The 114,369-nt window shown below is 32.9% G+C and overlaps 3 protein-coding genes and 1 long non-coding RNA gene across 5 annotated transcripts; all 4 read right to left on the minus strand.

The window, feature by feature from the left end:
* Window positions 1–5,869: 5,869 nt before the first annotated feature.
* LOC140055181 (uncharacterized) lies at window positions 5,870–29,080 on the minus strand. The gene is made up of 5 exons (XM_072100426.1): window positions 28,607–29,080; window positions 12,597–12,750; window positions 11,995–12,203; window positions 10,439–11,001; window positions 5,870–9,980 (listed from the first exon to the last, which is right to left on the minus strand). The coding sequence occupies exons 1-5, from the start codon at window positions 28,727–28,729 to the stop codon at window positions 9,866–9,868; spliced, it is 1,164 nt and encodes a 387-aa protein (XP_071956527.1). The 5' UTR covers window positions 28,730–29,080; the 3' UTR covers window positions 5,870–9,865.
* Window positions 29,081–46,627: 17,547 nt separating this feature from the next.
* Window positions 46,628–72,689, minus strand: LOC140055301 (uncharacterized). Its single transcript, XR_011846657.1, has 3 exons — window positions 72,514–72,689; window positions 55,294–55,399; window positions 46,628–47,302 (listed from the first exon to the last, which is right to left on the minus strand). It is a non-coding gene; the product is annotated as an uncharacterized lncRNA (long non-coding RNA).
* LOC140055160 (uncharacterized) lies at window positions 68,475–71,369 on the minus strand. The gene is made up of 3 exons (XM_072100401.1): window positions 70,188–71,369; window positions 69,739–69,924; window positions 68,475–69,452 (listed from the first exon to the last, which is right to left on the minus strand). Exons 1-3 carry the CDS (start codon window positions 70,485–70,487, stop codon window positions 68,637–68,639), a joined length of 1,302 nt encoding a protein of 433 aa, XP_071956502.1. The 5' UTR covers window positions 70,488–71,369; the 3' UTR covers window positions 68,475–68,636.
* A 10,288-nt stretch (window positions 72,690–82,977) lies between the features above and the next one.
* Window positions 82,978–98,440, minus strand: LOC140055213 (uncharacterized). 2 transcript variants are annotated; one of them, XM_072100474.1, is made up of 6 exons: window positions 98,308–98,440; window positions 90,184–90,255; window positions 86,322–86,487; window positions 85,737–85,951; window positions 85,158–85,438; window positions 82,978–84,785 (listed from the first exon to the last, which is right to left on the minus strand). In XM_072100474.1, exons 1-6 carry the CDS (start codon window positions 98,419–98,421, stop codon window positions 84,665–84,667), a joined length of 969 nt encoding a protein of 322 aa, XP_071956575.1. In that variant the 5' UTR covers window positions 98,422–98,440; the 3' UTR covers window positions 82,978–84,664. The 2 variants fall into 2 exon arrangements, with proteins under 2 accessions (XP_071956575.1, XP_071956584.1); XM_072100483.1 differs by lacking the exon at window positions 90,184–90,255 and having other exon boundaries at window positions 98,308–98,434.
* Window positions 98,441–114,369: the final 15,929 nt, after the last annotated feature.

Consider the following 114,369-nt stretch of genomic DNA (forward strand, 5'->3'; position numbering starts at 1 on the left):
TCTTGTTAAATATGTCATATTAATGTCACATAATTAACAGTATTAATTTCAACCAAAAAATAGATAGATAAAAAGAAGTATATTGCCTAACACTAACAAAATTGTAATTTAAATTAAAAAAATAGTCAAATTGTAAGAATTTTGGTTTAATTTAACAGTTTATTTTGGCCTATAATAAGTGAAACCATTATTTGTGTTCAATAAATTCCTAAATGGCCTATTCAAATTCTTGTTAATCTTCGTTTTCATGTTTTTAGTTGAAATATCTTTAAAAACAGATAGAACAACAACAAATGCAATGTTTGTCCAGCCGCCACACTCTTTCAGTTAATGTTTTTCTTTTATTAAAACTGTTCTCAATAAATTGAAAAAAATAAATATAATTTTGAATTTAAAATAAAAACACATTATATACGTCATTATAGGCTTATCACTTTAAAATCAACTAATAAAAATCTCAAAAGCATTAAAAAATCATCTTTAAAAATAGACTGGAAGCAGTTTTCTTACACGTACTTTATTGTGTCGATGTATTTTAATCCACAAACTACCGGTAATTATCACCACGGCCTAACAATTTCCTGCTATTGAAATACCTACTTCAATTTATCGAAATCATTGAAAAAAAAGTATATTCTTTACCTGATCGGCTTATGAATATACTGTATATAATATAAATCGGTAAAGTCTTGAGTCGGTCAATCACTCTTAAAATGATTATATTTCCAGCACGTTTAGAGTTTCAGATGGGGATTTCATTAAGGATATATAAACCATCGTACGTTTTTTAACTATTTATGCTAATCCATGTGTATTTTAATGATAATTCGAAGTTATTTAGTATTACATTCCACGTGTCAAAAGAGCAAACGAAACTTGTCGACCGTCATGAACTAAATCGTTAATTATCGACTTTTAAATACCGTGGTCGTTTGTACTGTATATTATTACGAAAATATGAGCGCAGGTTGTATACGTATGAAACGCCATATGTGCCAAAATATCTTTTAACTAATTTCGGTCTAGAACCTATACTATTGTATATTGTTATACATTCAATAAACACAATTCAGCTATTTGGTCATTTCAGTAATAATTAGATCGGATGAATATGTAGACTGAGTAGGAGGTTCGAAGTGGGAGTAGGGATGTTTAGGCTAAGTTAGGCATGCACTCCCCGCCCGAGAAATTTCGGTTCTATTTCTATTATTTCAAGTCATTATTTCATGTTTGATCAAGATGAATTTAATAAATTAATTAGTTGAAAGATATTGTCATTTCGATATACGATTGGATAAGATGAACACGTATGCCCGAGAGGTGGTGGAAATAAAAGTCGGGTAGTAGGTGGTGTAAAGTCGGATAGGGTTTGTAAAGTCGGGTAGGTGGTGGAAAGTCGGGTAGGTAGTAATTTCACTACTCGAGATCATAATGACATTAAACGAATTAATTGAATTAAGATAGGCCTGATGGGGTGGTGCTAGAGAGGGGTGAGTGGGGTATTGCTTGTCCCCTGTCGTAACAAAACAACTAAAATCTATCATGTTTTCATATATTTTATTTACTATTATTGTGAACGCAAAGTTAAACAAAACAAAATGTGGAGCTGAGCTACCGTAGGGACGAGGCGGTCGTTTGACAAAACACCACTAATCAAATATTTCATCCTATGGCATGCTCCGTGCTTATTGTTATTAGGTCCCTTTAAAGCTCAGGTACAGGTTTGAATTTAAATGAAATATTTGGTTAATTGTACATAAATCAAATATTTTGTAAAAGAAATCAAGACGAAAAAACATGAATTTCCCTTAATATGGTCAAATACAAAATTTGGCAAAATTCTTCCATTAAAAACCAGGAAGACTTTTTTTCAGTAGTTAGGTAGTTAACTTAATGTAATAACATGTCTGGTGACTCCCTAGACGGTGAAAAAGATGGGGAATATACGGTGGATAATTTTTGCTATAGCATGTAAATAAAAATCTGAAGTTGAATAAAAATATCAGAAATGTAATATTCAAGTTATATTACCTATATTTAGTCATCTGATAACATTTTTTACCAAACCGTTTATTTGTCATAGTTTTTTTAAAATGCCTCTCTATTTACAAAATTTGTGTACAAAAGAATAGAGATTTTACTGGGTAATTTTAACTATCCACCCACTGATAAGAAAGTACTTATTTTCAACAAGCTCGTGTAACACAAATAAAATCTCAAAAATTATGCAACATAGGTGAAACTATAGATCGATAATTATTGGAATGTATGATCAATAGAAATGTTTGGCTCGCACCTGGCCTTTAACCACAACATACGTTTTATAATTAACGAATACATTAGAGTATTATTTAATATTACTACACAGGTTATACAAATAAGCCTTAGGTCCGATATTGTGCAGGTGAGTATCCCTTAGGGCTTGGACGTCAAATCGGTTTTCTTTCAAATGTCGGCATGTTCTACGATGGTATTTTACCCACAATGTAAACATAATGCATATACGGTGCACAGACATTGTCGGTTTGTCAAACAAATTCGTAAGATAAGGTGGTTTTTATTCTCCCAACACAAATATTGCTCTAAAATAACTTATCTTCTTGACGTTATTATTTATAGTATGCAATTAACTACTGTATGTATTGTATTGGCTTAATAAATGTCAACGTCACTTTATACCTAATTTTAAAAATGCTAAATTAAACACATCTAATAATTAAGTCTATTTTTGTTGTCCCTTCTTGCTAAGTTGTTCATTGGCGATTCTACTTCAACTTAGATAATCTGTACATATTTAAAAAGGTAATGAATGATTGGATCCTTTCTCTGCTCTCCCTTGTAGACATTTTAGGCCTATAGATATCAAAAACATTAACCAGGGTAGCCCTGCATTTGATATGACAACCCTCGTTTATGTTAGGCAGCTGCATCAGTCTACAGTATTGCGACAAACCCAAGGGTTGTGGTGCTGGGGCATACGACGGTCAATGCCTTGATGAACCCCGTCTTATACTGTAAGAATGTTTTCTAGTTTATGGACAGTTTGTCTACATTCGCAAAGTGCTCTGTCAAAACCAATTCACACTGCGTAATGGTGACATTCAATGTTACATTATTTTAATCAAAAAAGACTTTCTGAAATGTACGCAAATGTCCCTAACATTATTCCTTCAGTAAGGTTAGGCATAATCTAAATAGCAACATACGTGAATAGATATAGTTCTACATAATGTCATTTTTTGTTCTAATAAATATAGTTGTTCAAAGATGGAACAGTCTTCATTAACGCGTTTGTTTAGCAAATATATAAAACCAAATATATAAAACCAAACATAATGTAAAATATCACAAGTTAATTGTATAATAAATAAATTAAAACAGTATGTATATGAAATATCGGTTAAGGAATGGAAAAAATGTCTATCTATAATTCATACGTAAATCTATAAACAAAAGTTGCAACAGGAGTTAGATAAGGAACGAACCGTTATGGCTATGGTTATTATATTAGATTATTTGCAAATCAAAATGACTATGACGTGACGTATTTATTTTGTTGGAATGCAGCCATACTTAGAAGAAAACCGGCAGGTAAAAATCCGACAAATTCTTGTTTGACGTACATATTTTTGAACAAAAAAAGCTCAAAAACTCAAACAAAGTTTTAAAACCCACCATAAAGTTAGGTCTACCACATATTAACTTTGTTAAATTTACCATACACCTGGGATATTTATGTCTAGCATTAGGCGTATAACATTTATAGGCCTACAGAGTAGGTTTGGACTGGATGTTTTTCGAGACAGTATGGTTGTTTATGGATTAATATTAGTTCTCTACACATTCCCATCTATGCTAACAGCTCTTAACAATTAATGGTGTATACAGATTATTTAACATGCACCTTAAAATGTGTATTGAATTGTAAATCACCATGAGCATAATATACGCAGCGCAAGGTCATGGCTTGACACGCAACGCAGTAGTAAATTTACCAATCACAATCAACGGATTATCCGATCCGAATTGACTTTGTAGTGATCGTTTGGTGACTAAATAGTGATCGCTTGGTGACTACGATCTCTGGCGGTATTATGAAAAGAAAAAAAATAATTTGATCTTCTCTAAAAGTATTCATATTTCGTGATTGGCGCCCTCTTTTTACATTATCATAATAATTGCGTTGCAGCTTTTCATAATTTAGTTGAAAATATGTATGGGTTGGGGGGAACTCTATTATTTCTGACGTCACGGTTATGTATAGTGATTCACGGGTGTTGATTTTGCGTCGTTACGTAATTGAAATCAATATAATAATTATAAAATAAAAAATGTAAAATCTACAAACAGATGAATGTATTTTAATTCATTACATCTGCCAAATTTACTTAAACTATCAATATTACTATCAATAGTTGTTGGGTATTATAAATACTGTTGTAATTGCCATGACAGTGAAATAATGCTAATAACTTTAAAATATTAGGTTACATACACCTGTCTCAAGTTTGTTTAGATTTTAGCCATGAACTGGTCGAGTGGGGACAACTTTTACATTCACTTTACGAAAATTGACCTATGAACTAGTACAATAAATATTATAGAATTGTTAGGCACTTCTAATACTCACAAATTGAGAGATACGAAAAACATAAGGTTTTGTCACGTTCTTGTTATATTCTAACCTTTACGAAAACTAAGGGTAGGCCTACATGGAATGGTTACAACAAACGGCAGGTACAAAAAAAAAAGCACAGGTCTGTCAGAGACAACGTTGACGTTCGCGATTGAATTGAATTGAATTTAAATATTTTATTTATACTAGGCGACCTCTTCAGTCAAAGACTGGTCTCCCAGAGGTCAGTGGCTGTGATGTACTAGTACACCGGAGTAACCCGCTCCTCATCTGGAAAGATGTACAAGGTTCTTTAAAGACCAACAAACGTTTGAACGCATGAATCTGAAATATTTATCTAAAAATAGGCTAATATTTCGATATACTTTGGTAGTGTTGGTTCATTATAGTAGAAAGAATGTACTGTATAACATAAAACAACACGCACATTTTGAACCAACCTGAGGTTTCACATCATCCATGTTTAATGATTTAGATATACTTTACATTTGACCTTTACCTCCGTCCCCCTCAAATTTAACATTTTATATCTAAGGCCAGTTCGTTTTTAAAACATATTATTCGTTTTCAACCGTTCTCAGCATAAATACAAGTTATTATTCTCACCTGTCTATTCCGCGAATGCTCACCAACCAATGGGAGCTGGGTCATTGGATAAGCATAACTACCAAACGACCACTTTCGCCACTCATCTAGGCCAGGCATCAGTGGCCATTCTAACTGTTGAGTCTTAAACAATCTGGTGGTAGGCAAGCAGTTGTAGGGCCTAGCCAGACATTCAGAAAGAACCGTGTAGAGTCTTTCCTTTTAAAGAAAATTGTTATAGTACTGCTATAGTATTATTTTTTCTAAAAAAAATCAGGGGTCAAGAAATCGTTATTCTTCTTCTACGTCCAGTAATTCCATAGCGGTTCTGTTTCAGTGACGATCAAAACAAGGACATTGAATGGTGAGATATGATCACGTGGTACACTTTTGTAGAATGGCGGATAATTTCAACGTGCATTGTTCACCGTGATTATACTCATAACAACAATTAGTTGTACTGTACTTTTTTAGGGACTACGATCAAACCTGTAAAATAAATTATAGACCCGGATGTGTATGAAGAAAAACATTATAATAATTAATAAATAAATCAACGTCTCAATGTTGCAAATACTGTATTTTTTTTTTATAGATTTTTGAATAAACAAGATATAATAAATAATATTACTACATTTAAATGCAAGGCCTATTTTTCTTACATTATTCAATAAATCAAAAACACAAAACAGGTTTAACATGTCGGGTTCCTCATTCTGTCGACTTGAAAATAGTGGTGTATCATGTTTTACAGTTTTTCATAGCCAAGTCATGTCAAATTATGAGCTGAATTTGATTTGCTTTTTTTTTTTTGCTGTTTAACCTCTCTATAAATAGCCAAGCATAATAATGAATTAAATACAAGAAATCAGGTAATAGTTTAGTAACTATATATAGCTGATTTGCATATTTTTAGCCATTTCGAATATTTAACAGGGAATCATGATATAATTGATCGAATTATTGCACAAATTAGTATAAGTATTCCCCGAAGATTGTCTTTGATACAGCAGTTATCGTAGGATCAAGAATCCAGAAATCGTAGACTCATCATCAAAATCAAATAGTCACTTTAACCATGACGAAGCCATAATGTCGGCCTAATCTTATATACCGTTTAGGCATTTGGATTGTTTTCTGTTACAGGCAGTTTTAGATACTTTGTTATGTCATATTTATGCTTTTATATAGCACAGGTTGATGTGTAAGTATGCGCAACAGATGACGAGTTTGATAGTCCTATACAGAAATCACAAAGAATAACTTTTCCGATGCCGGCATTTAGATCATCCCTCAGAACGCCGTTAAGTAGGCGTCAGTGAGAGGAGGAGTAGGTCTAATACACGCTAATCTGCGACATGGCGTGTTCAGACGGGCAAAATATAGACATAACGTTAACTTTACAACAGTTCTTACAAGAAACGAATACAATACTTTGTTTGTCTGTTTCAATATTTTATTCTCCCTTCACAGATATCATACCGTGAAGGGCAATATATAAATCAATTATTCGATAATTCATAACCTTTTTCAATGGTACAAAACATTGAAAATTATCCACGCACGTAATCCAAAGCTCTGTCTACACTATCAAACAAGTTTGACAAAAAAGTGTGCCCGAATATGGTAGTGATATGACGTCATCGTGGCCATATATGGGCACATCACGTATTTTATCACATAACGTTTGATAGTGTATAGATAGCTTAGACATCAAGGCATTTGGTGCTTTTTTTCAAACAAAATTTTGCAGCATGACAGAATAAACACGTTTCTCATCATTTGCGAAGTTTGTTTGATATATACCGTCATATAATACAGAAATTTCTATTCGACAAGACACTACCGATTTTAATGGCCGATTCTCGGTACTTTCTTATTTAGGCAAGCCATGTAAAAGTTGTTGTATCTCGGAATGTGCCTATGCTAGGTACAAATATTAAGATACAGCACTGTGAATCTTGTGAATTTATCGAATTAGGATATAATCTTTACCCTTATCCTTGAATGTCTTTCTGAATAATATTAAGTACGTCCCGTTAATTTGCAAATTATAAAGAGTAATTCGTTAATTATCTATAGTAAATAGCTGCATATGAAACTACTTCCTCGCATAGGCCTGACAGATTGATAATAACATAAACACGACATCTGACGCCGCGCGCGTACAATTAGCGATAATAATACATACTACTAATACATAATGTCGCACGTCAATTGTGCGTCTAATTCAGTAAATCACCCATATCAATATCATATTGAAATTTTACCTGTTGGTTGAAAACCAATCAACACGTCATTAATATAAACATAATAAATTATTATTTTTATAGTAAATAATATTTTAAAAAATAATAAATAAATGTACAATAATAAATTTATTTCTAATAATAACGTCATACTAATATTTTATATCAAAATCAAAAAGAGGACGGCGTTATCAAATACCTAATATATAAACCTTTATTGTGGCCTTTAGCGAGAAAAAAAGTAAAAATGTATTATCGCATTATCGTTGTACTATTGGCACTTTGTGTCAATTGAACTTATTTATTAAAGAAACTAATTTACGAACAAATACTAAATTAATAAAACAATAAAGAGAATAAAAAAGCATCAAAACTATACATGAATATAACATGTTTATAATACACAATTTCTTTGGGTTTTCATAAAAGCCTACATGTAGGCCAGGCTAATCACAAAGTTTAGACATTGCTAGGATAGTTATACAACACTTTCATTAATTAACTATGAATATACAGTAGACCAAATATCAGTATATACAAAATATTTAAGGCTTAGCAACGACTAACAATTCAGCGGGACACTCATTGGCAACAAGTACAACGGTTGTCCTAATTTAAAAAAAAGAATGATATAAAAATATTTAACAAACTTAAAAATGAACTAATATTTTTCTTTTTAGAATCATATATAAGTATAACTGTAACATTTTAATAATTTTGAATAAATTAACTATAAATTTATAAAAATTCAAGGAGTTTAATTCAGATATATAAATAAAAGAAAGTAAATCAAGTACACCCATAGTAAAAAATGTTGAAACAAATAATACAAAAAGGCTAGACATGCATGAAATAAAATCATTACCAGCCTTACCACCATTATTAGGCATTAAAAATGCCACATTTTACCACCATTAGCATGTTGAGCTGGGTACGGTACCCATTCACCTACAAACTCCGCAGCAGTCAAATAGGTCTGAACTCTTTGAGCGCCGCGGTGTGTTTTCAATTGGTGCGTTAATTTTACCAATTGAGTAGTCCTGTACGAAATGAGCTAAACAAAACACACCTGGCTTACAAAACAGTATAAACAAATTATACTATATACATTGTAACAATGATGGATTTATTAATATAATAGTATCTATTTTGAAATACCAATTTTAAAGTTGATTGTTTTCAATCGGTGTGTTTATTTTACAAATTGAGTATACGAAATGAGCTAAACAAAATACAACATGGCTTACAAAAACAGTATAAATAAATTATACTACAAAAATAACTATGGATAGTAAATGTAATAATATAATAGTATCTATTTTGAAATACCAATTTTAAAGTTGATTTATGACAGATGATTTTCAAAAAATAATTACTTTTGAAACCTTCTGTCATTTCAGGTCACAAGACATTCTTAATTTTAACCAGGGAGAACAAAACTGTTTAAGGAGCACAAGTCAAGCAAATGTTACCGATTTAAAAATCGTCAGATCGTATTGGTCTAAATCACACTTCCGTTCATGATTTAATAAAGTTTCTGCAAACGTTCTATGCATATACTTGGCTAGTAATACACGACGTTTATGCACAAACAAGTCAAGCCAAACAAAAAATGCTCAACATGCACAAAATAATTGCGAAGTGCAAATGGCATAACGAGATTACAAGAAAATCTACTCAATTAGTTAGTTTTTTTTTTCCAATGTATCCCGCAGAACTACATTTTCTCGTTCGTTTTCCTCATTTAGTTGCAGAACACAGCATTCTTGCGTCCTTGGATTTTAGCCTCAGATCACGCATTGAGGTCTCGCCGGAAATATGTCATCCGCGCAGGCTCTTGGATCTAAAGTTCCCCTGAGACAAGAGACCTAGCTAGCTCAGTGTCTATGAACTTCTTAACCTTTATAAACTATTGAGTAAATTTTTAACGATATATCCACAGTTTACTCATATTTTATCATAAAGTAATCTCCTTGTTCTGATCCGTTCTAAAATGTTCCGGCGGAACTGTTGATTTTTCCAAATCTACCAGAATGTACGGTAACGGATGCACAGTAAAAAAGCTCATTCTCAATAAAATGGCGACCTTCGTTCATCATTTTGCGTCCAATGGTTGGCCAAGATCTCTGCCACCATATCAAGCTGGTAATGTAACGCATTGCAAAAGATGGTAACGCATTGCGAAAGATGGTAACGCATTGTGAAAGATGGTAAGGCATCGCAGTGCACGTTCTTCACACACACACACACACATCTTATCTTTGTGCAATCGGTAGCATTAAATGCTATCTATTCGTCAATCGAGGTTGCATCCTGGCCATTTTACATAAATAGTTTAAATTAGTTGACTGTACAATATATTCTAATAAATATGTTTATTCTCTACTAGCTAGTCTCATAACACCGACCGTTCTACCGTTACCCATTCACATCTGCATCTGCCTTCCTCTGAATTGAAAAGCATTCCTTCTATGCACGACGGTGTTCCATAATCACCCGATTTGACATTTCTGAAAGAAAAAAAGGAAAACAATTTATTACGTTTAAATCGATGATTGAAAATAAAGTGATTTGGTAGCTTTAATCGTTCGATTCAACAAGTGACCAGACTTGATATCCAGGAAGATTATACAAATCTGTTTAGGTCACTTTCAAAGTTAGCATTATTACACCATTTTGAATGGCAGTATTCATTAAGCTTGGTTCCAACTTGCAACGCAACGCAAGTTAACCAATTACAAGCGACAGATGATCCGATTCATCGTGTCACAACATTATTTGCGTCGCACTTTTGTCCTTTGCGTTGCGAAACCAGTCCTTAGACCTTACCGGAACCCTAGTTAAAATTATCGCAATTATACCATTGTATCATTAGCTGCTGTTCCGTAGGCATACTAATATAGCACCGATGCTCTCGCAGTATCTTACCGTACGTGTTGGTGAATGATAATAGTTAAACTTTGCTTACCTGCAATGCTTTGAGTTAACTTCTTTTCTGCCTTTCATAAATTTTTCACAGTTTTTGTCTTCGTTGTCACATTCACATTTGCAAGTTGTTTCGTTGGTGTGGAATGGTTTTGGGCATTTGATATACCCACACAATGAGGGCGTTCTTCGAGAGTCCTCGCAAGCGCAATTTGAAGGATCCATTGTAGTTCCCGTCGGACATGGATTTGCACATTCGCATTGTTTGGTTTCCAAAGAAAAAACTTGTCCTTCTGAGCAGTTTCGGTGTTCGACTTCTCCAGATTCGATCTCTTCAACTTCATTCTCTTCGACTTCGTTCCGTTCTGCTTCCTTTTCACCCTTTACATTTTCACATTGACACAAATATTGGTTAAGAGCAGAGCCAGTTGGGCAGACTATGTTTAAACATCTGCAGACTGCTATGGTTTCATCAAATTCCTGATTCTCACCACATGAACTTACTTCTTCTCTTTGATCTGTGTTCTGTGAATGACAACTACAACGCGTGTCTTCTAGTTCTTCGAACCTTCGAACTGTCAGCTCATGATTTTCTATGTGTAGGTACTAAATGAATTTAAAAAATATATATATAGAAATATATTAAAATAAAACTTTGGTAATAAAAATGTGGCATTTTAAACACAGTGAATAGTGTTTTCTTCTTTTTCGTATTCGTATTTAATGTTTTATCTTGGGGTGGGTAAAGTCTTTCTGACTTATATGACCCTCACACTCCCCCTCCCCCACCAAAAAATGAGTACTTCATTGTATTTATTATCCTCTATGTTATTATATTGTGGAAATAAATTAAATTGAAATTGAAATAAATCTTTTCCATGTTTTCCCCTCTATGTGGCGGCTCTGGGCAAAATAGCCTCACTATTTTAATTGTGACTTCTGCAATTATACAGTAGATATTGGGTCACAATAATATAGCATACAGTACTATTTATTGTTAACAGCTGAAGTACATTGTTGGTTTACTTCCTTCTTCAACAATCAAACAAACAAAAATGATGGTGAGTGCAGATAAAACATTTCTTTAGCCGATTATTGTCGAAGTAGAACTAAAATTTACTATTGTTTGAAGTTGTGTCTAAACAAACTCTATTCTAATAGTATAGGTCACCGGAGCGTGGCCGCCTAGGGTGAATAAAAGACTTTAATTACACTAAATTGACACATGTCATTACTGTATGAAAGATTCATTCAAAAACGAGGTCATTCATTGGTATCTCCCCAGTATAGGAGTTTAAAGAACTGAGAATAATCTTTTATTCGTTTTTACTAAAATTGCATTTTACTTATTATTATAATACTAATAATAAGGCATATTACACGAAGCAGTGCTGATGTGCGAGACCATGATATAGCCAAAGGGCATGGGAAAAGATATTTCATGAACTTTCTATTACCTGCCACACAAATTTAAACTCTTAGCGCCATTAACCATTGGATGCCAATTGTGTATGCCGACATACAGTAAGTGTAGAAACGACGAGATTGATGTTTAAGAAATACTGTTTTCATATTTATATTCAAACAAAGTGTACCTACCGTGAAATTTCTTAGTCTAAACTCTATCCCCACGCATTTCAATCCAGGGGTACAGCAACCACTTTCTTGTGAGCATTTATTGACTGCTATCCCTGCAGGTGAGAGTATTACGCTCTCGCTGATGTGCAGCCTCTCATACAAGTTCACAGCTTTCGGCAAAGGTTTTTTACACATAGTTTGACTTGTTGCTGAAATAAATTCGTCTAATTCTAGAAAAGAAAGAATTGAAAACTAGTTCATCAATAATAATACTACTACCAAAATTTGACAATAGAAACCCTTCTTAAAAAATATTTCTCATAATATAGGCTTTAAAAAATGGCTTCCTATTGCAGTTCATCAGCGCCTGTGTGAATGCTCTACTCATTTCGACGTATAATTTAACCGACGATTTCAATTCACGTTTGTTCGCACATAATAGTGGCTTACAATCTTTAGTGAGATAGGCCCTATTGTTTTTAGTCTCGTGCAACGCGACTATACAGCTCACTATGTCGGTTGGTCGGTCGGTCGTTAAACACTAACTTGAGCACGCTACTGCAGTCATGTATATGGCATTGTTAATACACCATCATAAATATATCAATAGTAGCCTATCTTACCTATTTCTGCCTGGATTTTCGATAACCGTGAGGGTGGACGTACATCTTTGTTATATGCTTCATGATACATTCTATGCGCTTCAGTGCCATTTACACCAAACGCCAGTTCAATAATTTCTTTTGGATTCAAGGTATAACTGAATTCTCTGAGACGCTGAAAAGAAAAAAAAAATTAAATATAAACAAATTAATCAATCATGTTCACAAACTGGAAGAAGATATTGTTCTCAATGTCGTTGATTTCTCTCTTATCGTTTTCAATGTGAGGTTGTACCTGATCTATTTCACAAAACATGAATAACAAGAAATATTTCTTACAAAAAACGCTGCTCGCTTATTGAAAAATATTTTTTATTTCAAATGTTTTTGAATGTGTCATTTTATTGTCACATAATAGTTATTTTACCTGAAAAAATGTAAATTAAAGCAACAAATACTTAAATTGTCTGTCAGACAATGGTTTTTGGGTTTCTTTTCTCTTTTTATATGTGAATAAATATTATTTTTTTGTTACAGAAGTGGATACTCAATTTCTGTCACTTTAGTTAATTTTATTGCCAAGGTCAAATCTGGGGGTCACATCATCACCCTAGATATCCTTTTAAAAACACAAACTTTAATGGACTGTTTTGATAATAATTCAATGAATATCTGACAGTGAATATACCAGAAATGCTTTGGGATTTGTAATGTTAGCATGACATGTCCTAGTAGACTCTTTTCCCAGACGTTTTTGGGTCTACTTTAGCAGCTGGAATCAATAAATTATAGTGGAGTTTCCATTTTCGCAAAACTGTCGTCCTTAGAACTATAACTACTGCTTGCTTTAGCCTCTGATTGAGCAGTCCTAATGGGACGTAGCGGGCTAGAGCAGCAGCGTGAAAAATCAATTCATTCAACAATGACTACGGAAAAGACATATGAGAGCCTTAAAAACCAATACATGATACAATACATAATAGTATTAATATTACAGAGGAAAAACCGTTGATTCGAAAAAGTCGAAAAAATAATTAATGGTTGCTTTAATTTTCTAAAGAGGATGGAATGCATATTCACAATCAATTGTTTTCATTATTGCATGATCTTTTACTATAATTTATTGCTGTTTGACTATTTTTATTAACTCATGGCTATATCACGACAGTGTGTCAAGAGTTCTAAAACGTGACTCATCGGTTTCACCTGCCACAAAACTCGAATCGTAACAAGTGTCAACGAAAATAAACATGACATAATTTTAGTTCCATCGGTAGAAATTTAGTTCGTCAATTGGTCATGGGCTAATATAACTACTGTACTAATTTGTGTAGACCTAAAGTCGTCATGTTTTTCTTTCACTTTTTTTCTTTCATTATAACTTTAAATTAAGTATCACGAGTGGGTAGGTCGATTGGTATGATGATAAGTACACCATAACAGACGCACACGCATGTATGTGCTAAATGTATTTGGAATAGACTGTTGTAATTATTATATAAATAGTTAAATGATGTTTAGTACCAAATGCAAAAGCTACGTAATAAATTAAAGGAAATAAGATACTGTTCAATACCCGTGATGCCATAAAGCTTGGTTCGAACGCAACTCAATGACGAATCACAAGTGACGATCCACTCAAACTGTCTGCTTATACAGGGAAAAATTTCATTTAAAAATTTTGTTTAGCACTATTGCTAATCAAACTGATTTTTAAGTTAAGTTTTTTGCTACACAATTTTAGAAATGTGTAACAATATGGTTGTTTTGTATAACTTTTTGCTATGCTACACTGGCGAAAATTTGTCTTTTGTTACACGTAAGTTCACACAAATCTTGGTTCCAACTTAGACGCAACTTAAGTACGTAAGCCCATTTTTTTTTACCAATCGTGACGCGATGAAACTTCAACACTATTGTATCGCTTGCGATTGACCAATTCACTTCCGTTGGTTGTTGCGTTATGACTTAATACGCCTGTTTACGTACGGAACGGTATAGTTTATGAGAAACATTGAATTCGACTATTTCAACAAGACCACACATTTTTGTTTAAAATGTGTAACCAGACAGAAGGAACATTAACATTACAACACGTACGCGATATCAACAGTCACAACCGCAATTCAGAATGTCACACGACCTAACAAAACATTGAACGAATTCTCCATTTCTGAATCATTTTTTGGGCATTATTTGTTCAGAAAAAGCTATATAAAGTCTACGATAAGTATGTTTATGCGTGTGCCTTAATACCGAATCTATCGAGAGTTATGTCGTGTGCCAGGTTGACTAGCACCACGCGCTTCAATTGTAATATTTTCTTCAATTGACAACAATAGGTTGTCTGTTAGGGTTTACCAAAGGTTTACCAAGCGAAACTCTCTTTACAAAAACACCTATGTATGTGTAATTTAGTAGGTTTAAAAGTACTACCAATTATTTAACGTTTAAATTATCTACGTTATTATACCTTTTTGTTGTCTTTATTGGCCTTGGTAAAGTTCATTCTATATTTAAGTTATTAATAGAAGATAAATGTAACAATGTAAAGCATCGTTTGATTAAAGTAAAAACGGAACAAGGCAATAAAGGTATGAAGAGAAAAATAGGTGAAAGATGGGTAGTGACAAGTTCAGCAGTTTATTCAACCATATTCTTGATCATTTTCTTGTTAAACTTTGTCTACACTATCAAACTCTATGTGATTGTGGCAAAAAAAAATGTGCCCATATGATGATGTCATTTCACTTAGTTGGATATATCACTACGGTACTATATTTGGACATATCACTACTATATTTGAACATATCGGTACTATATTTGGACATATCACTACCATATTTGGACATATCACTACCATATTTGGGCATATCACTACAATATTCTTCAAAATTGACCTGGTTAGACCGGGTAAGTCGGTTCCTTTACATATCCATACACGCCAATAACTAACAGACGGACAATAAGTATAAAAATCACAGACAGAATTATGTTTTTTAGTTGTTTCTAATTCGTAAATACAATTTATTTTTCGTGGAAAAACTGTTAGGCGTACTTGCTGCACACAGTATAGTTAGAAATTATACCTTACTGAATCTACTGCGTAAATACACTGTAATCTAATCGGAAGTGACGTTATTATTAGACTTTCAAGTCATCGCAAACTAGGTTATACACCACGGAAGAGTGAATTACATTTAACTTTTCCCTGGCTATAACCAAGAATTGTCCGACATGATCCCTTACATTCAACAACAAAGTTAAAATGAATCTCACTTCAGTTCTTTAACTGAAACAATTGTTTTCTACGAAAATACCAACGGAAATGATGACCAATCGAGAGACAGCCCCGGCGGGATCGACGATGACAGGTCAGGAGAAGGGTTACACTTTTGTGACGTAAGCGCAGAACAGGGAAAGTACAATGGGACACACATCACTAAGGTCTAAGTTGAACGAACTATTATAGCTTTTTTTATCGGAACATTACTGACTAAGTTCATCTATCATATACATTACAAAATCAAATTCGTTCTGATTCAAACAAACTATTCAAAAGCATTAACAATTATTGAAGAATATTTGTATAATTTAAAGTCTGAGCACAACCAACCCAAAACACGTACAAACTTATCCCCCCAAAAAACATGAATATAATGTCGCATTAACCACAATGTTAAGCTTCCTCAATAAATGTCAGTGAATTATTTTGGTGAGGAGAGAAAAGTCTACGCGATGTTGGAGTACATTTTGTGGTAAGACTCTCCCAGCTGCTGCATTCCAACAACCTAACGTTACTACTAGGTACAGCCCATCTGGTATGTCATCTTGGCTGCATACGTCACCTAAACAGCCAGGGATTTACCTTTTGTTTCGTTTGGAAATAATATTAATTCAAAACAGAACAAACAATGTAAACAAGAGAAAGGAAAACAAGTAGAGAGCTACTACCTGTACATTAGGCCAACTTGGCAATCGAGCCAACATCAGTGGCTTATCACTTGGACGTAGAAACACACACATTGTGGCAATATTAAAGGTGAAATCGTGTTAAAATGACGATTTTCCATAAGAAACATTAAACCCAACAAGTTAAGAAATGTAAAATGTATTGTTAGACATACATAATATTTAGGCCTATATATTCACAAGAAAAACAATGTCTGGCCTAAAGGCGACTGGTTGTAGGTATATGGTAAAAGACGGCTTGAAATGGTAGTTGCTGTATTTCTATCTACACGGTAAATATTTTCAGTCTAGTAGGCCTTAAGTGCTAAAACAATACGTTTTTAATTCTTCAATTGGACGAGTCAGATGGCAAACGTTAACCATTATTGAATACATGAACATTAAACTATATACTTTTGCCATGAACAAACTTCAGCTACTATAAATTGATCTAGCTGCTTAAGAAGACACATTTTACACACATTAAGTATTACTGTCTTTGTCACTTGCTTGTATTCGTCAATATTATTAATATTAAACCTAAGACCACCGTTTAGGAAATTACTCAGGAATATTAGAAACATTAGACAGAAACATCAGGAAGATTTATGTTAATAAGAAACGTGATCAGTTTTGAAAGTTTAACTGACTCTACAGAGACGATGAGTTGGAAAATTACGCGGTGACTGTCACAAACCTATTCCACCAGATTATATATACTGTATCTAGTCTCCACATTATAATTATCCAACCGGTATCATAAGGAAATTATGTATACCGTACAGTATCACATAATGATCACACTTGGCCCCAACATGTTAAGGTTATAGGGGGTTAAGGTTATAGGGGGTTTGTTAATGCTCATGATAGACGATGTTTATTTTTTTATTTTTTTGTTCATTTGCTCCGTAAACGTTAATAATATAAAAACAAGATGAACAATAATATTACAATATTGAAAACTACAATTGAATGTAAGATATCATTATAATACAAAACACAATGAACCGAATTGTTATTGCTTTACTTTAAATTTATTTCCAAACGAAATGGTTTACAATTGGAGCTTCTTAAGGAAGTGTACTGTGGTCTGACCTATCAAATTCACTAGAATTGTCTTAATTTGATATAACTTTCGTATTGAATGGATAAGTTACATTTCATTACATTTCCTGTGTGGTTAACTCCTTTTTAAAGAAAACTAAACACATTTAACAGGTAATTACACACATCATTTAAATGTGACATGTGCCATTTAACATCTATAAACTAGGGTGGAGCAGTCTATCACGTGGGTCAGCCATTTCAAACAACGGGTTTTTTTACTTGTTCCAAAAGTTGAAATAAAACCCCTGAGGTTAAGTAACAAATAATGATAATTTGATTCGCTTCAATTGAACTAAATAAATTAAATACAATTCGTCTCCTTGCTGAATTATTAATGATGACAATGCTATAATATTTGTCTGTTGCTTTGCACAGGTCCGTCATCACGTACTTGGAAATAGATCTCAAACGAATTAATGTTGAAATCGAGAAATTAATGGTACAGCCAGAAGGGACAGCTCGCGTGCAGTATCCGTACAAGAGCGCCTTATTTCACCATTAGTTGTTGTAGTTGGCCTATCATATTCTGACCTTTTTCCCATTCTATTCGAGGTTATAATAACGCCCGTATTCTTAAACCGGACTTTAGTCGTAGTTCGAGCTAAAACTAAAAAAATGACGTCATTTTAATTCATAAACCGAACTTCAACTAAATCACCAACTAAATCAGGCCAACCTCGACTAAATCGAGACGGATTTTGATCGATTTTTTTAGTCCTGGAGGGGGCAGACTAAATGGTCGACTAAATGGTTTTTAAACGATGTTTATAAAAAACGTAACAGTCATTGAGTTGTTATATTGGCCAGATATTGAAGAATGAAATATCTATATTTATATTAGCTTAATTAAATATACATTGGTATAAATTATAATAATGAAAATCATCTTTATTTACAACTGTATACAAATTACATTATTTTCTTCGCGCAAGTCCGACTTGAGCTACGTCACGCCATAGCGACAATGGGAGATGCGGCAATTCACCACGCGATGGAATGTTTAGGGGGCCTAGCGCTTTCTTGTCACGCTATGAAGTGCGTGGTTCGTGGCGATCATAGTTTGTTGGGGGCCTAGAAAATATAAAAGTTACCGTACCGCCATGGTTCCTAAATATATTTTTAAGATTTTATTTGTTGTTAATCAAATATACTTCACTGTTAAATTAATACTGATATTGTTCTAATAATTAACGATTAAAATTATTTTTCATGTATATAGTCCTGATGCGTAAAAAGTGTTGTAAGAAATGGAAAGTGATATCAATGCGCAAAATTTCGTCTGCTCCTCAATACTCTCTTGTCATTGGCCAATGTATAGCCTTTGTTACCCAGACGTGTGCAACTCGACTAAAAGCTCGACTTCATTAAGTCGAACTGCAAACTTCGACTACTTCGTTTTTTAATCGAATTTGAAGTAATAGCTCGAACTACGACTTTTCCAAGTCGAACTTCGAACTACGACTAAAGTCCGGTTTAAGAATACGGGCGTAAGTCTATTTTACAACGTACAATATTTCCAATTTATATTGCCGGTTAAGTAATAAGAATGCAGACGTTCAACGAGATATTTTTCTGACTTAAAGTATGTAATCACATATTGATTGATATACTGTGTACCATAGAAAGTCCTATTGTATTAACATCAAGGTCAAGCAAATTCTCCCCTTATTTTCTAAAGGATGGCCGTAGCGTAAACGTTATTGCATCGTTTGCTTTATAAGAAAGTGTTCCCTTACAGAGATGTCCCCTGACTTGGATGTACCAAAGAAGGGATTCTACTGTTTAAAAAAAACGGTTAGGCCTACCAATTTGTAGAAAAGTGGTATCGAAAGTACGGATTAGCCTTTATTTACACTAAACGAGTCTTGAAATGCATTAGAATAATGTGTAGCCTAATTATCGAAATTTTCACTTTCAAGATTTCAATTATTGATCTGAAATCATCTTTACCTAAAGCAAGCCTCTTTAAAAGCAACTGGGAATAGAACCCGATTCATAACATATCCATCCTGTGCTAGTGAATAATATAATTGGATATTAAAGAAAATCAAAAAACAAACGAAACTAAAAATAATTTTACGAAAAACGATTTTCTCTTACGCATCTGGGAAATATAGAAATATGCAAAATGATTTGCCAGTGGAATTTTAATCTTTAAAATGACCTATGAAATTTAGTTTGGAAGTTAGATTGCCAATATGGTTGACATCAAAGGAAAATGAGGATTTTCATGAACTGATGATTTTATGATGATTTTATGATCCGTTTGACGTGGAACTCGCAAAAAATTCGTTTATAATACTTTTAAACTATAACACTTTCTCCTAAGCGTTTTATACTATGGTAGATAGAGACCAAATATTAGTTCAAGCATTTTGTAATTTTCCAATCAATAAAATATCTTATCTTATCTTAATGATAGAGAAAACCATTCAATTCACATATGATTCTGATCATTACATACACTTATCGTATTTCATATAATAAAATTCCTATGAGAAAAGGCATTATTTATCTTCATTTTTGTCAAAATTGATTTCTTTTTTTGCTTAGGCCCTAGGCTATACGACTATATGAGTGGTGTAATATATCATCTGATTTCATCAGCTAGCAACAACTACTCGTACCAAAATGAAATGAATAGGTAAGTTTACAGTTATGTATTTAAAGAATTATGAAAAATGACAGGTGACACTGAAAAGTAAATATGTCTGTCAGGTGTAATCATACGATGCGGTTAAACAGCTAGATCTCGATTATGAAGCAGTGTAGGGGGCTGTTAGAAATGATAATGCCAGTTGCAACTGCAGCTTGTTTTGATTAAGCTTGGTCCCACTAGGACGTAACGTTAGGACGTAACGTAAGGACGTTTAGACGCTACGACACAAGTTGACCAATGCCAAGCGACAGTTCGGATAATCCATCTTTTATGATTGGTCAAATCACTTGCGTTGCACTTACGTCATTTTGTTGCATCCAAGTAGGAACCATTACCAAGCTTTAATAAGATGAATCAAACTAGATAAAACGAATCGGTCATACGATCACTGACTTTTAATATTGTTCTATTTAAAAGTGGGATAAGAAAGTGATGAAAAAAGGAGCATAATATTAGAAAATAAATAAGTTCAAAACTTTTACAAATATTGATTTTATTGAACATGATAATCATTATATTAATGACAGAAGGAAAAAATAATAAAATAACGAAACAAAAAGGATAACAAAGAAAATATGAAGATTTAACACATATATTAGGCCTCCTTTAAATTGCTTATGAATGAATGATGTATAACATGGGTGATTCACGCCACAACAAGAGTACAAGATAAAGGTTATAAAGAAGAAACAAAAGTAGGCGAAATCCCTGAAGAAAGAAATGGTTCTGCATAATGTTTGAATGGCGATAATTTTTGTAAATTTTACTTTTCAAACATTAGTCTAGTTTTGACATGTATTAGACTCGACTCGTTGGACTTGAAAACCCAGGGATTGTCCAGCAGACATGTTAACATGTACAGTGAAAAGTTTAATCGTTTGGTTTTAATTTTGTGAAAATAGGATAAGCCTAATAGCCGAGTGCATGGACACTTTCAAAAGTATGATGACAGGACTGTGTTTTGACTAAGTCGCATCCCCGCTGTGCATTTCATATGATGAACGTTTTAATTTCAAAAACACTTCATGAAATATTAGGCGTGTCCCACATTCAGTCAGCATATTCCAACATTCTTTTCTTGAACTGTCACTTACATAATCAATATTAATGTTTTATCATGTATGCCATACACGTTAACAGACACATTTCAACTTACAAGCATACCTTTTCATCAGTCATTTCGATTCGCGCACACGTACCGTATGTCAACTTAAGGGCGTAAACGCAACGTAAGTCATTTATTATTATTATTATTATTATTATTTATTGCCAAAAACCAGATACAAACAAACAAAAACACAGAAACTAAGGGAGTAGGCAGGAACCTAAAAGTGAACCTAATCACTATAACAAGAGTTCAGGTTCCGTACTCCCAAAGTAACAACAATGATATATAATAAACTATATAAAAATATTTAATAACAAATAGACGAATCAACAGTGTCAATTTGACCAATCATAAGTGATGGATTTTCCGAACTGTCATTGGTCGTTGAGCTTACGTACTTGGGTTGCGCAATAGGTTGCAACGCTTGGCGACGAGTTCTAATCTATTATTGTGTTAATGTTGCAATTTCACCCCATTTACATTGCAGTATTATGGTTTAGAGTTATTTATATTATATTTATACATTATTTGCAATATCAGAATCGTCCACCCGATTCTCAGTGCTGTATCTCCTCATACTATTTATTTCCGAGGTATCAGGAATATTTTGTAATACAACATCTCATTTATATCACATGTGATGCCTGTTGTATCATGTAAGGTTAGTTTAAGATTTGAGCTACTACTAGATAATGTAATGTTGTGTAATTACAAATATTCCTATGATACCGAAAATAGGCTGAATCGTCTTCATTGGTTCATATGCTATTGACGTAAGTACAATGGTGAAATACCCGCCGATCACGCAATATCAGCATTTTAGTTTTAGGATATCCATCGACGTAATACCGGTAATCAATACCGGTGGTACTTAAACTATTCAACCTGTTTAGTGATATCCCTATAAACTCAACAAAAACAAAAAATGTTACAACACAATCATAATCTCTAATAATTCAAAGCCCGGATACTTAATATTTGTTGGCAACAATAACACTATTGCAACAAATTGTGAAATAAAAGTGGAGTTATTGAAAACAAAATTAAAACTATTATCTCAAGAGGGTGATAACACACAAACGTGAGCTGAATGTATGCGGCCATCGACAACACAAAGTGACACACAATACAAAGCAGCATCAAATATAGTCCCTATATTGCCCCCCCCCCCCCACATTCCTTGTGTCCCAAAATGTGTTCGAATCCCAGCTATATGTAGCATAATATATAACACTCTATAAAAAGCTTTAAACATTCTAATGATGATGAATAGCAAAAACATGGGAAGCCAATAACAATTTTTTTTTTAAAGTAATAAAGGCATATTTTCTGTGCATTTAAATGTTATTGCCATAGCACACTTCACGATGTACAGTATTATGTATGCATTTTGTTATTATTTATAGAATGTGTGTGTTTTATTACAATGCTACGTGATACTTATTTGTTGTATAGTATAGTATAGTATAGTAGGCCTAGAATTGTAGTACTTTACTCTTATTCGCTACGTGTCACTAATACAATATAATATAATACAAAGAGAGACCTAGCCAAAATGCTTTACTTCTTGTATTTCCTTAATAACCATAAAACATACACTATTCAGTCAATTCGGCGAATTTAAAAGGGAAATAACCTACTCCTCTACCTACCCTCCAACTCATCTACAAGATCAATGAATATAACCCTAAAACAGGCACGTGTAATTGTAAGTTATTGCTACAGTATATTCTTGTCTTACAATTACAATTTTAATCCCAACCCCGTATCATCCCGTTCTTATTTTCAAACTACCCTACAAAACCTCATAAAATTCTAAATATAAATCATCATATTTTTGCAAGATAAAATCTAGGCATGTAATTACTATCGGAAAATGTTCGTACTTAAGTGGATCGAATGTTGGCGTAGGCCATGTTTCTAATTATGTATTTTTCTTAACATGACTAAAATAGACTGCGTCCCATAGGGATGAACTAGCAGGTAGAGACCAGCTACATTGAAAGATGGATTGAGGAAATCGAGAAAGAGACTAATAATTTATCGGTAGCATACATCCCGGGAACATTAGTCACTTTCGAATTACAGACTTTTTTTTTTCATTCATTTTTTTCTATTAACAAAACTAGTGCTGTTTCTACTAATAATGAATGCTGATTTTTTGGCAATGTTCTGCTTGATTGAGCAGAACAGTAACAACTAGATGACGCGCGCGTATTCTGTATTAAATCAGGTATTGGACGCGCGCGTTAACTTCTTGTTTTGTTACTGACGATTTATATGTTCCAAATAAAAAGACTAGTGGCCAAATAACTAATTCGCTCTTGTAAATGTGTATATCTGCTTTAAATATAGGACACATTTTTTTAGAAAATAAAAAAAATACAAAGTTATTGAATAAAATAAAATGAAGAAGATAATTCAAATTTGTTCGGGTTAGACCAAAGCATACACAGAAGTATTAATTGCTGTCACCAGCTATACACGTGGCCGTCGACAAATATCTGAAATCATCACGGTTGTCTCTTGACATAAGGTGTTTCATTTCAATGCTCGAATACCGATTATCAATATCCTGCGAACTGGTATTTAAAGTTCGTTAGTGTCTCACCATGATATCTAGTATGTTGTCTTAAGGACTTCTGTTAACATTGTATTTAGACCATCTTCACATAATACATATAATTATTATCCAGTATACTCTGCTGTGTTTACATAGCATTATATGAATGAATCGGCAATTGACATCTGACGGATATTAATCCGGCATACCTAATAATTTTAAAGCACCCCTGGATAGTTTTAACCACGGCTCAATTTTGATCCTAGAATTCTACAAAAATCACTTGTCGTTGTGAAACCAGTGCATTAGGCCTATTGATTGTTCTGAAACCAATTTTGAATTCCGGAAACGTCTGGATCTACCTGAGGGAGTTGAAATTAATCCTTCTAAACCTGGGTCCCGTTGAGCTGGTATAAACAGCATTCATTATTTACCTTTATTCAAGTTACCATTAATTAAAAACAATTCGTGTTATTCAAGCAGAATAAGCATATAATGACTGAACTATTCAACGGCAAAAAAACATGCCAGTTGATGTTTTAGGATATTACCGGTAGGCTATTTTGTTAGATTCCCTCTGATGTCTGGGTCTACAGAAAATTGATTTCGACTAAAGAAAAAAAAAGTAAAACTTTCATAATGGCATGATCTATGGTCAAGACTGAATGGTACATTTGTTACGAGAGATTACTAAACATGATTTTGACATTACGTTCATGCATTTTTTATCAAAAGAGAATTAATAAAGTACCAATTATCACAGTTGCTTTATAAGGAATTAAGTATGTTATCAATCTATGTCTATGGTCTATATTATTACGTTTTAAACGAGGTTTTTGAATTTATTTTAGCTACATTCGTTACTGAGCTTTTAACATACGCATTGTTAAGGTTAGCATTCATTCCACCTTCACTGTTGTTTGCTCTGAATTAAATAAAATTGTACATGATTTTACGAATTCCGTCAGTGTCGTTTCAGATTATCAATAAAAGTTTACTATGTCTTTTGTCGGTGATCATGATTTGCTTCTAAAGTTATTAAACCAGTGGAAGATCAATAGAAAGCCGTCGGCTAGTGAACTTTAAAAGTTATTTAAGATTGAAAAGGGGATAAAAAGAGAAAGGGATTAATCTTTAATCCAGACAATAAGACTGGTGAATGTATTAACTACCAAATCAACAGTATATTAAGTACATGGTTACATGCAACGTTCAGATAATATATTTGCATTTTGAAGGAAGAAACTATATACAAGCTTAGGCACGCATAACCGTTTATATCTACATGTAATGACTAAAATGAAATAGCCAAGGGCTTTTCGCATAATTTTTGCGTTATTTTGATGCATAAAAACAACCTATAGAAACGGGAGAATCCGATTCCATTGAAATGACAAAACTCACAAAAGCCGGATAATTAACTGGTTTCCTATAGTTGTATTTTGTTGAATATCACGTTTATTACTGAGCTGTGATGAATTATTAGATTTGTCTGCAACACGTGGCTGACTATTGTGAGCAGTCAAACGAAGCCAAACGAAAGTTTACTGGCATTGTTGCAGACCATATAACATATTATATTTGGTGTGAGTTTGCAGATCTCTAACAAACGCGGATATTTGATGATGTTGATTCAATTACAAACGTATATTTCAAAGCTCATATGTTTTCAATAATATAAAACCAACCTACAACAAAAATCTTATCCAATGCGTTAATGCCAGAAATTTCTCTGAGTAGTAAAGTTAAAAAATGTTCACAATGTAAGACCTGTTTTACTGTACAGTTGAGTTAGCCTACTATACACATTGTATGAAGAAAAAAGAACAGAAGAAATATGAAATTTTAATTGAGAAGCAGGTAGGAAAAAGCATTACATTGACATACCCCACACGTACTGAAAAAATGGATCACATATTTGTATAAATAGCTCCACCTAGTTTAGAAGCAATCACCATCATGCCGAATTAAAAAACTGTTTTATTAGGGAAGACCATTTTATTGTTTTTTTTTTCTTTTATTCATGATATCAAAGGAAAATCAATTCACGGTCAAATTGTCAATAAAAATTAGTTCATAAAACCCACGACAAATATCTTATTGACAGAAACAATTTAAAATTTAACACGTAGGATACAATATTAATCAGCACAAGGTTTTTGAATACGTATCGTCTTTTAACATGAGTGTCTGGGTACGGTGTATTGATTTATATTATGTAGCTTCCTGAAAATCGTTCAGTGTTCAGTAGAACCATGGAGACAACTATTCTTTGGTAGAACCATATTACATTAATGTGAATGGGACACCTTAGAGGCACAACCATTAAGGGGCCACAACCATTAAAGGGACACAACCATTTTATCCAGAATGTCCCGTTAATAGTGGAAAATTATATTAACTTTCGATCGTTTTACATACAGACCCCCTACCCCAAATAACGGCGTAAATACATATTCTTGAATGGAATTGAAAAAAAAAAGAATAGTGCGTTTAAAAGTTAATTATATTGGTAACAATGTTGCATTTGTATCTTCTATTTGACTTTGAGAGTATAAATAACAAACTATTAAATGAAAATAAATATGTATGACTGTCCCTTTAATTTGAAAGTTTAAATAAATTTAGGCCTATACCTTTGTTGCCACTCTTACAAAAAGTTTGATTTTAAATGTTCCTGCTGAAGTAAATGAAATAAAATAAATCAGGGATGGCTAGATGCAAGAGCGTCATTTAAATAATATTGATTTGGTATAATACCACGCCGCTTTAAAACAAGGGTTATTTTACTATGCAGTCCGTACTAGAATTACCCTTGATAGAATTTTAATGGTGCATTAGAAAAAAGATGTAACGAATAAGATACGCCGTGCAACAGTTATAGTTCATTTGGATATAGCAGTTATTGTGAAATTACGCGTTCGAACTTGTTAGTACGGACGTTAATTAGTACACTAATCTTTCAATGGCTATTATAATGCACATTGGCGAGGGTATTAACCGTAAAGGTGACAAGATCCAGCCTATAAATCCTACTTCCTAAAAACTAAAGAGACTGAACTGATTCTATTTGTGTAACTTCATTTTACCTAATGGTATCATTCACTAAACAGTTACTGAATATTTACGTTCCTAAAAGGTAAATCGTAAATGAAACAAAATTAAACAATTTAATAAAAAAACTCCTAACAAATTTATAGAAAACAAAACAACAAAAATAAAACAAAGCTCAATGTAAAAATCAAGACACTTTTTTACAATGAAAAAAAAAATCTATAAAGGATTACGAATTATTGATTAGTTAAATAACCAATTGAATTGTGAATAAAGAAAACCACGATCTGTGTATATAGCACGTGGCTTATGTATCAGGCTCAGGTGAATGACTTGTTTGACAATGTGATACAAACACGGCGGTCGTGTATACAATGGTAAATTCCCAGGGGTTACTATATATAGGAAAAGTAATGATATAAAACAAGAATACAGGTGAATAGGTGGTTTACAGGTGTGCATAAAATATAAACACTTTCACCGGTCAACATCCGGTAACCTTCAGGAGCCGAAATACGAGCAATGGCCATGAAATAATTAAACTAAATTGTCGGCTCTAAGGGGTAACAGATAAAGATATAAATAGTTTTCAATATTCATCTTTGACGGTACGTCTGCCTTAATTAAGAAGTTACTTTTGTAATCGGCAACGGCTTGACTCGTACGTACAATAGGCCTATTTTGGAAGTTTATAACTTTTTTAAACTACAGATCGGCCTACTGTAGGCCTATCTGCAATATTATCTGCTATTTCAAAATACGTTTCTGAAATGGTAAAGTCATATAGGCCTATAGCCTATAGTCGAACCAACTCGGTCCGCCGCCCATCCATTTCATTTTTTCCTGAAAAATATTATTTTTATGGAACTATACTTAAAATAATATATAAAACATACGATTTACGGCAATTTACGTATGGAGATGTTGCTGAGCGTTGTTCATTTAACGTTAAATACAAAGTATCCGTGGTGTATTGTAAACATTTAAAAAATCAATCAATTTTAAAATAGGCCATAAACTGGCAATGCAATGAAATGTAAATTCAAATCCAATTTGGGCACTTCGGTTTTATTAAAGAGTTCGCGGAAATCGATGACACTCATTAGATATTGATCTCGCATAGCTTATACTTTAAATAGTTGTAATCAACAGAGATATAGATAATCCCGTATTTAATTGACATGATCCACTACTATACTATCATTCAGTCAGTAAGGTACAAGAACGCTTTGATATCGATCGAAATCCTACTTTTTACAGTAGCTAGAGTCGACGTAGACACATTGTGTCCTTGCTATTTGGCCAAATCACCTGCGGAACGCCGAAGCTATTGTAGGTCCCACTCCTTTTATAAGCATGTACAACAAAAACCAAAAAGAAGTCTACAGTTTGAAATTGACAACAAAATGTTGACGTATACAACTACACACAATTAATTATACAGAATTTGCAAAAAAAAACAAAAAAATCCGATTATAAACATCACAGATTTGTTGAAAATGTTATAAAAATCCAATCACATTATGAAAAACGATCACACTATCAAGCCGAACTATTCGGCCAAGCCCTTAAAGGTACAGAATACATACCGTATTTGATGGTCTTGTTGCAGATCGTTTATCCCTTGCTATTGCTATTGACGCACTATCAATTGTTGCAAAAATGTTCAAAAATAATACAATTAAAACAGAAGAAGAAAAAATTCGGGACATTTTGTCCACACAATTGTCAATAATATTAAAAGAGTAACGTTTATAATCCTTGAAAAACGTATCACTATTCCGTTTGTGGAAAAATCTCTCACTATTCAACCGTAAGCAACACCTGCTATCAACCAAACATGTAAATGAAAATACTACGTCGCCTGTCGAAAATTTTATCTGAAAGAAATGCCCTCAACGGCAGATCGCTCTGTTAATTTCGGAACTCCGCTAGCAAACTGCAAACTGATTCAGAGAAAAAAGTACTTCTGTTTTATAACACCTTCGAGGTGACCGGAATTAGCCAACTCATCTAACTCATCGCTTTTTGGTGGCTAAAATGACTAATTAGTAACAGTACACTACATTGTTCCTCGACGTTTCTACACGATATAGCCTAAACGCACCGTGACAAAATCGACGATGAAATATGTGTTTTCCTTATATGGGTAGTATTTGATATGTAATGTTCCCCCACGAGTATTTATAACCTGTTGTTTCTTCGAATTGAGCATGCGTCAATGTTACGTCATCGTTGTTAGAGGTTTTAATGAATTACCCACAAGTTATTTCTAATATTTAATATAAAACAATAATAATTAGTAAGTTGGGTGAAAAGCCACCAAAAGAACCTGTCCGTTATCATACTTTATATATGATATTTATTTTTTTAAATTATTTATCAATAAAATATATAAAGTGTTTTTAAACAAACTTTTTCGACATCTTATTATAGTTATTCCATTGTTTATTATTATTGATCATCGCTATCTATGACGTCAATATCGTCATCATGCCGTCATCATCAAGTATTGTGTTCATCATCATCATCATCATCATCATTAAAATCAACGTCAACATAATTTTAGGCCAGTATCATTAACAAACTGTCTTATTATGGTACCCTATGTGGACGGAGGACAAACAAAATGACCGAGGGTAAAGGCGGAGGGGGTGTGGGTATTGAATAGAATGAATTTAAATTAGATATATATAACTTGTGTCGCAATCAGCAAATCAATTAGCATGTTTATTTTTGAAGGCATAAATGACCCAGTCGGATTTAGCTAAGTGTGTGTATTTAAGTAGTATTTAATTGAAAGTAATTTATCGGAATTCATAATACTGTATAATTATACTTACTGTAGAAATAAGATAAGAATAAGATATGTAAATGAGTTGACATCATTAGGAACATTTACGCGTAACTATGTTACGGCTTTTGTGCGCGCGCGTTGACTTCTTGTTACTTGGTATTGTCTTTTTACATAGATCTTATGTTTTCAAGATTATAATTATTATACAGTAGACCCTTAGGACAATTCTAGTCAAGGCAGAGAGTGGCCCCGAAGATGTACGAGGCGCCGTTTGGGACATTGCTAATTTTAATATTTAATAAAATTGTAATATTTCGACAAAATTAGCAATGTCCAATACGGCGCCCCGTAAAGATGTCCCATTAATAGCCAGCCAAGCAGCCAAGTCAATCAACATTCTATTATTTCAGTAGTTATGTTCTACTGTTAACGATGAAGCCTTCAGTATTCGTATAATAAAGTATAATTGATTTGTTTATTATGTAATATTGTGACTGATAATTATGTTATCTTTGTTAAAGTTCTTTTCATCTAGGCAGTTTAACATAGCTGATTTTTTATATGCTCTACCTATGCAGCTATTTGATTTAATTTATGATCTAAATCTTTAGAAAGGAAAAAAAAAAAATTCAATACCATAATAATAATAATAACACCATACTATAATTATTACATTTTATTTTCAATGTTGGAACAGCAATTCTGAATACTAGCTTCATATTACTAAATATACCAAAAGGCAACATTATATAGTTGAACTCCACAGGCGAAAGTGCTAAACTTAACGAACTTCAACTTATAGCATACTTGTTTTCCTTCTTTCACACGAATGTGTTCGTAAACAAAATATTCTCTCTGGAAATCCTATAAATTGTTCTACCATACCACTTCGAGGGTAAATGGAATTAAATAAAACGGTTTTAAAAAGAAAATGTCTTGCCAGCATAAACCGTTAAGGTAATCTTACTTACGAAACAAACAAGGATTTGTGTGTTACATGAATGTACAGTAATAGTTTAATATATACGTATAGATTATACATATGTGTATACGACAAACACTAATTTTAAGCTTAACACTATCACAAATGCATGACTTCTAATCATTATTCATGTATCCTTTAAATGTATATAACTACGCTTTCGAGAGTCATGCTATACCGTAGTATCGTTACAGTGTTTCCATGGTTTTGTTTGACGTGTCTACCCTGTTTATACAATTGTACAAATATTAACCACCTGTTTACAAGACTATTACATGAATGTTTCTGCACTAATTTGCACCCGCATGCATAATATCGCTATAGGTCCTCTATTCTATTTTACATAATTAACTTAACATTGCCGCGAAAAACAGTGTTACATATCCATATGTTATTATGTATCAATATCAATGTAACAACAATCGTTTTGCCCTTCGGTGTTAGGCTTAAACTGTATACAATTTGGCTTCAAACTGGTTGCACAAACCTTAGGGGCAGAGACGGCGTCTGCTGAAGTCAAATACTTTTATTAATTTTAAACCCAAGGTCGAGCTCTCCCTAAATGCCAAAAAGAGACTAAGTTCACACGACAATTTACTTTGAAGGTATGCGAGTGTACCGCGGTACCTGGCGTTATCAAAGTGATTTCCTATAATTTAAAATTTAATTAATTGCATTGTACAAATAGGTACATGTTTTGACTATTCTATCAATTTGCTATACTTTATACATTAAAACTGATAATACGAAAATTGATTCATGTGACAAGATCATCATCATTTTATTTTTTAAAGTCGTTTATTTAAATATAGAATCTAACTATGACACGCGCGCATAAAAATGTTGATGAACATCTGAACGGCTTTTGTACGCGTGATTCAATTGGTGACGTCACATTATTTTTCGACGTTTTAATATTACAGTGAATTAAATTGAAATGTCGTATTTTGTTGTGAAGATAACGAACGAATATAAAATATACATTTTCCTGCCGAAAGCAAAAAGGTTTCATCATGAATATAGAATAACTATTTATACTTTCTTCGATGAAAATAATATTTTCACAAATGCAATCAAATGACGTCATGATCAATAAGAACAATAACAATGATTTGATCCTACTATATTAATAGTTATTGAATCTAACTACTATAGGTTCTTCTGATTTTCATTATTTCTATCCTTGATTAATTAATTTAGAGTTGCATTTAAACATTTTACTGACTGACGGACAAACTGACACATAAATGACAGGAAATGTGAATGATCTGTGTGATTAACGTAATTTAGAAATAGAGAGCTATATCTGGATTCATTTCAAACTTATACTAACATTTAGACTTATGTTGCATTGTAAATACAGCTATATGCCTAAGGATGAGTTGCAAAATTAACGATTATACGATGTCTGATATTATGCTTACGTTTCAAGCCGAAATGAATGATTTGAAAGATAAATTGAGCCATGAAATAAGTTTGGGCTTAGGTTTAATGATCATTCGGTATTCTTATTTAAATACAATGTCTAACTCTGCCGTACTTTGAGAAAAGGGCTTATCTACAAAAGATAAAGCCTTTTCACAAATTATTTTGTACTTAAAAATGTCGGGAAATACTTTTGCAGTTATTTTGTTTGATTTTTAATGAAATTTACGAAAACATTTAATAACTTTAGTTAAAATAAATTATAACTGTAATTTAGATCAGGTAATTTGTAAAAGAAATTACAAAATATATGAAAAAGGCTTTTCTCTTAAGAGCATTAATCTGTCTCATTATATATTCATCATACTGTTATCTGATTGGTCAATTACTGTAGTTGAGGCCTTTTGTCAAATTATTTCTATAGGCCTAGGTGTTTGTATAATAATAATTATTATTATAAATTTCATATTTATAGACATATTTTGTGATAACTGTTCAATTCATGTGACAGAGTATACCCTCAAGAGTCAAATAAGACAAAAATTTCAAATTTAGAAAAAAAAAATGTAGTTAAGCCCTTTTCTCAAAGTAGGGCAGTACTGTATGAACAAACAGAGAACATACATATAGTAAGAAACAAACATGGCATGAGTTCACACTTACAAAACATTTAATGAGCTCACTAGATATTAATAAATAATGTTGTGAAATATAATTAGTTAAAATGAAATGTAGACACTTATTAGCACTATCACCGTCCTCGCTCTACTCTGCATTTCCCGTACATGGAAATAGCATGTCTTATCTACTAAGCAAATATCGGTCACTTAAGACTAAACATCGATCCTTTAATATTATCTATATATTCGACGAGTAGCCTATACTTGCTTATGGATTACTCCACCAAAATGCAAACTATTAACTTCATTTTAAATCATCAATTTTGGTATTATAAAAAAAAACGTGCCAAGATAACAATGTTTGTGAGTTGTGCGTGTCAAAGGTTGTGACAGCTGCTGACGCATGTCAAAGTTGGCGAGTTGTAAACTAATGCATTTCATTGAGAGTTTTGATTCGTGCCAACGTTAAATTTTTTCTGTGTCAAAGGTTGTGTGTTTTGATCTAAGTAAATTAAAGTTTGTGAGTTCTGTTAAGTGCAAACGTTTGTGAGTTTTGATGCGTTCAAAAGTTTTTATTGCTGCGTGTCAAAGGTTGTGAGTTTTGTTGCATGTCAACATTTGAGAGTTTAATTTGTGTGTCAAATGTTTTTGATGCGTTTCAAAGTGTGTGTTTCGTTGCGTGTCAAAGGTAGTTAGTTGTGTAGCACAGCGTGTCAAAGTTTGTGAGTGCAATTACGTGGTTTATTTTATTTTGTGTTAAAGTGTGTAAGTTATGTAACTTTAAAAGTTGCGTGATAAAGTGTGTGCATTTTATTGCGGCAAAAATTTTGTAAATTTTGAATATTAAATGTTGTAAAGTTTTTGTGGTTTAAATAATCGTTTCCTTTTTAGAGTTATATATCCGTCTTGTTTTTTCCAACCACAATAATAATTTTTAAAAATCATAGTGATAATGCTAGGCGTTTTCATAAGGATACCCCCACGTACTATGGTTCGATGACGAAACATGGTGCTGAAATACGTCATTTGTCAAATTTGTGTGTTATATTATCAAAATTGTGCCTTAATTCGTTTAAAAACAAACCACAATTATAATAAAATTTACAAATCATATTCATAAATAAGGGTCTCTGGTTCTTGTTGCCGGGATATCTTGGTCTAGAAATGTCTCATATCCTCATATCTAAATGTGTAGGCCTACTTATGTAACAAACACGCCGTCGATTCAACAATTCATAATATACGTTCACACTGGCCCGAAATGGCGCGAAAAATGGGTATGTGTACTCCGTTCACATTAACTCATTACAAAAGTTACGTAGTTGGACCGTATCCGGGCTGTATTCCGGGCTCAGTGGGAACGGATATGTTTCATCGGAAAATATCAGAGAGATACTGTACGGTACCTATCACGTTTAAATTTGGAAGAAATATTGGTAAAATATACATTTTGGCACACATGGCGTGTCGTAGACTTACGTATACTTGAGCTGGAAATGTACTAACTTTAAAAAAAGACAATAATATAGAGAGGTACCGAATATGTTATCGATGCCGCGCCTATAAGTTTGTTATGGCCTGAAAATTCACTTTTTGGTTTAAGGATCTACAATTTCATAATCATTAGGCTTAATTGTTGCTAAATGTATTAATTTTGTGATCACATGATTAAAGTGACTGTATGGTCAACGGTCATTTCATTCAATTCAAAGACATATAATCAGTTACTGCAAACACTGTCATTAAAATAACTTTCATTCTATGCCATCAATCACAATTTTATTATCAACTGCTGTGTCATCGTTAAGTAATATATTCTACACTTTATTTTGAAGAGTGCCTGTCAAAAAAGGAACTTTTACCTCAAATAGTCAGGCTTCACATTTCCATATATACAAAGCAACAGCTCAACAGGATATTTCGGATAAAATTAATTTATCTGCAGCTATTAACTACATATTTCTTCTTTTTTTAAATTGATGATGAGAGTATATGGAAAACGCAATTAAAATTTAATTTCTAACCGATTAAGATAATAGAAGTATAATAATACACACAATTTAGACATGCCTACTGTACATTAGCAGATTTGCAATATTCGCCCATGATGCTCCAATATTAACAATAATTCCGTTACCGTTTTCAGAATAGTATAACAATTTACCCCAAAAAGGAAAAACGAACGAAAATAAGATCGAAATATGTTTATAATGGTTTTTTTTAAATATCAAAACTCCGAAATTAGTCTGTTAGCCAGACTAGAAGACTACATCTAACCAATTACTTTAGTTATTGAATACGATTTATTGACCAGGTGAGCTCCCTAAATCAGACTATTGAGAACACATATCATTATGATGATATTATATAGAATTCGCGTGTTCTTCTCGAGGTTTTTTTTAAAGTGAGTATTCACTATTTATCAAACATCTGATTAACTAGCTCCCTGACGCGAAGTTAATTGGCCCAATTATCCTCATGAATTGTTTTAATGTATGTTCCATGATAATATAAATATGTACATTGCAATATTCGAAATTTTGTAAAAATAATGCATTATTAACTTTAAATATACATTGACTACTAAACTATGTAATTTCTTGTCATTCTGGGTCTTTTTTATGATAACAAGAGAAAACCAATGTACTAAACAATAGGCCTACTGTTGTTCGTTTTAGGCATAGGTTATACAGTAGGTTGGGCGACTAGTTAGCGGTAACGTACGAACATCGTACCATAGCTATATTCTATAGGCTCAGCCTCATATTCTCGTTGGTAAATTAATTGTCTTTCTTTTTTTTTCCTTTTTTGATAGAATCCGTTACTACAGATCTGAGAAGACCGATCTTAATGCGCAAATCTGTGATGTTAAATAGTAACAAGTGTTCAATATAATATAGGGTTTCTTTATACCATGTAGGCCCTACCCACATGACGCAATATGTTTGGCTGTTAATTTAAACATTTGACCTCACAAGATAATATCCCTAATTAAAAAGTCTTTATATTCAACGTTAAACAATTTATATACAATTGCTATATACAAGTGCTTAAAATAAATCTAAGGAATTATGAACGAATCGTTATTCCCTGTGACGGCGTGAAGCGGACGCATGGACAGTTAAGAGCGCTTAGCGTGGCGTACGTATGTTGGCACCAAAGCCCTAAAGACACGGTCAGCTTAAGTATGCATACACATTAATTTAGGTAAAATCGATTAACACATGTATTGAAATAAGCAAATAACTGTTAAATTTGATTATATTCCAACAAAATAAACATAATCCAAACAGGACTGCAGGTTGTTTTGGGATTGACAGACTGGCGAACTAAAACATAGTCTAAGCAAGTACAATACAGTTTAATGTAAACAAAAAAGGGCAGGGGCCAAAACAATAATTATTTACCAACAAAAATCTCATACACATTCTCTAAATTGACGTTACTGTCATGTTTCGAATTAATAGATAGCATAGGCCTAGAGGCTATTTGTATTTTGCGCTAAATAAATTTAAAACCATTAATAACTAGAAATTATTATCGCAATTATACTATTCTGCACATTCACAGGAATTCTGTAAATAGACGGTGGTTGCAATCGGGTATTTTTCCTCTGGATGTGGTAAATACTGTTATCATTCATGTACACGTACACGGAACTGTAAATCTGACTACGGCAGCCGTTTTATGGAAATACTAGTAATTACAGCACTTTCATGTGTTGTGTTGGAAGCATTGAATAGATGACGTTTAAACTAGTCTGCAGACCTACTGTAACTAATTGTTTCCAGTACCATAGAAAAATATCATAATACAGCAACACATGTGTTCTACACTGTATAGGATAGTATCATAGACTATCTTAATCCTTAACCTACAGTACGGTACCCTTACATCTTACAGACACCACATATGATAAACATGCGATGCTGGTATTAATTTGTTAATACCGAATTTTTCTATGATGGACACATATTGTCATGCAGCACTGAGAACTGACTTTTAAGAAAGATGAGATACTTTTTTAAAGAATAAGATATATTTGAAATAAAATAGGTCTACATACTAAACATAAGCAGAATCATTAAAATGACACTGATTTGCACCGTAAATCTACAATAGGAAACTTTAACAAATCTTGTTTGAAAAGTTTGCTAGTTTTTGTGTGTCTTCGAGTCTGTAAGTTTAGAAACTCGATCATGCTTCGAGAAAAGTTTTCCTAAACTTGCTAGTGTAGACCGGTTAGTACATGCAGACGACTAGATAGGAAACTTTATCAAATGTGTGTTTGAAAACTAAAGTTGGATTTGTGTGGTTTAGAAACTTGTGCACAAGTTTGGCAAGAAAGGCTTTCAAAAACTTGCTAGAAGTGTAGACCGGTTGGTAAACTGCAGAAAACTAATGCAGACGACGTTATAGGAAACTTTTATCAAATCTGTGTTTGCAAACTCCGAGTTTGCTCATGTTTGCAAACTAAAGTTGGATAGTTTTTCTGTGTTTAGAAACTCGAGCACGAGTTTGACAAGAAAGGTTTCCAAAATGTGCTAGAGTAGACCGGTTGGTAAACTGCAGAAAACTAGTGCAGACTCTAGTTATAAGAAACTTTTATCAAATCTGTGTTTGCAAACTCCGAGTTTGCTCATGTTTGCAAACTAAAGTTGGATAGTTTTTTCTGTGTTTAGAAACTCGAGCACGAGTTTGGCAAGAAAATTGTCCAAAACTTGCTAGAGTAGACCGGTTGGTAACTTAAAAAAACTGTAGAAGATTATTTAGCGCAAGATGGAATAGCTGTAATTGTTACAATGAGATACTGCAGATTTACATTTTAATAACAGTGTCCAACGCATGCGCACACTTCTTCAAACAGAGGTTTGGTAACTTTTGTCATTTTAAAATAATAAGGCATTTCACAGATGTGTTAAGGTATATATGATATGCGTCTCTTTTTGAGATGCAACTTTCACCAACTCATCTCAAACCTTCTTTTGTTATTTTCAATTTCACATTTTCCAATAGTAGGCCTACCTGTTCCACATTATCAACCGACAGTACGTTAACCAGATAGTGAACTTTAGGAAGCAAGGTATACGAAACATAATGGATATGTTATAGCTAAGAAAAACAATATGGTGCTGTATTAAATTCACATTAAAGTATCGATGAATTTAGTATAGAAAGATAATCTGTTGCAATAAAAGCCTGATTTCCACTGGGAAGCATCATTTGTAAATAATATTTAACACATTTTGCTCACTGATGAGGAGGTACTGTAACTTAATCGAATTACACATTTTATCTTTTGAATTATCAACTGCTCGTGTTATATAGTGTCTGTTGGTTATAAAAATACGCCGGCCGTAAGTAAGAGTGAAGTTTCAAAACGACTGAATGATTTTGTTTTCATTATTTACACATAAATGATTATTTATAGCAATATGTTTATTTACAATTGCTGTAGCTTATTTATTGTTTAACAAAATGATAACGAATTCGTATTATTATGCCAGAGAGTAATATAAAGTGTTGTAAACACTATAGATATGCATATGAATAAAACTGTATACAACTATAACAATAATAATAAATTATAAAAATTTTTTAAGAGATGTAATGTAAAAACGATCTCTATCTATTTATAAACTTAGGAGCTAAATGACATTTTTCTAGATAACCGCAATAATTTATACTAATGTATTATTGTTCTTGATAATGGCTATGGCATGAACATTGTAATAACTGATTCGGGTGACACCCAACCGCGCGTTAGCCCAAGTGTTGTCATCTGATGGTGACTCCAGCGTGGAGAGATACGTTTTATAGTTTTATTATTTCTTTGCTTCATATGATTTAGAGATGATGATCACGTGATAAGAAGATACGATTGATTACCCTTGCAATTAGGGGATTTCCCATAAACATTTCTTGAACAGGAATCGAATTAAACAAAATGACAATATTAAGATTGTGACATTTATAATTCTTAACAAGATTATTCTTACTTAGCAAACTTTGACACTAAAATGTAATTTATATCTCTAAATACTTTGATTCAAGGAAGTAATTAAAATTGATATGATAAATAATTACAGATTATCCAATAAGTCTCCGGATGCTGTTGTTATTGCAAAATTATAATGTAATAATAATCTTTTATTTAAACCATAATTGATAGGTATACAATTGTTATTTTATCCTTGAAGGATAATTGTATTTGTAAAAACAATTTCATGATTTCTATGGGTGACCTTTCTTTATTACTTGAATTAAGTTTGTTTGGATTTGGACAAAAATTCCTTTTTTTTTTAAATAATATTTAAAAATTGTTACTATGAAGGTATAAACAAGAACGCTTATTAGTTTATAAATCCATGCTATTACTTTATAATTGTCGCTCAAAATAGCCTAACCACACACAAATGTGAATGTCACTTTTATTAGATGCAGTCCCCTAAGATTATTGGTTTTGTGGGTAGAATTTGTGATGATTCACAAGGCAAAAGAAGCGGAAACGGCACATGTCACGATCTTTTTTGTCTACCTCTATTAAGAAAGCATCACACAGTATTTTCAAAGTCATTATTTTCATTGACCACGAATGGTTCAATTTCCCCTTCCCTCAACCACAGACACACACATGCCACAAACACATGTAAACTGCCTCCCTCATTCACATTTACTGCCACCGTGCGATAATGGTGTCACTCCAATTTCAGGCCTGCTCCATTGAAAATTCAGGCAAGGACCGGGAACGGGGACACGTTAAACGCACTCACGTTCATGGATATACCAGGGGGACCACCTGTGGGGGGTGTAGGGGGAAGGAATATAAAATGAACAAAAATGTAGCTACCTAATATCCAGAAACTGTGTCAGTGTAGTGACCTCTAAAATGGTCTTAAATCTAACCGAAATTAGAATTACATTGATGCATCTTTGGCCAACAAAGATATTAAATGTTTTTACAACATTGCTTTTCCATATTTGGAATTATCCTGTCGCTTTTTCGGTTATCTACCCAGTAGACCAAATAGTTATTATCACTTGCTAAACGCTGGAAGGATATGTTGGATTTCCTGAAATTATTGGTTTCATTCCAACCATGTCTATTATTTTGTTTCGAATGAAAGCTGTGGATTAAAGGGAAAAACCTTCCGGATGAAACTTTTTCTTCGATTGTGTGTTTAACATGGTCCATGTGCATGTTGAGCAATGAAGGAAACGAATTCCTTCATGTTTGAACAAATAAGAGTTTGAGTTTAGTTCGAGAAAATAAATCATCGACGTATATCAGAGAGTAATCAGGATCGGTGAGCTAGTTTTTGTTTCCGTGACAAGTTCCGTAATTTGGTTCATGTGGTGTACTCTGTCGAACGATTTCCAAAAAACATTTTGTCAAACTACGGCATTATAATTATTACACAATGCATAAACTTTGTTAACTTTGTATAGTGTAGAACTGATATCTGGAAACACGAATTGGTATAGCGTTTCTAGAAGAACCAAATTGTGGAATGCAGGCTAATGTATACGAAGCAAATCAAAATTGGCAAATTGCCTAACACGTACTTCTTACCTTTGTTTTATTATCATCATTAAAGTTTCATTCTACTTTTATAATCAACATTTAGATCACCCAGAACATGAAATGCTGTGAAGATTGTAGTTCATCGCGCATGCGCGCCATGATGTTTGAAAGTATAATACAGTACATATGTTATAGTTAACGAAAATATATGAACGTCCACATTATCTACGATTAATCGCATCAGAACATTAGCTGAAAAGTAGATGAAACTTGATTCAATGATATAATATAATATGCGCTCTATAGGGTTACTGTTAGATCATTAAATAGTGCATGCAATCAACACTTTATATCATCACTGTTAATAGGCCTATATAACTTTTGCAGAAATAGTAAATACGAATTTCAAAATCTCACAGAAAAGATTTTTTTTTCAAAACCACCTAGACGGTTTGTGTGTGTGTCTTTTGTGGTTTCTTCCCATTTCTATTTCTTAATTGTAACAGTTGTTTACAATCTAGTTCTCCTGCACATTAACATTTTATAAAATAAGACATTTTGGAACGACAATTTTAAAATAAAACGATATGATATTTTTTTTTTTAAACACCGATAATCTGTATAATAACCAGTACTTTTTTTTATTTTTTTGTTAAATTCAGACGAACAATAAGAATTAGGTAATCCCCATCGACGAACGAACAAAGACAAAGAATTTAGTTTCCAAAATCTAATAAAATGTTTTCATTAGGTTAATATTGTTACACTAATCATCACTTTCATTTTTAAAATTTCAATTCAAATAGTAGTAGGCCTACTAATTCATAAGTAAAAATAAATGCATCTGTCAGGGAATATGAAATTATGTAGATTATTCTGTTAGCAGGCATCGTGTGTTCATGTTTCCTATGTTATATAAATAATTATTGAAATTGAAATGGATTTATTTTAATGGTAGGCGTGTCGGTCAGACGAGGTCTGAATCTTTATCAACACAATTTGATCAATGTCATAGAGAATCTCATGAGTTTGATGATCGCTAACCTAACCCATGACCTAATTTTCAATTTATTCATTCATCTGGTCCTAAAATCCGATTCAATATTCAAGAAAAGGTAGGGATATAAGAACAAGATTACAAGAAATAGGCCTATACTAGAAATTAGTTAAAAAGATGTAACAGATTTACCAGGTAACGTTAACCTAAAGTGAATACATGAGATGTTGTATTACCGAATTTTGTAACTGAACAAATATTGCCACATGAGATATACTCATAAGCATTGGGTGAAAACATATCATATTAATAATATTTATTTCCACCATGCTACATCATCGAGGAACCACTCATGCTCACACACCTGTTTAATGTAGACGTTGCGTGGTGGTGTGTTATCTTCCCCGAAATCATGATGATAGTCACACGTATTGATTTGTGTGGGATGAGGATGATGATCAAGAGTTTGTAAGTCTAGACAAAATAAATATTACAATACAAGAGAAAAAATGAATTTATATTTTATTAATAATTATCTTTGGCAGTAAAACCAGATACATGTGGCTGAAATAAAACTCGGTTAAGCTCATTCGTGTCTTATAAATGTCCACATATGCTTATCTTTAAATCCACATGGTATCATTATGAAAGTTGGAATGACCAGTTAAATATAAGATTCTTTTAAATACATTTTTCAAAGAGAAAAGGGAAATCTCACAAATGATAAATTGTTTTTGCTCAAACAATTATCTTTCTCATGGTTACCACAATTTTCATTATGATGACGTCATCACGTCTAAGAAATTAAATAATATTGGTCGAATAATTTACCTACATCGTATAATATGGTCGAATAATTTACCTACATCGTATAATATTTGAATATCTTACAGTTCTTCAGAAGTTTAAAGTTGACTTTCATGTTTATAACTTAATATGAAATATGTTGAATTGTATATAGGAATTCATGTAAAAATGTTGCCAACTCATAGAACGGAATAATATTAAGTTTGGCCTTCAGAGAACACCCAATTGAACAAGTTTTACTGTTTTCAAGATTTTTTGAAAACATACACCCATCGGAAAGTTTTTTAGTGGAGTCTCCACTCTCGGGTATCTGTTGGTAAAATACCCATGGGAGCTAAATGGTGCTCTCTATATCATTGTGTAGGCCTAATATACCCTGTTGACGAGCATACTTTTAAGCTGTCAAACACACACACAAGGAGGAAATGTGACAGAATTATATTGGTTTCAAATAAAGTTATCTTATTAGGCATTTTTGAAATATTTTTACCAATTGAGGATGATATAGTGAAAAGGATGTTTTGGATGTATACATAATTGAATATTTCCTTTGTTGGCGCATACGTATTTTCCAAATATCATAGGGAATATTACCAGAGTTGGCACTGGGCTGATAATGAAATTACAAATTATTATTTCATTCATATTACTATTTCTTGTTATAAAATCATTTTAAGGAAGGAACAGAAACATTAGCCTAAGGTAAATTTTAAATTACTGAATTTACATCTATCACATACCTTGATATTATATAATGATATAATAATCATATGACGGACATACTGTATAAAAGCACAAAATGTGCTGTTACATACAGAAATACATTGTGAAAATGTTGTTGTTCTTTCTTGTAGCAGGGGTTGCGAGTCGTAACCCACATAGAAACCAGGGAGTTCTAATAACAACTCCCTGTAGAAACTATGCTAGAAGAACAGGAAGAAGGGTAATAAACGTAGGCCTAATATTTACAACATTTACGAACAAAAATAAACCGGAAACATTTCATCAATAAGCGGATGTAATCAAATTCTTACCCATCACACTCCCGTCAGCATTGTCGCTTGATGACTTGAATAACCGCAACAACACAGCTAGACATCTAGTTTAACAAGCAATGTGTGGATCGCAGCAACACCTGTACGGTACCGTACTTTCACCTGTAGGCATAGACACTTTTTAATACACTGGCGTTACTATTACTTGTCGGACCACATCAATGTAATAGAACAAATCTAGTGTTTTTCAGGATCAATGCTATCATTCAACACGTGCTTATTATATTGAAATGTCTGTAATGTAAAATTTCATACATATATTTCTGAACAAGGTTTTTCTGTATTATTCATTTAAAGATGTATATTGTTCCCAAAATCATTAAAAATGAAAATTAATGAAATAGACTTTGAATAGGTCATTTGTAGTTTAATTAAGTAATAATGTTTTCACTTATAAAAAGAGAAAATAAACGATTACATTTAACCAAACACCTTGACTTTCAGTCAATTTTACTATTGTTTCCTTTAAATTACAGGAGTTTTTTTTCGGTTCAATTTTTGGTCAAAGTGAAGAAGATTGTAAAGAAATCCTTGGTGGTACCCACTCTTTATGCCGCACGATCGGTAACTTATAAGTTAGTATTTTATATAGATTTAGATAGATGTGTTGGCTTCGGTCGTTCAGATTGAAAGGTTTACGCTATGCAAGCTGAGGTCATCTCCATTTGTCCAGTTATTTCAAGCTGCTGTACTAAATCTGTCATCATGTCCATTAGAATACTAATACAATTAAAACAATATAATACGTAATAAAATGCCATTTTGTAATACATTTAACACTGAGTATATAGGAATGCCACGGTCATTGTTAATATATCTTAATTGATGTTGAGTGAAATAATTACTGTTTCAATGCTAACACAAGTTTATAGCAGAATTAAGTGGAACATTTTACGTTCCGCTCTGCCCTTTATTTTTACAGTAATTAAGTCCAAACGACTTATTAGCATTACTGTCACTTTGATTGTAATTAACTTTTTGATGCGCATTAATAACAGTGTCATCTGTACATTCTAAATTAATTGCTCCTGTCAACGCCTATTTGTGTTGAGAAGTATATAAACATATTTATATATACATTTTTTCCCAGAAAGAAAACAAATTAAACATTGTTAAATATGAAATGTTAAAGTCACGTAGGTCTATATATATAGATATAAAATTAAAGCCAACCGAAAGTTCATTGTCTGAATGATCCTGGTTTTAATGGAACCGTTAATTATCATTTTTATAAGAGAAAACATTATTTTGTTGAGATTTTTTTCAGCTAAAGTATATCTATATATAGCTATAATTAAACATTTTATTCATCTTTTATGTTTTGCAATACTCTTTAATGGGAAACTGGATTAGAAATTGCTAACAAATTAACAATTGTAGTTAAATATAACTTAACATTGCCTTTAGACCTACCTTTTTTTTTCAAATTACCATGTTTGATCTGTAGTGAATGTTTTTTTTTTATAAATCGACTTTATAGTACGGTACAGTAATACTCATGTCCATAATACATTTTATCTAAGTTTTTTTTTCTTTAATAGCTTTATTACTTCCATCCGTTCAAAACGTAGAATTCAATCATTCATTTACCCATTCCAATGGGTATTTTATCTATTCTTAAATGTAAGCTCTTCCAATTAAATGTTATGCAGCTGCAACGTTTATTAAACTAATTGAATCTGTCCGAATCAATAATATGGTTACAAGTTAGAGGATAGGATGTTAGCCGAATGAGTAATGTACTTCGATATTCTAAACTTTATTTATAATAAGAACAAGAAAGTAAATCACATTTATTGGTATCAATTCCGAAATGTCCAGTCTATAATGCATCATATTAAATCATAATTGCTTCAATGTGCAGTTTTTCAAGAAACGAAATAAACGTCGTCTCGCTAAGATTTCAAGTCCAAAAACGTTAATTTTATCATGAAATGAAATGCTTTTCAAACTACATATAAGTTCTTCATCTCTAGGCCAGATTAGGCAAGAACACCATCCCACATTATAATATGGCATTGCTTATTGCTTTCAACAGGTTAATGTCTTGGATTCATTTATGTAATATATGCTGGATTGTTGCGATTGAAATAAAGTATGGTAAAGAAAACATTAGAAATACTTTTTAAAATTTAAATTTAAAGATAGGCCTTATCTTAGATACATTTTAACCTAAACTACTTAATCTGTAATTTTGACTGATGGCGATACACATTATGTCAATTGAAAATCTGACAAACCTCGGATATCAGTTGCCTCATGTAAAGATAGATATATGCATTTATTTATATCTAAATATCGAATTCTTGGACAGATACAATAGGAGGTTAAACCTTTATGAGATTGAAGCATTTTCTGTCAAGTCATAGTTTTGCATGGTCGGTTCGTACTATTTGACTGTTGCCACGTCGAAGAAAAAAAAAGAAAAGTTAAAATTTTCCGAATATTGAACAGCCTTACGTAAATGATAAATATGTTTAATTAAGAAGTTCCTCCAGCGTGTCTTAGATTAGAAATAGCAGTAGCGAAAAGATACAGTGACGAAAGACATAAGAAATTACTTAATCTATCATACAGTTGTGAAAATAACTTTCCATTAAAGTCCATGTTTGTCACTTAATTTGTCATAAATATTAGATTTATAATGTCCATAAAAATTCTAAAACATGATACAATAATGTTTTTCTGAATAATTATTATTATATGAATGTAAAATTTAAATGGAAATAGACTATTTACACATGAAATTACTAACTATACTAGTGGTTTGTCATGTGTAGATAATTTTAAATTCCTTCCCTTCTTGGTAGATCCCATTTAATAGGCGTGTCTCAAATGAGTGATTTTACTGTATTGATAATGTATTCATTTTATAATAACAACTAAACTAAATTAAAATAGGTCTATCTCATGTTGTATGCATGCCTTGGCCATGAGCGACCGGTTGGTCATGATCTCAACAAAATGAAAACAAATATATATTCGCCTTGGGCTTCTGTTAAGTTAATGATATTCCTAATTGTCCAGATAGTTTAAAGGACAGATGATATAATGCAAGTCCTTGTGGGTAATGGTTCAGAAATGTAAGTACATTTACGGGATTTTAACGGAATGTTAAGGTAAACTTTTAGTATACTGTTCAAATATAAAACAATGTCTGATTGGTTATGGAATAGCACCCAATAGCATATCATTTTGTGAGAGAGTTTGTGCGTGTGTTTGTTATACAAATTTGTTACTGTAAAGGTTTTAAACTCATTTGGAAATTATCCGCCTTCTTCCAGAATAGAAACCGAACGTCAAATCCATTGTGTAACGTTAGCTAAAACGTCGATACCGTAGTAGTATAGGAAGAGACAAGAACCTTGAACTTTTAACCAATCACAGTCGTTCATGCGATGGCACAACCAATATCAATGAATAAATACCAGAGAACATTTGCGTGTGCATTTTAAGTTTAAACATAGCCCTACTACAATAAAAACAATATATTGTGACATCGCTCTTTTGGAGATGACATGAATTGGACAATTTCGGGTGAAAAAGGGGAAATATTATGATTTAACATTACGGCCAATCTCTATTCAGGGGAAACCCATATTTAAGGCGGTACTTACGTCTCGAATTTGTACTTAGTGGAATTTTACTGCATCCTACATATAATTTTAATATTTAAAAAAATTATTATGAAGCTTAAAGAAAAGGAAGAGTTTAATATTCAGTCGAGACAAATTCCGTGTTATCCACAGATTTGAACCACTGGCCATTACGTTAAAGGCAAGTAACTAACCACACAAGCCGCAAGTTACGTATGAAAAAAATACTGCATTGTATGTACAAACAAATTCCATACTTGGTAGTACACACCGAATAATGTTTTTTTTTCAAGTATGTTTTGGTTGACTACAGGAGAGGTAAGAATTCTTCAATGATGACATGGATTGCTTGTCGCTAAATCCACTTTCATGTTGTTAGAGGTCCGTTAGGTCATTGCCAATCGCCAATGCGGTAGATAATCTGCTTCCAAAATTCACCGACAGCTGTCTGTCAAACTCGTGCAAAACCCCAAATGAGCCACTGAAAAATACAAGAGAAAGACACGGACTGATATGTAGTGTATAATACGAATGATTCAATTTTGAGTCACGCGTTTAAAATCACTTTACAAGAATAAACTTGCATCATTTCGAATTAAATATGAAAATTGGCAGACGATGATAATATTAAGACCACTTGAATATGTCAATGTCAGGTCATAGTCTGATAATACCTTTCGACAATAATGCTACACTTATCTTTCACTAAACATAATAATTCAGTTAATCATCGTGTTTAACTATATATACATTGATATAATGCACTAATTAAACTTTTAATGGGTGTTGCTCTTAGAATTGGTATTTGTTGTGTAATGTCTATAGGCTAGGCCTATGTGTACACATCTTTATCGTCTGGGGGGAAGCCTAACATCCGACTATTCGGAGCCACACCGACTCTGACCCTAGTTTGACAGCTGGAGAGATGTTGCGTGTTAATGCGGTTAGTATGTGGCTTAGCAAAGTACATTTTGCGGAAGTGACGTTTTCGACTATTTTTAACAAATCGAAATTCCTAAATAAGTATGTTTACACCTGATACTTACCAAGAAATTACTTATACAGTTTGAAAGTAATTCTTATTTTCTTTTGTACGGTATATAGAACCATCTTCATATACATCCTATATATATTTGCTCAATGGAAATTCCATTATTGAGGAAACATTATCAAACATTCAAACAATGTAAACTACGGTATAATACGTGTTGATTGCGTAACAAAATAGCACGTTCTTCCACAACACCTGCAATTTGACCCCAAAATAAAAAAATAATAATTGTGTCAGATATTTTTGAACTATGTACTTTTAAAATATATTCATTTTTAAAAATAAAATACTACATAAACTTTTGTAATGAAAAACAAAAACACGTTTTGGTAAATTACTCAAAAGTTGCTTTATTCTAGATAAGCCCTTTTCTCAAAGTACAGCAGTATAGTTGTGTATATCGCCAAGTGGGAGAAGTGAAGGGTTATATAAGCCGGTATTCCAGGCAGGCTTTACCCACTCCTTTCGAATGTTCCTATCCGCGCGGTTTTTCTTGGTGGGGGAGGCAGGGTTGTGTGATACACTGAATAAGACAACTGCCAGAAGTGCATTATTCTTATTTACCAAGGCCTATTTAATTTCAGATGTCTTCCTTATCTAAGTCTTCATTCGTGTTTATTGAGAGTTTGCTCATTTTCTATTGCTCATTATTTTGCCTTTAATTATGGTTGCGAATTTCGTACTTTCGCTTCGGTGGTTTTAAGTCCCTCGCGTGCCATCAAATGTTCGCATTACCTTCAACGTTTAATTTTGTTGACTCCACTTTTTAATTTAATCATCCGGTAATGTCCCCAATTCCGATATTAAATCACCCAATCATTAATTATTCCAATCAACAACTAATAAATCTATCTCGAACCCTCCCAGAATATTATTGCATCGTGAATTATCCATACGTAGTCAGGCGTACTTCAAAGATAAATCAATAAGGTTGTTCTTAACAAATTATAATTCCGGAATTTATTTTATTATAATTATTCCTGTAATCAGGCAAACAAAATCCGAACTTGAATGTCCTTATAATGTAGTCACCATCTATATTACCAATGTTAAGCCAGCGTTCTAGTCTGATAACTATAGCCTATGTTACTGTTAAAAAACTTTATTTATCATAACATGGTGTAATCACTTATAATAGGGCCAATATTTGCAAAAATAAAAGTATCAATATATTACTAACTACACCCTAATATTGAAATTACCATATTTAGACATTTCGGTATTAACCATAATTCGGTATAAAAACACGTGCACAATATAAAGCAGAAGGGGAAAATAATATCTACAAACAAACACTGAACTTTACCGTCAAAATTAGAGCTACTGTATACTAAAAATACCAATATTACACAAATATAAAAATGCGATTATGATTATTATTAGTATATTATAATGTACACATATTTATATAATTAATGTATATAAAACTGAATGAACTTTCGATTTTAAGAAGCTGTATAGCATATACACCCTCGTTGCTAATGTCTGTTTTAATTATCTCTGATGCAAGACGTCATTTATTTCCTGAAAACTGACAGTTAAATATAGAGTAAATAAATTGACTAAAAAAAGGACAGATGCCCACTTCATAGCTAACCACACAATTTACAAAACATTAAAACATGACAGCAATGCGGTACGGTAGTTATAAAACCAAGCAGCCTGATTATTATTTAGAAGGGTCAAGTGAAGTCTGTTTTCCACCACACGAGACGAGTTTATTCGCGCGTATCCTTTAGCGTCTGTGTTCTGATTGGTTGCGATTACTTCGCGTGATAAAAGCATGCAGATGAAATGATTAAGCATGCGCATAAGGTTTGGTTGATTACATAATTCTCATTTCTGCTTCCAGAATGTTACCTTATCTTACACACTTCGCAAACAATGACGAACCTTGATAATCTGATGACGGGATCTACATTTAATTAATATCAAAGAACTGAGTTAAGCTCTGTCTACACTATCAAACTAGTTTGACAAAAAAAGGGCGATGTGCCCAAATATGGTAGTATGGTAGTAATATGACATCATAATGTCACTACATCATCATGTCACTACATCATCATGTCACTACATCATCATGTCAAAATATGGGCATCACATCACAAAGTGTGATAGTGTAGACAGAGCTTAAAGTTAGTTAATACACAACAATTGACCGTGGTATATCACATTATTGAATTAATACAGTGATCATTTTCCAATGGTTTCAGAAATGCTTGGCAGACAGTTTCCGTCAAACAGTCTTACGAAGAAAAAAAAACCGTTCCATTGCGTGATAGTATGTTTATTAATGTCGAGATATTTTCATGAAATTGTAATGTACAGTGCAATAAATGGCCGATTTGAAAGAAAAAGGAAGAACCGTTCCGACTGATAATCAGACGATAATTTGAATGATACTCTCTGGGGCGCGAAGCCGGTAATGAGTTACTAATGTTGATTTCATGCCAACCAGATCAGGTTCGTTAATTACAAACCGCCAACAAGTGCAATTATGCGGACTAGCCTATGGAACGCTTCCTGTTTGTATCAATATTATTCTAAAGGGGTTTTATTGTTTATTATACCCAGGTGACTTTCTGTGGTTGTTATAATACTATCATCATCATCAATAAAATTAAAATTATTAATTGCGCTGTCAATAACCACTCCTTTAAACTACAATGCAAGTTTTCGTAATACATTCAAGCTTACAGCAATAGGCCTACAGCATAGCACGTTTAGTGATTTGAGCAGGTATTAGGGACATAGGCCTATAACTGTCTCAATCAATCTCGCCTGAAGTGATGTGACATAACAATATTAGGCTTATACCAACCAAACGAGATACGGGCCACAGGCTAGTGCAGTACAGCAGTCCATCTTAGAGTAGAACACGAACCATACAAAATCCAGTCAAATAGTTTTACTTTCACAGTTATACCCCTTTCACACCAAAAGCAAAACCCCGGAGACACTCCGGAATTGACGCCACGGTGTTTTTGTGTGAAAGAGGTGTATACGTGCACACAACAATTTGAGCATATTTTTGTATCATATATATATATGTTCATTGTGAACCAGTAAACCAACAACCAGAACAGAATGTATAAAAGCATTTTAAATACTAAATTTCGTAATTCGTTAAAAAAGTTAAGAACCGATGGCGAGTTATAAATTAGGGTTTTAAAGTTGTAAACATGTTTGTTGGTCTCCTACCAACATTTACATGAATCTAAACCCACTGACAAAAATGAATAACAGTAATGACCACACTATAGCCTCTCACTTTATGTAAAATATAACTAGTTTCCTTGCATTTATTCAGAATTGATAACATGCCTTATTTTGTTGAAGTTCAATTTTGATATGGTTATGTATTGAGTTAAACGTGAGGGTTCCTTTATTTCAACTTCCTCTATTTTTTGTAACCTTTAGGACTTACAAATAGGGCCTATATATTATATATATATATTTTTTAAAGGTGATTCCATATCGGCTTTTTCCTTAACGGCTATGCCATATTGTTGCTCCATGGCTGAAACAAGTTTATGGTGCATGCGGGTTGTTGTGGTAGAAAAGTTTAAAAATTGACAGATATTACCACATCACAAGAGCCTTTAATTAATAGCCTTTACTGACGATACAGGGTTAAAAAAAAACACGTTAAGTATTTTGTTTTGCATGCTCGGGGCAGGCAGAACTCCACTGTGACAATTAACTATATGAAATGGCTGTTTCTCTGTTTCATCACGTTCCTTGCAAGCGAGACGAGTGTTTATGGACCAAGAAACGGAAATGAATCATTATGATAGATTTAAACGTCTCTTCTGCATTTGGTTTTAAGTTCAAAATACTCTAAGGCTATTTACTTGACTTACATTTCATTGTAGGGTTCGAACGAAACCCCCTTTTCCTAAGTGCCCTTTTCAAACTAGGGACCAGAGCTGCGGAAGTGATGGTAAATGATAGGCCTAGCGCATGAGGCCTTTTTGCCAAGCAACGTACGTAAGCGTCCTTGTCGAAAAAGAACCTCTTCCTAAGATCCTCTGACTACATGCTTGTATATTTAGTTACATGATTCTGGCTATAAGCTTAATTGTATTTTTAGTTATAAGATTCGAAAAACATAATAATGTTTGTTACTGATCAGTCATGTGAGATCAAATGCAGAACCACAAAACAAGTCCTCAATCTCCCTGTTTGGTTTTTGTCTCGACTCCTATTATAGCCACCAACAAAAATGAACACACCTCATCAATTATGTTCAAGTTCTATAAACAATAAGTTAGTACATCTCGATTGCAGAAGCATACATTTAAGCCCAAAATGATCCCGCGTGTCTTCTTCCCCTTCACCTCCCTCGATCCTCAACCGTCTCCCCTTTTTTGCACGTTCAGCAAAACAAAATCTATAATAAAAGAACTATCATTATTTACAACCCTTGATGTACTGTAACTTGTACTGTATAATTGGAAAGGGAATAATTCGTATTATTTTTACAAATCGAATTACCGTAGTTAGAAATAAGTTTGATATAGTTTTACGATAATACCAATAGCGCCACCATAGTTTATAAACTTTTTTTTCTGAATTTTATTTGATAAAACCGAATAATTGTAATGTTAAGTTCATTTCCATACCTTGTCATAGTATATTAGGAAATATAGGGTACCTTAAATATTGTTCAGTACAATATACATATGTTATCATTAAAATGTATTTCGTAGATTGCCAGCGATTCGTAGAATCGGCGACAAGGTTCAGTTGAAAGGAGTTGCACAATACCAAGTTGTGGTATCCCTCACAAAACAAGAAATCCATTATGATGCATTTCTGTTGACTGTGGCGGGTAAGCATGGAAATGAAATAACAATAATCATGGTATACCAACAAAACAAAACAACATCTATGCATGACCATACTTCATGCGTTCCGGAATGGTAATCACGTTCAACAGATCTGACGAATCACGATGCGATTGATAAATCTTTCTTTCTTTTATTTCAATAAACAATAGATGAATTAACATAGGTTTCAAAATTATGCTTTTTCTCATCATCGGGCTTTATGCATGGGTGTAGGCAGTTGGGGTGGTGGGGGAGGAGGGGGAGGGGGAGGTGGTGGTGGAGGGGGAGGTGGTGGTGAGGGAGGGGAGGTTGCAGTGGGTACCGTCGCAGTCACCGTGACTCAGTCAGTTCCTGTTTTTCTTCTTGTTCCGAGTCTTAAAGTAGAAGGTTGAAAATCGAAGATAGATGGCCCTCCAAAGGAGTGTGCATAATTTCATTATTTACATTGTCCCAGGTGCATTTTTCTTCAGCCTTGAACCATGTGAAAAAATATGCATTATAAATCTATATTATACTAAAATATGTTTAGCTGAGATCCTAACACCTAGCAAGTATACCTCTTGCTTACGTGATATAAATCGTATTATTATTAGTGTATGAATTCATCGCCAAGGGTACTTAGTAAATGTGTGTGCGCTATAAATCATAATTTTGAATATACAGTACTTCGAGTGCCAGTCTCAAATGTGTTGGTGGCTTACTATTTGAATTCTATTCAATTATGTGATTACTATAATATAACATTATCAAGATTTACTAATGTATTTGTGTTTAAAAATTCGTTTCACTATACGATGAAAATGTATGTTCTAAAATTGTTTGAATTATAATTGTGTATCATAATTCTCAATAATAGTAACACGTCAGTAATTATAGTAAGAACGATGTGTCGGTCATGTTTATTAGAGGGCGGCATAATGATATTTACAATTTGTGACAAATGTAGGCCTAATAATGTTATTAACGAAATCCGTGATTTCGGCTAAAGAAATGTTGATTTACACTATAATATACATCAACAGCACACATATACATACTATAATATATATCCCCAAAGAATGTTGCCATGTTTATAAAGCGATTTTACACAATCTGTAGATTGTTCCAAAGAAGTTAGAAAAAAATTATATTAGGCCTATGGGATTAGGCCATGTAAAAAAGTTGATGATCGTCCTTTAAAAAAAGAGAAAGGGGATATGCACCATGGACAATATGTTATGCTTTGAGTATTGGTATTTTCATTTTTAACTTTAAAACATTCAAATTCTCGTAAATTACTACAACATACACATGATTTGAGCATGTTCTTTTACAAATATGACTTTTAATTCCAGTGAATTTCGCTATTTCAGTTCATCGACAAGAGAAAATCTTCGTGGCCATATTTGAATGTAGAACGATCACCACATGTTCAGATGGTTTTAAGGTATGTTTTCAGTTTATCTTTGTCATAAAAAGTTGTCATTCGGTAAGCATTAATTGGTAATTGCGTCATCATTATCATCTTCATCATCATTAGGCTTAATCACAAAAAATACCGTAGTGTGGTCATCGTCAACCTTATCATTGTAGTATTAGCAGTAGATCACTATCTTTAATATTACAATATAACCGTTTTGTCGTGATCAACTGGTCATCGACATCTACAGATATAGAGAATCAAAAATATAGGTAAAAGTTAAAAACGAATATTAAGAAACTTCTTTCGCGTATGTTGACATCTTATTTCATTGATGTATTAGGTCATTAAACTATTTAACCATAACAATCCCATGTTTTACGGTATTTTTACTTTATTAACCGAAAATAACCTTCAGTAACCATTGGGTAATCCCATAAATTATAAAGAGGAATATTAACAAATCAATTATAATGATATGGGTTTTACTCCTAATGTCGGTATCCGGTTTGTGGTTACTGACCACTCTCACGTTGACCGACATGGCCACGTGGAGAGGAATAATATCGATTATAGATTATGTAACACCAAAACAGATAATGCACAAACATGTACATCCATTTTTTTTAATGACAATACGTTCCAAGCCGTTTACTAAGCCTCATCAAAATAAACATGCATACTTAGGCCTTTAGCACTGTACTGTATATTTGAGAGACAGTGTGTTTCAAAAAATAAAATAAGTGTTTTATGTAGGCCTTATGCCTATATTAATTTTTTTTAAAGGTAGCCCTAATTTATTTATATAACTATTTATATTTCAATGTTTAGGGGCTAAACTTTATTAGTTTTAACTATTATTTAGCTCTTCCCTTGACATAATTATTATTATTTGTATGTTACAATTTTTATAATTTATATTTATGGGTAAACAAAGGAAGAAAGAAAGAAAGACCGAAGCTGTGGAATGTCTGCTTCATTTAACTTGAATATACAGTAGTTATATTAAAATCATTAATAAGTCAAATTTCGGTTAAATGTTAAGTCATAATACAAGAGAATTGTATACTTACCATAGAAATTAAGATGAAGTAGGTCTACATTCTGTATTGACGTTAATGACCTTGAATTGTCAAAGAAATATTACTCTATTAACCTAATGAAATTTAAAATGTTAATTAGAACCTTACCACGGCTTAATCAGGTATTTTCTGTTATATTTACTTGTTTTGTGTTAATCCACCATCAAATCATCTCATCCATTGTATCGAATATTTGTGTTTTGCAGATCGTTATCTGTGTTTTAAATATTAAAAATACATACAAGGCAATTAAATTATGACGTCTTATGATAGCTAGAATGTTCATTCCAATATAATGCATTAGACCACTTTTTTTGTAGATGCAAGGCTATACAGTAGTAATAAATTATGTATATTAGCAATAGAAAAGTGATTATACTTTAGTGACAATACTTTATACAAAAATAATACTCATCACATCATAATAATCGTTAAACCTTCGATTGTGAAATCTACATTTTTCTTGTATATCTAGGGTCTTATCTATTGAGTTGTGGAATGCAATAAAATACCGGTAACTGAATATTAATCCATGTTAAGGACAACATTGTTACTGCAGCCACATCCCCTTATTATATTGTGGTTCCAATAAGGAAGCTAATATTGTTTGAATAATCGGTTTAACTTATTATTTTAACTATTATGCATGGATTACTTCCGATCTATATGTATACATTTCCTAATACCAGTCAAATAGATTATCTGTCAAACGTATTACTTAAAATTAAAGGAACACAAATAATTGGTATCGTTACGTTATTATACTCCAAACGATAGAGTAGGTCCAATCTTCTTCGTAAAGGACCCAAGATATGGACCGAACGGAGAAAAGAGTGGACAAGTGAAATTTGTCTTGACAGAGTAAGATTTACTCTTGTAAGACTGAGATTTACTCATGGAAGAGTGAGATTTACTCTTGGAAGAGTGATATTTACTCATGGAAGAGTGAGATTTACTCTTGGAAGAGTGAGATTTACTCTTGGAAGAGTGAGGTTTACTCTTGGAAGAGTGAAATTTACTCTTGGAAGAGTGAGATTTACTATTGGAAGAGTGTCGATATTTACTCAGGGAGAAGAGTAGGATTTACTCATGAAGAGTAATAGGCTACTCAGTGAGGAGTGATTCATTCAAAGAAAAGTAAAAATACAGCCAAAACTATTATGAATAATTAATAATAAGTAAACAATTATACACAGAATGCGAATCATGATGTCAAAGCTGGTAAAATTCACCAGGACCAGATGTTTGTCCTACTCGGACGCGATTTTACTTTATGCTAAGTGCATTTAAAACATTTGCGAACAAATCCGCATGTATCTCGGGTGAGACTCGAACCCACGACCTCAAGATCTTGTCTCAGAGTAGGGCAAACATCTGAGCAATTACTCAACACCCTGACGCAAAGCGAATCCAAGTAGTTATAAATACCGGTACAATTAATTATACGGGTTCTTATATTTGTAACATTGTTAAGTTACAAATATTATTGTTTCTTCAGTTTGTATCTTAACAGGTTCACTATAATTATTTCCAGCCGTTTGCCAAAAAAATTAACGGCTTACTGAAAATGTGTGATGACACTTTGATGTCAAGATGTGTTTGTTTAATATTAAAACAATCCAAATGAATTACAAATCAACTGTGTTTTCAGGTCTTTCTAGGAATTCAAGTTATTATTATATTGATCCAATTATGATACTAATTGAAATATGATTATTTTCAATATTCATAACTCGTCAAATAGAGGAAAAGTTCAACTGCAGTTCAACTTACAAAGTTAGGGTTAAGATCAGGGAAAAGTGTAAGTTCACTCTTCCCTGGTTAAGATATAATACACGTCTTTCTGATTAGCTTCGATCAAATGAATATAAGTTCTGCGTAATACTTTCAGAGAGTGATAGAGGGCGTGCTATTTAATATTTTGGCGCATATTGAAGATAAAGTTAACTCGAGAATTCAATAAGGTTTTGTAAGGTCTCAAATATAATATTGAAAAAAATAGACATGATCTTGCAATGAGCAAAACGAATAATATATATATTTTGTTTGCCAATTAACATACAAACATATCTGAAATAAACAATTACATAATATGGATTTCTACTATTTATAATATTTCTTTAATATTTCTTTAGCGAAATAATTACAAACTGTAACCGATTATACTTTATTGTGTTTTCTCGAAGAAGATCGGGTTGAAAAAAAAATTCCCCGCACTTTAATCATTTTAATTTCAATATATTACGATTGATGGATACGGACAGCTCAATGTTACAATTAAAGTCCGCCAATCCATTAAAGCTCTTAATGGACAATCTGAAAACCACTTCGAAGTACTTTTCTTGTTAAATTGATGTTTTGATGATTATTAAACGGATCTTTGGTCGTATATATTTGAATAATTGAATAATTCTGTGTTAGGTATTAACATAAACATGAAATATATCGATTAAAAAGCACGTCAGATGCCAAATCAACAGGAAACAGACAATAAGAAGTCACGTTCATATAACGAAGTAGGGATACGTTTCTTGTTTCTACCATTCTGGGATTCAAAAGATTAGTATTACGCATTTAGTGGGTTTTATTTACTCCATGAGATATAACAAGTTACGTCACCCGGTCGAACTTCCGGGACGCGTTTTTAATCAGTTCGTATTGCGTGATTCTGATCAAAAGGCCTACACTCACCTGTAGACGATTAGATCGTGATGCTACAGAAAAGTCATGTAGGAAAAGTACTAAGTTTTACTTAGCATGTTTCTTTTGTGGACTTTTTACGACCCTAAAATATAACTGATATGTAGGCATAATGCTTATTACGGTTACGAGGTAGTGGTAATAATAAACCCATATTTTGAAGCGTGCATTTTCAAGCATGGGCAGATTCGCTGCAAACCATGTTCAAAGATCTCCCCCGTATACGGTAGCCCTTCTGGAACAAGTCTTACTTTTGAGGTGGAAGTGGAGGTCCAATTTACCTATCGTGTGCACTTTAAACACCCAGTGCCTTTTTTCGGAAGAGAAGGAGGGCCTAGGGGTGTTAACATCTGGTTGTTGACAGCCATTTGGTGGAAACACAGGGGAGATGAAAGTAGTTGTATTTATTCCATTTGGTTCACGGCTTGGTTGTCTTATTATTTGCTTTGAATGGGACATTTAACTGTTGGCACAGTAGGTCTATTATTTATTTATTTATTTATTTATTCAACCATATTTCAAGAGGGTGAACCAGCCAGCGGAAGCTGATTTTGAAGGGGCCCTCAACAATACGACATAAAAATATTACAAGTAAAAAATATATATTTATTTCTTTCAATAAAAATAAAAATTTCCTGGGCGTACAATACCAGATAACAGTTAAACTTAAAATCGGTTTTGAATAACGGTGGATTGTACATGACACGTTATGACACAGTTTGAACGACTCTTACGCACTATGTCCAATGTGCAACTATTGCAACATAATAGCGCCCTCGTCCACGATTAGAAATGTTTGCAAATAACTATAGAAAAAAATCGAATTTTCCATCATTCTAAGAACTGACATTATTGATTTTCTAAAACTATAATACGTAATAAGAATACACCGTAAGCCTAACATAAAGTTCAATTTATGTATACCACATTAATATGTGCCTCTAAGTATGAATTTCTTAGAACATGGTAAATACTAACTGAAAGTGGGAGGATAGCTCAGGGAAAACATAATAGTTCGATGCACTGAGCGTATACGACACTGGCACGAATGATATAATCCGGTTGTGTAGGTCTTGTTTTTGGAGCACATCCAACCACCTATTTCCTATATAACATGTTGTTCATATTAACCATAATTCTATATTATATATCAATAATGTGCACAATATCCAGGAGAGTGTGGTATAGTTATTAATTATTAGTATACATTGTATACATTTTTAGAAACAACTATGTCAATGTGCGTTAAATTAAACTACTGTATAGGCCTATAATTATGATTATTCAATATTATCGCCAAATACGGCAATTGGTGAATCAAATTAATTTTGTATACATAAATGAAAGTATCACTTTACAGCCTGAAATGGATGTTTTTCAAAGAAAATTTCTAAAGAGAGTAATAGGTATCAGCTGTATTGAATGTAGAATATTAATTTTAAAAAAAAGAGGATTTGTAAAAAAGAACAGGAGAAATTGAGTGGCGAGTAAGGAAATAAAGAAAATAAGGATAACATGGTATGGTCATATGCTTCGGTTAATGATCGCATTAAAGAGGCTTATAGCAAAAGATCAAAACATTCAGAGAGAAAAAAACGCGGATCTTTTGGCCTACTTGCTCAAAAACACAGGTGAGACGCGCTTTGTCTAACGACGACTGCGTTTAGGAGGAATACATAAATACAAGCTTTACCTAAATGTAACGTAAAATAGCTCTACATAGTTGTGTAAACAATTGTTTGTTGTATGGAATTAATTTGATGAAAATAAATGTTTGTTGAGTTGAATATCGAAAACGCTGATTGCCAATTAATGTGAAGATGGAATGAACTTTGACTTCAACTTTCACCCATTCCTTGACGTTAGAAATATATTTACCCCTAATGCGTGCACCTGTGTGACATAATTATGCATACGATCTCAAAAGTGGTATCTGATGACTTCAGAACGATTACTAATACTGTACATTCAAGACAAGTTAAATGGAAGCTATGATTGTATATCAGGACTAAAACCATCTTAAGGATTACAAATATTATAATTTCACTGAGATTACCAACAACGGCTACTAAAGTAATGCCCTGGGACTTATCACGCTGTCATCACCCCTGTAGTTTGCATACGTGCCTGGATATTTCAACTTAGGGCAGCTAGCGAACTCTGAAATGAAAGAAAAATGGACACGAAACCCTAAATACAACTGTTGAAGAGTGAAAATACAAGTTAAATCTTCCCTGGTAGGACATGCAAAAGTGGCCAAAATATTATGGCGCATATGGCACCGATATTTTCGGTTACCTTTTGACGGATCTATAATAACGAGTCTAGCTGTCTCTACCATAACGTGATCTACAGCTGCGGGGCCACAGATATTAGATGACGCATTGTTACAATTAAACATCTCGAAATTTTCTGTAAATTTGTTAGGCATACTATTCGAACCACAATGAAGCATTACCGGGTAAACCCGACCCTAAATAATTTGATACAATTTTGAATGAGCTCTGTTAGTTTGTGTTTATATTCAACTTATTTCAATCTTCGCATCAAAATGGAGAAATGTTTTCAAGTTATAATTCCGAATGTCTCCCTCTTGCGACTTACCAAGGTTGAATTCTTCGGCATTATACAGGAGTGTCTAGACAAGTCACGTGGGTAAAATACCTTTATAATACTTTACGAGTATAATACATGTCATTATTATATATTGATAGAAATATCATTATTTTACAGCAAATCCTATCTAGATAACAATCTTTTATATAATGATGTAGATATACTTGTAATGCGTATGCTACTCAAATGTAAACCTAATGGTAGGCCTACTTAACTAACCTTTGGAATGGTCTGAATTGAAGCACTAATAACAGAAATATTTAAGGATTACCGGTCCAAACCGCACATTCCATGCTAGCACACTGGCCACTTCCTTCGCAAACACTTAACAGGTAACAAGTCATACTTGAGCACGCGACATGTTCTCTATTTCCGAATATTCAGCAGGTTTTTTTTCAAAAATACCGAATTTAATAACCGGTACCGGTCACCAGTATCAAACAGACTGACCAAATGACCATGACAATTACCAAACAGGATATCAGGCTTATCAAATTACCGACAATTGACAAAGCATTGTGAAATGTAAAATCTGGCGGTGACTTTGGTAAAAATAATGATTTCGGCTGGAAAATTCGATTCACAAAAAAGAAAACTATATTCGTATGTACTTATCTTTGAATTCATTGGAATGTTCTTATTCTGTATACCTTTTTCTTTTGTACAAAATATATTTATTGCAACATTTGAATAGAGTTTAAGTTTAACAAAAACAATTCAGAATCAAGCAAGTTATTTATAAGTTAGGGAATTTGTCTATTTGCAGATCAGTATGGTGTTTAAAGTAAATGTTGGTGTTCTAAGGTTACCAACGTTTTTAGTATTGAAATATTGCACGTTTAGAGAAATTACTATAAGTAGGTGGCAGGGAATGTGAAATACAACTTTCAGTATATATGCCTTCCTTACTATCATTATATTTACTATTTTTAATTAGTTATTTTGTTTATAATTTGTACAATGAAAAAACAGCATCTGTCACTTAAAATATATACCTTACTTCAATGTATTATAGATGCTTCCTACTTTTTTAATTATAGTTTTTAAAGCTTAGAATTTTACAGATTTTATTCGATTTTTTCTCTTGGTTTGGTTACTTACAACTAGGAATATTATTTTGTGATGAATTGATGAACTGGTAATGAAGATAAATTTTAAACCAAATTCATTTAAAGGATTCACTTTTGACATCTGGGATTTAGGCCTATAACAGAGATTTTACAAACATGGAGAAATACGTTACGGTAAAATAGGCCTATATTTCTCCATGGTTAAAGCATGTAGAAATAAGTTAAGCCTAACTCATTATTTCTCCATGATTAAAAAGTAAACCACCAAAAGACCATGAACGGGTGAAATCGGTTCATCTTTAACTCCGGTGGTTCCGCTGAATGAGCACATGTTGACCGAGTTACTGGGCGTAACTTTTTTTTTTCTTTTTTATTGTACACAAACACATTTCAAAAGAGAATATAAGTCCGCTATGACTGTGTGGCTATAAACGTAATATTTTCTAATGATTAAGAATGATGATTAGTTATTTTAACTCATAATTGACGTATACTCCACCGGGCGTAAGCGGGAACGCACATTTCCCGATGTACTGACGTTTAAAAACCCCATTTGAAATTCGTTATACCTCCTTGGCGAACTATTGCTTAACTGAATTAACGTCTTCCAAGTAGTACTATGTAAATTCGGAAAAGTTTTGAGAGTTTTGCTGTTATTTACTATTACGTTTGATCGTGTCTCGTATTTCTGTTGTTATACCATGGTAATAGCTTGAAGGTTGAAGAAGTACGATATGTGTCATTTGTGGTTGTGTGGGGGAAGTCCTGGTATCAATCGTTAATGATATAATATGAAAGCAAATTAAAAAGTCATTAGAGAAAGCTTACAGTTGCTTCAACGGATAAATACATTTTTAGAGCTGTATACACAAGCAGAAGAAGCGCCACCAGTATTCACGTAATGCATCAGTGATTTTGGACACCGGACGCCGACGACCAATGAACGAATCAGCTGCTCCCTCCAAGGAGAAAGAAAATCACGCGGTATTATTAAACACCATTAGCGGAGCACCGCGAATGGCTTACTGTACACATTGCGTTAGATACGACACCGCCATTATGGACGTATCAATGTTTGACACAATGAGATGTTTGTTTTTCTGAAATGTTTGAATTACTATAATTGATAATTCACAAAATAAACATGTTAATGGCAAACACAAATGAACAGCACAATACGTATCAACTGTGGTTCTACGATTTGAGCCTAGAATGTTTCAACTCATCGACTGATAAATACACTGACCTCAAAACCGATTATTTCAATTAGATTATTTCAAATGATACTGTTTCCGATGCTGTTTTATGCAAGGTGACTGAACTTGGTGCAGATCTAGAGACTAGTCAAACTGTCATAAAGAGTGAACGACGGCCTAGCTATAAACACTTAAAATTAAAATCAATCATTAATGATAACGTCTATTAACCGTAATGTATTTGCGACATGGTATTGTTTTTGATTTAGTTCTTTTTTATTATAATTCTGGGTTTAAGATTACGGGATTTGGCAGTCCTGTTATTAATCGTGCCTGGATTCTTTTTTTACGCATGCGCAGTTAATATATATCTGTCTACATTTGAACAATTGAAGACCATGTGATAACAGGAATAGATCTCTAGGTTTACTGAACCACTGCATTCAATTTTCCAATATACTGCAGTTATTGGTCAAAAGCTGTCATATTATATGTACCAGATGTAAAAGTACATTGGTCTTAGTTTGTTTTGAAGCTTCAGTAACAAAATAATATGATATAGTTTAACTTAACATTTTGCACTATTGTTTTCAAAATAGTATTATTTTCCCAGTTGTTCATATTCAGATTTTCATTTTAGTGGGGAAAATAAGCTATATATCTAGTTAATGTAGGCCGACGCCTACACATTGCGTGTCCGGTAGTTATATTCAGGGTAGGCCTATGGATTAGTTCGTATTCCGTAGCTTTAGTGTGGCCCAAGTAAGCTTCATATAGCTGATTAACTTTTTGTTGTGGTTGGCTAGATCCCAGACAATATTATTACATTAAAGAACATGGCAGAAATAATGTAACGTGTTTTTTTAGAATGAAATTTATTTTCTCGTGTGTTTGTAAAGTGGACACAGTGGTTGCGCCAGGCTGGGTTTGCCCTTGTGGATGTACTACAAAATTATGTTTCAGCAGTATAGTAGGCCTACTTGAACTACCATTTGGTCAAAGCATACGAATCTAGTTAAAGTAGTGAACTGAATATCAATTTCTTATTTTTCTGCAACGAAGATAGACCTCCCACAATCCACCACTGGGTCATTTACAAACATGATTACCACGTTATAAGAACATTCAGAAAATATTTCTGATCAGTCCTCCACATTGCATCGTTTAGGCCTACTATAGTCATTTCTTAAAGACCAGCTACAACCGTAGCAGAATGTACTGAGCACTTAGGTCAGTGCACGACTAAATCTTCCTCCCCATCCATTTACCTTCTTTAGGCCTAATTTCCTTCTTTCATAATCCAGGTCTCGTTTTTCATCATTAGCTTCTAAGGACATTCTAATTATCTATACCATATTTTTAATGTTTATGTTACCGCAGGCTAGTTAGTGGAGAATGAAAGATCGCAGATATAACTTTTTTACACCTATTAATTAACGGAAATTTGATTAATTACTTTCTTGAAGACTTTCCGATGCATCACATCACGTGACGTCATGGTGATGAGTTGAATAAACCCGAAGTATATAATTAATGTTATCTGAATAAAATAATTATGACTTAAAATATTTTTATAATTAAATTGTAAGGCCTATTTGTCAAATCTTGAAATATGTAAATAAAAAAAATACAGAATATCGTTCTTATTTACGTGTAGGTCTAATGGTTGGATTGACATACCAGTAGACCTACAGTACAGCTAATAATTACTGCTTCGTTCCCACGCGTAACCTTTCGTAGCCCACGCGTGGGGCATTGTTGAACCTACGATGTATTGTCTTTTGATCGCGATCCCACGCGCTCCCACGAAGGCCATTGTTTTTTTATCGCGATTCTAGGAGAGGTATTGTTCTTTGATCGCATTCCCACGCGCTCCCACGAGCTCCCACGAAAGGCATTATATTTTGATTGTGATTCTACGAAACGAATTGTTTCTTGATTGCGTTTCCACGCGGTCCCACGAACGTGTTTTTGGGGTGAAGATTCTATTGTGTGTGTCATTAGTGTAGATGGCTAGGCGAGGAGATCTGTATACAACATACGTACTACAGGATACCTTTATGTAGCCTACGGACGATCAGGCATTAACCTCGCGTCGTATAGCCGTTTGTTTTTTTAATGAGCTAATGAGTATATTTTAACGTAGTTGCAATTTAAAATGACGGGAATTAGGCTACAAATACAGTATATTTAGGCCTGCACGTTTTATCGTCATAACATTTGATATGATAACAGAGGTCCCAACTTCGGAAAGTCCATTCGCAGGAGATTTTGTCGTGAACCACATTCAATTCGTCGGGGCGTCGAAAGTCAACGCGCGGGGAATCGAAAATCAACAAGCGTCGTTTACGTCTGTTAATTAACTAAATATGTTACATATAGGCCTAGTACAATATTTACACATAAGTTGGCTTAATTTTTACATAGGTTTATCCATCAGTATTTTTACATTCTTATTTTTTTTTGGACACATCCTCAGTACAAAGAATTTAAAAAATACATACTGTATTTTAACTAAAATTCAGTATATAAAATAATTTAACTTAATTACATAATGTACAATATTTACGCATGATAGTATATTGCCCAATAGAATTTACTCATTTTTTTAGGCACAGGCCTAGGCCTTTAGGGCTTCTACTAGGCCCTAGCTAGCTACCATTTTTAAACCCAAAAACAATCGAAATAACTATTTATTCCGTCTTATGCTACATTACGCGAGTTAACATATTATTTCAGATGAAAAACATTGAGTTTTATATTGTTTTATCCATACGTAATTACACATTAAAATGTAGGCCGTTTTATGAGCTATTTCGCCGATTTCTTATCGCTGGGAAATTCCCCACCAGCGACATCGATCGATCGAAGAGTAGGCCTAGGCTAGAGAGGCCAAGCGTGCATGCCGGAACAGGTGGATTATTGCTATATAAATAACAAGTTTTAACAAAAGAGCTTACGACAATCTTAGGTAAATTTTTATTAAACGTAGGCCTACTTGCTTGGCGAATTCATGCCTTTACAAAAACCAAATAAAACACCGCCTCAACAACCTCGTGCGATGTGCGATTTGTTCTTTGCATGCAGCGGATCAACATTGGTAGAGTCCATTAATTATGAGGGTGTTTAAAAATGTAATAACTATTCAAAACGTGTCTGAACCACTGTGTAATCAAAGCGTTTATTTAGTTAAAACTTGGATCCTCCCAAAATTGATAATCACGTATTCCGGTTACCACGTGATTAATTCACGGTTGGTTGCACGCTTCTTTTTTTTACATGTCGTCCCGCGTGTAGTACCGTGCATGTTTATATTTATCGCGGCGTTATATTATTGTTACGGTTTTAACAAAGGCAGTGCATACAAATAATAAATACAATAATAGACCACGGAGACTGCATGAATAGACATTGTTTCAACATCGTGCCTCACTTTTGTCTGGTTATTGACTATTGTTGAACCTGGGCTGAGCCTGGGTGTAACTGTAAATCAATTTGGTCAAAAATATGGGGAAATTTGAAAATGCGGTAAAAAAATCAAAATGCGGTAGAAAACGTCAAGATAGCGGTAGCGCGGTAGATGGGTACTAAAAGCGGTAGACTACCGCGAGTAGCGGTAGACTTGGGACCCCTGTGATAAATAATTATAGGCCTAGACCTATTCCCATGTAGACTTTGTAGTTGTGAACTTTGTCCTATTACTCCTTAGGAGGTTGACACTGACATTTGTATCATGGCTGGTGTTTCTAAATGATTCGTTTCGTTTATTTATTTGACCAGAATAATATCAATATAATAACATACAAAACACCAAATGGGTAATATTCGGGGAAATTTTTTAAACAAAAAATAAACTGAAAAATTAATGTAATGCATGTTTTAAAAAGTCAATCATGATTTTCCTCGATAAGCGTACAGTATAATTGTTACATTTACGCCAAATATGTAAGGGTAAATCAATGTGTATTATTAGTCATTACAGTCATTGTTAATATCTATTGAAATTTAAATTATCTATTGAAATGCGGAGTACAATCATGTTAGTTAACTCCCTAATAATGCACTGTAATTGCTGTCATTTATCATTTCTGGTCAGTTGTAAGCATACGTTCATTCCATTTATAATGTCAAAAACGCCATCTCATATCCGATCAAGGATCGTTCGTTACCATCATATGGGGTACAAACTAACAAAGATATTGGAAATCCTACACACTGAAGGTTATGACGTTCATAAATCGACAATATCAAGAATTATAAAGCGATTTAATAATTTTAAACAAATTAGTGACCGTCCACGATCCGGACGTCCTAATATCGTAACGAATGAACACCTTGACATCATTGACAAAGCTATGGCCGAGAACGATGAAATGACTGCCAGGCAGTTGCAAGCCGTTTTTATGAATAAAACTAACGTAAGTTTATCCATAGCAACTATTAAAAAAACGCGACGCAAATTAGGTTGGAGATGCGAAGGTACAAGATATTGTCAGCTCATTAGGCAGCCAAATAAAGTGGATCGCTTTCACTATGCATTAACGTGTATTAGAAACAAGGAGAATTTTCGTAATGTTATATTCACCGATGAATGCACAATTGAATTGGATCATCATGCAAGAATATCATTCCGAAAACTAGATGAACAACCAAAGCTAAAGCCAAGACCCAAACATCCTGTGAAAGTTCATGTTTGGTCTGGTATTTCCAGAACCGGTTCTATGCCGATTGTTATATTCGACGGAATCATGAGGACAGATTTCTACATCAACGAAATCTTAGGGAAAGCAGTAATACCATATGCCCGCCTAAACTACCCGAATGGATATCGTTTCATGTAGGACAATGATCCAAAGCATACGGCGAATGCAACGAAAACCTTCATGAAAGATAATGATATATATTGGTGGAAGACACCGGCAGAGAGCCCCGACCTAAACCCGATCGAATTAGTGTGGCATCAACTCAAAGACTACTTGCGGCGATTTCATAAGCCACATACAAAAGATGAACTGATTTGTGGTATCAAAACGTTTTGGACAACTAACATGACTCCAGAATTATGTCAAACCTATATTAGCCACTTGAGAAAGGTTATCCCGGCCGTTATCAGAAGAGAAGGCAAAGCAACCGGATATTGAAGTTTATTCATCGCAAACCAAACAGCCCTTTTCAGGGCTAAAAAAATACGAAAGAAATTTGATAGCATTTACTTGGTCTATATTTTTTTTATTACCACATTACTTATACCCTATACAGTATATGTTTTATTTTAAATCTCTTTATCGACACCTTTACGTACTGTACATTGTAAGCACAAACCCCAGAAGAACAAATAACAATAGCGGTACTATTATGATAATAATACCTTTTCTTTTTGTAACAATACATAATACAAAGCGACGTTTAAAACAATGATAGGCGCAACTGTAATGAAATGAGTCATACTGTTAAATGAAGCTCTTTTTTATCTTTATTATTATTTTCTGTTAGTTAGGAAGAAATGATTAAATTATAAATACTAAACATTGATGTTAAAGTAATAAACGTTTTGATTTATTAACATTTAAACTGACATACAAAAATATAACATTAATTTATAAATACAGTAAAAGACTAAATTAAAGACAATTTGTAAACGTTTATATACTAAATAAAATAATTAAACATTATTATACTTAACATTTTAAATGTACTTAATCTCTAGTTAAATTATCTAGTGAAGAGAGAGTCTCTTTAAATCGCGTTTTAACATTAATTTATTAACTATAGTAAAAGAAAATATTTAACAATAAAATACTAAATAAAATTCGGACAATTTGTAAACATTTAAAATACTAAATTACAAAAATTAAACACTTAAATTTACTTAATCTCTAATTACATTATCTAGTGAAGAGAGTCTCTTTAAATCGCGTTTTCTGTTTCGTCTAGCAGCATCGAATGAAATTTCACAGGATCTCCATACCTTATGTTCTAATCCTTTCGCGACTGGAGAATACTTGAAAGTTTGTTGTCGTACGATATCCATTCGTTCCACGTCCAGTTGTTCTGCATCCCGAGTACCGCTTACGTTGCATCGTAGTCGTTCTTCTTCGGTGAAATAAAATCCAAGCAGATGTTTCGATACTTTCTTCGTGTCTTCGTGGTCGCGTAGAAGTTTTAGAATCAGGTTACGTGGTAGGTCATCTTCTGAGTTTAGTCGTCTTGGTGGGTGTACGCTGGGTCTTGATGGAGTAGCGGTTGGTGGTGGTGGAGGAGTTTGAATGATTGGTTGTGCTGTCGTCGAAGGTAACCATGGTTGGTGTATCTGCCGTTGCTGTGGTTCAGGTCGTGATTCAATTGATGATAGTCTTTGGTGAATGGCAAGTAAGTCGGCTGATTGACGGTCAAGTTCGCGTTGTTGGGTAGCTACTGTGTTGGTCAGAGTTAGATTCGCTGCCTCCAGTTCACGAACCCGATCATTTAACGTGGCTATGGTGATGGCATCAGTGTTCGAGTCGTCGCTGTCCCTCCATGCAGTGGCTGATAAAGTGATGTCTTTTCCTGTGTCCTGTTCATATCTGGCTATCATCGTACTCATTCGGTCATCAGCGGTGTTTAAAGGGCACACGTCATATTGCCAATCATCTCCAACGTCGTCAGTCCTTACAACATCGGTAACGATTTCACGAACACATGCAGCCTGTAAAGAAAAGAAAATAATACATAGAACATTATAAAACAAAAACCAATAATGTAAATTAGCGCGCAAGCATAAGATGAATTTTACGATGAATTTTGGAAAACCACAAGTGGATGCAATAAACAATGTGATTAATTCTAGTAGTAATTACTGTCAACCAATAGTGGTGGGTCTATGGAAGAAAGCTAAATCTGTATGTAATATAATATCAAATAAGGGAAATAAAACAACTTTTTAAATTATGGGAATAACATTTAAAAAATGAGTTTTAAAATGTTTAACTTACTGGTTTCTCAACATTAACAGTCTTCCTCTTCTTTGGTTTCGTTCCATAATCATGTTGTTTCTTACCATCATCTCTATCATCATTCACCACGGCATCATCAGTGTCATCATCATCATCGTCGTCGCTCTGAACCAATTCTCCAGCGATGCTTTCGTATTTGACCGTCACGCCAATCGAAGTATTAATCTAAAAAGAAGTAAAAACAACAAAATTTAACAAACATATCAAAATAGTGAAAATGTATACCATAAAAAAAAATCATTGAAAACAACAGGAAATTATATTAAATTTATTTATTGATGTGTCAGTCGCCACAAACTATGGAATATTACATGTAGTTTGTAAATGTTAAAATTAAAATGTAAAGACAAAATTAAAATGCTTGTCCGTTTCAAAAATGGATAATCAATTAAATAACAAGAAAGTAAATAACAAGAATAACATCTTACCTCACAAAGAAACGGATCGTTGTTTTCCACAACTAATGGCGGTGATAATCCTCCACTTGGGATGGTTTTTCTAAATTTATCTCCACGTTGCAGTGTTCTTAAAGTCACGTGCGCTGCTGATATGATTCGTCTGCGTAATGGACTTCTAACAAAATCGCTCGCTACCCATGATGAGTTACTGTATCCAGCCCACTGTATCAGTATTCGCCTTCCGTCTATTTTTTTAATTTTTCCCGTTAGCCAAATCCCGCATTCCTTATCGATGGCCTGGATGCTGCTCCCAATTTTAAACGTCGACATTTTGTAAGTGATAGTAAATATTAAATGATGACAAACACCAGTTATCAGCTAGTTTTTATACTTGTTGAGCGGCAACATAAACAAAATCGAAGAACAATATAATACAATAACTGAAGAACATGAATTGTGCGCGCTTGCCGCCCCTCCGAACAATGCCGCACACATCAAACATCCCTTTGTTTTTATGTAACCATAAAAAAGCGCCGAAACAAAGGGAGCTGTCGATAAAAATAACTTACAAAAATCACAGAACTGAAACTCATGAATGTGTAGCCGACAAAAACTCGCTTATTTTATTTACCGCATTAAAATACAAAATACACAGCGATACAATTTATTTTAAAACACATAAACATTTTATTTCTATATACAAAACTTCGTTATTAATGGTAACCACCTACACACCACGTGACTTACGGTAAATTACGAACTATTGACCTCAGTAACAATTACAGTAGGCCAGTGTAGGCCTATTTATTAATGTACAGAAGTACTGTAGACTAGGTTTGTGTAATTTACCGGTTGAAACATGAGTGCAATTACAGCATTATTACCTTGTTGGACGCAAACATTTTGCATCCTAGGATTGTTTAGTGGTTTTACGAAAATCTATAAACAAAATTCATAGGTGTAGGCCAACGTGGTACTCGTTCGATTATTGTTTATCGGAGCTACGAAGCCTACGAGTGGTGACGCGTGGTAACGCATGGTACTTCGTGAGAACACGTGGTACTTCGTGGGAACTGTTTATTGAGGTTACGAATTCCCACGCGTGGCCACGAAGTACCACGCGTTGCCACGAAGTACCACGCGTGGCCACGAAGTACCACGCGTGGCCACGAAGTAGCCACGAAGCTAGAACGTGGGTAACGTTGCAGTAGTTTTTAGCTGTACTGTAACATGGTAGAAATAACATAATGTGCAATGGGATACGGACAATTTGCGATCCGAGAGGATGGCTACTGTAGGCTAGTTATAGGCCACCACGCATGTCAGATCTTATCACTCACAAAATACTATGTTAATTAAATTTACACAATATTTGGTTTTTTTCTGAACCCACTTTTCCACACTGTGCTTTTAAATGAGCCTAAATAAATATTATAACGCTTGAAAGGCATTGATTTATTGGATTAGAGTCAATTAATTTGTTAATAATCATTAATTTTGGTTGATTTCCTTCTTATGAAGAGTTAATTTCAACATTGAAAAGATACATTAGCCCTTCCACTTGTTAAACCTGCTGTGGCCTTAATAAAGATAATTCGGTTATATCCATGAACCAAGTCAAGAAATGTCGTTTGATAAAAGTGAAAATGAGGTTTACTTGAATAACAGTCTGACTCTATAGTTCATTACATCAACCAGAGACAAAGTATTAACTTCGAGTTGGAACGACTTGGTAACACTTGGTGCGCACTATACCTGTTTTTTTTAACCGACCAATACTAATAATTTATACTAAAAGTCTTTCTATTGTTATTAATCACATCCTTTATTTCATTTTAAAGTCGTTCGTTGAGAACCGTTTTATATCAAGCCGAAATAAAATTATTTCTATATAGGCCTAGATATTTTAAAATAGAGTCTATCGAAACATACTACTATACTACTACTAAATAGGATCTTACAAGAACACTCATCGAATAACATTTTCGGCCCTGACATAGAGGCTCTGTTCTGTCGTCGACGTGGCCCAACACATTAGACGATGATTTGAAAATAGGAATGACTGCTATAAAGTGCAAAAACCGATTTATCTTAAGGTTCTTTCACATTTGTTCCGGCACGGTTCCGGTCCGGCGAATCGAACATCAATGTTTCGTTTTCACGACGCTCCACGCGGCTATGCGCCAATCGATATGCGCGTAGCCGCGTGAAAACGAAGCATTCACGTTCGATTGGATTTTCCGGCGCCGCCGGACCGGAACCGTGCCGGAGCAGTTGTGAAAGGCCCTTTAAACATGTTTTGGCTCTAACACGTTCATGTACCTATTCTAGTTATTACACAATGTAGTATACTTACCTGCTGTTTTCGTTGAATATTCACTTCTTTAGGCCTACTTTAAAATACGCTTTCTGATTACAGTAAATGCATAATCATTTGCATAATGTGTGATATGCAGGTGCATGTATTCCTACTCGGAGATTTGATAATTCTCTTCGTTACGTGTTTAGAAGAGAAATATATCTCATCGCAGTTGTACGACACGGCCTGATATGCCTGCGTTGTTATGCAAATGAGATTGTGCAGGTGTAGTGAAACTGGTGGTTTTTCAACTGACGTATGTAGTCGCACCGTCCCAGATTAAATATGATACATATTTTAAACAAATAGTTTGTTTTTGTTTGTTGTTGCATGAGGACTGAGATGAGATAAATACTGACAGTAAACACTACACGTAGAGTGAAGACTATAACGTCTTGGTAAGAGACTAAATTGTTTTTTTATTCGAACATTTATAATTATCTTCTTTCCATACTCTCACCTACACTGATGAAGGCTACCCAAAATCTCTATGGGAATTAGGTTATGGATAATAATATGTTTTTATCATGACATTGATACAGTACTTTGATGTAAACTTAAATTTGAACTTATACCGAAATCTACTCTAGAGGGATAAATCAAGTTACTTTTAATTAGTCTAGAGGGCAGTATTTAATTTAGGCTACATAATTTTAAACAGGTTGTTAAAATTCAGTCTATGATGAACAACCAATGCCAAAAATGGGTTCAGACGCCGAGATAAGGTCCGCCCATCCGTTAAATTTCATGAAACTCATGCATTCAGGCGAACAATTTATTGGTTAACTAGATGATTGTTTAAAAGGTTTATTTTTCTAACCAACCCTAGAGATCTGTACCAAGTTATTATTTATGGGCCTATAGCTATATAATTGACTTCTATGCATATACCCAGAAATACTAATTTCTTGTTATTCTGCATAAGTTAATACTTCATAACCATTTAAATTCTCTAGGCCATCACACACCACATCCACACACCCGTTATCAATACAGTCTATGTTAGTTTAGCAGAACATTTGTGCCTATTTAAATGATTTGGTTGTTGTCAGTCGAAGTCATTTGATGATATGCAGAGTTTATGCATGTGTGTACTGTTTTAATGTATATGTTCCTGAACTAAGTTTAGAGAGAGAGAAAGAGAGTTACAACCGATGTCGACCTTTTCAAACCGATGATTGGCATGTATTTTCCGCTACCCTTTGTAAAACATTCAATGTAAATGTGATAGAATAAATTAGACAGACGATAACAGCATGCAAAAGGTCTATTGTTGAAAAAATCACATGTGAGCTTAATTTACATGGAAATTACCCCTGAGTTGAGTTACTGAAAATAGAAATGAAATATACAGGTAGAAGTCTTTCCTATTCATACAGCTGTGTATAATTGTTTGAAGATTATCATATCTGGTCCGGGAGTTGAACTTATTAGGTCAGAAACTGGACGGTCAGCCCTGGGGATGAAATTAAAAAATTATGAAAGTAGAAAAAAATATATAGAACTACTGTATATATTTTTAGTTGTCGTTGTGGTTACTGTACTTTTTATAAGTAGTATTCATGGTCAGATTTCCGAGGGAGTGAAACGGTCGAAAAGCCAGGGCCAAGTTAAAATTAATATGGACAAGTAAAATTAAACAATATTGAAAACGAAACCAAGGGTCACGTTCTGTGCTCTACCTAGCTAAGTCTACTCCATAACGTTCAGGAGTCGGGTTTCCGTTTTTCTCTGTCATTAAAAGTAATTAGTTATCCGCTTAGTAGCGGATAACTCCTTGTAATCGTCCTGTTTCATCATATTTTTTTTTCTTTTTGGTTATCCGCACTTGGCGGATAACCTCTTGTTATTGTCAGGATCTTTTTCTATGTTCTTCTTTCTTTCCACGATTTTTGTTCGCAGCGTATCTCTAATTCTGGCAAACATATGATTCTATAAATTTGTCAAAAGATTGCTCTGTAGCTGTAGATGTGCAAGAAACTTTTTTTTTCAAATTTTGAGTCGCGCAGCGTAAGTTACGCACGATTTTGTGAATTTTAATGATTGATCATAGAATAAAAACTGAAAGTCGCTTTGTATTGAAACTTGGTGAAAGTTTAAGTCATATAATGCGCAAACTTTCTATGGATTAAAAATGGCATGTTTCACAAAAAGTTACGCGCGCACGCGCGTTTCAAATTTCAAAATGCGGAAAATCAATTTCTAATCAATTTTCTACGCGTTTCATGTCATTTTAAGCATTTCAAAAATTCCGAGGCGTGCGCAATTTTTTTACGCGCGCGTGCGCACGTAGCGCAAAAACATCTTTTTTTTGTTTGATTTTTGTTTTTCCAGCCTTTTCTACTAAATTTACCAATTTTCAATCAATTTCGACTTAAAATTACGTCATACGAGCACGTCAAATTGAACAATTTGCGCGCATTTTTTATGAAAAAGTTCAAAAATTCGTTAAAATTAAGCCTTTCTTTAAAAAGTCATAAATTCTAAACTCCGTGGTGAACATTTTTAAAATTTCAGATTCTGGAAGTAGATGAGTTGTAGATATCGAATCATGCATCGATAGGGCTAACCGGACATTGTGACGTCATCGTATGGCCATTCGAATATAAAATATAGGATTTTTGTCTCTTTCACATAGCTCATCACATTTAATAGAGCGCATCTCCACTTATCCGTATTCCATTTCCCCCATTTTGTTATATTGTCTAGGCCAATCAATTATCTTTCGCATGATCTACCATTTTTTAAATTGTGATAACGTCATCATGTCCAAAAGCGTCAATAATTAGGGTCCTTTATTTTCACCTATTCTGCACTGTATGTAGTACGTATACAGAATATAGCGTATACCGTATATACTTTGACGTGACGCAAAATAGAGTATGACGTGCACGTGGCTTTTGCGCTGCGGATAACCCGAACTCGTCAAAGTGACGAGTTCAAATCTAGTCTGTATTATGCTTCTTTCCTTCTGTCATTTTTGTGCGTCGCGTTTCTCTAAAACGTGTAAACAGAACATATCGTAACTTTGTCAACATATCGACATTTACGTGAAATTGTGCACCTCCTATTTTTGAATGACGTCAGAGTTGCGCAACATGACTTACGCGCGATTTTATGAATTTCAATGATTGATCATAGACTAAAAACCAAACATAATTTTGTTTTGACACTTTGTGAAAATTTAAGTCATATCAAGCGCAAACTTTCTATGGATTAAAAATAGCATGTGTCACAAAAAGTTACGCGCGCACGCGCGTTTAAAATTTTAGAAAGCGAAAAATCAACTTCTAATCAACTTTCTATGCGTTTCATGTCATTCTGAGCATGTCAAAAATTCCCAGGCGCGCGAAAATTTTTACGCACGCGGTGCACACGTAGCATTAAAAACATATTTTTTTCGCGTGATTTATGTTTTTTCAGCCTTTTCTAGTAATGTTATCAAATTTTAAACAATTTCGACTTAAAATTACGTCATACGAGCACGTCGAATTAGATAATTTGCACGCGTTTTTGGTGAAAAAGTTCAAAAATTCGTCAAAATTATGCCTATTTTTAAACATTCATAGATTCTAAACTACATGGAGAACTTTTTTTTAATTACATATTCTGGAAGTTGATGAGTTGTAGATATCGGATCATACATTAATATGGCTAACCGGACATTGTGACGTCATCGTATGGCCACGCGAATATAAAATATAGGATTTTTGTCTCTTTCGTCATAGCTCATCACATTTAATAGAGCGCATCTCCACTTATTCGTTGTCCATTTTCACCCCGATTTTAATATATTCTAGGTCAATCAACTATCTTTTGCATGAATTAAAAATTTTTTAATTTTGTTAACGTCATCATGCCTAAAAATTTAAATTACGTTGGTCATTAATTTCATCTTTACAGTAAATTTTAATCTGTTATACCTCGTAAGAATAAAATGTGATAATCACGATTAAAACGTTTTCAGGAAGCTATTGTATTGTAGATACAAAATCATGTGTAAATTGTGCCAATCGAATGTGGTGACGTCATCATATGGCCAGTTAAATAAAAAAAGTCGTATTTTCATCTTTTGCATTATATTTCATTACATTTAAAAGAGCGCACATCAATATTTCACGTATTCAAATTTCTTCTACACGTTAATATGTTGTTGCTGAGATAATTTCATTCAGAAATTTCTACTTTTGCATTTTATTTTGAAACCGTCAAGATGTTAAAAATTACAATAAAATACGGGTCCCGTAATTTCACCTATTTTACACTGTTTGTGATATGTATACAGATTGTAATGTGTATACTATATGACACAAAATAACAGAATTCAGAAATAACAACATATCATATTCTTCAGTTCAGGTCATAATGCCTTAATATTTTTCTGTGTGCAATATTCTAACGTATGACGTGCACGTGGCGTTTGTCGAGCGGATAACTAACTCGTCAAAGTGACGAGTTTCATGTCTAGTTTTATATTTGATTTTTTGTTTCTTTTGGATCAAACGGTCTGTTACAGCGAGTCAAATGGCTGAGCGATTAGGGTAGGGACACCGTTTACCGTACAATATCGGCATAGTCGACACCCTCCCTGTTAATGGAACGAGTCGTCTCGGATAAGGACAATAAACTGATACGAGTTAGGGTTACCGCGTTGAATGGTTCGCAAAATAGCCCATGCGCATCAATAGCCCAATAACATTAATAAATAAAATTTAAAGAAATTAAGACAAAGTTGAGCGAGGGGGCGTGCTATATAATATTTGTATAAGTGTATTGAAGATACAGATAACACGAGAATTTATCAAGTGTTTGTAAGTCGCCAATATATGTATTTTCATAATATAAATAGGCATCGACCTAGTATCAACCAAACAGGATTATAGCTTGAAAATTGTGGACTTTTAGCGCAAATAAAAAACAACTTAATTTTGTAATTATTTTGGTTAATCTATTTCAAATTGATTTGTAACTTTTGTAAAAGAGGGTTTGTTTAACAACAATTTTTAATTCACTATCAATATTCTAACTCTGGACATTTTCCAACTGGGAATACAAATGCAAAATGTTCCGGTTGTAAATCTAACTTATTCATTGAATCGTAAAACATTATACGGACAGAAAAACAGATACAAAATTAGCCTAAAAGAAGTCGGAGAAATCACCTCCATTAGAGGACAGTTACCGGTAATATTGAAGTCTTTGGCGTTAGTAATAATAGCAGTATCAGAATTGTATAAATAATTTACCATCTGAATGTAAATTTTTAAAAGAGGAAAACTTGGTCATGCATTTTATAAATGTACGTCCAGTGTCAAGTGTCCTCGCTATAAGATGCGTTGTATTGTCGTTTATTTTTGTTATAGATTATATATACATCTATATATTGGGTTCTGCTGTCCTCATAATACTCTGGGAAAGTTCGTTCGTTTCTGAATTAGGTGTTGAATAAACCAATCATAATCTAGACGTTAGTTCCAGACTAGAGGCGAAGGTTCACCGTAGTAGGTTCAATTTCTTGTATGGCACGCCAAGCGGTCATTTATTCGGAAATAAAGATATCTTAGTTTTAAACTAAGATATCTCTATTAATAGAGATATCTCTATTCAAAACTAAGATATCTCTATTAAAAACTAAGATATCTCTATTTAAAACTAAGATATATATTAGTTTTTAATAGAGATATAGAGATCTCTCTATTAATGTCTGGTTGGATCTGGTAAAGCCGCTTGCCTGAAAAGTATACTTTATGTAATGCTTTGGTATGTTTCAAACATAAATCATAATACTTTTGAAATACAGTATATAATATAAATTCCCTAGGCACCGATCAAATGTTTTGAGATTTCAGTACATTTGTCGTTCAATGCTTTATACATATGACATTTTCTCAATGTTTTTCAACTTCCTCTCATGAGAATAAACCTGTACCGAACCTGAAAACTCCATACAATAATGCATTGTAAAAAATGGAAAACAAATTTCCTTTGCTTTATACTCTTCGACATTAATGTTTATTCTAGTTATGATGATTTATTTTATATCACTACTAGTTATGCAAACGTGTACGTATCCAGTAGATCCTATATTTCGAAATATTAAGAGGAGGGGCTTAAAGAGTAAAGTATGAACCGCAATGAACTTATTCTCAATTTTACAGTATTATAATACACTTTTTTTTGTTATGGAAGTTGTAGGCTACCGTCCCTACCTTTCAAAACGGAATGTATTTCAGATTTGTCTGTATTGAGCAGTAATAATATTATGATAAGCTAAACTATTTTCAAACTTTCTGTAAGACTGTTAGATGTGAACCACAGATGGAACTGTTTTATGACATAATCTGTTAAATTCCCAGTAATTTCGATTGCTTTGCTATTCAGAAGTTTAAATTGAAATTAAATAAGTAGACTTTTATAAGTTTCCCTTGAGAACCAAAAAGATTAAACCAAATCCCATAAAGTTTATTATGGAATTCAATAATCTTATAAAAATAAACTTCAGTTTCAAATGATTTTTAAGTTGTAGTCAATTTAGGCCTACAAGGAAGAAAACTTGACAATCACGATATCAGACAACTTTAAAGATAATAAAAAAATTATTGAATATTATCAAGCTTCTGTTGTACCTTATACTCTTTATATTTGATATTAGAAACGCGTGCACAACATTCACACAGTTTCTAAAGCGTGGTTCCCACTAGCGACGCAACGCAAGGACGCAACGCAAGGACGTAACGCAAGGACGCAACGCAAGGACGTAACGCAACGCAAGTGAATTGACCAATCACAAGCGATGGCTTATTCGCTTGTGATTGCTAACTGTCTATAACTTCGCTTGTCATTGGTTAAAACGCTTCCGTTGCGTTTACATCCTTGCGTTACGTTCTAGTGGGAACCAAGCTTTAAAAGGCCTAAGTTATATAGTTAAATAAATAATTATTAATATTTAATAAAGTGTATAGTTACCATATGCCATATCCCTTCTAAAAACCCAACCTTAATTTGTCTCTATTTAGTAGGCCTACGTATTTAATGATGTGCGATACCGTATATCACACTCTATTATGTTTCACGATGTGTTATTTCTTTAAAAGGGGCAGTTCCTGGGTGGATATTATTTTTGCTTTTGTTATAAAGGTACAAGAAGGTATTATATCCTCATTAAAATACTTGTTTTCCGATATCCAGTAATGTTTTAAAAGAGAAAAACTTGGTCATGCATTTTATAAAAGTAATGGCTATAGTTTGTTGGTTTTTAAAGATACACGTTTTCCGTCCGATAATTTAAGAATGTTAACTCTAAGAACAGATGGCATGATCGTGATCAGTGGAAGCTTTCATTTGGGTTTACATTCATCGTTGATCATGCTCCCACTGATCATGTTTCCACTGATCATGATCAAGCCAGTCATTTAAGCAGTCTGGTGATCTAGTTGAGCACGCTAGAGAATATGATTAACCTAGTTTAACATGATTAATTATTCATCAAATAGAATCAACCAATCAGCATTTGTTCATTGATGCGATTTATATATACAGTCCCTCGATATCATTAAGTTACTGAGATATGTTTGATTATTGGTACCACTTTATGTGACGTCACACGTCAGCAATAATAACTTGCTAACAATTTTCTTTTCTAGATGACATAATTAAGAATTTATGACGAATAACAACCCTTTCTTCTTTTTAAAACATTTCATTTGAAAACATTTTGATATATTATAACGTTCTGGTAAATAAAAGAAAATAATATTAGACTACTGTACAATTATCATTATTATAATGAAGAAAGAAATGTATTAAAACGTTTTGGGTGGAAAGATGGTAGGCCTATCACAGTTCACCATTCGGCAAGCAATTTTATAGATTAGGACCAGCGACACTGAAATCACCCCGGGGTGCATGTAGCAAACAGCCACTGACGTAATGAACGTGTAGGCCTACATTATAATATACCTCTGCGTCTTCTAGAGTCGATTAGGCCTACATACCACACAGAGCTATTTAGGTTATTTTATTCACTCTATTTTTCCAAATTTCTGAATCCACTACTGACGCTTAATAGGCACACGCGATTCAACATTACTAATCAATTGCCGGTAATAAAGATGACATAATTATGATTGTGCTCATTCTAATCCTACAGTTCCTGCCTTATATGAACATGTTGAACTCTTCATCTACAATTGACCATGACACATCGTCTGCGTTCGCTGACCGACTCTTCGGGAAAAGAGCAAAATCACGAACGAAGGATGGCAGTAATTCAGTAACTATCCACCCTCCTCTCAAGCCCCCAGGCCCGCCTCCTTCACATCACTCATTAAGGCGAACTGTACAGTACTTTTTGTCGTTCGTGCCAAATGTCAAACAGTTTAAATGTAATTTAATTGCAATTATGCCTCAGCTGATTTGTGGTAAGTGAAATAAATGACATATATCTAATTTAATTGATAATTTATTTGTGAGTTGTCTTAAAAGCAATTTGGAGATAACGAAACTCATCCAATTTCTTATGTTAGAATTTTGCTTTAGTGATTAAATGATCATAATAATAATTGTTTCCGAGACATTCGAGTAGTAATCAAAGACAGGGAATCCCTTGGCGGTTGTCATTTGCGTTACGAATAACTTTGTAAAGCTTGGTTCCCAATTGGACGTAACCAATCACGAAGCGATGGATCATTAGGACTGCCGCCTGCGATTGGTCAAATCATTTGCGTTGCGCTTACATTGTTTCGTTGCGTTAATAACCAACCATAAGCTTCGGAAGTTTTCTATCAAAGTAAAGCTTGTTCTGCGTTCGATACCATTGTAATTCGATGGGAAAGAATTTATATCGGTTGTCTAACCAGAGCTAAAAACTGAAATATTAGAGGATGTGCATGCTGGTCACTTGTCGGAAGTAAAAGTACTTTCGAGTTACCGATACGGAGGTTATGGCCTATGAATATATGTTTAGGCCTGCACCTTCTGTATCTTTCACGAATCTTCTTTGCCTCTGAAGAAAAAGAGAAGTAGGGAATAGTTAAATTACTTAACTCTTTCCTGGAATTATTAACAATGTTGTTGAATTGTTTATATTTTTAAATACATTATAAATGTTTTACCTGGGGTTAACCTTTATAACACGAGATTCAACCAGAATACAAAGCCAATACGAAAGTCTATAAGGTTTGACAGCTATATGATATATAGAAATTGCATTTTATGCAAAATGAAAGCGTATTGTTGTCTCTGTACCTCTCGTTAAAGGAGTGAAGAACATCATAACAATACAGTTAAATAGAACGACTTTTTATACTATCATCAGATAATATAATACCTCTGGTTCTGGATCAGTAAGTGCACGCGTAACAATTATTCAAAAAGGTTCAAAGCAGTTCATACTCCATTATTTTATTCAAAACCAAAAACAAACTACAACAAATAAGCTTATCATAAAGTGCCAAGGTTTGGAATGACGATAATTATTAAACATTTTAACACTGTTTCTCTATTTAAGAAACTGTTAAACTGTGTATTCAATGTGGGCTCTATACATAGGCCTACAAAGTAGTATTGTAATATTGTATTGTATTCTGTATAATAATACATACTTTTTGTACACGGCCTTACTGACGTTAAGTTGAGTTAAGTGAGATCCGTGAATAAATAAAGCTTAAATTGTTCTTTTATGAATAATAGTAATTTAACAATTGTTATGCCTAAATATGGACGTGGTGGTTGACATGGATCTACAGTATAGAATAGTATTTTACAGAAGTGACGTCACCCACTAGTGGTAGTTGAAAACCTCAAGAATTAGCATGTTACTTTTACAAATTACTACAGGAACATTTCTGGAAACGGATCCATAATCGTGATTCGGATCCGGATCCTTTAAAAAAAATGTAATTGAATCTACGTTGATGTATCTGTGCTCGCGTATCCAATGTTCTGAAACGTGCCGTTAAGTTTTTAAAAAAAATAAGTTTGTCAATTTTCAAAAGTTATTTGCGATTGTTTGATAATTTATGGCTGACGTTTATGATGAGCACTAAATATATATAGCCCGTTGTGAAGATAACAAGACATGTAGGCCTACTGTAACATATTAGAAAATCGCTCATAACTATTAATTGCATGATCTATGTCTGTCTGTTTGTGTACAAATCCGTTCATTATACTTCTGACTTAATCTTGCTCACAACAGACAAACACAGAAACATACAAATAAATAAACCTTGGTTCCTATTTGAACGCAGCGTAATCTTAATGCAGTAATTAGACCAATCACGACGCGATAAATCACACACTGTCGCTTGTGATTGGTTAAAAGTTATGCTGCTCCCCACCAGGCCTACTACACATGATTTTACTAATCAACATACATTAAATAGAAGAATACTTTTATAAATACCAAAATAAAACTTAATTTTATTATTCAGAAATTCAATAAATACTAAGTCACATAAATATTTAAAAAATACAATACATATATTTAGATACAATCGTTGCTGTATATATTTATTTCTGTTCGTCGAATTACTGTCAAGAATCAGTATCTCAACAGTAGCACATAAAAAATAATTATGCATACGTTTTCAAAACATGCAATATTAAGAATTTGAAAATGAAAAGCCTATTCTCAGTAACACCATGCCTTAACATTAGGAAAACCAACTAACTAAAAAATGTTATATAGACATTAATTGCAACAGTTTATATATACATTATAACATATTTGGTCTAAAGTCGGAATTCATTGTCAATTATGAATATGAACATAAAAATATTAAAAATATAATATTGTACACCAAAAAATTTTGAATAAGCCATTTTAATGTCACATAAATAGATATTCACTTTCAAAGACTAGATTATAAAAAAAAATTTAAAGGTCGACTGCGAGATCAATGTGTATTTATTCTGTTCAGTTTATTCTTTTATTTTTAATTCATTACTTTTTTGACATAACTTATTTGTTTTATTTTAGGAAATAGATTTTGTAGTTTCCATAATATCAAATTCAACAAATGGCCTATTAAATGTTTGATTCGTGTTTTGAGGACAGTAAAATATTGAATCTAATAATGTTTTATTGAGAATTTTTTCGTAATCGCATGCCATTAATTAAATTTTACTTTGTAATATCAAGGCTATATTGAAGTCACACAAACATAACGATAAATATTTATAGTTATAATGCTAAATCTAAGTTTATATCAAAAAAAATGTGGCAGTAAGTAATTGTAATATATATATTTAAAATATGTGTCCGAGACACACAATTCCCAAGCCCAAACACCCCCCCCCCCCCCCCACCCATTAGAAAATCCTAGGCCTCATTCACACTATCATCGATCAGCCGATAAAAAATGGCACTGTGTTAAAAAATACTTAATAGAAGCATTAAAATATTTGTGAAAATAGTACCAAATAAACAACCGACGTAGCCATGATTTTGTCCAATCATCGGATCCGAACTAGGGACGTAGCAATAGCTAATGCTGTTTATGACTTTTTTGAAGGAGTTCGGAAATTATTAATATCGCACTTTGTGTACAATTTATTATTATTTGGTTGCCACAATTTAATTGCGCACACATAGTTGATATTAAACAGCTATACACGTATGTTATCCACGTGCTTACTGTAAACTATATACAACAAATAACTGGTTATACCTTATAATTATAATATACCTCTTTATATGATTAAAACATGATTTGGTTCCCTTGTCAAAGTATTAATTCGTACTATACCCTGTTGTTCTACCCATTCCTACATGGCTTACCGATACTATAGGTAAAAAACACAAGCTATGGGAGAAGAAAGTTCACAATAAATTATGCCACTATTAATGCCACAAAATGATCTAATGAAGTAAACAGATTTATAATTTAACATCAAGATTATTTAACAGCATAATCTAAACACATTTTAACAATATTCACATATACGAATCATCATCATTATTTTATTCTCACCAATTTTATTTGAATGTCATAATGTGATTTTTTTTGTGTTGATATAATATTTCCTCGGTAAGACTGTACAAAACTTCGTCGTTTATTTCATGACACGTTTTAATGCGTTTGTACTGGTCGGTTGTGACGCAACAAAACGCTTTGGTTTACATTTACGTAGTATGTTGGTATTATTATATCCCGTCAGGTGTTGACTCCACTTTTACTGGACGCAGTTCACACTTGTTATTGTGAGTATCGTAGTACCGTCCGTGGTTGCAAAAAGGTTCTTCGCATTGGCCAGTTTCAACACAACTGTAATTGCAATGACATTTTAGTTAATAATAAAAATTATACAGATTATATCGTATTATATTTCAGATCCATTATATGATGAAAGAGATTTGATTATCTTCTAACAATCTTTTAATCAATAGAAAAACCGCAACACGGTGGTCTAACTCATTAAGGTAAATAACGGGCATTCGCAGTTTTTACAGAACATTATTTTTAACCAATATACATTATATTTTTTTTACCCTTTTCGATTCGATTAGATAGAAACTCTTATACCGTCATACACATGTTACTAAGGCAGACTAAAAGAGTTAGGCCTACTTCTCTAACATACGTTTACGTGTAACATTTGCTGTTAATATGAAAGACAGTTAGTCTTAATTCACTTACAGTGCGTCAGCTTCGGACAGTGTTCGTTTTCCTTTCTTTAACCTGTCACATGACTTTTGTTTTTCGTGAGCACAAACATTACATTGGCAGTAACGGTCTTGTTGAAAAAGCGATGTGCACATTTTTTGGCAAGCCAATGGTGAGGTATCGTAGTCGCCGCCTGTTGTCGGGACTGCGCTAGAACTACTAGTACTTGGCTGCAGTACGGTACACTCGCATTTATCATGTTCTGGTACATCGTATCGCCTGACTGATATGTCATCACCGTCAATGTACAACACCTGAAAATTGACAGTTCATTTGATAATAATTATAGGCTACTTTGTGCGGTGTTTTTCCGAATGATCGTACGATCAGAACGGTACTGGGTGAGATCAACTAACGTTCAAGTTCCCACCGGACCTTGACAAACCTGATCCAATTTTGAATTTACAATGCAAAAGATAGCATATTAGGATCTGTTCAGCACAGCAGTTGGGCCCATCGTATTTGAAAATATTGGATCACACAATAGGAAGATGTATTCTTATGTTCCAAACATGAGTATGACATTGAACACAGAACATAAATACTACTTACCATAACTGTTTTATTTTTGAAGTTATCGCCTGTGTGATAACATGTCTGTCCTTTTGGGCAACATCCAGAGTTGGTTCCACAACGACTTACATTTGCCGCCGGTGGTGAAATTATAATATCCGCTGGTATGTCTAACTCTTCGTATAAATCTATTATTTTCATCTTTGGTACTTTACATCTTGAGTTTTCAAATTCATTGGTCAGACCCTGTAGTTCTGTTTGGTAGCAAAAAAAAAAGATTACAATTTAGTGAGATAAAATAGTAGGGCCTATGCAGCTACGGTTAAGAGTGAGATGGTGAGAATATTTCATGAGTTGAAAGAATGCTCTATTTAACGAGGGGATCCGAGTTGAAAAGAGCAGACATTTTTACAAAAAAGCTGAACGTATAACGTAAATAACCATCAAATAGTAGGGATAAACTCACACCGTTTTTACGTAGGATTTGTGGGTTTTATTACCGAATTTTCCCATGGCACTAGAAATATAGATACATCACCGAGAATTGGGTGCAATTGACTGTCAAGTCAACATTGATTGAAATTAATTAAAAACTGTACAATTTGATAAATTTGATATTATTACCGATATCGGTGTCCGAGTGGCTCGGATTCTCTTCTGATGGAAAAGCCTCTAAGTATAGTGTATGAAAAACTTCATACACGTCGTAGACATTTTTAGGACCATAAAATTGAAGGAATTCTTGCGGCGTGTGCTTGTAGCTTTTCGCACGCATTTCAACATAACTGTCCTGAAAAATACAAATATAATATATTTAATAATAACACTAATAATAATATTGATAAAACTTAATGGAGATTTTAATATGAGCAAACGAATAGTCAAGTTTATTCATCGTCCAAATGATTGGTTTATACACAGTAAGGCAGATTTAGTCATTTAGTAGTGTGTAGGCCTATATGCCATTTCCACCTAAATTCAACAGTTTTAACCATCAGATCTAACAACTGGCAACAGGAATACCAGGCATGGGAAAATAAAATGTTATTTATATGATCTTAATACGATACTACTGCTGTTAGACTTGCTCCAAGTCTGTATTTATTGTCTTTTTTATGTAAACTCAAGTAATACACGTATGAAACGCAAAAATATTTATATTTTTACTAATATTAAGACAAAACTCCGTCTGGATCCCAGACTATACTGCTGTATATAAAATTAAATGATGGCTATTATGTTATGTTTGTGTGTCCATAATTCTGAATAGGCCTATTAAGATGCTTCTCTGCTCTATTACAATTGATACCACTTTTGTATTTAATTTGTTTAGTAATAGTTAGGCCTACTAATGATTTTATAAGTAATACTCTTTATTAAAGAAATACAGAATATAGTCTACTAAATCGTACTTATATTGGATATGTGTTTCCTGAAATACTTGATTTCATAATGCTATTAATAAAAAGAAGGTAGAATAGACTACTAAGTTATTAGTTGCTCTATTTCAAACTGTCTATTATTATCATTGATTAACATCTAAAAATGCCTTGGCTTTCCAAGAACAACAAATAGGCCCCTATCGAGGGAATTGATACAAACGGAATCGCAAGGTCCAGCCAAGTATATTCCTTACTTCCGTACACAATATCCATTGGAGAAACGAAATTAAATAATGACTAAACCACCTGTCCAGTCAGGTAAGGATATGTACGTGTAGAAACTGCTCGCAAACAAATTTAAAATTAGGGTTTTTGGTTACTGGTACAAAACACCTGAAACGTTATACTGTAATGTGGCCTACTTAATGGTAAATATTATTTTGAAATAAGTGTGAATAACAGTGTATATTACACTTTTATAAGAACCAATAACGTTTATACAAGGCAAAAATAGAGAACTTAGCTAGTTGAAATTTGTTTAATATATTTTTCTGACTATAAAATAGTACTTCAGATATGACGTTTATTAGTTGATGACGTCTATTAGTTGATATGACGTCAGTATGTCACCTGGGACGATCGCAATTTATCTGTTATGACCGTGGGTTACATACATTCCCATATTTTTGTACCAAATATTTCAACGAGATTAATGTAGTGGTATGTGCAGGTTGTACTTAGGATTTACATCAAAACCATTCAGTTGGCATAGGCCTATAGAATGCTAGAAATGTAAACGAAAAGGGTTGGTCTTTACTTCCGGTTACGATCACTGAAATTACTACCTACAGTACCCTAATGATCGGGTTCAATAATCGTATAAAATAAAAATGTTTAAAAACATTAGTTATAGATACAGATACAGATACAGATACAGATAACTTTTATTGTCCAAATGAACTGGAAATTGCATTTGCTCACTTATCACATAAAAATATCGTATAAAAATATCGACGATATATAAACTGCGCACTAATTCATATTATATATGTATAATATCCAACCCATTGGCGACGTGTCTATTATACGATTATTATTCTCTATTATTCCACTTAGCTTTCCCTCGATTCTACATAGGTCTACCAAACAGGGTGAACAGTTACAGTGGTACCCTGGATTTTAACAAAGGCAATGACCTCTCTATGCCGAGGCTGCAGCTTAGTTGCACGGTAGCTGATTTAAATTAGGCATTACTTTTAGTTATAATACAATTTGGTTACAAAATAGATTATTGGTGTTTTTTCTTTAAATATGAAATGGCGTGATACTGGGGATAAAATGATAGATTTTCTATGAATGACTGATAGTTCTCGTTGTTTTAACATATGATCACATTTCTAAAAATGTATTGGTGTTCTTTATGATTATCATATTCAATGTATATAATTTGTTTTAAGTTATAAAAAGCAATATTTCTGTTTACTTACGAGAGGTAGGCCTAAATCTACTGATTAGATAGTTAAAAGTAAACCTGTATTTTCAATGAACATCCGCATGCGTTAATGAGCACACAGGGGGTTTAATTACGAATTGCCTAGTTAAAATTATTAATAATTTTAAATTTTGACCTAGCCACTTAGTTCACTAATATATCATCGACACAGGTGTCAGTATGCAAATTAAGTATAGTTTAATAACGTGTTTACATCAACGTATATACCACCGAGACGTTCTTATATTACTGTTTTCGTTGTAATAATACACTCGTTAGGTAGTAAATCTAATGCAATTGATACAATATTCACATGCATGTCTAGGAAAACCGTAACATTATGCTTATTTTTATTATTTATTACCATTAAAAGTGAAATGCAATCTACAGAATGAAACAAGGCCATATTTTTAAAAAGCATTCTTGGTTTGGCACTATCTATTTTCTGTAATTATATATAATATTATATTTTGTTTCAGTCCTAGGTTATTCATAACTGAAATATGTTTCATCTAAGTACAAACGAGCAGCGTATGTAAGTCCTATGGTTAGTAAATTTTAAGTAATACGATTTACTGTATTGTAATTTACTAGCAAATAGAATTATCAGCATAATTCAATTCAAGACTTTTCAACACGTGCGTACCAAGTAAGTGCAACAATTCTGACGTGAAAACAAGTGTGATGTGAATTTATTTTCCTGAGCTCTGTCTACACTACCGTATCAAACTAGTTTGACAAAAATAGTGTGATGTGCCCAAATATGGTAGTACTGTACAAATATAGTACTGATATGACATCACCATGTCCATATATATGGGCACATCAAATGTGTTTGTCACATAAAGTTTTATAGTGTAGACAGAGCTTAAGTAATGTTAAATAGTTTAAGTAGTATTTGTTAAACAGTACTAACATCTTAATCATATTAAAAAAAGTTAATTAAAGTTAACGAGAAGAATACAAATTAGAATAGAATAAGAATCATTACGGTATAGTTACTATTGTGTTAAAGCATACATAAGCATAATTATAATAAAATAGCATCTCTACTATCTAGTTAATTAACCAAAGATTATATCCAAATAGTATAGAAGAGTAAAATGATAAAACAGAAAATGTTCTGTTGATAAAACAGACAAATGTACTACATCCTATTGCTGTTAATGAGAAACAAAATAACCACTAATAAATGAATGGAAAGTGTGCATTAATTAACAAATGTAGTGTAGGCCTAAAGAAAGAAGTTGTTACGTCACAGAGTGATTCCCTCGTACTCATAACGTCCGTCCACCAGAATATTAATTAACCATAATTTGAAAGTAAAATGACAAGAACAGAAAAATAGAACAGAAAAAGAGTGTCGCTGAATGTCTAAGAAAATGTTTAAAGAAGTATTATATTATTAAGATATTTGAGAAAAGAAGTGCAAGAAAGTTGCTATTGTGATCCTATTAGAAAACAACCGGAATGTGGAACTGAAACAATCACTGTTTATTTAGTTAGTTAGTTTAGCTTCGTGCGTTTTGTTTACGTGATTTCAATAATTTTTTATATAATACAATAAAATGATGTAGAAATTTTAAAAAGCGCATCTGCGGATCTCACTCACTCCATCTATGAAACGCCTACGTCTTGTCAACACAGTTTTCGCAGTATTGTCCCTTTTTTCTCGTAAAACTATCTGTGAATAATGGAAACACGTGGAAAAAGAATAAGATATCGTCGGAACAATAAGGATAAGAATTAATAATGACAAACGATAGAACAAAAATATTAATAAAAATAACTTTGATACATGTTTTTAAATCAATAATAATTAAACAATAATAATAATAATTTGGTTTTAAAAAGTCATAGTAGTAGTGACAAAAACTAAATTTTATTTTATTTAAATATTTATACGACAAAACCTTTTTGGTGGAGTCAATGAACGTCTTTAGGTCAGAAATCACATTATTGTAAAATAACAAATTCATTGGAGCACAAATTTAATTTGTGTTGCTTTAATATCTACAAATTAAATTTGTTCTCCAATGAATTACGATACATTTAATACGTAAAGTGTGATTTAGTCAGAAAATAGTTACTTGGCCTACAGTATAAGAGAAGAGTGAGATATGTTTTACCCTCTATAAAAAAAAACAATCGTGACAGCAGTGGCGTGCCACATTCCTTGGAAAAGCGGTATTATTCGCATGCGTAAACTAAATCGCTGCATTGGGATTCACTCTGACTGGGTCTCTACAAAGAATATATGTACGTGCCAATTTTTAAAATTCATGGCGAAGAATATGTACTATCAAGACACAATTAAGTGTATACAGATTTTGTGTTCAACTGACTCATGGAGAGTTCCGGTAGATTAGATTATATGAGAGCTTGAAAGGTTCGCGATTTGTAAGTCACGGAGTATCTAACAATTTACTTATCTTTTCTGTGGATCTCGGACGATTATGGATACAATAGAATTGACTAAAAGCACGATCCAAGTTCACATTGTCAAAATCTATTACAAGGTTAACATGTAAACACATACCCACCTAAGCAAATTATTGTTATGCTCTGTGTTTATGAAATTTATGTTATAGAAATGAAATATATAAAAACTGAACCTTAAAAACGTAATGATTTGGCCAAGTACAATTGTACAATCAAATAGATGTTAAGAATACAAGTGTTTCTTTTATTTGCTTAAGCTTGGTTCCCAATACGCAATGTAATTGTAAGGACGTAAGCGTAACAAGCGAGTTGACCAATGACAAGCGACAATTCGAATAGTCAATATTAGTTGTTCTTCTAAACTGGACTACAATATTTTATAAATTTTTCTATTTATTTATTTTTTTAATATTTTAATTTAGTTGCCATGACCTAAAGTTTGCATCCAATTTTATTTTGCTTCTTTCTGCACTCTTTTACTTGTTAATTCTACATTAGTGTAATTTTGCTCTTTGTTGTAAATTTGTGTGCAGAAAAACAATAAAAACAAGTAAATATTTTTTTAAGTTAACTACTACTAGTCTTTTATCGTTATCGTGATTTCTGTAGAGAATGCTATTCTTGTTGACCTTAAATGCAAAAACATGATGATCTAAATACAATTATTTATGAACTGGTCCAGTATTAGTACTGTAAGTAATCCATCGTATTGTCTGTCTGTCAAAAACACAATGGTAACTGTTTTATGACTAACTAAAGTGTATAAAAGTACAAACTGAAAAGAGACTGTCGAAATAAAGCCGGATAGAGATGATATTTGATCATACCATTTTAGGATTATTTTCTCCATGGTCATACGATGTCTAACAGCAATTTAATTTTTATTCAGCAAAACCACGTCAAAACACTATTGTTAATCATTGTTATTAACTTATATTATAATTACAATTTTCAAAAGAACGTGAAATCAGGTCAAACTATTGACCTAAACTCTCTTTACATGATATTTGATGGTAGATTACCGCTGTTGTAGCAACGAATCATTAACAATCAATTTAAAATTATTATAATCAATTACACACACTAACGATAAGTCTACAGAATTGCCAAAACAAATGTTCAACGAGAATTATATTGTCATAATAAAAAAAAGTGTTGGTAAAACCTGACACAATCTTTAAAATATTTTATAGGATCAAGGTTATTCGAAAATTTACAAATCTTATAATATTTATGTAATTGGTAATTTTTTTGTTTGTGTTAGGGAAAAATAATTTAAATGAACTTGGCGCGTTTAACTATTAAAATGTTTTACTTGGTTATAGCGATCGTTTAGCTTGAAGTATTTCCTGAGTGAAAGTTTATATACATACAGCAACATCAATAAGAAAATTGTGAGCATTAATGGCAATCAAACAGGTTTTACAAATTCCCAATAAAAAAAGGGAACCGGTAATACTTTCCATACTAGAAGCAAAAACAACAATACGAAGAAAACATTGGGTTTAGCTCATGTCCAATGTTTAAGCCGTTTCACCTTTATTCCAATTGGCAGATCTGCTTTTAGTTTGTCTATATGAACACAGTGTTTCTTTTTATTGTGTTATACTTGAGTTAGCGTAAATAATAATTCAGTAAACAGTTAAACTATAATTTTATTGTCGGTGTGAGTTCAACTTCCATTATAAAATATTTCCACAGAATGCCAAAAAATTTGCCGCAATCAAATTTCTTATTTCCAAAACTATGTGCCGGTAACTTAAGATATCAAGTGACACGACAAATTACAGCTTAATTCAGGCTATTTTACTAACATCGACTTCCTGATTTATCTACATGCTGATATATAATAGTGTGTATATTTGACAAATTTATATATACAATTGCATCAATACATTTCTAGCGACAGAATAATAGCAATATACACTTTATAAAGGAAAATACCATTAACATTAAATGGTTAATGTAAAAAGATGTAGAAAGATATGGAAATGTTTCAGATCGTTCTAGAATAACCGCTGATTGTTGACTACTGTACCAAATAGAAATCCCAACGGACAATCAGCAATCTGCTCACCCTGCTAAAATAGTTCTAAATTTGAAGTATTTTGCAGGCTGCATGTAACTCTCTTGTGACAACGGGACAAAATGCAACCTTGACTCTAGTAAACTTATAAGCCAAGAGTTGGTGGTACATGACTTGCAATATTTTAGTGCTTTTCAGAAGAAAAAAAACCATTGTGTACAAACACATCTTTTATTGTTAAAGATGTTGCCAAAAACTTTAGCAGTCGTTAAAGATGACATCTTAAAAGAAATGAATGAAACATTCACCAAAAAGTCAAAAGATAAAAGTGCCTTTTCAAAAATGGCATCCTCCAAACTGAAGAAATATAGCGTTATCCATCTAAAAAGATGAGAGATGACATCCTACAAAAAATAGATGAAAGATGAAATTCTCCAAAAAGATGGTAAAATGATTTATTGTGCAAAAGTCTCACGTTGCTGATAAATGTTAGTAGCAATGTAAGTTTTAATTATTCAAAATTTTAATTATTTGATTTACTATAGTGCAGAGTTTTTAAATGACGTATCTGCCAATATAGTAAAATCAACAGGTCTCGAACTGAATCGAATATCACACGTCGAAATTCGTTTTGAACTTTCTTCGCACACATGCAAATTAAAGGAAACACGTGGTATTATAGGTAGCAATTTTTAAATGAAATATTGTCAATTAGCCTTTAATAATTAATAATGTTTACCTAAGTGGTGGCCTTTAGCTGCTGCATTGTTAAAATCAAATACTTAAATTTTATTAAACAATAACATGTATTAACTTTACGATATTTGAAGTCTAAAACTAGGTCAAGGTGATTTAAGAAAACATAATTGACACCTACTCAGGACAACTATTGTCATCGTTTAACCGGTTAAACTAGCTACACTTTTTCTACGAGAAGAAGAAAAATCTCCAAAGTATTGTATTTTAGGTATCAATCAAAATATTGTTTGTATAATTTTCTGTTGGCCTACTGGAAAACAATCTTTCAAAGACGAAACATATAGCAATGCTTTGTTTGAAAGGTTCAGTTTTTTTTTCTGTTGTAAAACCAAAGTGAAGGATGTTGGGAAGTGCTACAAAACATTAAAGGAAACAATAGTTATGTCTTAGATGAAAATTTGCAGGAAATATTGACATCATCATAGTGAAACTGGAGAAGGATGAGGCAGGCAGAAAAATAAGTTTCTTTGTAGTGCTTTGTATTAAAACCCGGATTTCAGCAACAATCAACCACCAGGATTTTACGTATAACCTAATGTACAGAATCTTGTCTTTGTTAGTGTTTACGGACCGTGATTACGTCACACGTTACACAGATTCGGTTAATGAACAATGTCACATTAATTGAGTTTTGTAATGAGGAGTACCTGAACTCAAATCTATAACATAACAAATTATTGGTACAAGAAAATCGGATAAAGCTACATTCATTGTTAAATAATGGAAAAAATCATGTTTACATACAAAATGGAACGGCGCCGTCTTCGTTTAGTGAAATGTGGGAATTGTAGCTTTATGTTTAACTATAGCAGTAACTACTGTATTACACAAAATCATATTATTAATTCTAAAATAAATTGCATTAAGTTTTCCCCAGAACAAATCTACAGAGTCGTACGTCGTTTATGATAAGAAACCTTAACATCGTAGGTCTGAACAGATTATCTGTTCAAATGAGCAAAACATTGTATCATGGTATTGTGGTTCATGGTTACCCAATCAAATCAATGCCGTGTAATTGATGGCTGTAATTAATTGGACGTGAAGGTGTTTAAATATAGGTGTTTTAATTAGAGACAACGTGTGTGCTAAACGTTTTGCATTATCACTGAAAAGTAAGTTATTTTTCTCAATGGTATGATAAATATTGACGTTGTATTATCTCAATAACCAGTGAGCACTAATTACTTCACACCTGGCGTAATGCCCTTGGATAAAACACGCGCCAAAACACAAAGGTAAGACCTTCGCTGTTTCCTTAATTAATTACTGACTTAAATAAGACTAGCCCTTGATTTTTAATTGTGTGGCTCGGGCAGAATCTTGTTTTAAATTAACTGAATTTTTATGTATTGAGGCCTAATTTATGTAAGGTACAGCCTAATGCCGGTTAGGGCTTCTTTTGCGTAATAAGCATTGCGCATCTTTATCCCAGACTTACGCTTCTCAGATAATAACATATAGGTCTCTCAAAATATTTGATAGATTATTAATAAACTGTTTTTAATAACAGTAGATCCCCTATTTTCTTGGTAAATGAACTAGTGACCCCTATACGGGGGACACTGATTGATTCCATCATAAACAACCCCCCCCCCCCCCTCTACAACCCACCTTAATATGAGTTCTACTGCTACAGAAAAGTAACGTCATGATATAAGTTCCCATGAGATGTTTTCCCCATAAAATCTATAAATGTATGATGGACGAGCAGGTGTAGAATTTAACAACAAATAACAGCTGATGGTATATCATTTTATTTATTGGATTAGATTGACCGCTTAGCACAAAATCAGTAACACAACATAACGCACGTGTACAAGTGATATATTTTTTTTTTTAACGCGCCCGTAGCAGGCCTACCGTTCGTAACTGCTGGGAATAATCGCTGGTAAGACACGGTTTAATTGTTAACGAATATTTTTAACAACCTAAGGCCTAGACGATTTTTCTTCGAACACTCGTTTTTGTACTTCCTGTGTGCAAAGTAATTAACAACTTTGAAGAAGCCACTCCTCAAATTCTGGTGCTTAAACCACAACACCACTAAATGACAGGTCCAACCCACTGAAGGAGTCCGTTCCATGAACTGTGATACAAACTGTGATAGCCAGGGAGATATAAAAACTAAATTATTATTTTACATCTCCCTACAGTACAGTAGTATGCCAATAATGAACAATTGATGAGTTCAAACATTAATGTAAATGGCATCATTGACTAAACTGACACTACTGTGCACTATTATACGAAGGCTGTTGGACGGTGTTATCCGGGTGAAACATTAACTAGCAGGTCATAATGTCAAAGCAATAATAAATTCGTTAATCCACGCCTATCCTTTTGTGATCTTATCTTATAAAATCCTTATTTATTGGTAAAACTAAATGAACGTAACATAAAAATAGGTGATTTTAATACCAGATCAACGAATAGTAAAAAAAAAATGATTTAGATATAGGGGAATAACCTGTGACTGGCTGCCTACCGGGTAATTTCTATACCAGATATATGAATAGGCAAAAAAAATAATAATTTAAATATAGGGGAATAACCTGGGAATCGCAGTCTACCTGGTGATTTTAATACCATATCTGTGAATGGTATTCAAAATGTATGCATAAACGGCGTGAAACACTATAGCAACGGCCAGTAAATATAACAAGACCCTGACGGCGACCGTGGTTTCTACTACGGTATTAAAATAGAGTAGTACGGTATTAATTTGCAATGCAAATGTATTTCTTTATTTCATATTTTGTTTTATGGTTAACTTTAGTCTCAAAATTTTAACATGAAATCGTATTAGAACTCCCTTTGGGACACCTCTATTCAGGGAACAACCCGAACACCTATCCTTAATGGGACAAACGCATGAGGGGCAATATTATGTTGTAACACGGTCAACCCCACTAGATGGGATGTGGAAGGTGTCCCATTAATAAACTGTATCATTTTGAACTACAAACAAATAAAGCTGAATAAAACATTGTCTTTGGAGCCCTCATTTTCTTGACATGGTATTTTCAAACGGTTCTTTAAAGTGTAATAAATATGGTGATAAACACTTATTAAATAAATGTTTAAAATCTGACCTGTTCAAACCCTTAGAAAGTGGTTCAATTCTTGCCTGTAGGGTCGAGGTCGGTAAGTGAAATGATCTTCGAGTAAAAATGACGGAAGCTGTCATAATAGGGCCGGGCCGGTTGTATCATAAAAACGTAGAATGCCAATGGGAAATAAGGACTTGAATTGGCCTGGGTTCGGACCCGGGTAACAAAATGATTCATACAATTTATAGATTATTAATCCATTAATTAATATATAAATATACACAAGTATACGATAAAAAATGATGTTCGAGACGTCGAAAAAGCACTGCTAAAAACTTTTTTATGATAAAATACTTTTTTACAGTTACGAAATGTGTAAAAGGTTTTTAGAAAAGGACTAATTTCCCTGATTTAGTGTAATTAGACTTCGTATTCCTAATTAATTCGTATTAATTAATTACCAAATGTATTCGCAAACTTATTAGGGTCTACTTATGACACTTTGAATGAATGGAAGACGTACGTAAATAGACAATATGCAAAACCGTAAAAATGAAATTTAAATAATCATGATGATTTAGATTAAAATAAAACCGAAGTAGCCTACTTGATGTTGATGACGTACTTAGGGACCTAGTATAATATTAGATTAGACTCGACGTTGTGTATTTGTTTGTTAAAATTCCTTAGGAATTTATTTTGTTAGCTATCGAGAGTATTACGACGTTTTATGTGTATGTCGTACAAAGATAACCATAGATCATACAAACAAATGCTATACAACTAGAATTAACAAACAAAACCCAGTAGAGATTAGGTTTAAAATGAATCAAAGCTTGCGAACGAGATCTATATAGTTGAAGACGTCAGCCAAGGCCTACTACAATACAGATAATGAACATTAATACTAAAAAGCTACTGTCACTCGTTTGTATATAAACTACGTTGTTTTACATTACACAAAAAAAACGTATAGTGTCAATATCACTTTTGAGATTGTTGGTTTGATATAAAATCGTAATTGTTTCAAAGAACTGTGTACATGCGCACCTCCGTGAATGTTCCAACAAAGTCTAATATGTTCTAGAAATTCATAAGGGAGTCCGTTCAAACGTGTATAGTGACCCGATTCCCGGCACGTTATTGTATTAAGTATTGATTGAGAACATGTGCTTTTGTTTAGTAGATACAATCGATTATAGTACGCATAGGCCTAATCTCAAACAAATTATAACATAATAAGTAAAAGCAATTGAAAGACTGTCATACATGTGTTAGGCCTAGTATATGACTACGAGTAGGCCTACCTACAACACCGAATACAGTATCCGATCGGATCGCTACCTGTGTTTTGTATTAATAATGCGAGCAATGCTTTTATATTATCCTCCTAACGATCATTATATCAAAATGCGTTTTTGGTTACTTTCTTTGATATATGAAAAATGTAACTTACTGTAGGCCTATTCCTTTGTATCTCGTCTTCTACTTCTCGAATTATCGCACAATCTCCATTCACAATAAGAATCACAAATATGACTTTAATGAATAACATTTCTGTAAGATCCATTTCGTATGTTCAAATCAACGGTATACTTACTTTCCTGTAACTTCACATGCTTTTATTGCAGCCCTCTTAGAGGGCGACAAATTCAAAATGTTAATAGTGTTATTTTTGGAAATACAAGGTCGACTGTTATTGGACAATGTTTATAAATAAAATATTCGTTTAATATATCATCTTTTGTTTGATATACACCCAATTTTACGCCACGTCGTCATTAGTGTGAAAAATATCCTTTTTTTGGAGAAAATTAGTAACGATTGACGTAACCACTTTTCACCGGTATAATCAGTTACATTTAATTTATGACAACCGATTCAAAAAAGATAAATATTTCTATTATACATAAATACGACGACGCCATTCTTATTTCAATTTTTAAAAGCATAATGACTGTTCTATATCTAATTGTACAACTGCTTTTGTTTTCCTTAATGCAATTTTGATTTTATACTACTGTATTAATAAAAATAGGACTTACAAAACCCCTCTTAAAAGGCTAACCTTTAAGCTTAAGTCCAGACTAAGCAATCTGTCGCTAATGCTAGGACACAACACAAGGACGTACAGGCAGCACAAGTCAATAGGCCCTAAAAAAATAGGCCCAAATACAAATGTTTAAAAAAATGTACGCCATTATATTATGTTCTTTGAAAATAAATGGAATACAAAAGATGAATTGGAGGGTAGTAATTATTTATCTTGCTAGTATGTGATAATAATGTATATACCCTTGCATATTTAGTTATTTCAAACAAACATGGATAGATAATGATCTAGGCCTACTGGGCTGAATTGCGCATTGGTATGTAGGCCCTACAACATACAATTTTTATCACACCACGCTCGTACAATTAAACTGGAATGGGATGGACCGACACACCATGGTACTCCCTATTTTATTATATTATTATTAGTGTTATTTCGGACGTCGAATTATAAAAATATAAGTAAACAATCGCGCTATTATTTTACTATTACTTTCCCCCAAATTGTTTTATTGTTTTAATATTTAAATTATAGGCCATATTTCTTAGTTAATTGCCGGTGGATTAAATTGAATGTCCATTCTTATTTTTCAACGCCATGTCCGTATAAAGTAATCTAGATGAAAGGTTTTGATGGGTTATTTAATCCGCGTCAAGTTAGCAGACTGTAATTTCCAACATCGCCTAGAGAAAAAGATATCATCGCGAAATGGAAATTAAGACAGATCATCACTTAAAGTTAAAGAAGTGTCCTTGTTGGTTTACTTAAGATCATCAACGAGTTGGACAGATTAACACAAACTATAACACTTATCTTGTGCAATAATTAGCTGAATTGGATCAACTGAATAGTCTGTTACACTAATACTACCGGTCAATGTATTGTCACTCTTGATATTTTCCATTTAACTTGTACACATCATGATTTTCGTATAATTTGTAAAATTGCATCCGGTATAAATTTGCAAATATTATGGATTATGGTTTGTACGGATTATATTTTCCATATACTACTATTTTGTAAGCAAGTAGGTTAGTTACTAGCCTCAACAGATTATGCAGCTGTCACTAGACAGAGTCTAACAGACTATTGCAATTTTCTCCCGTATGCTTGTCTGGGTATCCAAACTAAATACCGTTCTGATGATTAACGAAGGTGACCATATCTTAAGGTTTTCAACTTATTTGGTCACCTTCACACTCATCATACTTTTTTAAAATCTAAATATTTAAGTAAAATGCATATTGATGTGTGTGGAAAAGAATTAGGCCTAATAAACAAACAAAACAAACAAACAAGTCTAATTATGCATATAGTGTATATCATGCTATGTATAAGCTCATAAACAATGTATACGTGATATGTGTATTCAAGATACCTAATGCACCGGGAACCAGAATAGCAAGTTTATTAAATAGCGTATTTGCGGATTAATATTACAAAATATTGAGGATAAACGTAAAATCAGAAAACAAAAGATTGAAGAACATGAATAAAGGCGGATGTACTCCCACAAAAGATAACAAAAGTAGGGTTTTTTTAAAGAGCCGGAACTTTCGAACCTGCCCTTTGGTTGGGCGTAAAGTTAGAACATTTCCCCAAGTTAATGTCACGGGAATGTGTCTCCTTATAGGATGTTTCCTATAGCGGTATCCCACAGGATTCTACTCTATAAAGTGTTAGTTTGAAAACGACTATATATGTCGTGTATATGTTCAGCAATGCATTCCAAGATGAGACAATCCTCTTTTTTTTTTCTTTATTGTGTACACTTTGTTTATTGCATGCACTCTGAATCAACGGTTTTACGTCCCATCCAAGAGACAAGGCCATTATATGAGATAGGCCTATCTTGTCTTTAATGCAATAGGTACGACATGGAATCATTTCTATAACCCATGCGTCTCACTAAATAAATAACGTCAGCGTCCCCTGTAAATAAAGTTTCCCGGTACTGTGTATATACAAATGTTTCTCCGGTATCACAGGAATATTTTGTAATAAAAAAAACAATGTGTTTCACGTGTAACTACTTTTTAACCTAACCTAACATGATACAGGCATCCCATGTGATACAAATGAGTTTCTGTATTACCATATAAGCCTATTCCTGTGAAAATATTGTAGTTTGTGGAGATACAGCACTAATAATCGTATATAATTGTTTTGCCAATTGACTTAAATTAAATTGCATTTTCGTTCAGACCAAATTGCAAAATTGTTTACAAATTGGATTCAGTTGCATGAGAAGAGATACTTTTTGGAATACTAATTTCAGTATCTAGTTATATCATTCATCGATCTGTAGTTTGCTGCTATCTAATTTATTAGATTTTAAGTAAATTTCTGAAAGATAATTCAAGCATAAATACAGAGAACCAATCGGTAATATTATCATTATTATTATTATCTATTTTTACGGTTATTCACATTGTTACCTAGTTCACCAGATTCTATTTTGTATCTCCATGGTATAAAGTATCATGGCAAATAATACAAATACAACGTCACATACGTATCACACATGTGTCATTGTAATTACGGCGCCCCGTACAGAATTTTCTAAAAACCTGTCAGACTTCTTTTCAGTTGAAGTGTTTCAATGTGATGTAATGCAACAACAAAAACAGAAATGTTGAATTACCTTTAATATAGCGCGAAAGTTTGATAGAAACACAAAACCTGTAGAATTCGAGGCACTACCTCTAATTTATTAATTGGTTTTTATTTTTAATCTTTCTACACAAATATTGAAACAGAGATGTAGGCCTATAGGGATAGCAAAAGTAATGAAACTGTCATCTTGTGATGTGCTTAACCAAACACCCCGTAAGTATATACTGAAAAAAGATAGGCATATAGAATATGCTACTTATGAAATAATTTAACATTCTAAGTATGTAGTTATCTGATAACGTGTTTATTTAATTTCATTTTGTTAATCATCCTGTCTATTTGAAAAACAATAGGAATTTACTGGGTAATTTGAACTGATAAAAGAAACTGCCTATTTTCCAAAAATCACGTAGGCCTAACACACAAAAATGTAAAACAATATGACACATAATTGGAATGTATGATCAATACAAAAAATTGACTAGCCCTTTACAACTTCCAAATATGTATAAATCATCATTTGTTTGTTATTTTATGTTGCCATTGGACGCGGATGTTACATTACAATATGAAACGCACCCTTTTTTTTATATTTCAATTATGATAAATTGATAAACAGTTTAGTTATCGTTATCCAAATATTTATATTACTGTATTGTGATTTAACTGTGTTAACGATATTATAAGTAACCCGGATGTAAGATAACAATTATTAACTATTGATCGGATGCTGACCAAAGATTGATTGAATTGTTATTAATATTCCACACACGTACAAATAAAACAAAGTGAAAATGCATTAAAGATGTATTGTCCCCAAAAAACACTATAACACACACACAATAAACCAGACTTTAAATAGATGAATGATTTTGTAGTTTTAAATCAATTCCGTAGAAAAAATCGCTGTGATGCAGCAATGGAATATTTACAAGCCTCGGTGTGATACATGTAAGATTACCGACTTGTTCCCAGATTTCATATCGATGTACATTCGTACAATATGATACAATGTAATATTTATTAAGATTTGTGTACTTGTAAATCCATATATAAATAGAATTGGGGATTTTCGATGGTATTCCTGTAATTTTACCATAATTTACATATTTCAGGCAATTTGCATACCATCGGGATGAGTGATAGAGGTGTAATGCTCAAATTTTAATCTCATCATATGTTACCATTCAGAAAAGAAAAATCTCTATTTACAATTTGTTTCACTCAAACTAGATTGCCTATCCTAAAATTAATATCACATCTGCTAAAATGTGAATGTTGTAATAACATTAACATCTGTAACGCATAGCGTATCGCATTCTCAGATTGTAGATAAATCATGTAAAACTGAGGTCTGAAAATATACTTACATGTGTCAAAACTGCATTAGGCCAGTTATGTTATATGAATTTAACAATAAAAGTGAGCTTTTAAACGGTATATTAATGATCGAAAATAAATCCCACACATTAATGATTGTTTGTCGACCTTGGTTGCAAAGTTGTATGTAAAAGTATATGCCCATTTATTTGCACCGACTCAGGAGGATAGTCTATCACACTATACTAATACTTTCTCTTGTACAGTGCACACCGTCCTCTCCTATGCTTTTATCTGCTTGGATCAGTACATGTGCGAGAGGAAAATTGTTCTGAAATCCGAATAAGAACGTTTAGAATAATAGGTCTCTGGAGATGGTTTCAAAGTTTTCTCAAAACTTCATTACGCGAGATGCAATACATTCATTCATTCATTCATTCTTTCTTGGAGATCCAAGAAACATTTATTATATATGGCCTTTGGCCCAAATAATATACAATGTAATACAATATTAAGTGCGAGTGCGTTTAAAAATTCTGTTCTACGTTTAAATGAAAAAAATAAATATTTTCCAAGTTTAACAATAAGATCAGTATTTGTGGCAGACATAAGATAAATATATTTTAATTTAGTTGGGTTGTTTGTATAAAAGGAAAACATATATTTAGTTCTAATATCTGAATAAAATGGAAATACAATGCGAAAGATAATAATTTGGTTAAGTTTAGCGCTTATATTACAAAATCTGAGGCCACCCCAACCGCATATTTTAGTAATCCACCATTGCTATACTCGGAACCCCTCTATACGCCTTCCACTTGAAGATGTAATTCTTAAAAGTAACCTGTTCTGTACCTGTTTTTGAATTAAGCCTATAGGCCCATATTACGGACTTTTATTTGGAAGGAGGGAAATATTCAATAAATTAACCCTTGCTTACTTCCCTTTGTCTGCTTACTGTACGGTACTGGCAGTACATACATTTGAAATTAAATTTGCTCAAACCACCTGGACTCTACATCGACATTTAGTTCTCCACATCAGACGGGACAACATGCACGGTCGAATTTCTAGACATTCTTAAAAACAATGTTTATAAACGTAAATCCAAAGAGCAGTTTTATAACCTTTGGCAAACTACCTAATATACGTAAAGTACAGCTACACGAAAAACCCTGATGGAAGTTGAAATAGACAGACTGTCATTGCATGTGTTTAAATTTAACTGTTAATGTATATGTAATGATTTTCAATCAAAACACTTATAATGGTAATACTTGATTAATATTAAAACAATTTTACAGTGGATGAGCAACTCATTTTAATTAATGTTCTGTTTAAATGACTTTTCAGCAGCCGGTGCATAATTGTAACATAAATGAATCAGTACTCGTAGAACTGTTGTTAATAATTTAATTCAAAAAGTTTATTCACATGCAAAACTGATGCTGCCACAGTACAGTACATCCAATGGTTTGTAAGAACACAATAATAAGGAAAAACAAATACATTGCCAGAAATAGTTGACCAATATATCTTTCAAAGTCTTTTTAAAAAGGTTTGTCCAACATCAACATTGATCATTAAAATAAGAACACAAGTAGGCCTTATTACAATTGTTTTTTTTTTTTTTTTTTAAACCATATTTAATGAGGGTGATCCATCTAGCTATTGCTGATCATTAGGGACCCTCAGAGGTTCACAAGACAAACATATACACAAGATGCTCTACATAAACAAAGTCTTATTACAAGTCTTTGGGAGTGGAGAATTTGGTCCTTAGAAAAAATTAAAAATTGTATCATGTTGGATTATAGTTAGGGTACAAATTTTTTTTTTTTTTGCCAAGATAGGAACAATATTGGAATGCCGGCTACCTCAGCCATCTAATACAGCAGCATGTCAAACCAACAATCTATGTAGGCGCCTACTATATTTTCAAAAAATTGCCAAAATAAGCAGAGGTGTTCCCTCAGTTCCTGTCTCAAAATGTAGAATGCGATGAACAAACTTTTCTGCCTACTAAACAAAAATTAATATACTTGACGGAGTTTCATCAGACATTGCCTCTGTTGTACGTCCTCCATGATGGGAATACAAAAATGATTGATTGAATAATTTATTGATTGGTGAATTGATTGATTGATTATTCGATTGATGAATTGAATCTGTGGATGAAGAAAGGAAGTCGATATTCAATCGAACTTATAGACTTTTGAAATAAAGTGGTCAGTCTAATGGTACACGACCTGCTTATATAGCATGAAACTCGGTTTGTACGATTATTTTCTATTCATATTGTAAATTAGTATCATAAAATAGTGTCCTTGACTTTTTGTCTTTTGAGAGTGAATTTGCTTTCCTGTTTTGAGTGACAAATTTACTTTGTTTTACCGTATTTAGACCTGGAGTAGTCCTACTTGATTGACAGGTTTATTATAAAAATTGTTTTCACGTGTGATGACTAACTATAATAGGTACGATACCTCGATCATCTTACCCAGGGTCCCCTTCTTATTACTGTCATTATACATTATATTTGTTTATTTGTTTGTTGAACTTTCGGTTTTTAATCTACGGCACTCGCTAAAAAAGAAAATCTGAAGAATATGCCCAAAAAAAGGAAAATCTTCAGTAATTTATAAAAATGAAACTAAAATATTAAGTTGTTTGTTTGTAACTGGGAGATTAAAATGTGTGTGAAGGTACAGTATTGTTGTTCATTTGTAAATTAACGTTAACCGTAAATTTCTTGTATAAATAATGCACGTTTTAGAAGGGCTGTACATTGATTTTACTGTTATTTTTGGCAGCGATTGCCTTCTCAAAAGACATTTCTAATCTAAACACAAATTGTCCGTATCTTCCCAATCGCTTTTACAAAACAATTGCTATTAGTATGGAGTCAGAATACAATCATTTGTTTAACAAGCAAGAAAACAACCAACCATTAGGAGTTTAAATGAGACCTTTCTATTGTTTATTTATTTATTATTATTTGTGTTGTTGTTCAATCAATACAAGTACTATCAGAGAACATAGAGAAGCATGTAGTTACAGTATTCGCAATTGTAAAACGGTATACTCTATCGGTCGCACGTACTTCTTCAAAAATATATGTTACCGGTCAAAGGGTATTAGGATGTTATGGCCAGCCACCTCTTGAATTATTTTACAAATCCCATTGATACCATATTGCAAAGAAACTAATGCATGTTCTTTTACTAAATTAAGTTTCACCACACAATTTCAAAGAATTGTTCATCCAGCTTATAGACGTGTCTACAATGTCTGTCTCAAGGTAAAATAACTGACCAAACGACCATCTCTAATTCATTCTTTTTTTTAATTTCTGATATTACATCCACAACATAGAATGTTAATTTGCACAAACGTTGGATAGTGGAAGCACTTTGCAGATTATAGTTTAATTTAGCAATTACAATTGTTATAATTTCTGGTTTGTAAACTATAAATGAAGTTAGGCCTATACTTTAATAGTCATAAACGTGTAAAGAAGATATGGTGATAATTTTACGAAGCTCTGATGTATGTGATATTAGACATTAATTAATAATATTTAGTGTCTATTATTACAACGGTTTATGTGTGAAGTCATCTAGAAATGGTTTCGAAAGTACACTGGCCGTATTGATTAAACGTTGCTTTTTTTGTAAAAGTGCATTGCTGATTGGTAAAAGTTACGTCATTTATTTGTAAGTGTCTTTGTAAAAGTATACCGGTGTTTGTTTGCATTATTGAGAGATTAAAATGTGTGAGGAGGTGGTACTGCTGTCCATTTGTAAATTAACTTTAGGCCTAAACGTTGTCTGTTTATTAATAATGCACGATTTGAAGAGGTTGTACGTTGATTTTTCTTATATTTTTTTCATCGAAAGAGAAATGTATAATGGCAAAACAAATTTCCGTTTGTCTTTCACAATTTTATTTTTACATCAGTTAGATTTATCAATTCAATGTCATCAATTTTAAGATTTGGACAACGAATTGTTGAGAGATTATCTTCAGTTCCATTTGAGTAACGACTTGATGCTTAGGTTAACTTCAGTTTCATTTGAGTAACGACTTGATGCTGAGGTTAGCTTCAATTCCATTGAGTAACGACTCGATGCTAAGGTTAGCTTTAGTTCAATGAGTATAAACGACTCGATGTTGAGGTTAACATCAGTTTCATTTGAATAACAACTTGATTGAGGTTAACTTCAGTTCCATTTGAGTAACGCGACTTGATGCTGAGGTTAGCCTTAGTTATATTTGAATAACGACTCGATGCTGAAGATTAACTTCAGTTTCATTTGAGTAATGGAACGATATTGAGGTTACCTTCAGTTCCATTTGAGTTAAGACTCGATGTTGAGGTTAACTTCAGTTTTATTTGAATAACGACTCGATGTTGAGGTTAACTTCAGTTTTATTTGAGTAACAACTTGATTGAGGTTAACTTCAGTTTAATTTGAGTAACGACTCGATATTGAGGCTAACTTCAGTTTTATTTGAGTAACAACTTGATTGAGGTCAACTTCAGTTTAACTTGACGACTCGATGTTGAGGTTAACTTTAGTTTCATTTGAGTAACAACTTGATTGAGGTTAACTTCAGTTTCATTTGAGTATAAACGACTCAATGATGAGGTTAACTTTAGTTTCATTTGAGTAACGACTCATTGTTGAGGTTAACTTGAGTAACGATTCGATATTGAGGTTAACTTCAGTTTCATTTGAGTATAAACGACTCGATGTTTAGGTTAACTTCAGTTCCATTTGAGTAACGGCTCGACCTCAGTTCCATTTAATCCATGATAATCGCGCAACCAAATCTACATTAACGAAGCAATAGCAATTTTATCAAAAACATAGAAATATAACGATTATAAATTCAAATGAGGATAAAAATGGAGAAGGTGCCTTCCTTTAAATAGATGGAAGAGCAACGTAAAACCAATGTGAGAGAATTCAGAATTGACAATATAACGAATGGCGATTGGAAAACACAAAATTTTAAAAAAAGTTTGTTGTTTATATTAATAACAAATAATACTTACCACTAGTACTCCATTTAAGGGCACTTTCATTCGTATATTCAACCTGACGACACTCTTCTATGTACATTGTTGGAGATTGTCCAGATAGCAAGACTTCATTTAGCAATTGTATGTAAGCGATCGCTAGTTTCAATGTGTCTATTTTAGACAGCCGTCTTTCGTAGGGGAACGTTGGTATGCGCATTCGAAGCTTCTCAAATGCTTTGCTTAAACTCAGCATTCGATTTCTTTCTCGTACGTTCGCAGCGCATCTTTCAGGTAGTTCTTCTCTGCTATTGGATTCATGCGAATGCGAATCTTCACCACGTTGACATTTTGTAGTCCTAAGTGATGGAGACGCTGAACTATATGTTGTGTTGATGTACGCATTTGGCAAGGTGATCGCGTGATTCGCATGCGTACTGATCAGTACCTCAAATTCTTCAAATTGATTCGAGTTTTCATCTAAAAATTCTAGATACTGTAACTCATTTGATTTGTTCAGTAAATCATTGAGAAAAGCATCGCAATCAAATATCACATCCATTTTTAATAGAGATTTGTAGATTATACATACGGCTAAGGTAACGTGAGCGAAATATAGAATTATAGTATAAACGGGTAAGCACCATGTAAAGAAGTTGAAGATAAAGTCGTTTGGTAAAATGAAAATTGTCATTTATATAGAAAAGGCTGTGTTATTATATTAACGTTTTAATTAAGAAATACAACATTGAGGTTTTCATAAGGAGATGCACCTGCAAATAACTCAATGTGACGTAACAAAGCAGTTCTAATTAATCTGATTGTTGAAAATTGCTGTTTGTGTCAAGAAGTATAAAAATACATGAACACTACATGATTGAAACACATTCATTTCAATTCTTGAATTAAGGACATCGATCTGTTTGTAGTACTTAATGTAGAATAAATATTGGAATTATGTTTAGAATAATTATATGTGTAAGTAAACACACGTGCTGTTCTTCGCTGTTTAAGCGCCTTGAGCACCTTTGGTGGCGAAGTGCGCTCTATAAATCATTATTATTATTATTATTGTTATTATTATTATGATTTACACTGCATATCAATATATTTATGCCCGGTAATCTCGGTAATCTTTCTAGAATTAAGGCTATCCTCTTGTTATATATATAGGCCTATGTATTTATATACACTACCTATAGGCCTATTTGTATTTTGGTGTTCGGTGGAAAGCAGTAAAAAACAAATAAATGAAGTATTGTAAGAATTAGGAAACATTCTAATATATAATCATAAGAATACGTAAGAAAATCATATGATGTAATAATGGTGACGTATGGTATATGGCATAATAAAGTTATAAGACTTAATAATTGTTACGGCGTAATAATTATATAGCCCTAAATCATAAATCTTATTTCATGTTTGAAAAGTTTGTCAATAGCCAAATTAATTTCTCAAATCATTTTCTCCAAAAAAATAACAATATCGTACACGTACATCGTAAAAACATAATCTTCTGAGTATGTACAAACATTGTTCTCTCTCTTTGCCTAAACAGTAACAGTTATAAAAAAAACATTTAAATTAGACTACGAAAGAATACACTCTTCTCTGCCAAGACTTATACAGTTAGGCCTATTCATTTTATTTGAAATTACAATAGAAACATAGTTTTCAATAAGCGGAGCGAACTATAAATCAAAATTCTCCACATTCTTGTTTCTTGTTGAATATCTTGCGAACCACTCCTTTGAACTCCTTGTGTGGACCATCTGCGGTTGTGTGGTTTCACATATCTTACTTTGGGAGCCGAGGTGGCTTGTAATGAATACACTTCTGCAAGCTAACAAATATTTACTAAACGAATTTATACTTGGAGTTTGCTAAATGTGGGGCAAACCCACAAAAGAGGGTAAATCTGCACAAACTTGCAGGCCTGGTGCTATAGGCCTAGATTGGGATATGATCTGAAAGAACAATTTATAAAAAAAGACTGAAAAAAGGAATTTACATTGTGGCTATATTTAAAATATTTTACAAATTCACTCTGTGTCCTTTCTCTGTATTGTTATTTAGTTCCTTATCTGCTCAATTGTTTTCTTATTTGTCTTGCTGATAACAGTTGTTGAATAAATGTTATTGAACTTGACTTAAATAATTTGGTATCAATATGTGTACAATTAGCCTTATATGTTTAACAGGTATTATAGTTAATTATACAGGTGACAATATTTTCCCTTCGTAAGTTGTGTGGCAAGAGGCTAAATTTACCATTGCCTGCCATCGTTCTTACCACTATGAGTGTGTACAATTTTTAAATGTATTTGCCGGAAGCAATACTCGCCAATTGATTGTACTTCTATATAGTCAGTTCCTGTATTTGCCCTTTAATTGTCTTAACATACACAAAAATAAATAAAAATCATTCAACTTGTAAGATAAACAACACCACCCAAACTTAAAACACACTTTCTAAACTATTTGGGACTTTCCCAACTTGTATTTTTCAATAATACCAACCACCTTAAACAAGAGTGGCACATCCAGTAACAAAACAACCCAAAGGAAATGTATAAATATAATTATTTACATAATAATGATAAAGAAAGAAGAAAGTAATAACAATAGGTTTAAATGTAAATTCGCAAATTCACTATTACTAGCAAAACGATTTTATCTAAATCATGCATTGTCAGAACTTAACATACGTACAAATTTTGTGTACATTTTTATTGTTATTTCTACTAAAAGTTCATCAAAAAGAATAGGATTAAATATAAAGTGTTCATTACATCAGTTTGGTTTATTTCTTATCCCATAATACGTTAAGTGTGGTGTTAGAAATTATCCTTTAAGTAAGAACTCCACCACAATGTCATGACAAATAGTTCATTACCGGACGTCTGATCGTATGATTTTTTTTAATCCGGGTTATTTTTACCTCAACACCCTTTAAAGAAAATAATAAGCCTATTATTGATATCCAACCACTTTTACTTATACCATTTTGTGTCAGTGTAATTATTATAACTATTAGCAACTCATAATATGCTCTTCGCGGTTTCCAAAAATCTAATAGTAGCCGCCTGGGAGGTCCAACGTGCGCGGTGTTTCCGCAGAAATAACAAACTTATCGGTTAATTATTTGGTTTTTATTAACCAATCAATACAAAAATAAAGTGTGCATTATCATTAATTACCGAACAACCAAAGTGCCTAAACAGAACGCAACAATTGGTCCTCCAGAAAGGTTAAAAATGATCGTATTTATCCGATAATTATTATCTTAATTGAATAAGATGACGGAAAATTATTTGGTAATTTTTATCGGTTAATTTTTGTTGGCTGGGGAAGTAAGTGACGATGATTGAAACTTTTCTGCTTGATCTCTAAAATAGGCCTAGGCTAAATGCCTAGGCTAAATGCCTAGGCTAAATTGAACAGGTCGTACTCAGGTTATTATTCCGATTTTTACGCAATAGTTGATTCGATGATTAGTAGGCCTACCAATGTTTTACTATAGGCCTACTCATCCTCTTTTGAATAACATCTGTCTATTTAGATATATGATATTTTCTTTTCTAATGAACTGTAGGCCTAATACAATTTTAGAAATTTTTTATTAAATAGAAGATGTGGAGATATTCACTTAAAATAGTTTTTTAATGAAATATAAATACACTCTTGTCGGGGTGTTAGTGATTTAACCCACCGACGCAAATAATTATAATTATTCCAAATGATGTACATCGTAGTTGAATTACTAATTTAGAAAGTGTTTTAATAATTTCAGATGTAAAGCTATACTCACACGTATATCTGTTCGATTTTTGATAAGTAAACAATTTTTTTTTTTATTGAATGAAGTATATTGAGCATAATAGAAAACGTGTAACTTATTATTTGCAATTACACGCTGCAGAAGATGCGTCCTAATCAAGGAACGGACACAATTGTGATAAACAAAGTCACATTGTGACGTCATTTCACCATCGGCACTTGTTATATCATAAACTAAAAACAATCAATAAAAGCGAATCAAAATTTCATCACGAACAAATTGGGATGAACAAAAATCAAATTATAATGTCCTTCTATTTTATATACAAAGTAATCAGTAATCAATAAAAATTCAATCAAACTGAGGGATTAAATAATAATTCATACTGGTAAACAAACTCATATTAATAACGTAATTTTACCATAATAATGCACGTTGATTTTATGATGAGCAAAAACAATCAATAACAGTTCATCAAAACCGTGGAGTTGAAATAAACAAACAAATTGTGGTAAACAAACTCATAACGTCATTAGCTCATACATACGCAATTAATTTGATTTGTGATGAACTAAGAAAATCAATAAACGTTGAATGAAGTATAAACCCTTACAATATCAATGTAATGGAAGAGTGGTTGATACAAATTATTTTCTTTTATTAACAAACAAATTGCGGTAAAAACGAGCGTACACACATCATGACGTCATTCGTTCATAACTATATGAGGACATATAAAACGTCATACTCACTTAACAATTAGACTATTATTAGAATATATATACAATCAAAGTGAAATCTAAAAATATCAGTAATCCGATTTAATCCTAAAATACTATTTTCAACAGAAAAGTTAAGCCTTATAGATATTTAGGGGATTAATTACAATAAATAAAGCCTAAAGAAAATTAATTTCTAAAGAAAACCTAATGTTATTAATTCTTCAAAAAATAGTATATGTCATCTGCGTTGCTTTTCTGGATACAGCGATTATAGTCTAGTCTAGGGTCTATTGGACATAAGATTTTGGTGACACCCGGTGTTTCATACGGCGCAATACTTTTTTACAGACAATATCTTACCATGAGAGATTTATGCGCAAATATAATGCGATTTATTTATTTATTCAAATATCCACTTTGAATTTACGAAAAATATAGATAAAATGTTTTCAGAACTTGGTGCTACGATCAGAAATAATCTTATTGAAGAGTCGTTTTTTAAGTTTAAACACAGTTTAAAGCAACATTTTATAGATTTTTAACTTTTCATATTTTTATTAACATGATTGTACCTACTTTGAATTTTTAACTTTTTAACTTTTATACAATCAGAATTTTTAACTTTTATACATTCATAATTTTTAACTTTTATACAATCAGAATTTTTAACTTTTATACAATCAGAATTTTTTACTTTTACATAATCAGATTGTTCAGATAGCAATTGCATTTTTATAACACTTTTCTTAACATTTTATTATACCATATTTTTCTATGTATTTTTCTAAATTTGTTAAATGTTGGTTTTATTGTATCGTTCAAGTTGACAGGGGCTGGTCAAGCACATCACAAGATGACAGTTTTATACTTTTTCTTTTATACTTATATGTTTGTTTTTTTGCTATGTAGAAAGATTGAAAATAAATACATAAATAATATATAGATACATTTAACAACTCTTTTACGATTCAATTTCTTTTGTTTACACTCCCGGCAATAAATACATTAACAACATAATTACGTACAATGGAAATATGTAAAAATAATATTATATTAATCAACTTTAATTGATAAATAAATAATTATTTATCAAGAAAGAACAATTATTTAAATCGTTACGTCAAAAAGTCGAGCGGAAAGAAGTATTTCTTGTTTTGCTATAACTTAACTTCAACTCAAAGTTTCCCCTACAATTTTTACTACTATTTTTAAAATCAGATCTTAGTTCTAAATGATACATTTGTATTTGTAAACAAATATCATTCAATCTTTCCGATTAAAAGGATGATTAATGATTGATGATTTATTTTTTTAATTAATATTTTAAAATTTGTTATGACTTGGGGGTATTTTTTGACTTGGTTCTTCCATATAGGTGACTCAGTAGTGGTAAATTGACATGTAGTCATTTAGAAAGTTAAGTTCTTCTTCATTCAATAGACGAGTCTCGTTAATTGAGTTCCACTAAATCTTGTGGGTGTAACTAGCTGCTTCAACGATCATTGGCCCTTCCAAAGCCAAGTAGCTCTACTGTCACCCGACCACTGACTTATTGTGTTATTGTTAAGTTAAATAAGCTATACTACATAATTATTATAATTAGGGTCTCCACACTTGACCTGACGTCATGCAAATCCCGGATTTACCAGACATTTGTTTTTGTTATGATGCAATAAGTTAGATAGTAAAACACCTTCCTATACAACTGACCAATGTCTTATCTTGCTGATTCCTGGAAATTCAATGACTAGACACAAAGGCATATTAATCAAACATATTTTCTTTTCATCATCATTTATTATTGATATATTGTATTAGAAATGATTAAGCGCAATAGGCGTAATAGTTTATACAAAATGAGGTAATGATATTACCAGGGAGTTGTAAAATATTATTTATTTTACAACTCCCTGATATTACTACGTCAGACCGTTCTAAACCACCAAAGGTCCCAAATCCTTTTATTTTACTGTAGGTCATAAAAACAGCCGATAGTC

This window comes from Antedon mediterranea, chromosome 1 (genome assembly GCF_964355755.1).
Source record: "Antedon mediterranea chromosome 1, ecAntMedi1.1, whole genome shotgun sequence".
Taxonomy (NCBI): domain Eukaryota; kingdom Metazoa; phylum Echinodermata; class Crinoidea; order Comatulida; family Antedonidae; genus Antedon; species Antedon mediterranea.

Bases quoted from the DNA above. Each gene is read 5' to 3' on its own strand.
- LOC140055181 (XM_072100426.1), bottom strand. From the start codon at position 28,729: ATGTCCCGAATTTTTTCTTCTTCTGTTTTAATTGTATTATTTTTGAAC. The intron at 11,002-11,994 runs GTAGGTACACTT...AAATTCATTTAG, and splicing joins TTAGACTAAGAAATTTCACG to TACCTACACATAGAAAATCA. The intron at 9,981-10,438 runs GTAAGCAAAGTT...TTTTTCTTTCAG, and splicing joins GTTAACTCAAAGCATTGCAG to AAATGTCAAATCGGGTGATT.
- LOC140055160 (XM_072100401.1), bottom strand. From the start codon at position 70,487: ATGTCGACGTTTAAAATTGGGAGCAGCATCCAGGCCATCGATAAGGAA. The intron at 69,925-70,187 runs GTAAGATGTTAT...ACTTCTTTTTAG, and splicing joins ACGATCCGTTTCTTTGTGAG to ATTAATACTTCGATTGGCGT. The intron at 69,453-69,738 runs GTAAGTTAAACA...TTTTCTTTACAG, and splicing joins CTGTTAATGTTGAGAAACCA to GCTGCATGTGTTCGTGAAAT.
- LOC140055213 (XM_072100474.1), bottom strand. From the start codon at position 98,421: ATGGATCTTACAGAAATGTTATTCATTAAAGTCATATTTGTGATTCTT. The intron at 86,488-90,183 runs GTGAGTGAGATC...TGTATTTTTCAG, and splicing joins GTAGGCGTTTCATAGATGGA to GACAGTTATGTTGAAATGCG. The intron at 84,786-85,157 runs GTAAGTGAATTA...TTGCAATTACAG, and splicing joins CTGTCCGAAGCTGACGCACT to TTGTGTTGAAACTGGCCAAT.